At 32.1% G+C, this 144,179-nt stretch overlaps 7 protein-coding genes and 1 long non-coding RNA gene across 10 annotated transcripts in view; 5 read left to right on the top strand and 3 right to left on the bottom strand.

Annotated features, from left to right (window-relative positions):
* The window catches only part of LOC139514855 (uncharacterized), a 5,011-nt gene extending 2,031 nt beyond the window's left edge, over window positions 1-2,980 (top strand). The window contains exon 3 of the long non-coding RNA XR_011662730.1: window positions 2,914-2,980. This is a non-coding gene — a long non-coding RNA (uncharacterized lncRNA). The remainder of the gene's footprint in view (window positions 1-2,913) is intronic.
* A 10,037-nt stretch (window positions 2,981-13,017) lies between these two features.
* On the top strand, window positions 13,018-16,986 carry LOC139515250 (uncharacterized). The gene is made up of 3 exons (XM_071304814.1): window positions 13,018-13,142; window positions 13,655-13,731; window positions 16,016-16,986. Exons 1-3 carry the CDS (start codon window positions 13,018-13,020, stop codon window positions 16,984-16,986), a joined length of 1,173 nt encoding a protein of 390 aa, XP_071160915.1.
* Window positions 16,987-41,967: 24,981 nt separating this feature from the next.
* On the top strand, window positions 41,968-56,333 carry LOC139516478 (uncharacterized). Its single transcript, XM_071306619.1, has 12 exons — window positions 41,968-42,072; window positions 43,141-43,242; window positions 44,916-45,014; window positions 45,794-45,892; window positions 46,747-46,838; window positions 47,298-47,646; window positions 48,928-49,116; window positions 50,197-50,465; window positions 52,498-52,768; window positions 54,477-54,795; window positions 55,379-55,409; window positions 56,070-56,333. Exons 1-12 carry the CDS (start codon window positions 42,040-42,042, stop codon window positions 56,128-56,130), a joined length of 1,914 nt encoding a protein of 637 aa, XP_071162720.1. The 5' UTR covers window positions 41,968-42,039; the 3' UTR covers window positions 56,131-56,333.
* A 2,958-nt stretch (window positions 56,334-59,291) lies between these two features.
* On the bottom strand, window positions 59,292-63,138 carry LOC139516477 (protein SPATA45 homolog). 2 transcript variants are annotated; one of them, XM_071306618.1, is made up of 3 exons: window positions 62,854-63,138; window positions 61,221-61,244; window positions 59,292-59,574 (listed from the first exon to the last, which is right to left on the bottom strand). In XM_071306618.1, exons 1-2 carry the CDS (start codon window positions 63,080-63,082, stop codon window positions 61,231-61,233), a joined length of 243 nt encoding a protein of 80 aa, XP_071162719.1. In that variant the 5' UTR covers window positions 63,083-63,138; the 3' UTR covers window positions 59,292-59,574; window positions 61,221-61,230. The 2 variants fall into 2 exon arrangements, with proteins under 2 accessions (XP_071162719.1, XP_071162718.1); XM_071306617.1 differs by lacking the exon at window positions 61,221-61,244 and having other exon boundaries at window positions 62,854-63,136.
* Window positions 63,139-64,579: 1,441 nt separating this feature from the next.
* LOC139516476 (leucine-rich repeat-containing protein 74B-like) lies at window positions 64,580-72,986 on the bottom strand. The gene is made up of 11 exons (XM_071306616.1): window positions 72,791-72,986; window positions 71,954-72,174; window positions 71,358-71,530; window positions 70,754-70,861; window positions 69,991-70,084; window positions 69,656-69,705; window positions 68,810-68,891; window positions 68,308-68,393; window positions 67,967-68,161; window positions 65,405-65,500; window positions 64,580-65,056 (listed from the first exon to the last, which is right to left on the bottom strand). The coding sequence occupies exons 1-11, from the start codon at window positions 72,841-72,843 to the stop codon at window positions 64,919-64,921; spliced, it is 1,296 nt and encodes a 431-aa protein (XP_071162717.1). The 5' UTR covers window positions 72,844-72,986; the 3' UTR covers window positions 64,580-64,918.
* Window positions 72,987-76,883: 3,897 nt separating this feature from the next.
* Window positions 76,884-92,767, top strand: LOC139516474 (uncharacterized). The gene is made up of 5 exons (XM_071306613.1): window positions 76,884-77,159; window positions 79,174-79,354; window positions 80,245-80,462; window positions 82,801-83,049; window positions 91,501-92,767. The coding sequence occupies exons 1-5, from the start codon at window positions 77,114-77,116 to the stop codon at window positions 91,950-91,952; spliced, it is 1,146 nt and encodes a 381-aa protein (XP_071162714.1). The 5' UTR covers window positions 76,884-77,113; the 3' UTR covers window positions 91,953-92,767.
* Window positions 92,619-116,689, bottom strand: LOC139516475 (E3 ubiquitin-protein ligase FANCL-like). 2 transcript variants are annotated; one of them, XR_011662971.1, is made up of 14 exons: window positions 116,553-116,689; window positions 115,797-115,910; window positions 115,140-115,196; window positions 114,590-114,687; window positions 114,099-114,195; window positions 113,711-113,779; window positions 112,616-112,766; window positions 105,792-105,875; window positions 105,298-105,343; window positions 103,463-103,544; window positions 101,373-101,489; window positions 100,654-100,722; window positions 93,247-93,373; window positions 92,619-93,068 (listed from the first exon to the last, which is right to left on the bottom strand). XR_011662971.1 is itself a non-coding variant. In XM_071306615.1 (13 exons), the coding sequence occupies exons 1-13, from the start codon at window positions 116,631-116,633 to the stop codon at window positions 93,344-93,346; spliced, it is 1,095 nt and encodes a 364-aa protein (XP_071162716.1). In that variant the 5' UTR covers window positions 116,634-116,682; the 3' UTR covers window positions 92,619-93,343. The 2 variants fall into 2 exon arrangements, 1 of the variants encoding a protein (XP_071162716.1); XM_071306615.1 differs by having other exon boundaries at window positions 92,619-93,373; window positions 116,553-116,682.
* Window positions 116,690-132,706: 16,017 nt separating this feature from the next.
* LOC139516473 (GTP cyclohydrolase 1-like) overlaps window positions 132,707-144,179 on the top strand; it is a 17,441-nt gene continuing 5,968 nt past the window's right edge. Inside the window, exons 1-3 of the mRNA XM_071306612.1 lie at window positions 132,707-133,124; window positions 139,184-139,293; window positions 141,221-141,276. Coding sequence (XP_071162713.1) covers window positions 132,845-133,124; window positions 139,184-139,293; window positions 141,221-141,276 — 446 coding nt within the window. The 5' untranslated portion in view covers window positions 132,707-132,844. The remainder of the gene's footprint in view (window positions 133,125-139,183; window positions 139,294-141,220; window positions 141,277-144,179) is intronic.

The raw sequence follows: 144,179 nt of genomic DNA, 5'->3' as shown, positions 1-144,179 counted from the left end.
AATTTAGTTAGTTATTTGCTTATTTTGCTTACTTTGCGTTGCTGAGTTGCTGCATGTAGATATTTTAATGTTTTACCGTTTTGCTTAGTTTATTACTATTTATGGAATTCATGTAGAATATATTATTTACATGGTAATAGAATATTTATTGCAATTAAGTTTATGAGATGCATAAACTCATACATGTAAGTTTATGTTGATCTCAGTCTTTAAGACAGAATTATAGATGTGAAAGAGAATATTATTTTACTTAGAATGTTATACTGTGCAATGTACTTGTTCATAAACATGTCAGAGTTATTCATCTTTGCATCTGTATTTGAGACAATATCTGAAAAAGTATAATTTTTGGAAATAAGAAAAAACAAAAAAAAATTTTTTAGACCCAGTAATTTAATAGCACAAATCGAAGAACACACATTAGGGATCTAGGAACTGTTGTCTGTAATTCAAACAATTGTTTAATAAGGAAACAATGGCTATTTTAAAAATGGTACAAAACAAATCCAGTTCTTTCCTGTTACCAAAGTGAATCAATTTTAAAAAGTTTCTAATGGGAATAAGGAATAAGTTTAAGACAATATTTGTGGTTTACTAGTATATCCTGCAATAGTTTATCAAATGCCAATTATTGATTTTAGCATTTGCAATACAAAAGGTTTAGAAATATACTTAAATATAGTCAGATATGTCGGTAACATGAAAGAATCTTGAGTAGCAGCACAACGGTAACAGGACAGAGTTGGTAACAGAAAGGATTTTTCTGCTTTATTTTAAAGTTTAAGAAAAATACATCATTTTAAATTGGTCACAATTGGAAGATAACAGCAAATAATGTCATTTATCCTTTGAAACTGTATTTGCAAGATGAAAAATCTGCCTAGGTAAGGAAAAATTCTAAAATAAATTCCTTTCTGTTACTATCTACTAAACTAGAATTGCACAATGTTCTCTGCTGTTATCAAAAGCAAAAAACCTATTTTTTTATTAAATATACTGTATATTATTTAGAAATTTATTTAATATGGTGGTGATAACTTGTATTAAATAAAATGGTTGGCATATAGTAGATTAACTTTTCGATTCTTCAGTGAAATTGTCTTGAACATCCTTCCTGTTACTGATGATGGTTATGCTGTTACTTTTTATCAGGTAACATGACAGAACGTAACAGAAAGGAATTACGCGATAGTTTTTGTCCTTTTTATCACATTAAATGTAAGCGTATTTCCTGTGACATATAACTTTTAAAAAGATGATATAAAAACACACTTAATGCTGTGGTGCACACTTAAAAATATTCTCAGAAAGTGTAAGAAAAGGCTGTAACAGGATAGAACACCAATAAGTATTTTTCTATAAATTCTTGCCTTGGATGGGCTTGAATTTTCAAACCTGGCCGCCTTTCCAACTATTTCTTTGTACTAATGCATTCAGGAAATGATGCTCTTCAAAATACATAATGGGAAAATAACTCTTGGTCTTGTAAACGTTTCCACAGGTAAAAAAAACCAGTGGTAATAGGAAGGAAATCACCCCTGGGGACAAATTTTTTTGCTCTTAAAATTAGCAAAATTTGATTACATGCTATAGTTATAATATAATTAAAGAACCTTAGTGAGCACGCTCACATGCCCCACGTCCCCACATTGTCATTGGAGAAATTAAATAAGTATAAGAAAAAAAAATTGTATAAGAAAAAATACTGAATAATAATTTCCTGTCAATATTCACATCTACATAGTATGTCCTTATTATCTACAAAATTTCATGAAATTCTATTGTGTGTTTTCAGAGGAGTTGAGATGACAAACTGTTGCAGAAGTACATTGAAGCAAATAAGTTCAAAGGGGCATAACTCCTAGAAAAAAATTGAATCGTAATTTCCTGTTGATATGCACATCTACGTAGTATGTCTTTATTATCTACAAAGTTTCATGAAATTCTGTTCTGTGGTTTCAGAAGAGTTGAGATGACAAATTGTTGAAGTAGTACCTTAAAGCAAATAAGTTCAAAGAGGCGTAACTCCTAGAAAAAAAATTGAATCGTGATTTCCTGTCGATATGCACATCTACATAGTATGTCCTTATTATCTGAAAAGGTTTCATGAAATTCTGTTATGTAGTTTCAGAGGAGTTGCGATGACAAACTGTTGCAGTAGTACAATGAAGCAAATAAGTTCAAAGGGGCATAACTACTAGAAATAAAATTGAATCGTAATTTCTTGTCGATATGCACAACTACATAATATGTCCTTTTCATATAAAAAGATTTCGTGAAATTCTGTTGTGTGGTTTGAGAGGAGTTGCGATGACAAACTGTTGCAGTAGTACATTGAAGCAAATAAGTTCAAAGAGGCGTAACTCCTAGAAAAAAAAATGAATCGCAATTTCCCGTCAATATGCACAACTACATAGTATGTCCTTATTATCTGAAAAGGTTTCGTGAAATTCTGTTGTGTGGTTTGAGAGGAGTTGCGATGACAAGAAACAGGACTGACGGACGGACAGACGGGTCAAAAACATTATACCCTCCGCAACTTCGTTGCGTGGGGTATAAAAAGACAAATTAGGGGCAAGTTAATTATATAATATATCATATATGTGAGAATCGGACGCCTGTTTAATTAATTTGGATATTATTTGAATGATTTAGTTTTCAAAAAACACAGGGGACAACATGATTTTAGGGGGGGTGAACATTTAAATTACAATATTTTATTGGAAGAAATATAAGAATGGGTGTTTAATTGGCAGGACATGGTGCATTATATAATTTAGTTTATACTGAAACTTAAAATTTTCAAAAAAGATGGTTGAATAAAAAAATAATTGCTGGTGAAGTGCGGGACATGGAAATTATACTTTTTCAGATATTGTCTCATTTATAGTATTTTATAACTATGTTTTGTAGGGTCTTTATACGAGACAACTGATTACTAAGACCTTTAATAAAGAATCCATATATGTTTACAACCGAGTTTTTATGATGTCCATTTCCACCCGGTTTCTGTCATCATGGTTGAGTTTAATATCTTAGCAGCAACGTAGCTGCTATTTATATCTATGTACAACTGGTCAGTAGTTACACGTTCCCCTTAAGTCACGGATCGGTCGCCATTTAATGAATGGCTATTATTCATTTTGAATTTATTGAACCATAAAACTAATTTTTGACTCTTCACATTGAATAATCCGCGAAGCGGATTATGTAAAATGTGAAGTCAAAAATTAGTTTTATGGTTCAATAAAATCTAAATAAATTATTAATTGCCATTCATTATAAAAAAATTTCTATCAAAAATAAGGCTCAAAAGAACTTTTTATATTATATATATTAACAATAACAACGTTCACACATGTTGGCGTATGAATACACAACGTCAGAGTGGGCGTGTCGCCATCAAAATTGACAACATTGAAAATAAAACTAATAATTTTAACCAATCAGAAGACAGTAAATACACGAAATTTATTTATTACGTAATCAAAATTGAAAACGAGGCTAGGGATACAAACAAAATATGCCTCCATAGGCTGATAGGCGGAACGTATCATTGCTGCGTACCAAAGTGCACCAACGACTCCCGATACGATCCCGAGAGGAAAATTTCGTTTCATAAGTTCCCGAAAGATGCCTCTGTGAGGAAGACTTGATCATTAAGATCAAACGCGACCTAGGAGCAAATTTCAGGGTGATTATAACAGTGACCTTGCAAACTTTCACTGGCTTTAGTCTTCACGCACCCACACCCAGGTCAAAATGCATCAGATCATCATTAAATAACCCAGGTTTGGCACAATACAGTTTCTTAAAATAATAATTGGCCACGTGTTAAACCGTTTTATTGGTTTATAATACAATACAGATTAAAATCGATTACCAGGTGAAACTTCTGATCTGTGTTTTTGAAGAATAGGTACAAATTATATGTTTATGTCAATAATGTTGGTAGACATCTATATTTAGGTTCTTAGTTTCTCTCCATTCCAAAATACAGTACTCACATTACCATTTTATTTAGAATTTATGTTTTTTCTCTCTTCAAAACGGTCTTTTTGTGAATTTATTCAGCAACAAATCAAATCATTTATTTTTTAATACCATACACGTTTGTTTTTTAAATGGAATGGAATGTCCTATTTACTTCTCTCTTATTTTCAAGGGAAATCAACAATTTGTCAAACCCCCTTTTCTTCACCAGTCTAGAAAAAACATGATGAATTGACATTTTCTTATAAAAAAAATCATTAATAAAATGCTAAATTATTTTCCTAAGATCTATTTTGTAACTGAATCTGGGACTTAATCATTTCTTTAAATGCCCAAGCATACAGTTATATTTGTTTATTTTTATTGTTTCAATTGCCATGTACATGTATGAGGCTAACAAAAGGTCACCATTTGTAAGGATATGAAGGTGTTTTACAGATATTAGAATAATGTACAAAAAAGTAAGTCTGGAAGCAAGGCCAAAAAAATATAGAGGTGATGAAGAAAATATTGATTGATTGTATGTTGTTTAACGTCCAGTGGCAAATATTTGATGCATGTTGAGGACAAATATAATAACAGATCAATTGGCAGGAAAAGAAAGTATAAAGTGAAATAGTAAAAACAATAAAAAAAAATCTAGAAATATAGAGATATAGAAACGATGATCTGACCCTCCCCCCTTTTAAAAAACAACAACCAAAAAACAAAACTCACACTCGCATATACCGTATATATATACATCTCTAAAAAATCTAAAATTTTGGTTTCATGAAGCGCTGCCCTTGATATTCAAAGACAATTTGAAGCTCCAACAATAAATATGAAATGAAATTATAATAAGAAACAATGATAGCACATAAACTTGCAAAATAAACGTATTTACCCTTTTGGTATTTAGCTGAATTTCGCCTCCGAATGACCTGAGATCACCCCCGAATGACCTTTTGACGTCAAGCAAAAATCTCTTTTTAATTATGACGTCAATTATTTAGAATTGTTATGTCAAAGTTTACGGGAACCTGTGTGATTTTACGTAATGGCGGACAAATTTGCATACAAGTGTAAATACGTCTATAGTAAAGCAGTTTTGCAAAATATACATTGTACATGATATAGGCACTCCCAACCAGTGTGACATCTCAAATGAATAACCATTTGCATAACTCATGAACCTCGTGTCTGTTTCGCAGGGAATGCCATTAAGGGCTGTCCTATTGCCCTGAAAATTGACATTTAGACGAGTAAAAATTTAATAATACCTGCCTTAAGGACAGCTAATTCTCTCTGAATTTTCAACCTTAATTTTATTTTGGGCAAGCGAAATTTTCTTCTACCTGCCCGATATGACAAGGCTCTCAAAAAGGTAACATCAGTCCCTGTTCCCCTACAGAAAAAAAGTTGAGGGCCAGTTGATGGCCATGTGGCGGACAGTTGAGGGCTAGGTGTTGAGCATCTTAGCTCAACTCAAACCTGGCCAAGCAGTGTATGTTCAATGGATAGATGTCGCTCAACTGGCCCTCAACTTAAGCTGGCCATTAAGTTGAGGAAAAGTTGAGCAATTGATCTCTGGTTTTCATAAAGTTGAGCATTTAGACATTGAAATTTTTGTAGTTGAGCAAAAGTTGAGCATTCAGACTTTGAAATTTTTGTAGTTGAGCAAAAGTTGAGCGTTCAGACTTTGATTTTTTTTTCATAGTTGAACAAAAGTTGAGCAATTAGAAATATGACCTGGTGATATAAATGTTATGTGCCATCTGTTTTATCTGTCTTCAGTGCAAATGGACAGGAAGCATTATTATAAATGTACACAAAGTTTGAGGCAAAATTAAGGGAAGCACATGTTTTTATACATTTTTCTGTATTTTAACTTAACTAAATCTTTGACATAAAGATAAAAAAACAAACAGTATTTCTTTTATTATGAGATATATGAAATATTCAAGATTGAGGTAATTAACAGTTATTATTAGGGGAAAATCTCAAAGTGATAACACTATCACAATACCCAAAAGAACTTCAAACATTTAAAATTTGAACTGGGTTTGAGCATGCACATGGCAAGCAAAGATGTCTTCTAGCTATCATGAATAAAATATGAATTTTACAATGAATGTAGATAAAAAAAAAAGTTACAAATAACTGTATTGACATTGATATTAAAGTGCAGTGTATTCTTCTGATGACATGACTCTTGGATTTCGGAAGATTGATGTTTTAACACATATTTCTGGAAACATCTTTTGGTAAGTACATTGGACAAAATGTTGGATTAGATTTGATTTCCACCATTTTGAATAAGTGTATAATTATGCTCTTTTAGTTCAAAATAGTGATATGTAAAGTGTTTTCTAAACTTTAAAGAGTGAAGAAAAAAATGAGACAATGTATAAATTGGGCGTTTTTCAATAAAAACGTATTTTCTTGTCCTAGCCACTTTAAAAAAAAAATGTGTTTGATCTTTGCAAGTAATTTTGGTGCAGTCAGTACATTGAATTAGATTTAACATTTTTAAGCAAAGAAACAGTTTATTTTTTAGAGGGATTGATAAGATATTGACTCCTGAATGGTCCAAAACAACCAAAATGGCATGTCCCTAGACCGCCTGTTCAACATTCATACTCTAAAATATCGTAAAAAAATGAAGAAATTAATGTTTTTTTTACTTTACATAAGTTCTTTAATAATTCAAAAGTATGTTCAGAGCCAACATATTCTAATAAACAGCTTTCAATATAGGTTTTTTTAATTTCAGAAGGTGTGTCCCTCACAAATTGTCCACTACGAAACGAAGTCATTAAAATTTGCCAATAAACAGTTTTATAAAATCAATGTAATTTTTGTTTGCAAGAGATATAAACATTAGGGTCTTACAAAAGAACTTTAAAGAAGTGATGCTTTTATAACGGCAATTAAATTGTTGGTAAGAAAAATTGAGCACATCAAATGGACCAGAGTGATACCGTATTTTTGATAATGTCCCCTACGAAACGGGTCAAATCTCCTTCAGTATCTGGTTTTAAAATTATGAAAAAAATAGCTTGATAAATGCTTTGATGAATACAATCAGTCTTGTTACTATTGCAATATAGGGATTGTGGGGAAAAAATAAAGCATGCGAATACGTCCCTTACGAAACGGTCCCCTACGAAACAAGTATGGGAGAAAAACGTTTCGTAGTGGACACTACCACTACCATGGAGTCTTTTTTTAATCTTTTTTCAATTATATTCGTGCAAAACAAATAACAAGAGTAAGTTTCATGTAATTTTATTATGTTTTTATTAACATATAATAGGGTTGATGTCAACTACGAAACTTTTTGTCCACTACGAAACGGTTTTGTCCACTACGAAACGCATCAAAATTTCCACTACGTAACATGAGTTGAACCTTCATATGTGAAGTACTGTCTAATCTTTATCGATAAAAATGATTTTCTAATTTAGAAAAAAAATGATATTTTTCTAGTATTTAAAGTAAACAAACTGGAATGTCTATAGGAAACATTTAAAATTACAAAAAATATGCGTGTTTAGAAGAAGTTTCGTAAACAGTACACAAATTATGAAAATAATATCATTTTAAAGAATATTTAAGATTGCACTTTTTGTTTACAAACAGCTCTATTTTAGAGGTATTCAAAATAACTCTTGAAATTAAATTTAAGACAAGTTGATTTTCCATTTTTTTAGGTCTAAAATGTACGCTTTTATTGAAAAACGCCCATTTATGCATTACTTTCTGTATTGTCAAAAATGTGTAAGACAGGAGACATGTTTATCTTATTATGAAGAAAATTTGTTTAAGAAAGTATTACTAATAAAATAAGAATATTCTAATATAATGAATTTGGTATAAAACTAGAGATCTATTCTTATTTGCTAGATAACTTCTAAAAAGCAAGGATAAAGCATTCATGTAGTCTGTTGTGAGTTGAGGTTTTTCAGCAGTATTTTGGCTATAAAAATACACAATTTAAAATTATTTTTTCTACAATGTGTAGTCATCAGTGTGCAATTACCACACAATGCTCAACTTTTAAAGACCTAGCCCTCAACTTTTAATGACCTGGCCCTCATCTATTGGCCACCTAGCCCTCAGCTTTTAATGACCTGGTCCTCAACTGTTGGCCAGGTAGCCCTCAACTCTAATTACTCAACTGTTGGACACCTAGCCCTCAACTATGATATTTTCTCAACGTTGCTCAACTAATTTGCATAAAGTTGAGCATTGATAGTTCAGGGCTACCTAATTTGCATGGCAAAACTCCAGCTAGCCCTCAACTGGCCCTCAACTATTTGCTCAACTGATGGCCAGCTAGATCTCAACTGATAGCTCAACTGGCGGCCAGTTGAGCAATGCAGTTGACCTAGTGATCATTTTTATACGACCGCAAAAATTTTAATTTTTCGTCGTATATTGCTATCACGTCGGATAGGAATTAGGGGCCAAAAAGGCCCCAAATAAGCATTTTCTTGGTTTTCGCACTATAACTTTAGTATTAGTAAATAGAAATCAATGAAAATTAAACACAAGGTTTATGACCACAAAAGGAAGGTTGGGATTGATTTTGGGAGTTTTAGTTCAAACAGTTTAGGAATTAGGGGCCAAAAATGGACCCAAATAAGCATTATTCTTGGTTTTCGCACCACAACTTTAGTATTAGTAAATAGAAATCAATGAAATTTTGACACAAGGTGTATGACATCAAAAGGAAGGTTGGAATTGATTTTGGGAATTGAGGTCTGAACAGTTTAGGAATTAGGGGCCAAAAAGGGGCCCAAGTAAGCATTATTCTTGGTTTTTGCACCATAACTTTAGTATGAGTAAATAGAAATCTATGAAATTTAAACACAAGGTTCATTACCACTAAAGGAAGGTTGGGTTTGATTTTAAGAGTTTTGGTCTACATTAAGGTCCAAAGGGTCCAAAATTAAACTTAGTTTGATTTTAACAAAAATTGAATCCTTGGGGTTCTTTGATAAGCTGAATCTAAAAATGTACTTAGATTTTTTATTATTGGCCCAGTTTTCAAGTTGGTCCAAATTGGGGTCCAAAATTAAACTGTGTTTGATTTCATCAAAAATTGAATAATTGGGGTTCTTTGATATGCCAAATCTAACTGTGTATGTAGATTCTTAATTTTTAGTCCTGTTTTCAAACTGGTCTACATTAAAGTCCAAAGGGTCCAAAATTAAACTAAGTTTGATTTTAACAAAAATTGAATCCTTGGGGTTCTTTGATATATTCTGAATCTAAAAATGTACTTAGATTTTTTATTATTGGCCCAGTTTTCAAGTTGGTTCAAATCAGGATCCAAAATTATTATATAAAGTATTGTGCAATAGCAAGAAATTTTCAATTGCATAGTATTCAGCAACAGCAAGAAATCTTCAATTGCACAGTATTGTGCAATAGCAAGAAATTTTCAATTGCTCAGTATTGCGCAATAGCAAGAAATCTTCAATTGCACAGTATTGTGCAATAACAAATATTTTCAATTGCACAGTATTGCGCAATGGCAAGAAATATCTAATTGCACAATATTGTGCTATAGCAAGAACTTTTCAATTGATTGGAGTTATCTTTCTTTGTCCAGAATAGTAGTTAAATCAACTTAAATCATTGTTTTATACAATATACAATGTATATTCACTTTTACTACCAACTGATAAATTAAAACAATCTTTACCATTCAGTGATAACAAGCACCTTTTGTTACATTTTAATATTTTATGATGTATTTAAATGAGTAGTTATTGTTGCAAACTCCATAAGAAATTTGAATTGAATTTTTCTCATTTCAGATTTCATAAATAAAAAGAAAATTTCTTCAAACATTTTTTTGAGAGGATTAATATTCAACAGCATAGTGAATTGCTCAAAGGCAAAAAAAATATTTTAAGTTCATTAGACCACATTCATTCTGTGTCCGAAACCTATGCTGTGTCAACTATTTAATCACAATCCAAATTTAGAGCTGAATCCAGCTTGAATGTTGTGTCCATACTTGTCCCAACCGTTCAGGGTTCAACCTCTGCGGTCGTATAAAGCTGCGCCCTGCGGAGCATCTGGATTTTTGTTTAAAATGTTTATAAATATGATATATGTCGGATCACACTTTTCTTGTCTATTTTATTATTGATAAGAATATATACACATGGAAAAAAGTATTGCAACACCAAATTGAAATTGAAATTAAAAAAACACTTTTTATTTTTTTGTGATATAATTTGGTAAAATAGAACTACTTAAACATTATTTAAGTATCACCTGAGTTTAATCAATAAATATCGACTCGGTAAGTTTTTATCTGCACATGCAGCTACTGTACCCGTAAACAGCAAAACAGGTGTTTTCATCCTCATTGTTTTCAACACTTTAAATAACCAAAATTTTAAAGTTATGTGATTGACACCTTGTAATGGGTCATCGACAACTCTTAACTGCAGCAAGATGACAGATTATCAGCATGAGTGAAGCAGGAGGTCGCTGTAATAACTGCACGTATTGTTGGTCATCACCATTCCACTAGAAGTCGTTTTGAGAATTAAAAATGGCACTAAACGATGTTAAAGACCTTCCGAAATAAAGAAGACCCTCTACCATTTGCTATGGAAAATCAAGCATAAAAAAGGTTGGTCAGAAGGAAACCCCTTGCATACAATACAATCCAAAAAAGAGAGTGTTTGGCATACAGAGACCTTTTAACAAGAACTGTTCGAGATTGACTCATCGCTACTGGTTATCGTGCGATAAGACCATTTCGGAGACCTTTGTTCACGAACAGACACACAGTTTTCCGTATCCAATGTAGTGCAGAGCTCGCTAAAATTGAAAATTAGCATCATGGAGGAAGATTCATTGTTCCAATGGAATTCGGGTCATCTTCCGTGGACGGATCGTAGCCCAGATTTGAACCATATCGAGCATATATGGGACACTATTGGGCGGGAAGTGCGCGAAAGGACACCCCAGTTCAAACACATCATGAAATAAACAATGCCCTTCATCAGAAATGGTTGCTGCTACCTTAGCAACAAATAAGTCGATTTTTGGCAGGAATCAGAAGACGTTAAGATGCGGTTATCCGTTTGAATGGAGGCTGCGCACAAAGTACTAATTCTTTGGCGTGTAACGATCAACCATGATGTGAACAGTCATCTGAAGATTAATTTTGAAATGTCTGACATTGTAAAGTTCGACTACAGTCAAAGTTGTAAAATGCATTTTTTTGTACAAAAAACGCTTCATTTTGTTATTAAAATTGTTGTTATATAAATCTTTTTTTTTTTAAACATTTTTTGTTCGTTTCAATGCCAATGTTATCATAAACTATGTTTCAATAATATTATACAAATATCTTATTATATATCATCCAAAAAAAGAGGCTGATTTTTCAATATTTGAAAAATCAAGGTGTTGCAATACTTTTTTCCATGTGTATATAAATATATTGATTGAATACAGACTTCAAATTAATCTACTAACTAATTTTCATAAATGTAATTTTTTTCAGCATTCTTTTGTTTTGAATTGTATACATGTACATAGACACCACAGCACATCTTCAGATCACCTATTAAAGTGGAAGAAGAAAGATTTAACATTGCTGATTCCAATCATTTTTTTTAAACACAAAGGTTTAATTGCATTTTTTTTGGCCAGTGGGTTCGACTCCCACCCAGGACGTTTATATCAATGTACTGTGTCGTGATCTTTGTATGCATGTAAAGTTCAAATTTAGATTTCTTCACCAATGGTTTTTGTCGAGCCTGCAACTTTTGTTGCAGAAAGCTCGACATAGGGATAGTGATCCGGCGGCGGCGGCGGCTACGGCGGCGGCGTTAGCTCACTTCTTAAAAGCTTTATATTTTAGAAGGTGGAAGACCTGGATGCTTCATACTTTGTATATAGATGCTTCATGTTACGAAGTTTCCGTCAGTCACATGACCAATGTCCTTGACCTCATTTTCATGGTTCAGTGACCACTTGAAAAAAAAGTTCAAATTTTTTGTAATGTTGAATTCTCTCTTATAATAAGACATAGGATAACTATATTTGATATGTGCGTACCTTGCAAGGTCCTCGTGTCTGTCAGACAGTTTTCACTTGACCTCGACCTCATTTCATGGATCAGTGAACAAGGTTAAGTTTTGGTGGTCAAGTCCATATCTCAGATACTATAAGCAATAGGGCTAGTATATTCGGTGTATGGATGGACTGTAAGGTGTACATGTCCAACTGGCAGGTGTCATCTGACCTTGACCTAATTTTCATGGTTCAGTGGTTATAGTTAAATTTTTGTGTTTTGGTCTGTTTTTCTCATACCATATGCAATAGGTCTACTATATTTGTTGTATGGAATGATTGTTAAGTGTACATGTCTAGCGGGCAGACTACATGTGACCTTGACCTCATTTTCATGGTTCAGTGGTTAAAGTTAAGTTTTTGAGTTTTGGTCTTTTTATCTAATGCTATATGCCATAGGTCAACTATATTTGGTGTATGGAAATATTTTATGATCTTTATGTCAGTCGAGCAGGTTTTATTTAACCGTGACCTCATTTTCACGGTTCATTGCACAGTGTTAAGTTTTTGTGTTTTGGTCTATTTTTCTTAAACTTTAAGTAATGTGTCAACTATATATGTTGTATAGAAGCATTGTTAGCTGTACCTGTCTGCCTGGCATGGTTCATCTGACCTGGACCTCTTTTTCAAGGTTCATTGGTCTTTGTTTAGTTATCTTGGTTAATGTTTAGTTTATGTGACAGTTGTAATAAAGCTTAGCTTTATACTTAGGACTATCAACATAATATCAATGATTAGTATAGAAGGCGAGACATTTCAGCGTGTGCACTCTTGTGTTAAAATGTTTAACTTTCCTGTTGTGCATGTTGTTCATTCCATTTAAATCCATCATTGATTTTCCAATAAACTTTATGGCACTAAAAAATGTAAATAAAAGCATATGATTTGAAATATTACATGCATTTTGATTATGAAACAGAATATATCGGAATGGAGGATATTGTTTTGGCCTCCAACAAAAAAAGTGCAATTTTATTTGTGTACAAAGCTAAATTAATTTTTGGTCTTCCTCCAACATTTCTGTTTTTTGGATCAGTGATGAATTTGGTGTACAGGTAAGTAGCTGTTTATTAAAAAAATTTAATAGTACTGTAAACAATATTTTAGGTCCATGTTTGACAAGCTGTTAGTCTTAAAGTCATTTTAAACTCATTATTCTCTATTAATTGCGGAAAACAGGATGTATCACTATTGAACATGTTGAATACTTTGATTGCTCTTTAATAATGTCAGATATTTTGCAATATTGTTTTCCATTGTTTGAAGGTGTGGCACGAGAAACAACGGACTAAATAGGTGCAATTCCAAATCCTTGTTGGATCTTGATGATACATGTACTTTGAAATATGCTTGTCAATGGTTTGAAGTGATGTCCGAACAAGAATGAAACTCAAAGGTGTTAGTAGAGGGCAACAAAACTGCGAGTTTAAAATATATATACACTGCAATTCAACAATAAACATGTAGATGTGGAATAATTTTGAGACACATATGTCATATAAAAATATCACAATATTCATTTGCCTGTATCTGGTTTTCAATTTTGATTTCTTGTTTATATTTTCAGTATTGCTAAAGCACCGAAGCTGTCATGTACAAGCACCAGTCCCGATGCTGAAAATCAGATTCTTGGGAGAAAAGATTGTTACCCCATTCGTCTCGAATGATCATGACTATGTTGTTGAGACTCTGTCTACAGAGGAAAAATTACAGGCAGCTCTGAAGGAGGTGGAACTTTTACAAAACCAGGTCACTACTTTATCTTCAAATACATTCTGCTTGAACAGATTTTCAACTTGACAATTCACTGATCAACTTTTACACTGGCTTTATTAACTATGAAACACTGAAGAGTGTCTTTACTGCCTTACAGCCCACTGCAACAACAATGGTTAGATGGTCTCAAATGCAGAGTCATGTGAATGAGGAAAAAAAAAAATGAAAATGCATTCCACTGTGAAACACTGCTTTTAATTGATCATATGAAAAAGAAGATGTGGTATGATTGCCAATGAGACAACTATCCACAAAAAACCAAAATGACACAGACATTAACAACTTTAGGTCACTGTACGGCCTTCGAGTTTGAAACATAATGATGTTTGCTGTAGATGATTCAAACATCAACATGCAATACTTCAATTTGTAGGTCAACAACTTCTTAAAGTAAACAGGAAGTCCGAGGGGCTACATGAGATCGGGGAGAGAAACGATCTTTTCCATTTTTTTCTTCTGTAAAACTCTGTTTTGAGAATCTTCCTCCAATTCAGGAGCACCTCAATTTATGAGCTAATTATCCACTAAAATAAACACTTAAAATGTGACATTTAGTATATGATCAGTAGTCTTCCATTAAAACTAAATTTTGTGTACCAACATAATCATTGTAATTGTTACAAAAAAAATTACAAATGTTGCATTTTGTAGTTTAAACCTATTTATTCATGAAATTTTACAAATATTTCAAAATGTAGGATTTGGAAACAAGCTTCACACAGTTTACATCAATCATATTGTTATATTTTTATTAGTACCTGTATCCCTGTGATGAGAGATGTAACTGGGAACTTTATCAATGGAAATTTAAAACTGAATAGATTTTTCAGTCCTAACTTTCTTAAGAAAAAAATTAAAAATCTTAAGAGTACTGTCACAAAAAATGGAAAATGGCCCTAGCCTGCAGTTCAGTCGTACACTATTAAGATTTCAAAAATAATTGTAGTTGATGTTAAATGACAGAATTCAACTAGTTGAATTTTAGATAATTAACTATCAACTTTAATTGAATGTTTAGATTTAGAAGATGCAGATCTCTTCCATTGGTCTAAATTGAATCTTAAACTAAAGAAACGAAATTACATTAAACAACAATTGATTCCAATAGTGTCAACCTTCCACATGTTCTAGCTGTTCTTTTTTTTTCATTCTTTATATGAAGACTATCAAAAGATAACCCTCCCCCCCAAAAAAAATGAAATAGAAACAAGGGCCGTCTTTCCCCTCAGAGCTATTCAGCTCTTTGATTAATTTGAATTAATTTATTAAAGGAAGGAACAATTTATGAAAAAACTTCCAGATTATTGAAGATATTCTTGTTTTATGTGTAATTGGTTTGTTTTTTCTAAAAAACTAGTAATTACGATGCGAAATATGTTCTAGTTACCCCCCTTTGGCCGATCATTTGATATTCTCGCTTAACTGATTTCGAATTGTGTTCACTCCACCTTTAGTTTTAAAGTGAATTCTTTTTCCTAGTCATTACATTAGAATACGTTAGAGTAATCAGATCGAAATTTAGTTATGTTCAAAATGATATATTGTGGTGGGTCAATTTTCTACCTCATTACAACGGCATATCAATGATGATGATAGAGGAATGGTCGATACCGGACGAAGTTTTTTCTTCTGACGCTTGCTTGTCGGGTTGCGGTGGTTGGTTTGGTGGAAAATTCTTTCATCAAGTTTTTCCAGAATTTATTATGGAGTCTAATCTACATATAAACTGTCTCGAGTTATTATCTATTATAGTATGTTTAAAGTTGTGGGCGCAGTGCTTCAGGGGAAAGAGAATTCGTATTTTGTGCGATAACATTACTTCTGTTACTGTAATTAACACTGGTAAGTCCAGAGATACCTTTTTACAGTGTTGTCTGAGAGAACTTTGCTACATTGCTGCTATATACGAATTTGAGATTAGGGCTGTTCATTTAGCAGGAACTGACAATAGGTTACCTGATTATTTATCGAGATGGCATACTTCGGATAAATTTGCTGCATTGTTCTATAATGCGGTATCAGGTTCATTAGAAGAGTTAAGTGCGGAAGAACATTTGTTTAAATTTTCGCATAAGTGGTAATTACGTTGATAAAGTTTATATTTGAACAAGCATTGGACAGCCAATAAAAGAAATTTTTGAATGCTTTTCAGATTTAGAATTATTACAGTTAAAAGAGGATGTTAAAGTTTCTACTAGAGCAGCATATGCGCTAGGATCGAAGAAAAACTTATTAGTCCAATGGAGAGCCTTTTTACTATTTTGCACGTACTTTAATATGAGTTTTATTCCTGCAAATTTGGATACTATTTGTTGTTATGCACAATTTCTCAGTCGGTCTTTTAAATCTGTAGAATCTATTAAGAATTATATTAATGGTGTAAAAGTTATGCATTTAATGTTGGATTGCTCTTTTCCACACTTAGACAGTTTTGTTTATAAATTACTGCTTAAAGGATTGTCACGAACCAAGTCACATATGCCACGTAGAGCTTTACCCATTTCACCAGATATTTTATTAGAGATGGTGGTACATTTTAATTTAGAAAATGGTTCTGATTGTGTATATTGGTGTCTTTTTTTGTTTGCCTTTTTCTTGATGTCCAGGAAATCTAACTTAGTTCCAGATTCTTGTTCTCAATTTGACAAGAATAAGCAATTGACCAGAGGTAAAGTCTTTGTTGTTAACGATATTGCTATAGTTGTTTTTGAATGGACTAAGACTATTCAACATGGGGAAAGAAGATTAAAGATTCCGTTGGTTAAAATCCCTGGCTCTGTCCTTTGTCCGGTTTCTGCGTATAATCATATGTGTAGTAAAGTTCCGGCATCTCATGATTCCCCTGCCTTTGTTATAAGTAAGAATTCGAAGTTGACACCAGTCACTTATGGTCAGTTCCAGAGAAAGCTGAAATCTGTTATTCTGAAGACAGGGAGAGATCCTAATCTATATTCATCACATAGTTTTAGGAGAGGTGGTGCCACTTTTGCATTTAGTTCACATGTACCTAGTGATCTTATTCAATTACACGGGGACTGGGCAAGCGATGCCTATAAAATATATTTAGAATTTTCTATGAAGGATAAAATTTCTGTAGTTAGAAATATGGCAAAATTTGTTTGATTGTCTTTCAGAAGTTGTGACCAGTAAGAAGGTTTTGGTTTTTACAGATTCTATAGGGAAATATTTGGATGACATAATTTGCATGGATTTGGTCGCGGTCAGAGGAGCCAGGATACATTCTTTAAGAAACATGATTAAGGGTAGAGATATATGTTTAGCTAACTATTCTCATATTATTATTCACTTAGGTACTAATGATATAGTTAATAACTCTGTTGACAAAATTATTGCTGATTTTAGGGAACTTATTGTTACTATCAAATCTTATTCATCCAGTATTAAAATTTTTATATCTTCTATTCTGCCAAGGCCTGTTGATTTTTCTTATACAGGTAATAAGTGTAAAAGTGTTAATTTAGAATTGAGCAGGATGTGTTCTAAGAGTAATTTAAGCTATATTAGGTCTTTTAAAAGATTTTTTCATAAAGGCATTCCAGTAAGGTCATTATTTGCTTTTAAAGATGGTGGGCTTCACCTTAATGAAGCTGGGCAATATGAATTGCGCCAGTGTTTCCAGCATGCTATTAATCATATGTAAATAATTTAGTATTTTGTATTTTGTCTTCATGTATGTCATTATTATTATTTAGTTTTTATAGGCTAGCCTAAAGGGAGTGTTTCATTCCTTAGGTGTTTGAATTTTCAAGGGAGTGTTTCATCCTTTGGATTCATTAGTGTATATATGTCTCTTTAAGGTACTCTACTTTTAGGAGAGATTTCCGTGAATTTCTCCTAAGTAGATCTAGCAGCTGAAGAAGTGTTTTATTCTTCCTGCTTGGAGTTGAACTTTCAAGAGAGTGTTACATCTCTTGGGTTTAACCACATCTGTAACTTGTTTGGTTTTGTTTGGCGGGCTAGTTTGGCGGATATTTAATTTTTGTGGCCCGCCTTAATTTATATTATTCTAGTTTAACTGAATAAGTATTAATATTTGTATATGTATTGGTAATTGTTCTTTATATTATTGTAATTCATGTATGTAAAGATTTATGTTTTCGGCCAAATAAATTTATATTATTATTACAGTCTTTTATGAAGCCAAGAAGTAATTGGTTTGTTTTTTCTAAAAAACTAGTAATTACGATGCGAAATATGTTCTAGTTACCCCCCTTTGGCCGATCATTTGATATTCTCGCTTAACTGATTTCGAATTGTGTTCACTCCACCTTTAGTTTTAAAGTGAATTCTTTTTCCTAGTCATTACATTAGAATACGTTAGAGTAATCAGATCGAAATTTACCCACCCGCCCTCTCCTTTTTTTTTTTTTTTTATTTTTGTCAAATTTCTAGTTTATTTATTTTATTTTATTTTTGCATTTTATGCATCGGTAACTTATGTGGCGGATATTTAATTTTTGTGGCCCGCCTTAATTTATATTATTCTAGTTTAACTGAATAAGTATTAATATTTGTATATGTATTGGTAATTGTTCTTTATATTATTTTAATTCATGTATGTAAAGATTTATGTTTTCGGCCAAATAAATTTATATTATTATTACAGTCTTTTATGAAGCCAAGAAGTAATTTATTTATTTTCAGCACCAAAGAGGCACGAAATAGATGATTTGGATATCAGGGAATGTGTCAACCTGTTTTTAGGGGGGAAAGGAGGATTTGTCAATGACAATTGATATGACCAAAGCAATATTTTTATATATATGACATAGTTCTTTCTTGTTTTTAAACATTTTTAAAGAACTGATTTTGTTTTTAATTGTGTTTATTGTTTTAAATATTTCATATATATGTTTTAAACACTATTTCTTGTTTAACAATTTGTTTTAATGATTGATTACAGATGTATATATGTCCTTTTTATAGCATTAAACTAGTATGTTTTAAATGAATCCATTTTATAGAAATTGCCTGTTTATATTAAGTAAGTGCCCTAAAATTGTTGTCCATCGCGCTTAATGTGCCCTCTGAGCTAACAATTACCCTGCCCTTTTTAAAAGCTGCAGGAAACACTATGACAACAATGAGCAAAGCCCATACCACATAGTCAGCTATAAAAGGCCCCAATAAGACAATGTAAAACATTTCAAACGAGAAAACTAACGGCCTTCTTTATGTAAAAAAATGAACGAAAAACAAATATGTAACACATAAACAAATGACAACCACTGAATTACAGGCTCCTGACTTGGGACAGGCACATACATAAATAATGTGGCGGGGTTAAACATGTTAGCGGGATCCCAACCCTCCCCCTAACCTGGGACAGTGGTATAACAGTAAAACTTAAGAACGAACTATAAAAATCAGTTGAAAAAGGCTTAACTCATCAGATTCACAAAAATACAAGTGGACGTGGCCTGGTACTTATACATCCAAAGATGCAGTTTTTCTTGTTCTTGTGTAGAGTGAGACAAGGTTTACCAGAACAAGACCTTGCAGTAAGATTTAACATTTCACAAAGTTCTGTTAGCAGGATTTTAATAACTTGGGCAAACTATCTGTATTGCATGCTTGGTAGTTTACCATTGTGGTCCTCCAGAACAAAAAAACACAAGATAGATAACGGGAATTTTCAATCTGTTCGCTTCTACCAATATTTTTTTAATTTCCCTTGACTATTTCACAAATAAAAGTACACCAGTCTGTCAGTAGTTGATTTATCTTTACAATGAATCAACTTTCACGTACTTTGAGAATACCCCTCAAACAGAATTACACCCTTGAGATAACTGTGCAATCCCATTGGTCACTTTTTTTCTGGTTACTGGTAACTAGTATAAATAAACAGGAAACCAGATGAATTAAACCAATGGGATTGCACAGTTATATTAACTTCCTAAGTTAACCGGAAGTTAAGTACTTACAAATTCAATGGTCTGGAAAAAGGTCAACAATTCTCATCTCAAATGTGAAAATCTATTTGAGGGGTATTCTCAAAGAATGTGAAAGTTGTTTCATTGTAAAGATAAATAAATTACCGACAGAATGGTGTACTTTTATTTGTTAAACAGTCAAGGGAAATTAAAAAAATATTGGTAGAAGCAAACAGATTGAAACTTTCCGTTAGCTATCTTGTGTTTTTTTGTACTGGTATGGATAGTAAACCCCACATTGACAGAAACAAGTGCCTGTGCAATGGAGCCATATTTTTTGTAAGTTCTCTAGACACAGGTTCAATTTCTGACAAGGCCATTACTGGAAAGTCAGGGATATTAGACTTGTTAGAGCCAGGTGACGAAGTTATGACTGACAAGGTTTTTTTTATTAATGACCTGCTTAAGACCAAACAAGCAAGTCTGGTAATACCCCCTTTTTTAGGGCAAAAGGGTAAATTCTCAAAAGATGAGGTTGAGAAGACTCATGAAATTACACGATTGAGGATACATGTTGAAAGAGCAATACGGAGAATCAAAGAATACCATCTATTTGATAAGGTCATACCCTTGAATATGGACTCTTCAATCAATCAGATATAGACAGTGTGTGCTATACTGACAAATTTTAGAGGCCCATTATTTTAAGTCAAATCGTAGAATTCATAGGGAGAAAAAAACAAAACTCATTTTACTCTGTTTAACTGCATCCCGGTTAATGCTAATTGACCAATTATTTGGTAGTAGTACTGGTGAACATGTTTCAATTTGTAAGTGTTATCATTATTTTTTTTCAGATACGGACAATCTTGAAAAGAGTCTTTGTCAGGACACTTGATTTCTAATAACGCATACATTGGGACGGTATTTGGGTCGTACACTTTCCTATCTGGGGAAGATCCAAGATGGGGAACTGAGGAATTCATAACAAACCAACACAAGTACACGTTGTTACCAGTTATATCCGAGTATAACTTAGCAGCAGCTGATTCATGCTCAATACCAAACTTCATTGCAGCTGTTTGGATGTTTTCCTTGTTAAGTAAACGCTCAGCCATTTTTTCAAAATCTGCTTTCCTACCACAGACGACTTTGAAAATAGAAGAGGTTAAACGGTTAAACTTTATGCCATAGTTTGGTTTGGCCTTGATGAATTGATTCCCATTCTAGTTCCAATGCTGAGGCATGGTTAAATTGAAGACCAAGGTATACTTCATTCTCTGACTGATTAAGAACTGTGGTGAAGTCATTATCATGATGGGGTAATATGAATTCTGAAAAACTTGGCATATTTTGATGGTTAATTATGTTTGTTTCTGTTGTCGATGGCCTCTGTTGATATGACAAGACAGACCCAAAAGGAACTGGCCCAAAACTGGAATCTATCATGGTTATATCTGTCGGATTTCTTATAGACTTTAGAATTTAAGCATCACTCTGAATTGAGGCCAAGTGTTGAACTAGTGTAGAAGTAAACTCCACACTAGGGATATGCTGTTTCACTGGGCAGTATACATTAGGTAAAATACCTTCTACAACTCTTTTTCTTTTCTTTGGTTTTTGTGCTTCTGCTTTAACCTAGGAAAAATTATAAGAAACCCCATTTATAAAGAGATGTTTTGGATGTCACGTTTTATATACAATGTATGTCACTTAATCAGTGTTTGGCTTAAAATCTTATCTTTGCGTTAAGATGTATTAGGTTCAATGAGACTTCTTAAGATTTTGATTTAATAAGTTTGCCCCTGATGACAATAGTCAAGCATTTAGCATATGTAGAAAATGTATCAACTAAGGCACAGACCATTTGATTTTCTGAAGGGTCCTGGGACATTTAAGGCTTAAAAATTGTTGGGGAAATTTCATTTTCGAATAGCCAGACAGGGGCCAGATTATTTTTTTCAACCCAGGTGCTGTTCAGAATATTCTTTCTAAAATGTACATTAGGGCGAACACACCTGGATTCAAATATCCAAGCCCCCCCCCCCCTCCCCCTTAAAAATCAAATGGTCTGCCTAAAATGAATTGTAACATTATTTTCTGACAGTTTAAATGTGCATGGTGTTCTTTTACTGCTGTGTGTCTTAGAGTGTTTTAAGTTGTGTGTCTTATGCACAGTCTGTTTAATTATCTTGGAAAAGTGTAAGGAAACTTCAGGAGAGCTAGCAACTTAAACAAATCTTTAATTTTGGATGGCCTTAGGACAACCAAAAAAGTATGTGTGTTTACTGCACCAAGCTGAAGAAATCAGGGAGGGTAAGTGGGTAGGGATTTTTTTCTATAATTTATGAAAAAAATAATATTTGATTTTCTGAAGGGGCCTGGGATTTACATGCGAGCCAGAATTTTTTTCTATTCATTTAAGGCTTAAAAAATTGTTGGGGAAATTTCATTTTCTAATAGCCAGACAGGGGCCAGATTATTTTTTTCAACCCAGGTGCTGTTCAGAATATTCTTTCTAAAATGTACATTACCGGTAGGGCGAACATACCTGGATTCAAATATCCCAGCCCCCTCCCCCTTGAAAATCAAATGGTCTGCCTAAAATGAATTGTACCATTATTTTCTGACAGTTTAAAGATGCATGGTGTTCTTTTACTGCTGTGTGTCTTAAAGTATTTTAAGTTGTGTGTCTTATGCACAGTCTGTTTAATTATCTTGGAAAAGTGTAAGGAAACTTCAGGAGAGCTAGCAACTTAAACAAATCTTTAATTTCGGATGGCCTTAGGACAACCAAAAAAGTATGTGTGTTTACTGTACAAAGCTGAAAAAAATCAGGGAGAGAAGATGGGTAGGGATTTTTTTTCTATAATTTATGAAAAAAATAATATTTGATTTTCTGAAGGGGCCTGGGATTTACATGGGAGCCAGAATTTTTTTCTATACATTTAAGGCTCAAAAAAATTGTTGGTGAAATTTCATTTTCTAATAGCCAGACAGGGGCCAGATAATTTATTAAACCCAGGTGCTGTTCAGAATATTCTTTCTTAAATGTACATTAGGGCGAACATACCTGGATTCAAATATCCCAGCCCCCCCCCCCCCCCCCCCCCCCCTTAAAAATCAAATGGTCTGCCTAAAATGAATTGTAACATTATTATCTGACAGTTTAAAGGTGCATGGTGTTCTTTTACTGCTGTGTGTCTTAGAGTATTTTAAGTTGTGTGTCTTATGCACAGTAATTTTGGATGGCCTTAGGACAACCAAAAAAGTATGTGTGTTTACTGTACAAAGCTGAAAAAATCAGGGAGAGTAGTTGGGTAGGGATTTTTTTCTATAGTTTATGAAAAAAATAATATTTAACGAACAACATAATGACTTGAATAGTGGTCAAAAACTTTATGGTACAATGTAGGTAGGGGTACAGTTAACACACACATGTTTTATTTTGGCCTTTATATAAAAATGGTTTGATTAGATCTCAACTGTTTAATCAACCTTAAAAATCTCTAGACTATCAACTGTCTTTATTGTCAATCCTTCAGTACGGGATGGAAGATGCCACGCCTGCGGCATAGATGTTTTGCTTTGAAATGGTGGCACAGCTTTCATACCAAGCTTCTGGAAATGCCTTAGAACATACAGAAGACCAATGCAGTGGCTACAATTTCCATTTCTCGCTTTGCATTCACATTGGGTTGACTTCACTGGTGAACTTTTCGACAGCTTTACCACAGGCACTTGTTTCTGTCAATGTGGGGTTTACTATCCATACCAGTACAAAAAAACACAAGGTAGCCAACGGAAATTTTCAATCTGTTCGCTTCAACCAATATTTTTTTTAATTTCCCTTGACTGTTTCACGAATAAAAGTACACCAGTCTGTCGGTAATTGATTTATCTTTACAATGAAACAACTTTCACGTACTTTGAGAATACCCCTCAAACAGAATTACACACTTGAGGTGAGAATTGTTGACCTTTTTCCAGACCATTGAATTTGTAAGTACTTATGTTCCGGTTAACTTAGGAAGTTAATATAACTATGCAATCCCATTGGTTTAATTCATCTGGTTTCCTGTTTATTTATACTAGTTACCAGTAACCAGAAAAATGTGAACAATGGGATTGCACAGTTATAGTTATAGTTAATTTGCTAGAAAATTACGATGTCGGTATATGTTCAGTCAAGAAAAAACTGACCTTCATCCATTCCGTAGCAATACAGGATATAAACCTGCCTCTATGTGCCATACGTTGGAAAATTATATAGATTTAACCAAGCTTGAATTGTCTTTTCTACCAATAGAAAGAAATGTAAAAAACAATCTCACTAAGGGCGAAAGAATAGCGCTACGCAATTTGAAAAATGATGAAACAATAGTAATAAAAAAGGCAGATAAAAAATCAAATTGTGTTATTTTAGACAGGCTAGACTACATAACAGAAGTCACAAGAGAACTAAATACTCAACATTACTGCCAGTTAGATTCATTTAACATGGCAGAACTGAAAATCCAAGTCATTGAGTATGTTAAAACATTATACGATTAAGGCATAATGGACAAAATATCATCAGAGACATATAATCTATAATACTAAAATTACGAGGTCCAATTTGTCAGCCGTCATCACGTAAAAACGACGAATCAAAGAATTCAACTTTATATACAACTAATATAGTACAAAGGTGTAGATTAAAAATTACACCACTCCAGGCCCTTTTGTTTTCCACGTAATAATATTGCCAATAATTAGGAAGTTCCGGGTCGAGTCCGATACTGATACCAATAGTATAATCACCTGTTACCTATTACCTTAAATGTACGTTCCGCATCTGACAGGCGCACCACCAAACGGTGTATTCAGGATTAATATGCTATATATACACGGGTCATAATCACAGGGTTGACACGGCCTATTCTCATTTCGCCTTAGCTGTCAAAATTTATATAGAAAATTAATCCCAGTTTGCCTTAGTACAAATTTTCAGGTACACAAGAATTAACTAAGGCGAAATGGGAGCTTCTGTAAACATTGTTATTAAGTTATGTTTTGTTTGTATTGCAATTAGTTGATATTTGTTATTTTGATGTCAAATTCTACCATGAAATACTTTTTAAAGGAAAGATATTTTTTTTAATTTTTGGTGTCCCACTTTTTATAGTTGCTCTTTTTTTTCTGAAAGTGTTTTTTTTTTTTTTTTACTCATGTGTTATATTTTGTAAATAAAGTCTTATTAGAGATGACAAATTGGATATGAACATTTCATATTTTAATGAATAAATAAAGACAAATAGCATACAAGTACAAGGCACTGATATACGCATTTGAATGCTCAAGGTTAATTCAGTTTCCAAGTTTGAGGATGTAAGATGCTGCATCACCATACTGAATATAGTCATTTGTATCTTTGTGTAGGGTTTCCTTTAAAGTGGTGAATCTTTCTTCTATTTATCAATACTTCTTTGATTTTCCTCTCATCTTGACACCTGCTGCACACTGTACTTTCTTTGCCTTGTAAGCTGCTTGCTCTTTCTTGAACACATTGATAATTTAAAATATGTTTGGATGTGCTGTTTTTGGCTCTCTTTTTGAGCTTGTTATGCCAGCTCTCTAAATGCTTATTTGTCCTCGGTCCTTCTGTCTGGTGGTGGTTCCAGATTGGTTGTGGGTATCTGCCCTCTCTTCATATCACAATTATACGTTATCTTGGTGCAGGCATTAGTCTGTGGTGCGTTTTCCAAGGTGTGTATTCTTGGTTAAGTATTTGGTAAACGTGATTGCAGTTTTGTCTGGTAGAGTGCTGATCTACTACTTTCGAATGAAGGCAGTTTTGTGCAGTCTCAGTGGTCTGTGCATCTCATGATAAACTAATCATTAGTAATTTGTCAAATCTTGAAGAAGTCAAGTCATTGAATACCATGGATTTTGCTTAATATATATAATTAGCACAGTTTTGAAGATTTTTTATTATTTATTTTATTAAAGTTTCTGTTATGCAATTAAACAAGTCTGTGGGAAAATATGTGGGTTTTATTTCTATTAAACTTTTTGTGTTGCAAAATGTAAAGGATAATTACATTATTTTGATTTTTCTAACTGCATGAATTAAAAAAAGTTGCAACTTTTATTAAATATGAAACAAACAATATTTCAAGAGAAGCAACTTTCCAACTACATTTTTTTTATTGTAGATTTTTCCTGATTTCACAACTTTTGAAATCATAAAAATTGTCACTTTTATTAAAGATAATAATTCAAGAGAAACAATTCCCTAATTACATGTTGTTCAAATTGTTATAAAAGCACAAAGATTTAATTTGTTTATTTAACATTTTTATCTAAATTCACATTTCGCCTTAGTTCAATTCCCATCTGGCCTTAGTATATTTTTTACCTTTTTTACCTGGAATTCACAGCTAAGGCGAAATGAGAACACACCATCAGAAACAGGAGCGATGAGAGATCGGTTTTTAATTAGATTGAAAATAAAGAAACGTATAATGAAACACTGGCATTTATTACAGTTCGACGAAGACTGTGTACAAATATTCAATACAGCACCAATAGTTGCGTATAGCAAACATAAAAGTATTGGAGATATGCTTAGTAGATCAAAGTTAAAGATTTTAACATTAAATTGACAGTTGGACCCCTGATGATGGTAGATCTGTCATAATAACTAGATATATTGAAGAAGAATTAAAATATAAATATATCAATATTTATAAACATGAATAATTTACGGATGTCAAGTTGGTTCAATATTCAACATTCATCATTCAATTTATTTTTTTCTTGCATCCAGTTTCAACATTCAACATTCGATTTCAATATTCAACATTCGTTTTCAACATTCGATTTTCAACTTTCAACATTCATTTTTTTTTTTTTTTTTTTTGCATCCATTTCAACATTCAACATTCGTTTTCAACATTCAACATTTGTTTTCAACATTCGATTTTCAACTTTCAACATTCGTTTTCAACATTCAACATTCGTTTTCAACATTCGATTTTCAACTTTCAACATTCGTTTTCAACATTCGATTTTCAACTTTCAACATTCGTTTTCAACATTCAACATTCGTTTTCAATATTCGATTTTCAACTTTCAACATTCGTTTTCAACATTGAACATTCGTTTTCAACATTCAACATTCGTTTTCAATATTCGATTTTCAACTTTCAACATTCGTTTTCAACATTCAACATTCGTTTTCAACATTCGATTTTCAACTTTCAACATTCGTTTTCAACATTCAACACTCGTTTTTAACATTCAACATTCGTTTTCAACATTCGATTTTCAACTTTCAACATTCAACATTCGTTTTCAACATTCGACATTCGTTTTCAACATTTGTTTTCAACATTCAACATTCGTTTTCAACATTCAACATTCGTTTTCAACATTCGATTTTCAACTTTCAACATTCGTTTTCAACATTCAACATACGTTTTCAACATTAGATTTTCAAATTGCAACATTCGTTTTCAACATTCAATATTCGTTTTCAATATTCGATTTTCAACTTTCAACATTCGTTTTCAACATTCAGCATTCGTTTTCAACATTCAACGTTCGTTTTCAACATTCAACATTCGTTTTCAACATTCTATTTTCAACTTTCAACATTCGTTTTCAACATTCGTTTTCAACATTCGATTTTCAACTTTCAACATTCGTTTTCAACATTCAACATTCGTTTTCAACATTTGATTTTCAAATTTCAACATTCGTTTTCAACATTCAACATTCGTTTTCAACATTTAACATTCGTTTTCAACATTCAACATTCGTTTTCAACACTCAATTTTCAACTTTCAACATTCGTTTTCAACATTCAACATTCGTTTTCAACATTCGATTTTCAACTTTCAACATTCGTTTTCAACATTCAACATTCATTTTCAACATTCGATTTTCAACTTTCAACATTCAACATTCGTTTTCAATATTAAACATTCGTGTTCAACATTCGATTTTCAACTTTTACAAATGTTCCAGATTAGGGTGATGGTTGGGGTCCCGCTTAAATGTTTAACCCCGCCACATTCTGTATGTATGTGTCTGTCCCAAGTCAGCGGTCTGTAATTCAGTGGTTGTCGTTTGTTGATTTATTACCATTTTTTTTTTTCATTTTTAGTATACATAAATTAGGCCGTAAGTTTTCTCGTTTGATTTTTTTTTTTACATTTTTCATTTCGGGACCTTTTATAGTTGACTATGATGTGTGGACTTTGCTCATCGTTGAAGGTAGTACGGTGACCTATAGTTGTTAATTTCTGTGTCATTTGGTCTCTTGTGGAGAGTTGTCTCATTGACAGTCTTACCACATCTTCTTTTTTATACATACTAACGGTGGTCAGGTATCATGAAACGTAATATGATCTTGAGGGAAATCTTACCGAAAAGACATTTGCTGGGTCAATAACTAATATAATAAACCACTTTTCTTTTTGTGAATAGGGCTATGATAGTTCATTTAATCCATTAGATCCGACAATCTTATAGTACCACAACGACTAAGTGCTTTATAACAATATTAATCTATGTGTCCGTCCTTCGTAAATTTGAATTAATTATACAAATTAAGATTGAGAATAGAACCAAATCGGCTAAATTACAATTCGAACTGGACATCATGATCATGCACGTTCGATTGCACTATATTAGATTGGTAATTTCCCAACTTAAAGAGGGTATAAATCTGTTCTGTCCGATCACGGGGGTGACACTCAATAGTTTAACCGGTTGAATCCAACATGCAATGAAAAAGCACAAAGTTCTCCAAACACATCTTTATTGGAAGTCAAAAAGTCAAAACTACAAAAGACAAAAAAAAAAAAAACTTAAGTTATTTTACAAACATAATATGTATTCAAAAAAACAATTTTCGATACAATGTTAAAAATTTGTTTAGAAAGATTTACGACACAAATGGCGTTCCATACAAAAATTTAATCGAAAAAGGGGACACTTTATAAAGCAATAAATACAAATTTTAAAGGACGATACGAGCCAAATACTTACACAAAAAGGGGAATGGACTACTATATATTGTATTTAACTTGCTTAAATGCCCCAAAAAGGATACAATGTAAGACAATCAAAATCTGATAATTGCAATAATGGCTTTTGCTAGAAATTACTTCACATCGTCATAGAAATCATTAAGGAACTAACGGTACATATCAAAATATGCATAATAATACAAAAAATAGCATAACTGACAGTGTGGTGGACAATTATACGACAAAAAATGATCCAAAGTTCTCAAGCGAGCGTACACGAGTTGTGTTGATAAAGGGAGATCATCACATAAAAAGTATATACGGAAAGCATGTAAAACAGAACAAAATCCATTTATTTATAAATAGGATTTCCATTTTTCTATTAATGAACTTTATCATAATTATATTTAATAGAAAAATAAAATTAAAAAAATGGGGTCCCCGTTCATTGAAGCTCGTAATCTGCCTTCGAAGGCCGAAGCATGCATGTTTAATTACACATGTTACATTCATTAAAGAAATAAATGTGATTCAATATTTCTATCAATAGATACTTCTGAAAAGATTGAAATGATCAAGGTGGTGCATTTTCTATATACTGATATATATTAATGAATATTTGCCCGGTAAATAAAGAGTGTATCTATTTGCATTAACTTTTGTAGAATTTGTTTATTGCTAATTTTCAAGTTTTGTTAAATTTGTACATTATTTTTCAAAATTGAAAGCTGAGAAATTCTTTCGTAAGAAATTTTTTTTTATTTGGAAAAAAAAGTAAAGCACTCTCCCTCTTTGATCGATAGTTTTTGAGTTTGTGGTACATTTTACTGGTTTTGGCTAGAGCCATTTTCTAAGTTGTCTCATTTAAAAATTCTAGATTCACCGGGATTCTACAGTGGTATTGGGATATCGAGACAACACAGCCTACATCACTCTTGACCAGTCGGTCAATATTTATATTTTAAAAGAACTTGAAAAGAATTACCTTTTTTTCCTTTACCGTCTTTTATCCATTTATACCAGCATGTTATTTTCTGTAACAGTTGTTTTTATTAGAATAGAATATTCATTCCTAGTATATATTCAAACTTTCATCAATATCAATCGAACATTCAAACCTAATTAATTTCGTTGATATAAATCTACTTCTTTTCCATAGAAAACATGTCATCAAATCATTTTCGGAAATGCATTCTAACGGAAGTGCATTCTAACGGAAGTGCATTGTAATTTATTTGTCATCAAAACAGATAATCTTTTACACTTATCTATTTATTTTTTGGCAATTTCTGAAAAAAAATCTATGAAATAGTCGAATGAATAAAAGAAAAGAAAATACCAAAACTTATCATATACTTAGACTAAATAATATATGATTTTTACTGTATGATAATACCATCAAATTAACATTTATTCCATATTTTTTTACTCTTACATGTATGAAAAGTTTATCACATGCTTCGATTGTTATCACATGCCTTTCCGTAACGTTATCGGGCATTCCGGCGATACTCGGCAAATTCCGGAAAATACACCTCAATGCTACGTTTTCTATGAAAAACATTACAAAGTAGTGTACAAAACAATATATTGTGTAAAATAATAAAACAAAAAACAAACAAACAAAAAACAAACAAATTATTAAATAAATGCATTTTTTAAAGTTTCAAACATAATTCAGAAAATTACTTTTAAAAAGTTGACTTTTACAAACAGTGTTCGTTATGTATATTTTTGTCGATTCATCCTGATTAAAATATGTTTCTTCTCTGTTGAGGCATATGATAGAAAGGTTTTATATCGAATGTACTAAATTAGGGGTCCGACGTCCGTGAACTTTTCAATCTTTGAACTTCCATTTGGGGACCACGTAAAAGGATCAATATATGAATCTGTTATTTTTCTCCATTGTTGAAGCATACGATAAAAAGATCATAACATGTCATTTTTCATATCGCATATATTATCAGCCCTCGGTCAATATCAGCCCTCGAACCATGTGGCTCTTGGTCTGATATGGAACCTAGGCTGATAATACATGCGATATGAAAAATGCCACGTAATAATCTGATATTACATCCTTTAAGCGGAAAGACAATTTTTTTAGATTTGAAATAAGATACTCAAAGATTGGCAGAGTACACCAAATGGGTGGTCGAACTCAAAGGCCAAACACAAATTAGTTGGATTAATCGTGATCAACAATCACTGACAACTATTTATAGAACGCAGATACCCCGGAATTTTAGGCAGGTCTTGTTGTTAAGAAACGATATTTTAGATAAAATGATCGGTTAGAACGAGTAGTTCTTAAAAAGGATCTTCAAAATTGTGTCAAATACGATTCAGGCTAACAATTCCATGGATGGAAAGAATGAAGTGATTCCAATAATTAATCATTTTATGAGCTTTCAATTTTCAGGAAAATGCAGACTTCTGATCACTTCTAGGCTGGCGATTCGTTAGGGAAACGTCCCCAGATTTAATCCAACATAAAAAACGACGACGAAATTTCAAAACGGATAGTCCCTTATCAAATGGAAAAATCATATGGAAATGCCTGTACCAAATGAATTACCTGTTTCAAAACAGGAGACTCTTGGGAACCCTATTAACCAGTCTATGTACTGTGTGAGGCAACAGTTATTGAACAGATATATCATGTTAAGGAGGGGTATTTGCGAAAAATACCAGTCGAGAGAATGTTAAATTTCACGAGCCGTAAGGCGAGGGAAATTCATTCTCAAGACTGGTATTTTTCGCAAATACCCCTCAATAACATGATATATCTGTTTAATTACACCGAATGTTAATGTACTAAAACGCATTGATGATCGTGACGTTACAAGCGTCCAGTCGGATAGAGTATTTTTTGGCAAATACCACGGCAGAGAGGGTAAAAAAGGCATATCCTTTTAGCAAATACCCCGGCGGCGTTAAAAATGAACGATATTCATTTGATAACAGTAAATTGGTGAAAAATACACTGGCTATTAACCAATCAAAACCCCGGATTCTTACATAAGGTGTAATTACTAAGCAAATTGTATTACGCATGCAATAAATAACCAGAATATAATTTGGTTGACATGAATGAAATGCTCGTTTTACAGATCACAGCACATATGTTTCTTTTATGGTATCAGAAATCCAGTCCTTCTGCCTCATTCAAAAATATATATTATTCTGACTTATCAAGGTGATTTTATAAGTCATGAGCATCACAGGTACAACAAGTGTTACCATGGCATAAAAACCTTCCGCGACAACTGAGTTTACCTTATTTTTGAAAAGAATTATCATTGCTTTTAACTAGATATTTTGTTATGTGTTTGTTAATTTTTATGACAATATCTATTTTTTCTTTTGTCAATAACGATCTTACGTGCAGACAAGCTGTACATAATATTATATTCAATTTAAAGTTTAAGGTGGACCCATGATCACTTTCTGTTTAGAAATAATTATGTGTACAGTTGACATACCATGAACATTTTAAACAATTGATTTCAATATTTTAATTTTCAAAGTCAGTCATGTGAGATTAATATAGTATATATTACAAACACTCTTCAAAGTAAAACTATGCAGTAGAAAAATTACAGAAATGAAACAACATTGTATGGTAGGTATGGTATTTCATTATCATTCTTCCGTTGTTTAAAGATAATATCTTAAATTGATACTTTACTCGTATTATATTTACTGATAAATAATAATTCTTTTTGGAGTAAAATTTCCGTCATTTAATTTATAACCTCATTCTTGCAATATTAAGGGGGAAAACTATGGTACAACACTTTAGCTGGTAAGTTGTAGATATAATATATCTTATGTGGTCTTAATTATATAAAAAAAAAGAAGATGTAATATGAGTGCCAATGAAACAACTCTTCATCCAAGTCACAATTTGACAATTTAAAGTCAAAGTACGGTGGACGTTTCGTCCCCGAGGGTATCACCAGCCCAGTAGTCAACACTTTGGTGTTGCATGAATATCAATAATGTGGTCATTTTTTATAAATTTCCTGTTAGCAAAACTTTGAATTTTTCGAAAAACGGGATTTTCTTATCCCAGGCATAGGCAACTTTCTATTTGTTTGGCTTTATAAATATTTTGATATGAGCGTCACTTATGAGACAAAATTATAATCCTGGTACCTTTGATAACTATTTCAAGACGTAGTACTGGCTCACTACGAACAGCAAGCTATATAAAGAGCCCTAAAATAACTTGTGTAAAACCGACCTTGCGAGGCCTTTATAGCCAGTCAATGTCATTAAAAAAAAACATAAGTAGTGTAAAACAATTCAAACTGGTAAACCAATGGTTTAATCAATATATTTATAAAAAGAACAAGTGTGGACACAGATGAGTGTGGATAGAATGTTTGGATGTTTGACAGTGTTTTATGATAAATGTAGTTCTATGATTTTCCTATATGTGTTGTTAACTGTGTTGCACGATGACAACCAACCGGAGCATTAGGAGTATTGTTTATTTTATATTTAGTTTAGTTTTTATGTTCAAGACAGGCATGGAAGAGACACTAATTGCATTAGTTACCAAATGATTATGATAGAATATGTTCCACATCTTTGATTTTGGATACATTTTATAGTTAGGAGAGCAACACATAATAGGTTCAATTTTTCGTGATTTTTTTAAATTGGGAGATGCCATCAGAGATATGATATCTGAGAACATGATATAAGGAGCCTGTAATTCAGTGGTTGTCGTTTGTTTATGTGTTACATATTCGTTTTTTCTTTATTTTTTGTACACAAATAAGCCTGTTATTTTTCTACTTTGAATTGTTTCACATTGTCATTTCGAGACCTTTTATAGCCGACTATGCTGCATTAGCTTTGCTCATTGTTGAAGGTTGTGCGGCGACCTGTAATTGTTAATTTCTATGTCATTTTGGTCTGTTGTGGAGAATTGTCTCATTGGCAATCATATCACATCTTTTTTAATATGTATTTGCTAACTATTTGTATGGTTCTATTTATATATACTGAGTGCCAATGAAAACGCAACACTTGGTTTTTCAAAAATAAAATTTATATTAGAAATCATAATCTTTCAAACTGAATTGTTCTTGAAAATTAACAATTCTAACAATAGATCGATATCAAACAAAAATGTTTCATTGTCATCTTTCGGGCGCAATAGATAAACGAAACATCCAATGTCGAATCATCAAATCACAGTCCTAACTAAAAATGTTACAACCCCGTTGTGCAGCGCAATCTCGACAGCGCCGTGGAATTGATCATCCCGGACGTTTAATGTGATCTCGGGGAATGTTATTCCACTTGTCCTGTAAAGCAAACTCAAGCTGACTTTATGATATTGGTGGTGGTTTTCATCGTCTAAACCATGTCAAATCTGATGCAAAATTTGCTCTATCGGACCTAAATCTGGCGAAACGCATGACTTTTGGCCAAGGCTGGTGCCAAACATCTATGTAACCACCACTGATGATTTTTGGTACATAATAAATGATTTTTGGTCTAAAGAATTCGATGTTTACACCAGACAGCCGTTTAGATGTCGACTGTGGTCCTCTTTAACCGTTGAATTTCTGCGCAAATAGTGCTTTACTGAAATTGCTCCATAGGATCTACCGTGCCCACCATTGAACTCACGTGACCTTTGGACATCCATCAGAGTCGATATCAGATATGTTAAAGACCAAATGTATCGGTTTTACTGAGCGTTTCTTGCTTTTTGAACCCCGGGATGTGGCTTATCATTAACGGATCCATTTTTGTTGAATTTGTGGATGATTTGGGTTATTGTATGCTGTGAAAGGCTTCATTGGATCATGCCCGAAACTGCATGTCGCTGGTTGTCAGAAAGTCCTGGCATTTACTCAGATGTTTATTGCAGTTTCCTTACAATAAGGGCGGGAAAATTCATGACATTAGCCAAGCTTTAAATGACAAAATCGTGAAAATGGTGCGCATGTTGAAAAGCGGTGAACTCAGTTTATGTCCGTTCAAAATAACCCTTACTTTGCATTTGTTCCAAAAATCACCCAACCCTAAAGTTGTAGACAATGGTCTTTAAAGTCATTTTCAACCAACTTTACAAAGTTCTAATATAGTATGAAATTCAAAACAGTGTAGCTGTGGCCATTGATTGACACATTAAAATCATTCATTGACTGGGACAATTTAGGTGAACGTTTGTATGTAACGACCAATGCTCACTATGTACTTTTTAATGACACTTAAACTATGGGGTCACCAAAGGTTCTCAACACCTAAATAAAGTAATTCGAAAAATTAATCAGAAATAACACGATATTTTGATTTATATCAATTATATAAATCAAAACACAAAGGTTATTCCTGATTAATTTTTCGAATTATTTTATAATTAAAGGCGTTAAGAAACCTTTGTTGACCCCACAGTTTAAATGTCTATCGTAGGTACGTCATGAACAGTGGTTGTTACAGACAAACGTTCACGTAAATTGTCCCAGTCAATGGATGATTTTGATGGGTCAATCAATGGCCACAGCTACACTGTTTTGAATTTCATACTAAAATAAATAAAAATTATCAGACTTTTTTGAAAAACAAAAGTGTTGCGTTTTCATTGGCACTCAGTATATCTTTGTGGTGGCTTGTCAGTATCATTAGTAAAACACCTTAAAATGTTGAATTGATCCTCAGATTAGAAGACATTTATTGGTTTTTAGTAATGACAATGCCTAACATGATGCTTGGGCCTGATGAGCTAGAAAGTAAGCTTCTGTGCTGTTTTCTATCAATTCTTTGATAATATCTCCTTCAAAGCTGGTGAAAGCAAAACAATTTTGGTCAATGGACAAATAATGTTTGGTTCAAACAGAAAAAAATGCTTTTATCTCCCTGTTACTTACATTGTACATAGAAATGATAATACTTGGAGACATCCTTGTACATGAGAGTTGTCTGTAAAATCTTTATTTCACAACGAATGAATTGCATAACAATGAACTGAGCTCAAAGCAAAGCACTTTAATAATACACTTTGACCGAGAGCTCAATCCAGTGATATACTTTGTACTACAGGTCCTTCATGAACATCGATCAACCAGAACCATATCTCAATAACATGCCATTCTACATGGTTGGATCAGAAGTCCTGAAAAAGACATGATTTTTTTTTTATTGTATTTAAAGTATATATGCATACATGTAGGTTAAAACTTTCACAAATTGGTGGTATAATCATTCAGTGTCTGGCAACTATCAATCGCTTCATGCACAAACTGATATAGGTTAAGCATGAGTGCCCCTCTGTTGGAAATAAAAATATACCTCCACCTAATTTTAGTCAACTGATGAAGAAACATTCAAAACTATAAAATGTTATCAAAGACTTGTCAGTGTCTATATATAGCTAGTCACCATCGCCACTGAATCAGTGATATATGTACACATAAATACATGTAAGACTAAAATTAAAGTACATATATAAGACTAAAACTGACATTCGGTCTTTACCTTCATTCCCCAAGTCGTGTTCAAATCTGATTCATGATAAAATAAAAATTATAACCAATGAAATCAAAGGTAAATTAAGAGCCCCCCCCCCCCCTTGTCTGGAAAAAAAATGGTTGATTATTTAGAGAACCACTGGATCATGATCAGAGTGGTCCCTCTCTTAGGCAGTCAGTGGGCCCCCACTTATGAAAATTTCTGGATTCGCCACTGGAAATATCCCTCTAATAGACTAGCGTTTAAATCCCAGTTTTCTAATATGGTAGCTAGGTGGAACCTAAAACTAAAAAATTTGAAAAAAATATTTTAAATATATTTCAAATGCATGTACATGTGATAATATAAATTCTCCAAATTTCACTGTATTTTCCCTTTTGATGTTTTTCAACTACAGCCAGTTTGGTGTGGGTTGATGTTTGATTGTTGTACATGTTATATATCGACATGAGATTTGTTTATATACATACAACGCAGAGAAATTGTTCTGGTCATATAAAAAAATGTTAAGCGTCTTAATTTTCTTCCAGTCTTAGTACCGCCTACTTAACGTTTTTTTTGGTACAATTTTCAATAAGCACTGTTAAAGTGTGTGAATAACGTATAAATGTTAAGTTTAATAAAAGACACAAAAACTGTATTGCTATCAATTCTAAAATGAGTTTTGAGGGTGGTGTGAAGAAGCAAGCTTATTATAATTGTATATGCCAATCTCTTATTATATTATTTATTGGCAACCCTTATTACCCTCGTGACACAAGTTCTATTTATTTTTCACTTTTAAGAGGAAAATAAATGACTTAGGGTTAGCGCTAAATTTAGGGTAGGTCATCAGGTAACGGTAAACAAACATATACTATTTTTTTGCCTAAGACTAGTCATTTTGCCACTGAGTTTTGAGGGCAGTGTGAAGAAGAAAGCTTATGCAATCTCTTATTATATTATGCAAGTGTATTTCAAAAATTTTGAGGAAAATACAGCACGATTAGAGTTAGTTTAGCATGGGCTTAGTTTATTTATAAACATAATGTAAACTTACCTAAATTTTCACTATTAACTACTGAACAGGATCCGGAACACTAACAATACTATGGTACGAAAATACTTCTAATCTGCAACACCTACTAAGAGACCAAGAAATAAAGAGAAATCAAAAAGTGAAATAAATAAGTTTGATTGCACCTTGAGTGAATAATTCTACATATTCCCAAGAATTCATTTTTTATTGAATCTTGGATTTCTAAATACCTAAATTGAGTGGCTGATTAAACATACACATGTATCAATGAACTTTAATAGATCAGGTTTTCAATGATCTTTCACTATTTTGGTTTCCCTCTTACACCTCAATTGATATCAATAACCCCAAATAAGAGGCCCACAAACCATAAACTGAATACAATTTCATTAAATATCTGGGAATCCACCCCCTTTATAAGTAACGTACCACTCAGAAATATTAATCTTAAATTTATGTAAATGAAAAGTAAGCTCCATAAATAAAATTCAACAATGTGGCTAAAAATTGACCATAGATAGACAAACAATTCACTTACATTCGCATTTGAACTATGTTTTTGTTAATACAAATTAAAAGTAAACGTCATTCAGACAGCTAAGCTAATTTGAGGCGCATTGCAATTCAAATTACAATTGATGGTAGGATGTAAACCTTTTCAAATGTGAATTAAACTAATTCAAATTAGTTAATGTCAATCCAATTCAAATTAGGTGTGAACTCTGTATTATTATCAGGTAGTTTTAAAACTGAAAGATACTTTTAAGGGAAGGGAAAGAAACGGTTGAAACCATGTGTGTTACAAACACTGTTTATTCAAGTCAGAATCCTGGATCTCAAAAGCACTTTCGTAATGTCAAATGAAAACATGAATATGATAGTAATATACAAAACTATTTATTACTAAGTAAACGACATTTATTTTAGTGAAAAATCTGCATTCCAGGTGTAAATTGAGGCAAATAATATCATTGAGTGCATTTTCTTGTCAAGTGACCAGCAGACATTGAAATCTACCTTTTGAATGAAAGGAGAACTCATAAGTTGAAAATGAATGATGTAAATCTAGATTCTAATAATAGCAAAAGGGAGCTCACATTCACAACAGTTAAAGCATTGCTGAGTTAGTGAACAGAGCATTTTTCTCATTAACTTAAATCCACCTATTGGAATGGATAAAACCTGAATTTTAAGACATAAGTTATACAATATCTGATAAAAAGCAGTACTAAGCGTGCATGTTACGCTAGAAACATATTCAAAGAATACAGTTTTATAACTTCTTAATGTCATATCCAATATTTATCAAAACCAGGGGAGATACATGTGTACATGCACCTTACTTCCTATTTTTTTCCGTGGATGTCAATACACCTAATCGCTATTTATTCCATACCGGATAAGTTCTAACATTACACAACTTTTTCATCCAGTTGAAGCTATCTGGGGGCCGTTGAAACAATTCACCATGCACAATACTTTTTAATGAAAACCCTTTTAACTTACCGTAAATACTTAAAACAAAATAATTTTTACTTCAATTTAATTTCGAAAAAAGTGGATCATACTATATTAAAGTTTCTTGATAATCGCTTTCTAAAGTTTTTCCTCCCTCAGCTCTCTACTGAAAAACCTCTATTTTCAGCCGCATGACCCAAACAGGAAGTTTTACATGTGACTGGTTTTGCCAGATTGGACTAAATAGCAATAAGGTGTATTTTCTGGGATTGTTGAAAACTTGCATATTCATCACTATCTGATTTTATGGGTATAACAATCCAGACAGACAAATAGCAATAAGGTGTTTAGGAAAACATGACCTAAAGCCTCCTTCATATAAGTCAAAAACTTGGGAACTCATACTGAATGGTCAAATGTGTTCAATATGAAAATTGCAGTTAAGATGGTAAAATCACAAATCAGCCGTTAACGAAATGGACTGAAAGTATGACTTTTGCGCAAATTTAAAAGGGAAACAGAGGCGGATTTAGAGGGGGGCCTGGCCCCCCCTTTTTGGGAAAAAATTTGGTTGCTTATATAAGGAATCACTGAAGCGTGACTGGAGCGGGCCCCCTCTTAGGTCAGTCAGTGGGCCCCCACATATGAAAATTCCTGGATCCGTCACTGGGAAATGACGGGGAAGGGGCAAATTAACATTCAAGCAGAGCAAATGCTGTTTAAATTAGTATGCGGGTTTTAAATATAGAGTGAAAGTGGAGTCATCTTTTTAAACTTAAGTTAAATATAACTTATGTAGACTTACCTTCTAATTCAATAAAAAAAAAAACACACACGACTCAGAACTATGTCTAATTCACTTGGACTACCTATGCAAACCTAAAAACAAAAAGAAATATATCATAAAATAGTGATTGAAAAATTCACAACACTTTGAAAGGATAATCCAGACACGTGTTACACGGGGAGCATGTTTGTTTACAAATAATAATGTCACGTGATCGCGCACTGACCTCGCATGTTGCATCGCCCTTACAATTCACCAATACATATTTTCATGCAAACATGCAACGTGAATGTGATTGGTTATCAAATAATACAAAAATAAATGCATGAACCGTTGAAGAAAAAATTATTTCATCAAATAGATGGATTTTCACTTTCGACACGAATAGGTCGAGTTGACATTTCTGTCATCGGAGATAGTATTGAGATAAATGGGATAAAACGGACCGTCAAAAAGGTCTAGAGAAGCACATCAGTAGAACCTTAACATGAATAAGTAATACTTACAAAAAATTCTCTAATTGATAAACTATATGACTAAAATTTCACGAAAATAACAATAAATAATTTTGTTCTTCGTGATGAAACTGCTTAAATTGGCGCGAAAAAATATTCTTACTCCTACTGCTTCACGTAAAAAAAAATGTATAGAATTGAATTCGACTACAGTTCAGCATAAAAAAACGTGAATATGCAAAAGTCTGATAATATGTTAATGAAAAAGTGTGTATAAATTTTCGTAAACGAAGTTACCTGTATACTTCACCAAGAACTACATTTGAGCGCAAAGATCGTATGTGTGATTCGGCTTATGTAACAATCGTCAATCGGAACTACTCGGCTATTCACTTCGTGCAACCAGAAAGGCCGAGTAGTTCCGATTGGTAACAAAGTACAACATGATTAATGGAATTTTTTGCGTTGCTATTAAATCATTGAAACCACGTGATTGAGGCCATCTATTTTTATTGCGGGTTCCACATATCTAAATCGGAATTATAGAAAAAATGGAATTTTGTGAGCAGAATCAAAACAGAAATGATGAACACTGCAACATTTCCATCAAAATAAAAATAGGATGGAGGATCTGTGTATTCACATTATTTGTAAAACTCTCCTTCTTCCTGTGAAGCGTGTGCTTTACATCGAGGCTTATTATGCTAAGCATCGACGCCACAGTACTTCAACCAATCAGACAATGTTTATTTGGGGCATTCTATCTAATTTTACTCAGATTTTGGAATATTTTAATCGAAATTATAGAAAAATGGAACATTGTTAGTACATATAAAATAGAAAAAGATGAATACTTTTAGCTGGAGATAATTTGGATGGGGGTTCTGTGTATTCACATTATTTGCACAACTCTCCTTACTGATGCCATATTTTGGAATTTCCGTGACCTAAATGGTTCGCGAAAATTAATATTTTTATATATAGTATAGTAAATAGAAACAGGAAATACGTATGGACCATACACACTATCGACAACCACTGAACAACAGGTTCCTTACTAAACGCATTTCTATCGTCATTAAAAAATATCAATCAATGATTCAATGTATGTACCAAGTCAGGAATATGACAGTTGTTATCTATTAGTTTGATGTGTTTGAGCTTTTGATTTTGCCATTTGATAAGGAACTTTACATATTGGATTTTCCTCGGAGTTCAGTATTTCTGTGATTTTACTTTGTACCATTATTCACCTTGTAGAGACTTGCGCTCCCTCTTGTGCTCAGTCGACAATGACACTGTCGTTAATTGTGAGGGGTTAACCTCTTTGGAGACTTTTTGTGACATCGGAATGATCTGGGATTTTTCAAGTGCATTTACAGATTTGTGAAAACGAACAAATACAACATTCTCACCGAAAACAATTATCTATCGTTTTTATTGTTGTTCAGCAATTTTAAAACATTTATTTGGCTAATAATTAAAATCAGATATAAAAAAAAATTACAAAATATTTAACCTTCAAGTTGGTAATAAAATACTTCTATTTAATTTACCATAACATTTTTTTTTTTTTTCATATTTTAGAAAAGCATAGAGCATAGTTTTACTCGTTTACATTACTAAATACTTGTTTACTATCGAATTTTACAAACCAGCAATTAGCAATTTTAGTTAAACTGTAAAAAATTAATTTAGCTTTTTCAGAAAACAAAAGATGCAACTTTTAAACAAAGATAAATCTTGTTGTTTTTACACTCTTTTGTGTTTAGATTCTACGATGCTTTTATGGATTCCTTTCAGCTTTCAATTTCTACATTTCTATGCCGAGTTTATTATTGAATGATATATCGTTCATAACCGTATAAACTGTTTTTTTTTCACATGTTTATTTCTGTGAAGTGTGTTTATTTACTATTTCATAGGATTTAAAAAAAATGCAAATATGTGTAACTCAATAACTTAAATTTATTTTTAAGCTGACAACTCAAAGGTTTTTTCCCTGTTATTTGTAACTTCATAAAGACAATCAAAACATTGTTGTATGATGGAAAATGAAACCGTTTTACAGCAGCTAGTAAGTACACATTCTCGTTTTCCTTTAAATAAAATTGACTCCTCGTGATTCTTATTCTTTTCAGTTTCTGTTTCAAGATGGTTTTACTCGAGATCTACATATGTTTTTCTATTAAAGAGGAACAACGGAACTTCCTAGTTTTTGTATTTATACGTTATTTATTGTATCTTACTATCGGATGTACATATAAACTGTGTTTTTTTTTTAGCTTAACTTTGCGATTATTCAGTCATGATTTGTATTTTGTGTCCTAAATATTTCATCAGCCGTGTTTTCTTGGTTTCATTCCTGTTTTTTACCATATCTGCTAATGAATATGCGCAAATGACAATTGCTGGTTTTTACAACTCAGCACCCAGTTCTTGTATGCTTTAAAGGATACTTTTTTTTTTATAATATCAGTTTTAACAATATGAAGTAGTAATAACAGTCAGTTTGCACCCCTGTATGCTAATAAAATTGAGAATGGAAATGGGGAATGTGTCAAAGAGACAACAACCCGACCATAGAAAAAACAACATCAGAAGGTCACCAACAGGTCTTCAATGTAGCGAGAAATTCCCGCACCCGGAGGCGTCCTACAGCTGGCCCCTGAACAAATATATACTAGTTCAGTGATAATGAACGCCATACTAAACTCCAAATTGTACACAAGAAACTAAGATAAAAATAATACAAGACTGACAAAGACCAGAGGCTCCTGACTTGGGACAGGCGCAAAAATGCGGCGGGGTTAAACATGTTTATGAGATCTCAACCCTCCCCCTATACCTCTAGCCAGTGTAGAAAAGTAAACGCATAACAATACGCACATTAAAATTCAGTTCAAGAGAAGTCCGAGTCTGATGTCAGAAGATGTGACTAAAGAAATGAACAAAATGACAATAATACAACATAAGTTGACTTAAACGACTTTTGCAGTTATAATAAAATCAATTTGGTATTTATATGTTCTCAAACGATATTTGCTTTTGGCTTTCCAAACTGTTGCTCATTAGTAAGCCCTAGGAGATTATAAAAAAAAACAAATTTGTATCCTCGTTTTTCATAATTTGTGTTTTATTTCAGAATATTGGAAGGCAACCTCTACACTTTGCAGCATCAATCGGAAACACAGACACAATAGCAAATCTTGTTGGACGTGGTGCTGATGTTAATTGTACTGATGAGGTAAACATTTATGTTACTACTGGTCAAAGGAAAGTTTTCAATACTGATAAAATAGTGAGGTTTCGTTGCTACATATTGCAAATTTCTTAGTGGCTCATTCAGCCAATACAAAAAACTGATATACCCTGATTTAACCTAAGGATAAGCAATAACTAATGTACCTACTTTAAAATTCATGATTTTTTTTAAATCAATAATTGTATGTAGGTGGTACGATGTACTGCATAGTTTTGCCTTTGTCAAGACACTTTAAATTGAAGAATATGGGGTCAACTATTTTTGATGGAGCTCAACACCTACAATTTGTAAGAAAGTCTTAGACACATGTTTTTATTATTTATTGTTGGCTTTGAACTAGCTGTCAAAACCGTCTGTAGTCTCAGATCTGTACTTTTGTCTTTTTTTACTGTTAGGGACGATGGATGGATATATACCCTGCCACGTGCTTTCCGTGCTTTTGTTTCGGTTTTATTCTTTGTAACAATCAGATGAGTTAAGCTTTTTCAACTGATTTTTATAGAATTTTCGTATGTTGTGCTTTTACAAAACTGTACCGGGTTAGGGGATAGTTTTGCGCGCACAAACAATTTTACCCCGCCATATTATGTATGTGACTGTCACAAGTCATGAGCCTGTAGTTCGGTGGTTGTCGTTGGTGCATGTCTGTAATATTTGTTATTCGTAAATTGTTTCTTTTTTTTTTTTTTATAAATTAGACCTTTATAGTTTTATCAATTGAACTGTTTCATATATTTCATGTCGGTGACGTGCCGACTACTAGTACATGGTACGAGTTTTCTCATTTTGGAAAGCCATACTGTTGCCTATAATTGCTTACGTCCAGTTTATTTGAAATTTGGTGGATAGTTCTCTTATTGGCAATCATAATGCATCTCCTTATTTTTTATATAAATATGCATAATGCATCTACATAGGTCATCTTAATCTCAATAATATTAAGCCATAGTTAAACGGTCATATCATACTTAATGAGAAAATTGTAAATTCACGTGATCTAAAATGTATCAATTAAATTATGCATGAAAAAAATGGTGGTTTAAACCTGGTTTTATTGATAATTAAACCTACCGCTAACAGGGCAATGTTAAAAATACCGCTAAAATGGTACCACTGCGTGCTAGAAACACGGTACAAACATACAAAAGAACACCCAGGACAGATACATAAATTGATAATAGTATAGTTCATTACAATATGTAAACCACAGAATAACAATGAACATCTCCCAAGAATTTGCCAACGAGACAACTTAGAATTTTATCAACAATAGGTCACATAACGACCTTCAACACTGAGCAAAATTCATACCACATAGCTAGCTAAAGTGCCCTGAAATAACAATGGTGAAACAGGCACATAACTCATCAGCTCGATACACAGCCAAAGTAAAAACAAATCGCAAAAAAACACAAAGTATAAATCTCAGAGTAGTAGTAGTTACTGATAACTTATTAAAAGACAATAACAACTAATAACAACTAATAATGTTATACTTGGTCTATCAATATCTAAATCTTATATGTAGATAAAAGTATGGTTTTAAATTCGTCATTTCAGCATTTAAATGATTATAAAGAAACTTCATTTACTGCTAATTTTTTTAAACTATTATATCAAGTACATTACATTATTGTGAATTATTTGTAATTTAGAATGGAGACGCGCCGCTTCATTTAGCCGTGTCACGTGGACATGATCATGTTGCTGCATTGTTGATAGCTCTTGGTGCAAATTTAGAGGCTGAAAATAAGGTAAGATATAATCTATTTTATTCCAATTTGAGAAATATGTACGCTCCGTGGAAAACAAGTAAAAAGAAAGATATATTAAGTGTATAACATTACTTTTATGAATAGTCTTAGATGTTTTTGATGGTTTGTTGTTCCATTACATTCTGATAAAAAAAATACATTTTGGTAAATCGTCTGTCGTTACATTAATAAATGAAAAGAATATATGAAAGAATCATGATATCCCGAGATTTTGCTTGGGTTTTACAGTAGAATAAATCACCCGGATTTGTTTTCTTCTCTCAATCGATTTAAAATTATGACTTTTGAACATTGGTATACTACTGTTGCTTGTATTTACTATGTGTGTTCATCATAGGTAGTATTACAATATTAATTATACCAATCTTGTCAACTCGTCTGATTTCATTTTGTTTTATTCAGGAAGATCTTGATTTATGAAAAAAATCGAAATTGATATTTCATGTTTTCTGCTACTTTTAGTCCATAAAGTAATTTGACAAATTAATTTTGTATCTTGGGTATCTGTAATATTTGTTATTTTATGAAAAATATTAATGATGCATACGAGATCTAGAATGGCAAGATGATATATTTTTTGAGGTACTAAGAAAAATACTCTCATTATGACAATAAATATAGTATTAATTTCGTTTTCTCGGTTTCAATATGTGAAGGTACAATAATTTAAAGTATTAAGCGTTTCAAATGCGTCTGCATTGTTATACCAATTAACATTTTCAATTCCCAGTATTCATAATTTCTATGTTTATTAACAGGAAGGCTATAAAGCATTATACATAGCTGTGATGGATAAAAGTCCTCGTACGGTGGAAATATTACTCAGATTTGGTATCGATCCGTGTGTAGTAAATTGGGTAACTCTTCTTTTGAACTTAATTAAATGATATTTTTTTAAGCCAAAAGTTTTGGTACAATGTAATCTCGTGTCAATTTTTTCTTCGTTATTTTACGGTTCTATATATGGTTTATCCTTCAGTGTTATTTCAAGTATTGGCCCCCTTTTCAAATTTTATAAGTTAAAAGGTAAAATCACAAAAATACTGAACTTTGAGGAAAATTCGAAACGGAAAGTCCGTAATCAATGACAAAATCAAATGACAAAACACATCAAACGAATATACAACAAATGTCATTTTCCTGACAAATGTAGAAAATGTTGGATTGAACCTGGTTTTATAGCGCTAAACCTCTCACTTGTACGACATTCGCATCGATTTCCATTATATTGACAACGATGCGTGAAAAAATGGCCTTCCGCTGTCGTAGATTAATTGATACAATGTGACCGCCTGATCTGAAATTTTATCGATTGTGTCTTATTCCCGATTGTGACATTCGCATGGCAAGTGGTAAATACATAGCAAGAGACACATCCGGTCTCGGTTCATTTGGTGTTCACGTCGTTACCTCGGTTTTCAACTGTTGCCTTGATTTGTGTCTTATTGGGAATTTGCAAGATTTGAACATTGATAAACTACTCTCGCCTGAATTCAAGGTATTTCACGTGTCATAGAGTAAAAGTTATATCGTGTCATAGAGTAAAAGTTATATCGTGTCATAGAGTAAAAGTTATATCGTGTCATAGAGTAAAAGTTATATTTCTTTTTACGTTTACAAACTTACAAAAATGCACTGTTTAAAAAACGATATTTGCAATTTTATATAGCTGCTGACTTTTGCAATATTTATATTGAAATTGCACTTTTAGGATTGGGCTACCAACAGTAATGGCTCCAAAGAGCATCAGATATTAGAGGCCTTTGACAGACAGTGTCAGCTTATTCCTGGGTTCAGAAATGGGTATTTATAGAACTTGTCTTTATATTGAAAACACCCTCAAAATTGAGTTATGAAGATGTGCAGTAAAGCAAGCATAGTTCAATCAATTAATCGAAATCATCTAAAATCCTTTTTTTTTCTTCTTTCTTATAATTTTGTGTAATGTCTTTGTATGAAAAGTTGATTTTTTAATGTAATAAAATGTTGAATTATTATAAACACTAATGTTATTTAATCTCCAAGCAGAGATATCTGTTGTCGTGTTTTACATCGCTATTTGGACTTCGCTTTTGATTTGGAATTCCAACTGGTTAGATTCGAAAATTGCTGGTTATTCTTGTTTGGCGTACAAAATTGTAAGGCTGGTATCTTTAGAGAGATATTTATTTTCTTTTCTTCTCTATAGAGCATTTTTTTTAATATTTTAAAAATCTATATTTGTTTTCCGAGAAACCTCTTTTGTACAATTTTAAATTGCAGGTTTGTCAGCAAGGCAATAGTTTCTATTCAACCTAAGCAGGCGTGCAACTGTAAATCTGTGCAAGTTGAAATTGACACCACAAAGATCAGTAGACCATTTGTTCTTCAGCTGTATAAAATGCAACTTGAATTCGCCAATATCCAATATCATCTACAAACTTCTGAACAATATTTTAGTGACGTATATGAATTAAGAGCATGGGACTGTAAAGAAAAAGAAATACAGCTAAAAGTTCAAGTAAATAGTCTAATGAGACCCAATAGACAACTGAAATTTGTGTCTTTAGAAAACTGTTATGGACGTATAGATGAGTCAGATAACACGTTCGTGAATACAGATGAGTTTCAGGTAATTTGCACTGCTTACTCGAATACAAAATTAAAATACGTTATATTTTCCAGGGAACCGACATTCTAACACAGACACCTGCGTATTTCCTACTGTTTGTAATATTATTGAATTCTAAACGAAATGTCAAGCGGTTACCTCTATTAAGCTGGGGTCACACATTCACGATTTTTACTGCCGTCCTTGACAGGACCATTCCCGATTAAAATTTATCAAAAGTCTGATCAAGATCCTATGAATCGTGGATGTAAATTCAAACTTTAAAAATTTAATCACGACAACAATCAGATATTGTTCAGGAAGCGCCGATATTCAACCGTTTCCAAGCGAATTTATCCCGATAATCCCGTTCTAAATCCGCTTCTAATCCGATTTTTATCTTTCGCCAGGTAAAATTCGACCGAGTCTGTCACGACTGCGTCCCGATTCTACCGAATGTAATCCGACAGAGATCAGATAGTGACAAGACAGTGAACCGACGCTGACGGAAGTTATCTGTTCGAACAAATTTCTCCAGATCATTCCCGTTCCACAGGACACCGTCCCGAATACACAGAACATTGTTAGGAATTCGATCCGATACAGCAGAATCTGTCACGACATAGGCACGATTGTAATACGACTAGACAAAATCGGCTGAGTTTCCCCGAATGTTACGGGACGCACCTAACTGTCGGGGTGCTTTGCCGAACTATTCGGACCCTTCCCGACCAGTAGGAATCTGTTACGAACTTAAACGACTGCGTTCAGACAATAATAGGACATTCCAGATAATTGAGGATACTAATCCGACTTTTTCACTTTTCGTGTCGTATCGCTGTCTGATCTCAAACGGGAGTAATAATCGGCAATGTGTGAACCCCGCATTACGTGTTGACAACGTCGTCTACTAAAACGTATCACATCAAGCACCACAATACTTACTCAGACACTAGCGGATGTCCTACTGTTAATAGACTACGGTTTATTGCTAAGCTGACTATATTGCGTTTGTGCGCGCTATGAATTCGTGTACATTAACTTTGTATCGAGATTTAGATTGTAAGATATATATCAGTGCGACTGCAACCAAACTATAACCATTGTATTTTGTGCACTTTTAAAACATTTGTTTTTAAACTAAACGATAACCAGAAATCAAAATGCGGTGTCAAAAATAGATATGTGTATCAACCTGAAGAAATAATCAAAATGTGGACAAGCTTAATTAATTCAAATACCAGTATACATTTTAAAAGTGGTGTGGTACAATATATTGTGCCTTTTTCTTTCTCTTTTCAGACAACTGTGTCGCTCATTCTGAAAATACAAGAAGGCGTTTACAACAAATTTGTATTAGTATCGGAAGAGAAGATTGAAAAAATAAAAATTTTGAATTCAGATACAACATTCCAACCAAACGTTATGCCTGGTGCAAAAGTATATATACCAACGAATGCATTACGACAGGACACAGTCGTCTCATTTAAAGTACGTTTATATTATAAAAAGCTGTATTTGTTTGGTCATCGATATTACAATATTGTTTTCATAAGAAATCCGTTGACAGTTTTAAGACACGATGTGACGAAGAGTATTAAAACATTTTAAATTGCAAAGGTGTAAATTATTTTGGTTTTCATATGTGATTTTTTTTTTCTCATTGGTTACAGTGCTTTGTGTGTGTGAGTTCTCCGTGTACTTGTTTGCATAAAATTTTAACAATCATGGCCTCTTACCACTAAAAAGATTGTGCAGGTAGGTCAGTTTTTCTGTGTAATTTTATCACAAAGATTGGTTTCTATTGGGGATGAGTAGTTAAATTGTCAAGACTTATGGAGATTATGGTTGGCTTTGTTGTGTTTTTTAACAAGAGTGTTTGGGTTGTTTTTTCTTATTAATTTATTTTAAATTTTTGAGATTTTACGTTAAACAAAAAACCAAAAGAGAAGCGTCTTCTTGGAAGTGGTATGGATTTTTATGACCGTGATGAGTCTGTTCTGAAGTGGCATGAGTTTTTATGACGGTGAAGAGTCGGCTCGGAATTGACATGACCTTTATTGACTGTGTCGAGTCTTTCTGAATTCGTTTTGCTTTTCTCGGATTGTGAAATTTTATTTTAAGATTAATGGTACAACCAAGTAGTTTTACTAGTACTATTTATTTCATTTACCGTGTAGTTATTCGTCTTTCATCGACATCTCGTCTCGACTATTTGTCAATGGACGTAAGGCAACAAATAATCAGTCGACATGAGTTTATGATTGTCATCTATTTTTAGTTTCTTGTTTTGGTGCTTTTGTTTATTTTAGCATGCACTGTTTAGTGATAAAAAAATCAAAGATGGAGAGTTGAGGTGCCTTAAGTTAACAGTTTCAAAAAACTTATATATCATATTTTTGTATATCGATTTTTTTGTTATCATTCGTGCTATTTGTGTAACTTTCATATATTTTAAAAATCACTGAATGTTTTATCCCATGTCTGTCTCTGTTTTAGAAACTGCATATTTGTTATCGAATGACCGTATGATAATTTTTTAATGTATTTTATATTTGTTTTTTTTTTCAGGTAATAAATACAACAGAATTGAGCGATGAAGTTTTAGGAGGAAGAATATTCAGTGACATTTTAGTTATCAATACATTTCAAAATATTCAGCTGCAGAAAGATGTAACAATAACCCTTCCTCTCCATTCGAAAACTGAATGTGATGATTTAGTTGTACTAGCTTCAAACAAGGTTCGTCCAGAATGTGTGGCTGACTGGTGGCAGTTAATCGAGCCTACTGATATCCCCAGTACAGGCTTTGTGTCTTTTAATACTGATAGATACCCATTGTAAGTGATTGAACACTGATGTCTTTCATAACATTTTTTTCTGGTTTTAATAACCTTTTAAGGGTTTTATGAACTCCCAAGATAAATCAACCTAATTAAGTAATTGCAGAGTTTCTTTTCAGTTGACCCTATAGGTCTGTATTGTATGTAAGTTATTATTTATAAGTAGAGGCAATAAAAAAGGGACGAAAGATACCGGAGGGAAAGGTCAAACTCATAGATCGAAAATAAACTGACAACGCCATGGCCAAAAATAAAAAGACAAACAGACAAATATAAGTACAGAAGACACAACATAGAAGTTTTCCTATGTTTAATAATTGCAGATCATTTAATGTATACAAACAAAGAAAATATTTCAGAATAGGAAAAATTTATTGACAAAAATACCGAACTCAAATTGAAATTCAAAAAGAGTGAAGTCCATAAACTCTGATAAATACAAACGCTCGTCTCTATCAACCAACGAATCAAATGGAGAATTCTGACTTGGCACAGAGAAAACAAAATGTTGTTTAGTTAATAACTAAACAAGTATGCATCAACCAAATAACTTAGCAATATCTGTTTGCATAGCAATAGGCACATAGCTGCACATTTCCGTATACGAGATGACTGATTAATTGTATAACTCACTGAATATATCAGTAACATCACACATAACGCTGGACTGTTTTTTTAGGTATACAGATTTAATGTTGAACCATAATGACATCTTTAACTTTAAACTTGGCATTTCTCATGTCCAGCTTGATATTTTTCATATCTCAATTTTAAAAAAAAAGTTCAAAATTCAAATTTCTTAGTTCCAACTTGATAGTGGGAAATGCAAACTTAGAACACAGAAATGTTTGAGATAACAAATTTTGGACAGAGTTTTAACAACATACTGTCCCTGCAAATATCGTAGATATCAGTTCCTATAGAAGAAAAGCCAAATCCTCCTATAGATGCGACAACTGTTGTTTGCACAGTGCTCGTATCTAACCAAATTGTGTCTTTCTTAAGGCTTCCCAAAAACATAATCCGTTAAATACAACGTACATTTAAATAAGCTGCAACTAGTTTGAAACTTCCATAGTACTATAAAGCGATTCTACACTCCTTTTTAAAATTTTTATCTTCTAAACAAAAGTGCACTCAATCCACTATTTTCTACATAAGAAAATGCCTGTATTAAGTCAGGAATTTGACACATTTGTTACCAAATTCAAATTCAAGTTCAAAGTTTTATTGCCATATAAACTTTACAGTTTGTGACATAATATAACAACAACAAAAACAAATAAAGACAATAACTAAGTAACTCAATATATATACACAAATTCAGGTAAATATTAAAGGGTCCCCTGTCCTCAGTTCCATTGACTTTTTTTTATAAAGGATCCTAGTTTATTCACTTGTGTTGGTGTTGATGGGTTAAGTATATATATAACTTTGTCATTGTCAGTGAGATTAGCAAATGAATTACTTTCTCTGTTAATGCAATCAAAATATGTTAATCTAATATTTGAATTATGAGAACAATTTATTAAGAAATGTTTCTCATCATCTTGTACTTTGCTTTTTTTGCAAAGTCTCTCTTCGCGAGGAATTTTAAAATGCCTCCCTTTTTCAATTAATAATGAATGGTCACTGATTCTAAGTTTTGTAATTAATTTTCTAAATTCAAAGTTTGGGTTAGAGAGGTAAGGTTTGATCAATAGATTTGGCTCAAGTGCTTTATAAAAATTTAATTTACTTTTATCATCAATAGATGTTAACTTATTTATCAACAGGTTGTTGTAGTATGAGTTTATTTGGGGTTTAATATAGCTTTTAATATTTTTTAATTGTTTTAAATTATCACAGGTTTTTAGTCTATCTATACTAGTATCAATGTTAGATTCAGAAAGAATATCTTTTGCTACCTATTCGCTTGATGGGTTTAATCTTTTTATTTTGCCATATGATCAGGGAGTTTCCGTTTAGAATTTTCCTCAGAGTTCAGTATTTTTGGGATTTTACTTTTTTCACTAATCATATATTATAGATTTGCAGTTGTATCTAGAGCCTCACTGTCATCAGAATCTAGCTTCTCAGATATTCACGAGACACTATGTAATGTATTGGAATATAAAAGAAAAATAGTAATAATGATTTTAACAAAGGAGGTACCAGAGACTGGTGGAGACCTGTACATTGTTGTGCATTGTGTTTTACGTGAAAAAGCGAATAACACACAAACGTTGTGGGAAGAAAAGGGGTATACACTTCTAGGGGTTTCGGATCAATTACTCTTTGTGATGAACACTAAATTCCAGGTAGATTTAAATTATTTATTTATAGTCAAAACAGTGTCAACATAGAATACAGTTCTACTAGACCCAAGATAATCGGGTTTTTTCCGGTAATATGTTTTGTAACGAAAGTTACAGGGTATATATCTCCCAATTGATACGATATTCCCGTGCTTGCATTTCCTATCATGATTTTCTTGATAGAGGGTTGCTGCTCACAAGGAAGCTATTAAACCAAGAGTTCCAAATGGTGAAGTTGAAATCATCCCTTGAGTTCGTAAATTTTACGGACGCCATCATGAGTTGGTTGACCGTTATGGAATAACCGTTTCACAAATGATATCGGATATGTTCCTTACTTCGTAACTACAATCCCCTTCCCTTTCATGAATGTGACCTACCGAATAAGACTATTTACCGGATTTGTTATCACATAAGCAACATGACGGGTGCCACATGTGGAGCAGGATATTCTTACCCTTCCGGAGCACCTGAGATCACCCCTAGTTTTTGGTGGCGTTCGTGTTGTTTATTCTTTATTTTTCTATGTTATGTCATGTGTACTATTGTTTGTCTGTTTGTCTTTCTCATTTTTAGCCATGGCGTTGTCAGTTTATTTTAGATTTATGAGTTTGGCTGTCCCTTTGGTATCTTTCGTCCCTCTTTTACAGTTGCTGCACAAAAAAAATGTTATGCACATGAAATTAAAAGAAAATATACCACCAAAAGCAACATAAGCAGCATGTACATGAAGGCAACAAATCCTCAAATTCTTTTGTAGAATATTAAATGTCTGTTAACATTATATTAAAGTCAGCATCAAAAACGTTACAACTAGATGTATAACTCCTTGCAATTTAAATTATATAGCAACGGTAGTTTACCTGTTTTCAAATCTCTTATCTTCGTTAAGAAGATATAAATTAAGATGAAAAAAAAAGAATTGCACGAACTAAACAGAAGCAAGAATGTTGTATCAACAGGATCAGCGTCTCTTACTTTATAGATAGAAGAAGATGTGTTTGAGTGCCAATGAGACAACTCTCCATCCAAGTCACAATTTATAAAAGTAAACCATTATAGGTCAAGGTACGGTCTTACTATGTATGTGTCACACGCTTTTAAGTAAGTTGATGAGTATACTGACATCATATAATGCAAGAGTTTTTCTGCAGATTCAGAGAATCTTTAGTTCTTATTTCATAAACAAATACACAAATATTAACAAAAATGCCAAACTTCAAGATAAATTCAAAAAAAGGAAGAAGTCCATAAAACATCATAAAATCAAACGCTAGACTATAGCAACCAATCGAACGACTGGAAAGCAACTCTCACACTCCTGGCTGGATACAGGTATATGACGATATGACGAAGAATATGAGTAGCTTATATCTGTTTGGATTTTTTGGATCCTCAATGCTCTTCAACTTTGTACTTGTTTGGCTTTATAAATATTTCGATATAAGCGTCACTGGTGAGTCTTATGTAGAGGAAACGCGCGTCTGGCGTACTGAATTATAATCCTTGTACCTTTGATAACTATTTATACCTAGCTAAATCTCTCTTTTGTGTGACAGTTGCTTGTATTTCAATCATATTGACAAACTTGGGTTAGCAACCCAACAGACATAATTGGTTAATGTGACAATACATGGTAAATTGAAATACTTTAATGTTTTACTAGAAGTTAAAACAATATTATATAGACTGAACATTTGTTTCATTTCAGATTTCATTATCAGGTAACATTGTTGAAATATTCCATACGAAAAATATGGAATTACTATTTCAACTATGTAAAGAAAATTACAGAATATTTAATGTAACAATCGCAAATAAAGAATGTAAACCCGGGGGTAATATAAAGGTGCTTCTCGCCACAGCTAGAAAAAATGTTGGAGATGTTAATGAAGAAGACGCTTCTTGTATTTCCTGTGGTAGTAACAGTCCAAAAACAAAAAGGATGGATGAATTCACCTCAGTGTTGTCCTGTCGTTTGTCCTTCAATACAGAAGCTTTGGAGGTCAAGGAACAAACAAACATTGACAGTATTTATATATTAACGAATATATTAAAACTATTATTACTATTCAATGTTTCTTTTGTAAATTTTTTCAGTGTGTAAAACGGTTGACAGAAGCACTTACACTATATTGTGTCTACATTCAATGCTTTTGCAACCCAATTATTTACAAAAATAGTATTTCAATTATTAGTATTTTAATTACATTGTATATGTGTATGTTATTACCATGAACTTACTGGATTCGAACTAATACATTCGTTTGTTTATTCTATGCTATGTTTTAAGTTGTCACTGAAAGCACCTGCAGTCATATTTGTCGCATTTTATACGAAAATAAAATAAAACTAGCAAATTAGAAGAAAGAATTCGTATGAAACGTATATGTTATGTTATTATATAATATCTAATCCCTCATTGGATAACCGATATATATGTTACACAAAGTACGCTTTCTACGCTAACGCTAAATGTTAACGTCTTTCATTTGAACAAACGGCGTCCTAAAAGTATGTGTTAAGCTGGCAAATAGTCGTTCCATAAGTAAATTTTATCGGTAATTAAACTCATGGGGCTGGAACACTCACAATGGCATGTTTTTGTTTCAGCGTCAAGTCAAAAGGCAAAGCTAAGAAAAATGTAAGTTCTTAATAATAGCGGAGGTTGAAACTGTCAAATAGGGTAAGAGATGCCAAACATTAAATAAAGTACAAATATGAATCACAGAAAAAAGTATAGAAATCCGGAGGTAAAACGACGCTGATGAGCGGAAAAAAGTTTTAAAAAAACACGTATTTGTTTAAGAATAGCAAACTAAATTCCGATAAAATCTATGTTATTGATTAATATCAAGCTGTTTAATAGTTTTGGTTTTTGCATGCACAGAAGTGGTTCCAATGTGTATTGGGCAAGAAATTTAACGAGAAGAAAAGTCTACAATCTCATAAACCGTGTATTTGAATGGAAACTACACCTTTAGTAACTGTGTTTTGCTGGGTGTTCTGTTTAGTGTGGATCTATTCGAAAAAGACGTGAGTGGTACCGAAGCAAAATGAAAAATATTGCAAACTAAGACTACTGGTGCCTTCCGTAATCATAAAAATACAAACACTTACTACTTCTTATCGCGTATGTGGCTCGTTGTGTGTCATGTCATCTTGAATCAAAACGCGATAGTTCGTACGGGTTTCGATATTTTCAATTTTGAATATAGACAATGATTTAGCATTGTTTATGTCAACCATAGTAGTTCTGGTATATTTCTGCAATAAATAACGAATTTGAATTTGTTTTTTATAGCTTCGATGGATTCAGATTGGTTTATAACAGACCAAGAAACAAAATAGTACCCATGGTCTGACCTTTGGTAAAAAGAAGCACTTTCTTGATACATTGTTAATACTTATACTCGTCTTGTCGACCATTGCGTGTCCACTGTCGCATGCAAGTTATCATTTGTCGAAATGGTAGCATTTATTACATGGATAGAGACAGGCGGTAGACATCGGGAGTTCTCTTATAATATCAAAGTGTTTTGTATAATTCAATGAAATTATTCATTGATTGCTGATCTTTTAAATCTATTCATTACTTTTCTAGTCTCATTGTGATTTAAATCTTGACTTATTGTATACACAATTACATCATGTTGTCATTAAATATTTTTTATATCTAGCATTTATTTTGCTGAATCGTGAAAAACGGCCGCCCACTCCCTCCCTTCTGAATTATTAAACGCTATCATTTTGTATTATTTATATTATCATGCAGTGCATATAAAATATACTTTATGTGACGCATTGACTTATAACCCATGATTAATTTTACTATATGTGCAGGGATTTGTTGGTGTATTTAAAAAGAGTAAAAGTAAACTAGAGGCTCTAAAGAGCCTGTGTCGCTCACCTTGGTATATGTGAATATTAAACAAAGGAAGCAGATGGATTCATGACAAAATTGTGTTTAGGTGATGGTGATGTGTTTGTACATCTTACTTTACTGAACATTCTTGCTCCTTACAATTATCTCTATCTATAATGATCTTGGCCCAGTAGTTTCAGTGGAAAATGTTGGTAAAAATTTACAAATTTTATGAAAATTGTAAAAAATTGACTATAAAGGACAATAACTCCTTAGGGGGTCAACTGACCATTTTTGTCATGTTTGACTTATCTTTAGGTCTTACTTTGCTGTACATTATTGCTGTTTACAGTTTATCTCTATCTATAATAATATTCAAGATAATAACAAAAAACGTCAAAATTTTCTTAAAATTACCAATTATGGGGCAGCAACCCAACAACCGGTTGTCGGATCCATCTGAAAATTTCAGGGCAGATAGATCTTGACATGATAAACAATTTCACTCCGTCAGATTTGCTCTCAATGCTTTGATTTTTGAGCCAAAAACTGCATTTTACCCCTATGTCCTATATTTAGCCGTGGCAGCCATCTTGGTTGGATGGCCGGGTCACCGGACACCTTTTTTAAACTACATACCCCAAAGATGATTGAGGCCAAGTTTGGATTAATTTAGCCCAGTAGTTTCAGAGGAGAAGATTTTTGTAAAAGATCACTAAGATTTACGAAAAATGGTTAAAAATTGACTATAAAGGGCAATAACTCCTTAAGCGGTCAACTGACCATTTCGGTCATGTTGACTTATTTGTAAATCTTACTTTGCTGAACATTATTGCTGTTTACAGTTTATCTCTATCTATAATAATATTCAAGATAATAACCAAAAACAGCAAAATTTCCATAAAATTACCAATTCAGGGGCAACAACCCATCAACGGGTTGTCCGATTCATCTGAAAATTTCTGGGCAGATAGATCTTGACCTGATAAACAATTTTACCCCATGTCAGATTTGCTCTAAATGCTTTGATTTTTGAGTTATAAGCCAAAAACTGCATTTTACCCCTATGTCCTATATTTAGCCGTGGCAGCCATCTTGGTTGGATGGCCGGGTCACCGGACACATTTTTTAAACTACATACCCCAAAGATGATTGTGGCCAAGTTTGGATTAATTTAGCCCCATAGTTTCAGAGAAGAAGATTTTTGTAAAAGATTACTAAGATTTACGAAAAATGGTTAAAAATTTACTATAAAGGGCAATAACTCCTGAAGGGGTCAACTGACCATTTCGGTCATGTTGACTTATTTGTAAATCTTACTTTGCTGAACATTATTGCTGTTCACAGTTTATCTCTATCTATAATAATATTCAAGATAATAACCAAAAACAGCAAAATTTCCATAAAATTACCAATTCAGGGGCAGCAACCCATCAACGGGTTGTCCGATTCATCTGAAAATTTCTGGGCAGATAGATCTTGACCTGATAAACAATTTTACCCCATGTCAGATTTGCTCTAAATGCTTTGGTTTTTGAGTTATAAGCCAAAAACTGCATTTTACCCCTATGTTCTATTTTTAGCCATGGCGGCCATCTTGGTTGGTTGGCGGGGTCACCGGACACATTTTTTAAACTAGATACCCCAATGATGATTGTGGCCAAGTTTGATTAAATTTGGCTTAGTAGTTTCAGAGGAGAAGATTTTTGTAAAAGTTAACGACGACGGACGCAGGACGACGACGGACGACGACGGACGCAGGACGACGGACGCCGGACGCAAAGTGATGGGAAAAGCTCACTTGGCCCTTCGGGCCAGGTGAGCTAAAAAAGTATATTTAAGATTGTTGGTTTTCACTTTTTTAATTGTTTCAGAATTTGGTATCCCGCTGCATTTTTCAGCTTACTATACGGTATATTTTTCGTCATTATTGGAGGCCTCATAAAAAAGAAGATGTGGTATGATTGTCAATGAGACAACTCTGCACAAGAGAAGTAGTATGTTGTTCTTGGGTTTTTTTGTTGCCAATGATACCAAATCTCCTTATTTTTTTACAGCTTGTCCAGATTTAATTAAGGCGATTTAGAGCTTGAAATATGATGCGTATACAGAAAAAGAAAATGTGGTCTGATTTTCAGATAGACAATTCTTTACAAGAGACGAAATGAAATAGAAATTAACAACTATAGGTTATCGTACGGTCTTCGACAATGTGTCTTTTTACGTATAAGTTTTTGAATAACTGTCTCATATCTCTTTCGTGTAAACTAATACGATCGTAAAAACTATATCTGAACAACATTGCTTTCTAGACAAAATGTAATTTATTTAAATTTTAAGCATAAAACGTGAAAACCGACAAAACTTATGTTGTGAAGAATTTATCTGACGTAGGAAAATTTAGAGCTTGACAAAATGTATAGACTTTTGTTTATTGTTGAACACTGCATGTTAAGCTCTATATTTCCCTGGGTGGAGGTTTATTTGTGTTCTTAGGTTGCCGTCACATTGACGGATACGAAAATTTTATTCATGATCCTTGTAAAAAAAAATAGAAGTTAAACCCAAATACTTATTGAAATAGATTAACGTAATTTGCAGCAATCCCTAGTCATATTAAAAGGATATTATCTGCATTATCTAATAAATACATAACGAAAATTAAATTTTATAATTCAGTTTTAATACTAGACACATGTAAGAGTGCATCTTATTGCACTTGAGCGTATGAATACAATGTAATACTGAAAGGTGTATATGAATACATGTGCAAAAGCAAAGATGTAAAAACAATATATATATATATATCGAATAAAATGAGCAATAGCTTAAAGTATTTATAATACTGATAAATGAAATGTTTTCTTCTTTTGATTATTTTTTTGATGTCATTCGTTTTTCTCTTTCTCTTTCATTCTTCTCTATATCTGTAACACACTTTTGTCTGAAATAAAGAAGAAAGAAATATATTAACGTTAGAAAAAAGTTAAATCACAAAAATACTGAACTCCGAGGAAAATTCAAAACGGAAGATTGTATAGAAAATATTGATATAAACAATTTGAATCTATAACAGTAATATACCTTCGCTATATTAGACAGTATATGTAAAAGAAAATGGTGTAACCGTCATTTGTTACAATGTATCAAAAACTTAAAATCTAAAAAAAAAATAATACACAAATGTAGATAAGAGGGAGACGATCTTAAATAATACAGCAAGACAGGGCGATTCAACAAAATTAAAATAGAAATTTGGTACTGCTATTGGATCGGTTTTACTATCCAAAAGTTCAACCCACCACATCTAATAAAAACATTGAATGGTTGTTAATAGATTTACGTCCAGTGACAACAGTCTAATCTGAAGAAAATATAGATTTAACGTTATGTACTATATACAGGAAATGATTTTTTTTTCAAATAACTATAAACTTTCGCAAATAATTCATTTTCTCCTTTGAATGGGATCCATATACAAGTGGAATCATGTTGTCATTATACACGAAGAGTAATAACAAACAAAAAAACACGTACAATGATATTGGATGGCATTTAGTTACATCGAAGCCAAGCAGATAACGAAAAAATAAGCAGTTATGTGTACATGCAATAAAGACTGTTATCATGAATTTCAACTATGGTTAAAGTAAGCTTTACTTTTAGTTAAGTTTAAGCATATATACTTTTAACATTGTACTGCAATCACAGACAGGCAGACGATGAAGTAGAATGAAAGCTAACATGCAACGTATGAGTTAAGATTTTAATTTATTAGTTAAATTGTATTCGGTAATTTCAAATTTACTTGTGTTCATGTGACCTTGTTCTGTGAATAAAAAAGAGCTTTGAATAAACTTATGATATACATGTTCCCTGTTGAGCATTATCGTAATTCAAAGCTTCATTTACAAAATGTTAAACTTCTAAGTCCTCTAAATAAACTACGCCTGTAATAATTTCTGAACAATTATATGTCAAACACATTAAGGGAAGCAGCTATTTTATTCTAACTACTCTATATGGGAATACTAAAAACTCTTTATTTTCTAAAGAAAAATATGTGAGGTTTGTTGATTTATTTCAAGTCGTTTTCAAACAGTTTCGGTTTACCATATATATCAGTAAAGAGTCTTATGTTTAACACTTAAGCTTCTGTAGACTTAAGAGTGTAGTTTGTTTGACATGCTTGTCATGCTTTTTATAGCTTACTCGCTGAATGTGTTTTGCTCATTGTTAAAGGCCATATGATAAACTATTTACCTATAGATGTAAAGATCTACTTTATTTGGTGGAGAGTTGTCTCATTTGCAGCTATACCACATCTGCTAAATTTTTAATATCATTCATAAAAGGTTGTATTGTGACCTCTGAACAGTTTTCTTTGTTGTTTGTCAAGAACAAATATCATGGGTTTCCTTTCGTTCATATTCTTCATGTGAATGGATTGAGATACGTATGATTATCGGATGTAGATGAATTTTAAAACATGACTATACTTGGGAATTGCATAAAAACTACAAGGTTAGTTTCACTATAAGCTTAAAGACAATAGTTAATTATACATTAAAGCATATGGAAGCGTCTTACCATGATACTACTAAATCAGAAAACCTAAAATTTCAAAAGTAATACAATGTTATACACAATGTATTGATATGCATAAAAAACAAGTTAACCAATATTTATGTTTTACCTCAAGATCATCAAGTAACGATTTAATAATAACATAATAAATCACTAACTTTTTTAATTTGATAAGTGACCTTTTCTATATCAAATCTTATTAGCGAGAAATTAAAAAAAATGGTCGGGAATTAAAAGTTTTAGAGCTACAGGTGGGGTACATTAACTTCTGTTGCGGATCCAGGAATTTTCATAAGTGGGGGCCCACTGACTGACCTAAGAGGGGGCCCGCTCCCGTCACGCTTCAGTGATTCCCTATATAAGCAACCGATTTTTTTCCCAAAAAGGGGGGGCGGGCCCCCTCCCCCCCCCCCCCTAAATCCGCCTCTGAACTTGTTTCCGTGACGTGGTATAAAAAAGACAATTTTAAAATTATAGTATTACAACTTCAGTTTATGAGGTTCTAACATCATGATGACAATTTTCTAAACCTGCAACAATTCTCAGAGGATCTCCTTAAAGCTGCTTCAACGCAAAAAACATCAACACATTTGCGGAACTATACGAAGAGTGTCTTCAACAACAATTATAGAGCTGAATATCAATTTAATGTTGCAAGTGAGTGTAAAATGATTGTAAAATTTTCAATTTGAGTAGATTTTTACACTGTTAAAGTCACTGAAATAAATGTAAGGGATTTCTTCGTACGGTCGAACGCCGGTATTTTTATGTAATCAAACTAGTTTACTTTGAAAAGCTACTGATACAATTACGACTGCAATGGAAGGGGATTGCATGCAAATAGTGTGTGTTGTAATCTTTTTTTGTATATCAATAAAATATATATTTAACTAATAACGATTCATTTTCAGTTAAAAAAATGTCTGGCTATAAATCTATTATGAAGAAATTTAAACACAATTTATATTTCCGAATGAATGCATGTCTACAGATAATCTGTTTTAGTCTTAATGATAAATCGACCAGACTGTAAGAATTCCCCAAAAGAACACAGGACAAATCTATAAACTATTTAGTATACCTTGCAAATTAAATTATTGAACGGATGCCAGGTAAAACAAATTATGTCAATAAATGATTTATTAAATAATTGATCAATTATAGATCAACCGTGTACATGTGCTTAATCAATAAAACAAGGTTGATACATTGTGTCATGTTCACACAATTCAAATTTGGCAAATATTTAGTGTCTGTTATGAATCAACACCTTCTATGTTTAATCTTGTATTATCGTTTATTTTTCCTATATGTAACACATGTGCATAGTACAATTATAATCAGCAGCATAGCGATATAAGATTTTAAGACATTCGTAATATTTTTTATTACTGAGACTATGATATATATGCTAGTTTAGGACAATAATTTGGGGTGGTAATTTTTGTCATACATGATGTATATCATGGTTCCGTTTGGTGATAATGGTTTCAGAGATATTGCATATCAATTCACTGCAACTATATTTAAAATATTAAGACCGGGAAGTTAAAATATGCTCGCAACAAAAAGATCGGACCATTTATCAAAGAAATATTTTGCCATACATCAGTACTATATATTTTTTTAATCTTACTTTGTTCCCTGTAATGTTTTCTTTCTCTGTGTGTAGGTGCATTTATCTCAAATGTACAACGTGGCTGATATCCAGGCTTGTGTTCATCAAATGCCGTGCTTGTAAATTGATCCCCATGGTGTTTCCTTTCTGTTCGACACCAGCTCTGTTCCTTTTTCATTTCTACGGCACACCATGATTCCCTAGCCTCTCCAATCGCCCGAGCATCAGTTGGAGATAGTTTCGACATTTTGCAACTAACACATGTAACCTAACAACGATCAATGACGCTATAACGTTCCGCTGTTGCCAAGTAATAAACAAATGCGGAAACTAAAAGTAATTGATGATTTAACTCAACTGTATTTTAGAATAAGTATTAATTACTCATAAAAAGACAACTAATTACATATAACTATTATTGTTCATTTAACTGTAATTAAATTTAAATGGAACTATATACAATGCGAATTAATTTCTTGTTTCGTTTAAAGTAAAGTCCGGATCGAAGCTTTTTTCCGGCTTTATAATGTTATTTTTAAATTTTAAATGTCCGGTAATTTAGGTATTGTTTACTTATAAATATCAATAGATTTCATTTAAATTGAATTGATTGAATTTAAATGGAACTATACACCATTCGAATTAATTTCTGGTTTCGTTTAAAATCAACTCCAGATTGAAGTTTTATTTTCCGACTTTAGTTAACCGTTTTATTACATATGTGATCATATGTCCGGTAATTTTTGTTTAAAGATTTGTTTACACAATTTCCATTGTGTAGTATTTTATGTTGGCCATATCCAATTTTTAAAAAGAAAAAAATATAGGACTTTAGATTTATTCAGATTTTCATATGAACCAAATTTTTAAGTTATAAATGATCACAAAACTTATTTTTTCGGCTTTTGTGTTCATCCAGAACGTTCTATATTGATAAGCGAAAAAAGTTACAATACAATAAATAATAATAATCCCAGATTATCTTTAAATCACGCTCGTAACAATTTTTGTACACGAGACTTTAAGGGAATGGCTAATCACCATCACCACTTTTCTCCTTGTTCCATGGCGGATGAAACTTTGAACTGCCTTGGAATTTATGAAATACAATGCATGAGATTAAACACGGTATTACTTTAAAGAAGGGTGTTTGAATTACATAAGATACAACGTCCAAGGAGTACAGTTGGAAAAACTAAATAATTCTGTATGTTTGTGGCTGTCCCAAGTCAGGAGTCTGCAATTCAGTGGTACAGTTTGTTACTGTGTTACATATTTGTTTTCGTTCATTTTTTGTACTTTAATTAAGCCGTTATTTTTCTCATTTGAATTGTTTTACATTTGTGAATTCTGGGCCTTTTATAGCTGACTATGCGGTATGGGCTTTGTTCATTGTTGAAGGCTGTATGTCGCGATCTATAGCTGTTGATATCTGTGTCATTTGGTCTCTTGTGGAGAGTTGTCTCATTGACAATCACACCACATCTTGATTTTTTTTATATATAAACGACTTTACTAATGGGTTTCGTGTCTAATATTTGAGAACTATACTACACCAATGAGGCAAACAGACAAAATGTCCTAAGAACTTCAACCAAAGTTTATATAACTACCAGGTAACGACATGTATTTATGATAATTATATAAACTGATCACAAAAACAATTTTCTACCGTAATGTATTCCCACTTTCATGTTCTGAAGTCTTTACAAAGAACTAATGGCTAAACACTCTGAACATCAAGTGAACCCTTTTTTTTAGTTTCATAAAGGTTCCATTATCCGTGTTGCTTATAAAGGAAATAATCAATTAGTTTGATGTCTTCTTTTGCAGAATTAATCCTTAAGTCTAAACTTTGAACCAAATAGTCATTGTTAAGAATTTAATTCCATTTCACACAAAACGGAGAACTCGACATTTTTTCTCTTAAAAATTACAGATGAAAGACTGTAAGTCTATGGCACTGATGACAATATAAATTTATCACTTACGGCTTATATCATTTAGGAAAGCTATTATATGATGTTAGAACACGCACATAAAAATGCAAACCATATTCCTGATGAACAATGACACTTTTTTTTTACATTTTGTTAGGTCGAACACACCGAAGAATGAAATCCTCTGATAATACTGTAACATCGTGAATAACTCTAAAATTGTCTCTGTTATTCTTAATGTCTGTAGCAATTTCTAAGCAACTTTGCACGACTGGCACATCCTAAAATGAAAAATAGAAACAGTTCAAGTTATAATAAATTAATATCCAACATATATGATGTTAAGCACTTATACGTGACAGTCGTTCATTTTAGTTTGGAAAGTAATAACGTATTTTTTTTTAAACATAGAGATATAAACAATATGAAACGTAAGCAGATGAAAATTAACTTATAAATTGAGTATAGTTTTGCTTTTGCTGATTTCAAAAGCAACGAGGTGTAGACACACGAAAAACTTAAGATTGAAAGCAGAACCAGTTTTTCTTGTTGTTCAGAATTCTTTTAAATAATTTTAGAGTATTTAAAGTTGCCATAGAGATAAACATAATGCATAGATGACCTTTTACCTGAAGTTCCAGACATTCTATGGCACTGGTATGGTTTTCTTTTATGGCGACAAGAAGTTCTAAAGCTCCACGGGTGGTTATCGAATTGTAGTTGACCTGGAAATAAAACATGATTTCAAATCAAAATTATTCGAGAAGCAACTCAACTGAATACTTTAAATGAAAATAAAACTTCATAATGTGTATATTGCTTGCATTTACGGAAGCGTAATAGCGCCACACATTTTTTTTTTATATATTTCTTTCTATGATGTTTGCGTTATAACGCAAATATTTGCGATATAACACAAATATCTTGGTTTTAATTGTTCATTAAGTTTTGTATATATGTCCGTCTGTCATTCTTTTCGGTTGTGATTTAGTATTAGATAAAAAGAGAAATATACATACAAGGCCAAATCATTATGATAAATATGCATAGGAATAATGGAATACTTGAAGTGCAATTATACATAAACTAAGACTGATTTGTGTATCAAAAAAGTATATAATTTAACAACAAATAGATATAGTATAGTATATAGGCATATTTAAATTGAAAGATCAAAAATAATGTCATACAATTGCGAAACTTCGTCAATACAAAATGATCTTTCTGCTTTAAAACCTCAGAATATGATAAAGATTCTTTGATAGAAAGTCATTGAATTTTCAGTTCAAATATAGTGAAGTATTTTTAAGATGCTTGGGTAGTCATTTGAATGGAGAGAACATAATTGTATTAATAAAACATCTTCATTCTATACATTTATTGCCAAAGGGAATCTAACCAACTTTACACAGTTCTAAAACGATAGCTTTTTATATTCGGTTATAACTATATGAGGGGGAGGGCCGGGGTAAGGGAGACAGGGAGAAAGGGGGTAGGAGAAAGGAGAAAGGAGAGGAAGGCTGGGAGAAATGAGAAAAGTTGGAGAAAGGAGAAAAAATAAAATATCTCTCCTTTTAAAAAATGATCTAATATTTCAAGAAAAAAATATCTCAAAAGGAGATGTTTTATTCTAATGGGAGAAAGGAGAACGGGGGTAGGAGAAAAGAGAAGAGGGGTGGGAGAAGGGGGAAGGGTAACCCTCTGTCCTCCCCTCCTATATTCGTAGGGTTGATTTTTTTTCTTCGGTATAACCTCAATATACTCAGTTTTCTTTGTAATATATATACTAGTAGTAACATGGATATTGTTTTTGAGGGCCTTTATAGTTTGCTGTTCGGTGTGAGCCAATGCTCCCTTCGTGTTGAAGACCGTACTTTGGCCTAAGACGATTTACTTTTACAAATAGTGACTTAGATGGAGAGTTTTCCTCTTGGCACTCATACCACATCTTCTTATATTATTAAAGGATTGCGTTAAACCCAAAGGTTAGTGTTATTTCGCAAAGGGTTTACGTTCAACGCAAAGGTCTGCGTTATAACGCAAAGTTAGGAAGAATAAAATGTGTGGCGCTAACACGCTTCCGTATGCATTCGTCGTCCGACTGTTTTTCGTATTTTTTTGTATTTAACTTCATTAGGAATATTTGAAAGCAGGGGATGTGTAAATACATAGATACTTTAGGAGCTTTATGAGGGGGAGGACAGGGGTAAGGGAGACAGGGAGAAAGGGGGTAGGAGAAAGGAGAAAGGGGTGGGAGAAAGGAGAAAGGGGGTAGGAGAAAGGAGAAGAAGGCAGGGAGAAAGGAGAAAAAATAAAATATCTCCTTTTAAAAAAAATTCTAATATTTCAAGAAAAAATATCTCAAAGGAGATGTTTTATTCTAATGGGAGAAAGGAGAACGGGGTAGGAGAAAGGAGAAGAGGGGTGGGAGAAGGGAGAAGGGTACCCCCTGTCCTCCCCCTCCTTTATGACTAAAAGGAACACAAACAGAATATTAAAATTCTGCTGAGGTCAACTTGACCTCAGGAAATTGGAACCTTAGTTTCTAGATAATTACTTAATTCAGCAACGGGAAATTTTGAGAAACAATGTTATAACTTATGTAAGTACCAAAAGCACTAGCTACTGAGCAACATGAAACCACCTAGATCTAACATTAAGGTATCATGACTGGTATGCATAAAACCACATTAGTTAAGATATCCAACCGTAGTATTCATTTATTCCAGGACATGAAGAAAAATCCATCCGTTCAGATCAATCTTAACTTAAGTAGTTTTATGCATATATCCCCAGAGCTTTTTTGAATACATATAATACATTTATGATTGACCACAGAACAAAAATACGAAAGATATGTCTTTCTTTTACAGGCAAAATATTAAATTCATTTGCAATAATTAAGTTTATAGTGATATCAAAATGAAGAACTGCAATTCATAAAACTGGTCAAAATGGTGTATTGGTCTTTGGTTGCTTAAAACGTCCAGTGACAAATAGTTCACCAATGTTCAGGTCTAGACTGACACATTAATCAAATTCATTTAAGTATAAAAGAAGAGTTGGTTTCTTTGCCCATAGAGTATATTTGAAAATAGAAATAGACAGAGTTGCCTGCTATACAAAAGTAAATGCAAGTTAATGATATCCGCCATTCTGTTCTTAAATTCTAGGTATAAAATAGAACTTACCTTTAAGCAGGTCAATGTATTATTAAGAACTAAAGCTTTGGCAAGATTGTGACATCCTTCATATCCTATTCTATTACTGGACAAATCTAAGGTATCAAGGCAAGAATTTGACGCTAATGCTCTTCCAACAGCTTCACAACCCAAGTCTGCAAAACCATTCCAGGACACATTCAGTTGTTTTAATGATTCGTTATTCTAAAAGGGAAAAAAAATGTAGAAATTTCCTGCTTTTACATTTTGTCAATCAAAAATTTTATTCTTTCTTTCCTATTAAAGAAAAGAGGAGTAGGAGACAAAACATCCCAATTTCTTTACTCTATAAATTTTACAAAATGTCTGACCTGCAAACTGTTCCCAATAGCAACAGCGCCACATAGTCTCAACTGGTTCCAGCTTAAATCTAAATCTTGTAAATAGTCATTGTTCTCTAAAAAATAAAATGAATTGTATTGATAACCAATTAAAAATAATTGAAAATAATTGAAAATGTACATACCAAGGTTAAAATGTACATATAGTATTGGATATTTTATATGTTTGCTTCTTTTTCACATCTCTGTTTTAAATATATGAACAAACTTTTAAAAGCAGTTTAAAAGGGCACAACTCGTCAGATAAATACAAAGAAAAAAAACTAGTAACAAAAACATGGACCGGAGTTGGAGGGATATTTATTAATCGCTACACCAAAAAAAAAAACCCCACTGAGTACTAGTCTCGGAGTACTCGCATTAACTGACAGCTAGTTTAAAGCCAATAACAAGTAATAAAAAAATCATGTATCTAAGACTAAAAGTTCATCCAACATTGACATTTTTTATTATTGCTGTCCAAGTAACATACCTAATGCCTCCGCAAGCAGCGATCCTCCTTGTTCCTGGATATTGTTGTCACTTAAAATTAACTGACGTAGGTTTGTATTTTGCTGTAAAAAAAAAAGTAATAATCATTTATAAACTCAGCATTGCCTAGTCTAGTATTCTGCCACTAGAATAAAACCACGGAGATAGAAGAAAAATAGGCGTGGTCGAGTGTACATCTGGGTCAAAACTAAATGACAAATGACAAAGGCAAAGTCTTGTCACGACAAATTACATTTGTTGTCAAATGAAATATTCTTTTCAATGTAACTTTGCAGTCTAGAATTGATTTTTTAGTTTTTTTTTATGTTGTTATATAGTTTGCAGTCGCGTTGTCGTAAATGATACATCTTTTTCTGTTTAGTTTAAAAGTACTACTAGTAATTCTTTTTAAGGTATTAGCGATCTTCTGTCCTAAAGTGCCAAAATTTAGAAAAAAAAGTTTAATGTTTAAGTCAATGTATCATGATAGCATCTTAACAACAAGACAAACTATCAAAAAATGGAAGAACAACGAAGACAGCAATAATGCAATGGTCATCCGTCAACCTTCGATTCTTACTCCTCTTTACAAAAAAAATCACAGAAAATCAGGTATATTGGGATTCTATTTAAATACCTACTTTACGAGTGACGATTGAAATTAAATTGCACTTCAGAATATATTTATACTTCTTTTCACAGATATTGCGTGATACATTAAAAGTAATTTAATGTGTAAATAATGTTTAGAATTACAAACACACTCTCTAGCAGTATTATATAACAGTTATACCGATTTCATTCAATATTAAATATCAATAAGTTACATAACCAATAACACAAATACCTTTAAAGCTTCTGAAAAGCATCGGGCTTCGTCGTTCCCAAAACTGTTACCTAAATCACAAAACAATAAATAGGATATGAAGGAAAAAAATAACAGTTATTTTGTATTTTTTAAATCTCAAATTTTCCTGAACATGGTGTGTTTCTTTAAAATCCATAAAACATGAGAAGTATGCGTAGGTAAAATTTTCACATTTCAGAGTTTAAAAAAAAGTGTGTCTATGAACTGTTGATGAGAAGATGAAAACTAATGTCTTTAAAACAAGTATATAATTTAAATTAAACTGCAAGAGGCATATTTCTGATAATAAAATGGAAGTGCAAAATAAGATTTACCTGCAGCATTAAGAGATTTCAGATGTGATTTAGAACTGAGCAGCTGTTCCAGAAGTATGGCACCTTTAGAACCAAGGTCATTATAGGAAACATCCTGAGGAAAAAAATAAAACATGCTTTTTAAAGTTGTAATTTTACACTACTGTCGCCGGTATGGGTGAAGGTCGCCTGTTAATTGTTTAAACCTGCTGCATATTTATGCATTTGTCCTAAGTCAGGAGCCTGTTGTTCAGTGGTTGTCGTTAGTTGGTGTGGTTCATAGGTGTTTCTCGTTTCTGGTTTTTATATAGATTAGACCGTTAGTTTTCCTGTTAGAATTGTTTTACACTAATCATTGTTTGGGCTCTTTAAGGCTTGCTGTTCGGTTTGAGCCAATGCTCCGTGTTGAAGGCCGTACTTTTATTTGTTAACTTTTTATACATTGTGACTTGGATAGAGACTTGTCTTATTGGCACTCATACTACATCTGCTTTTGTATATGTGATTGGTGTAAATAATTGCAGGCAAATAAAAGAATATTCAAAGATCAGTAATCTGCGTGTTTTCAATTGTGATCTGCTTTAAATTTAAAATATCGTCAAAAAGCTGACATATTTTCTAATGCTTGAGAAAATTAAGCATGTAATTGACTCAAAAAAGTTGACTAAAACGGCTTTATTGTTTCTCCCTTTTAATCGTGGACCTTCATTTATTCATACATACAGTTTTGGTTTTCTGAAAGTTTGAATCAGAACGTTCTTTTAACTCGTATGTAACAACTTACAAGGTCAGTTATCGACACATTTTCCTCCAGCATTCTACTAAAATGTTTAAAGCCTTCTCCTCCAAGATTGTTCCAAGAAATATCTAATATAGTTATGGTATTGTTCATCTGAAAAATATACAATTGTTTTATGTAGACTTCGAATGTAGTATTGAAGATGATTTGGATTGTATACGCATAGTTAAGACATGCCCTTTGTAAAGGTTAAATCTACTGTCAATCTATCTGATTTTGAAAGTAAGAAATGCAGACCTAGAAGCCATCAGTTCAATGTATTTTGCTAATGATAAATTATAATACTTTTGTTTACCTGTCCGTTTTTATTCAATGGAATTTTAAAAATCCTCCTTTGGAAGCGTCCACATAAATTAAAATCAACTACTGTGGATTCAATATTATTCGTGGGTTTTTTGGTTACAGGCGAACCTCGAATTTAAATGTTCAACGAAAAAAAAAATCTACAAAGTTGTATCCAGACATTGGCAGCACCACGTAATCAAATATTCACGAAAATGCAAGGTTTCTGAAATCCACGAAAATTGGTACCATCGAAAATAAAAGAATCCATAGTATTATGAAATTTCTAAGAAAATATTAAACATACCGTGAGAGAATATGCTAACGGTTGGATGTCAGGGCGTGTCAGTCTGCCGTTATTGATAGCCAATTTGTCTGTTAGTAAATGTTTCAAAACACTATCGCGTGGTGTGACTCCAAACTTCTTACAGGAGTTATTGTACACAAGCACACTTGTTTCTGTACCGTCTTGAGTAGTTTCTGGTGAAAATAAAGAGAAAAATGGTAACATGCAAATTAGTATAGAGTAAAAATATAATAATCGTTCGGTAGGCCGATTACTCGAATATAATTTTTGTACTTGTTTGCCTTTTATAAATCTTGAGATATTTCTCATTACATTTCCCCTCACTTAAGCTCCCTTTAAAATGTCTATCGTGTTTTTGGAAGTACTAGCATAGTCTGTACTTCATTATTTATTATCAAATAAGAAAAAATGTAGGAAGAGCGTGAACTCATCACGAGTAACCAATACAAACATGGTATTTATTTTCTTCTCTAACTCAAAGAAATGAAGGGAGAGAGAAACGAACGAACAAACAAACGAAATATCGAATTATCGTTTTATTGAACGCGATGGATGGGTGTGAATAAATAAGTGATTGAATGAATAAAAAAATAAACCTTGTAGTTCATCTTCGCTTTCTGATAAAGAAGCGTCCACGTTAAAGTCTAGCCATAAGTCTGAGTTAGCTTTTGAAGCTTTCCGGCTTAACCGTTGGTCATTAGAGTATTTGTGATGGCGTCTGGTTGACTTCGGACTCTGTTGCCGTCGTTTTGTTCTTGCTCTTCCAATATGTTGTCTTTGGTGCGAGCCTATCTTATGGTGAATTGGCATACGTTCTCTATAAGTAAAAGTTTTATGGAAACATGTTTAGGCGATGACCATTTGATAAAAACTGAGGTTATAAGTGGTAGGATTTTTTTTTTTAATATATATTGCAACTGGCAAAAATAAATAATCACTCCAATGAATATTGACACCCACAAAATGATTGAAATAGTTGAAATAAATATCCATTAAATGTAGTTTCAAATATATAATCGTTTTTCAAACTAATTAAAAATAAATGTGTGTTGCAAAAAATTGTCTTCCCCTCCCCCTTTTATTTATTTTATTTCTCACTTCGTATGTAACATTTTTTTTTTTTTTTTTTTATTAACTTTTACAACCATTATTTTAAATTTTGTTTTGCTAGATTGTTGTCTGATTGTCATCCATATCTTCTTATGTGCCTTTTAATGGTCAAATCATTGTAAGTATTTGACACAAAACAGTTCTTGTTAGTGAATAATTACAAATATTTCAGTAACTTTGTACGGTAAATCATAAACTAAAAGATAAAATACTTTAAATACACAAAAGTGATATACTAAAGTAGATAGTCTTCTTATAAAGAAATAAATCAATATCATAATTATTTATATACTTTAGAAATATTAAAATAACAAAATACGTACAGATTTGGTATAAATTCAGGTTTTCTTAATATATTCCAGTCCTCATCAGCCATTTTGTTTATATTTGTAGATTTAGACTAAGATAGTTTAGATGTTGCATTGGTAGAACAATTTTAACATTTTTGTGTTATATTTATCCTATTTAAGAACGTCAATAGCGGGACTATGGCTATTGTAGAAGATTTTAGGAAGGTTTAAATTCAAATTATTTTGTCACATTGATATAAAGACATTTAAAATTTACCGGAGTAGAAAATTGTCATTCTCATAAAAAGAAAATTTGAAGGTTAAATTATTATTTTGATTGAAGGCATACAATTAAATCATATATGATATGATATTTTGATATAGTGAGACAATTTTTAATCATGAAATCATGAAAGAGAATCCATGAAATCGATAACATTACGTGTATGTTTCTGCAAGTTTATGCGCATTAATCTATAAATCCATTTTAATGTCTTTCTTTAATGTACAAATAAGTGCATTCTATCGTTAATGAGTTAATTCAAAGTAAAATGTTTGCTTCTTTATCGAAAATAGATACGGAAATTAATACATCCTTAAACTCTGCGTGTGTTTTTTTCAGTCGAATATAATCCTTAAATAGTGTAATAAACATTCTAAATCTTGATTTGATAATTAAAATGCAATTTCTCGTATATAACCTAAATTGTATACCCTATATTGGAGAATCAACATTTCAAATATCTATGGGAGATAAAAAGATAAAGAAATTGACATCAAATAAGTACTTGAATTAACTTTATTTACATATCATGAAATTCTTTTATGCCAATCATTGAATATCATTGCAGGAGTTTATTATTGCGATTGTTGGTTAAGAGATCAAGATGTGATATTGATATCGAAAAAATAGGAAAAAATACCATAAACAAGTTCTAGTATGCTGTCCATTGGAATGCGAGTTTTTATTATATCGACATTCATCCTACAAACTGCATAATTTGTTCACATAACCTTGTGTTGCATTGATTTTGGTTCATTGCTCTTCCATAGTGACGAATGTCCTATATGTAGACATATATTTTGCTCATGTGAATTTCAAATGAATCTCAATTGAACTTCAACGAGCGAATAAGTGGAACTCGTATGTAAATTTTCGCTTGAATGTCACCGTTAATTGAGATTATCGCTATTTTTACAAAATTTTCATTTGGTGGCTTAAGCCTCGGTCACACCTTACCGGATAGCTCGAACGGACGCCTAACGGATAACTTTTTTTTCAATCCGTTCATGTCCGTTAGACGTCCGTTCTTATCCGTTAGACGGCCGTCCATATCCGTTGCATGTCCGTTAAGCGTACGTTTTATCCGTCGACGTCCTTTCTGTCCGGAGGGAAATTTTGAGCATGTTCAAAACTTTGAACGGACGTCCAACGGATAAAATGTCCGTTGAACGTCCGTTAGGCGTCCGTTAGGCGTCCGTTTTGTACGGTACTCGTCCGTTTCGTTTCCTTTTTGTATCCGTTACGTGTCCGTTATACATGCGTTGGAGGTCTGGAAGATAAATTCACTAAAGCCTCGGTCACACCTTACCGGATAGCTCGAACGGACGTCTAACGGATAACTTTTTTGCAATCCGTTCATGTCCGTTAGACGTCCGTTCTTATCCGTTAGACGTCCGTCCATATCCGTTGCATGTCCGTTAAGCGTACGTTTTATCCGTCGACGTCCGTTCTGTCCGGTGGAAGATTTTGAGCATGTTCAAAACTTTAAACGGACGTCCAACGGATAAAATGTCCGTTAGGCGTCCGTTTTGTATGGTACTCGTCCGTTTCGTTTCCTTTTTGTATCCGTTACGTGTCCGTTATACATCCGTTGGAGGTCTGGAAGATAAATTCACTAACGGACTTCTACCGGACGTTTAACGGATAAAACGGATGTTGAACGGATGAGAAACGGACTTCTACCGGATGTATAACGGATAAAACGGATGATGAACGGATCTGAAACGGATAAATGCCAATTGAAAATTTCGATTTAGAAATGCCAATTATTGGTATGTCAGATTCTTAAGGTTCATGAATTCTTATTATTCATAATCGATCTTAGAGTATAGGCACGTCTTCACAATCAAGCAGTTTTATTCAGGCCAGACACTGCCCTTTGGCGGAATTTTGAAGAACAAACCAAAACCAGTTACACAGAAACATTTTGAATATTTATGCGATTTACATGTATTATTATAGTCGCCTTTGATTTTTCCGTATATCTTGTTCATCCGTTTTATCCGGTACGCTTCCGTTAGGTGTCCGTTTTATGCGTTACTCGTCCGTTGAATGTACGTTCGACATCCGTATTGTCCGGTACGTGTCCGTTTCTCGTACGTTGCATATGTTGTGTGTCCGTTATGCATCCGTTACACGTCCGTTTTATTCGGTCAGTACATCAACGGACTCCCAACGGATAACAATTTTGTCAACGGACAACTTTTATTTTCATCCGTTAGGCGTCCGTTCGTGCTATCCGGTAAGGTGTGACCGAGGCTTTACTGACTGATAATTTCCTTTCTCTGCATATTTGAGTGATATGAAAAAATATATATAACCCACGTGCACCCTTAAATTCTAGCGATAATTACAGATAATTGTTGATCATCTTTGATGAACAGATTATCATTGGTCATCTCAGCTCAATTGCTTTTCTTACTTTCGGCCTTACCGGCTCAAGCGAGAAAACCTATCTCGTTGAGATGATCAACGATAATCTATAATTAAGGGCGCACGTGTCGTTGTCAAGGAAATTAACAACGTCTTCATAGGTAAAATCGCTAGAGATCAACAGATTAGCATTGGTCATCCCAAATCGATTGCTTTTCTCACTTTCGCCGTTCCAGCTAAAAAAATGACCAACGACAAATCATGCGATTTCAAATGATACAAACAAAATTGGTATTTTTTTCATAATTTATTTGGAATTTTGATGTTATTTGAAAAACTTTTTTTGTTGAAAATTCACGTTTAAAATCAGTTTACGTGACTTTCAACTGAACCCTTATTTGGGTGAGATTTATGTGATACACATTAATCTCAATGCACGTGAGTAAATTTTTTCCTGTGCATATGAAGGAAGTTAAGAGAAAGGGGACATGTATATGTGCTTGTCAATAATACTGCGACTGTCTCTTTAAAATATTGCGTTCTCGTCCCTTTGTCAGTTTAATGTAGATATTTCGATTTCTGATTGACAATTTCACGGTCTGTCCTAGATATTCACTTATATAGTGTTACTTAACCGCTGTGTAATGTGTAATGTGTTGTAATTGTTGTTCGTCATTATTTTTACCATTGTAATGCCGTCTGCTTTGATTAGACTTTTGATTTTTGATCCCTCCCTTGACATATTCTCTCTTTCTGGCAGCAATCGAACAACACATACAAAACTATGAAGACATGGAAATGTTTGCTTTCATGTCACAATCAAGTTGTATTAGCTAATAAGCATAAACATTACTAGTAGGCTGTTTGTACTTTAACAGAATGTCTTAAAAACGACAAGTATGTTTACCGTTTTCCAAGCTCTTAACTATCTCAAGTATATGAAATAATGAATATTTTAATATTAAGTGCAACCTGAATTATAACAAATAATTACATTTATATATACAAGTAATTTTCACACAGCCAAATAGGCTTATGATGCACTGTACATTGTGTATCATTATAGACAAGTTTCAAAGGAAATCTGAAAACACAACACAAATCATTATGCAATTATTCAAAAAAAAAAATTAAATAAAATTTAAGTATAAAAGATACTGACACTGAATGACAAGGTATATACTTAGACAAACCTGACGTATACTAAAGTAACTGAATAACATGCCAGATTTGCATGGTATAGTTATGCAACCGAAAAAAAAGTCTCAAACTTTTATTGTGTTGTTATGTTAAGAAGGTCATGTCGATTCGTCTTGTTGCATAAATTGCTTAGGATAGAACTAAATCACACCGTATTGTGTTGTACGAACATATTGAAGACCTGTCAAGCTATTAAAAGTATTATCCCTGTTGTGTTATATTATCTGTTTTAATCACAAGGAAGTCTGATAATCGAGTGTCCCATCGTCTTTGATAACAGGAACAAACGGAAATAAAAATCCAATAAATAATAAGAAAACATGTCTTAATTTCATTGTTAATCCATAACCTGGGTTGTAAAGCGTCAAGAATTACTTCTGCTTTGTGTGTTTATATAGATTCAAATGATGTTATTGTCTTCTATTAGAAATTTAACTGCTTCCCGCTCAAAAGTTCATTCGTTTTTATAGCAGACGAACAAGCAAGTTAACGCCAGAACAATGTTGGTAGTGGTTGTATGGATTGCTTTATTTTCTCTAAGCCATGGTAAGATTTCACGTTTTTTTTAAATCTTTATTTCTATATGCAGAAATATATGGATTACATTAGCTGTAACAGTATTTGACAAAACTTTTAGGAATTTTTGGTCCTCAATTCTCTTCAACTTCGTACTTTATTTGTCATTTTTACATTTTTTAATCGAGCTTCACTGATGAGTCTTTTGTAAGACCATAGATGTATAAGACCATCGATGTATACATCTATGGTAAGACATAACGGGCGTCCTTGGCGCAAATACAAATTTCAATCCTGTTGTCTTTGGTGAGTTTATTTAGATATGTTCATTATTTTCATCATATCAATTATAGGTATGAGTGGTTATAATGTTTCTTGTCATAAATTTATACAATTCGCCTTATTTAATCTTGAAAAACATTTACATCAATATTCAGTGTTGGAACCTTCATATGAAGTTCTCTAAATATAATTTGTTGGACTCAAAATGAGTAAAAAAATTGTGCTGTTTTATCAGAACTAGGGCTTCTAACATTATGATTTTGTATTTTAGTCAATTGTTGAATACATTAAGCTGTAGACAATAGATTCACAAATCTTCCATAACTGCTTTGTTCCATTTTTTTTTTAAATATTAGAAAGTTTTTAAAAAACAACAAAATTTAAAACAATTTTGACAAAACTATTTTTTTAATATACGTTGCAAATATTCATAATAAAACTTAGTAAATATTTGAAAGATTGTAATGTTTAAATAAAGATGCTTCTAAAAGAAAATTGTTTGAAATTTAGAAGAAGAAAAAAATCGTTATGAAAATTGTCTCTCTCTAGTGTGATTTTGAATTTAGAAGAGCTATTAACTTGTAAGTTACGTATATCTAAACTGCTCATAAGCTCGAGTTGAATTTTGCCGTTTTTCAAATATAACTATAGATGAAAGAATTTGCAAAAAAATCCTCCTCTTGCTGTGAAATCCATGTTTTCATTTCATGCAAAAAAAATGTTACTCTGATAGATATTCTCTCTTTGGCTTTGTTTGCCAAAAAACTTTTTTTGTCTTATACTGGGCAATCAGCAAAAAATCGTTTATTTATTAAGCTATGAAGACAATCAACTAATACAGTTCGAAAATTTATTAAAGTTAATATGAGTTAGATCTATTTTACATTTTTCATGTAGCTATAATATATACTACAAACCAAGGGTGTTATCGAAGTCTAATTAAATTGTTTTGTGATTGTGTATTTTAAAAATTCTATGTATCTATGCTTTTTCCCCCTTATACATGTAAGCTCTATAATGGTCTTTGTCCTTTTTTGTGCTATAAAATATGTTCTTGTTCTTGTTCTTACACCACGAAGGGCATTGGTTCGATCGTTTGTATAAATCACACTATGCTTATAATAATATGATAATGCAAAATGCAAACCGATAGCTTTCAATAATTTCGAATTAAAGGAGTCTATCGGGAATGTTCTTTTTTCTAATACAAAAGATGATTAATGCAGGATAACCAACATCTTGGTGTAATAATATTTGGGGGAGTTCACGAAATGTTATGTGTCTAGATATTTATAATTGTTTATTAAAGCTGAAATATTAATATTCAAGAGTGAACTTCTGCTAAAAAATTATGTAAAACAAATACTTTTCTTTTCCGTATATCATATATTTTTTTTAGATCACCTTATTGTATGTCCAAATATCCATTTTCGATTAGTTACGCTGAAAATTAAGAAGAATGAAATATGTGTAGCTTTATAACTACATATATATGAACGTTTGTTCGTTCTATTCGATTTAATTTTATTTGTACAAATCATGGTGATTGTTTGTATGTATAAATGACATGCTGTCCATTAAGGGCCCTTAATTGCAACAATGAATATTTTTATTTTAACTCCTTATTTATTCCGAGACGGAGCCGAGAGTGTCAACGCTTATATAAGAGATAAACATTTTCCTTATCAATTTCGTCTATTCAATGTTTAATTTACATGTTAACAAAATAAAATAATGCGTGTGTCTTTCGTTTGTGTTTAAGGAGGAACAAAAATACCCGAAACCACCAATGTCATCTTTAGTATGATAGAAGGGGACATGAGCTGGAACGAGGCTTCCGTGGAATGCCAAACACGTGGTGGCCGTCTACTTAATATATATGATGAAGTTCGAAAAATTGCAACCTCCTATTATGTTAGACACATGAAAGATTCCAGTTTTTTGTAAGTTTCTTGTTCATAGAATACATAGGATAATTTTTTTGATTTCATGATCACATTTGATAAACTGATTCCAAAAATATGAAACGAGATTCAAGAAACGAAATATGTCAAATCATCCAAGTTCATATTAACAAAATGAATGATACCAGCAATTTTATTCCGCGTTCAAATGTTATCAGCTCTTTACGCTAGAAATAATCAACCAGCCAGCTAACAAACTCAGACCTCTAAACAAATCCATTTAAATCAATGTATATTATATGAATAATGTATATAATATGAATCATAATTACACCTTATGTAAGAATCCGGGGTTTTGATTGGTTAATAGCCAGTGTATTTTTCACCAATTTACTGTTATCAAATGAATATCGTTCATTTTTAACGCCGCCGGGGTATTTGCTAAAAGGATATGCCTTTTTTACCCTCTCTGCCGTGGTATTTTGAACAGATATATCATGTTAAGGAGGGGTATTTGCGAAAAATACCAGTCGAGAGAATATTAAATTTCACGAGCCGTAAGGCGAGGGAAATTCATTCTCAAAACTGGTATTTTTCGCAAATACCCCTCAATAACATGATATATCTGTTTAATTACACCGAATGTTAATGTACTAAAACGCATTGATGATCATGACGTTACAAGCGTCCAGTCGGATGAGTATTTTTTGGTATTTACGCTCGGCATAATCAACCAGCCAGCTAACAAACTCAGACCTCTAAACAAATACATTTAAATCAATGTATATTATATGAATAATGTATATAATATGAATCAATGTATATTGTATGAATCAAAGTATATCATATGAATTAATGTATATCATATGAATTAATGTATATCATATGAATCACAAATAGTATTTCATGAGCAATCACCTACAATTCAGGTCGTCTGCCTTCTGGATAGGATTGCATGATGTAAATGGTAGCAATACAGATGGTATTTTCAAGTGGTCAGACTGCAGCGCCATAACGTCTTCATATTGGTCTACCACACCACAGGCGAACGGTGAATACTGTGTATCTGCCAGCCAATTTGATCTGTCATGGAAAATTCGTCCTTGTACTGACAAACTTCCTGCTGTATGTGAAAATCGTCAACCATGTAAGTTTGACTAAAAAATGCACAACCCGTAACCGAAAAAAAAGATACATTGAGTAAGTCAATATTAAGATAAACAGAGGTGGTATACATATATAGCCAATGAGACAACTCTCCGCGTGAGACCAAATGTCATTATGGTTTACAACAGTCAACTTCATGTCACAGTACAGCCTTCCACAATTAGCAAAACACAAACTGCATAGTAAGCTATAAAAGGCCACGAAATGAAAATTGTAAAATAATTCAAACAAAAAAACGAACGACCTGATTTAAGTGCAAATCAAAACACGAAAAACAAATATGATTTACAACAACGATAGACAACTGAATTACAGGTTTGGGACAAGAATATACAGAATGTGGCAGAGTTCATTGAGTAGTTAAACATATTTACTGGCGCCAAACCTTCTCCCATTCCAAGTTTACATTTAAATGTATACATCCTAAGCCTATCATAGGGCAGGGGCGGATCCAGCCATTTTAAAAAAAGGGGGGGGGGGTCCTAACCCAGGACAAAGGGGGGGGGGGGGGGTTCCAATTACATGTCCCCATTCAAATGCATTGATCGTCCCAAAAAAAACAAGAAAACGTTATTTCGTCGACAAAAGTTTAAAGTAGAACAACTCACTGTTCTACAATACAAAATCAATAACATCAATGACAGTTTAGAATAACACCTAAAATGACTACAATGAATTGGACAAAAACAAAAATTGAAGGCCATGACAACACTACTTATTTCGCAACTTTTGAAGTAAACATACAGACTTACAAAAACTTACTAAAAAGAAATGATCATATCCTTCTGAAAGGTACAAGAAAACGTGTTTATTAACATCAGTCATATGAAGAACGCATACTTGTTGTTGGATTGCTTTTTACCACAGGCACGTGTCTCGGATCCCCCACCCCCTTTATATACCTTAATATAACACTTATATATCAATTTAGATTTTCGACATAACAAGTTTTCTTCTCTTCTATAGTTACGGAATACCATCAACTTTTTGAGGAAGTTACTTTACTTTTACTGGGGTTGACAACCAAGAAATTGGCATATAACGGAATTTCGCGACCGGTTAAATTTATTTTTCTGAGACAAGTGCCCGGCTGTGTTTTTAACTGACTGTCAAATGACGGGAAAACACTACATGAATAGAAAACTATGATAACGACTGTAGTGCAACACTACATGCATAGAAAACTATGATAACGACTGTAGTGCAACACTACATGCATAGAAAAATAACGACTGTACTACTAGTGCAACACTACATGCAAAGAACAATAACGACTGTACTAGTGCAACACTACATGCATAGAAAAATAACGACTGTACTAGTGCAACACTACATGCACAGAAACTTCTGACGATCACATTTGTTCCGGTAGGGTAAACAGATTCTGCACCATATCTGGCATCAGGTTAAAAGATCGTATACCTGTATCTAAATGGTTTTAAAAACATACGCTAGACACTGAAGTAGCACTGATATTCGTTAAGATGCAGCCAGTGGTTGATCCAGACATTTTCAAAAGATAATTAAATATAACAAACAAGATTTTAACTTGTGACATATTCAAATTTTTGTACAACTATGATAAATATATATACATTGTGCCTATATGGGCGGATCCAGTCATTTTCAAGAGGGGTTCCCAATCCAGGAGAAAGGGAGGGGGTTCCAGCCATATTTCCCCATTCATATGCATTGATCGTCCAGAAAAGGGGGTTCTAAACCCTGGAACCCCCTTCTTGGATCCGCCACTGAACACTGTAATCATCCGCGGTTTAAACAAAGATTGCTTGACCAGTGCTCAATTTCAGGTAGCAAATATTAGTTATATTATGATATTTTCAAGTCAAAGTAATAAACAGTAAGTATAAAAATGTATCACCCTAGTACAACAAATACGCATTTTTTATTAAGCAATTCGATGTTTGTTTTCTCTCAATACCTAACACACGGTGCTCATAAAATCATTGAAAAAAACTATAAACTCTGCATGAAATTAACTAATTTCAGTCTGATTCATAATATATATAATACTATCACCTTTGTATGCCCCATTTATGGGCATTATGTTTTCTGGTCTGTGCGTCCGTCCGTCTGTCTCGCTTCAGGTTAAAGTTTTTGTTCGGGGTAGTTTTTGATAAAGTTGAAGTCCAATCAACTTGAAAATTAGTTAACATGTTCCCAGTGATGTGGTCTTTCTAATTTTAATGCCAAAATAGAGATTTTATCATATTTTCAGGGTCCACTGAACATAGAAAATGATAGTGCGGATGGGGAATCCGTGTACTTGGGACACATTCTTGTTTCTTTTATATCCACAGGTTCTTGTAAACTTAGTTTTGATTCTGCCAACTGTGCTGATTTAGAAACCTCTGTCAGCTCAACAAAACTTGGACTATCAGAGGAGGACTGTAAGACTCAGTGTCTGCTGCATGTCCGGTCTAATGAGCAATGCTGGGGTCTGTCTTATGATCCTACCACATCAACTTGTATTCTACATGAAAGACTACAGACAAAAAACACATGCACTCTTCCTCTAAGATATTATAGGAAAGCCTGTTTTTCTTACCGTAAGTGAATACTTTTGATAGTATAAAGTGTTTTTTTTTAATGTATATGATGATATAGATGAGAAATGTATTATGCTAATGACTGTCCGGGAGAGTAAAACAATGAGGTGTATATGTGAGTATGTGAACAACTAGTATCAAGTCTTTATACATCCTTTAATTTTAAATATTTTGGTTTAGAGAGTCCGGGATAAAGGTAAATCAAGAAAATCTATACAGGCCTCTACTTATAGTTATCAAAGGTACGAGAATTATAATTTGATACGCCAGACACACGTTTCGTCTACATACGACTCATCATTGACGCTCATATCAAAATAGTTACTAAGCCAAACATGATATATTTGCATTTTCTAGCATTGAGTCGTCAGCAGGGCCGTAGCGTAATGGAGGCAAATGAGGCAAATGCCTCATTTTTGAAACGAGGACCAAACTTTCGAAGTTTTTGAGAAATTTTTCTCTTTTGATTTTTCGCAGCTTTATCATTGACAAGTTTAAGTTCTCAAAAACTATTAAAAAATACTTCCACAGATGGCCTTTAATTATACATGTAAAAGATTTATAACGAAAGAAAATGGGGATCAATGGGCAATTTTTTTAAGGGATTCAAATGGATGAAAACAGAGGATTCCGAAATTCTGACAAAAATTCCAAAACATGACACACGAACATCCTTAACCAGTTAACACACCATTTCCTTCGAAATATGTCTGTTTGAAGCCAGGTATTTGGAATTTGTTTTTCTATAGAACCATTGAATGATTTTTGTTTTATGTGGCTTTCCCCTTTTTAGCTCACCTGACCCAAAGGGCCAATTGAGCTTTTCCCATCACTTGGCGTCCGTCGTCCGTCGTCGTCGTCCGTCGTCGTTAACTTTTACAAAAATCTTCTCCTCTGAAACTACTGGGCCAAATTTAACCAAACTTGGCCACAATCATCATTGGTGTATCTAGTTTAAACTAGAGGCTCTAAAGAGCCTGTGTCGCTCACCTTGGTCTATGTGAATATTAAACAAAGGAAGCAGATGGATTCATGACAAAATTGTGTTTTGGTGATGGTGATGTGTTTGTACATCTTACTTTACTGAACATTCTTGCTGCTTACAATTATCTCTATCTATAATGAACTTGGCCCAGTAGTTTCAGAGGAGAAGATTTTTGTAAAAGATAACTAAGATTTACGAAAAATGGTTAAAAATTGACTATAAAGGGCAATAACTCCTAAAGGGGTCAACTGACCATTTCGGTCATGTTGACTTATTTGTAGATCTTACTTTGCCGACATTTATTGCTTTTTACAGTTTATCTCTATCTATAAAAATATTCAAGATAATAACCAAAAACAGCAAAATTTCCTTAAAATTACCGATTCAGGGGCAGCAACCCAACAACAGGTTGTCCGATTCATCTGATAGATCTTGACCTGATAAACAATTTTACTTCATGTCAGATTTACTTTTTAAATGTTTTGGTTTTTGAGTTGTATGCCAAAAACTGAATTTTACCCCTATGTTCTATTTTTAGCCGTGGCGGCCATCTTGGTTGGTTGGCCGGGTCACGCCACACATTTTTTTAAACTAGATATCCCACTGATGAGTGTGGCCAAGTTTGGTTTAATTTGGCCCAGTAGTTTCAGAGGAGAAGATTTTTGTAAAAGATGACTAAGATTTACGAACTAGAGGCTCTAAAGAGCCTGTGTCGCTCACCTTGGTCTATGTGACTATTAAACAAAGGAAGCAGATGGATTCATGACAAAATTGTATTTTGGTGATGGTGATGTGTTTGTACATCTTACTTTACTGAACATCCTTGCAGCTTACAATTATCTCTATCTATAATGAACTTGGCCCAGTAGTTTCAGTGGAAAATTTTAGTAAAAATTTACAATTTTATAAAAATTGTTGAAAATTGACTATAAAGGACAATAACTCCTTAGGGGGTCAATTGACCATTTCGGTCATGTTGACTTATTTGTAAATCTTACTTTGCTGAACATTATTGCTGTTTACAGTTTATCTCTATCTATAATAATATTCAAGACAATAACCAAAAACAGCAAAATTTCCTTAAAATTACCAATTCAGGGGCAGCAACCCAACAACGGGTTGTCCGATTCATTTGAAAATTTCGGGGCAGATAGATCTTGACCTGATAAACAATTTAACCCCTGTCAGATTTGCTCTAAACGCTTTGGTTTTTGAGTTATAAGCCAAAAACTGCATTTTACCCCTATGTTCTATTTTTAGCCATGGCGGCCATCTTGGTTGGATGGCCAGGTCATCGGACACATTTTTTAAACTAGATACCCCAAAGATGATTGTGGATAAGTTTGGATTAATTTGGCCCATCAGTTTCAGAGGAGAAGATTTTTGTAAAAGATTACTAAGATTTACGAAAAATGGTTAAAAATTGACTATAAAGGGCAATAACTCCTATATGGGTCAACTGACCATTTCGGTCATGTTGACTTATTTGTAAATCTTACTTTGCTGAACATTATTGCTGTTTACAGTTTATTTCTATCTATAATAATTTTCAAGATAATAACCAAAAACAGTAAAATTTCCTTAAAATTACCAATTCAGGGGCAGCAACCCAACAACGGGTTGTCCGATTTATCTGAAAATTTCAGGGCAGATAGATCTTGACCTGATAAACAATTTGACCTCCGTGTCAGATTTGCTCTAAAGGCTTTGGTTTTTGAGTTATAAGCCAAAAACTGCATTTTTCCCCTATGTTCTATTTTTAGCCATGGCGGCCATCTTGGTTGGATGGCCGGGTCATCAGACACATTTTTTAAACTAGATAACCAAAAGATGATTGTGGATAAGTTTGGATTAATTTGGCCCAGTAGTTTCAGAGGAGAAGATTTTTGTAAAAGATTACTAAGATTTACGAAAAATGGTTAAAAATTGACTATAAAGGGCAATAACTCCTATATTGGTCAACTGACCATTTCGGTCATGTTGACTTATTTGTAAATCTTACTTTGCTGAACATTATTGCTGTTTACAGTTTATTTCTATCTATAATAATTTTCAAGATAATAACCAAAAACAGTAAAATTTCCTTAAAATTACCAATTCAGGGGCAGCAACCCAACAACAGGTTGTCAGATTCATCTGAAAATTTCAGGGTAAATAGATCTTGACCTGATAAACAATTTTACCATTGTCAGATTTGCTCTAAATGCTTTGGTTTTTAAGTTATAAGCAAAAAACTGCATTTTACCCCTATGTTCTATTTTTAGCCGTGGCGGCCATCTTGGTTGGTTGGCCGGGTCACCGGACACATTTTTTAAACTAGATACCCCAAAGATAATTGTGGCCAAGTTTGGATAAATTTGGCCTAGTAGTTTCAGAGGAGAAGATTTTTGTAAAAGATTACTAAGATTTACGAAAAATGGTTAAAAATTGACTATAAAGGGCAATAACTCCTATATGGGTCAACTGACCATTTCGGTCATGTTGACTTATTTGTAGATTTTACTTTGCTGAACATTATTGCTGTTTACAGTTTATCTCTATCTATAATAATATTCAAGATAATAACCATATAACGGCAAAATTTCCTTAAAATTGCCAATTCAGGGGCAGCAACCCAACAACCGGTTGTCCGATTCGTCTGAAATTTCTACCAGTGATTTTTCCTTAAAATTTTGTGTGAAGGTATTTCATGATTTGAGGAACAAAATATGATGAAAAAAATTGGGGGTCACCGACTTACTTTTGTCGCTATAGCAACCTCAGTTTCGTGTTTTCACGAATATTAACATAATATTTGCTTGTTATATAAACTCTCAAAAAAATACTTTATATCAAACCTACAAGCATACTTCTTGTTTCATGTTAAACAGTAGATTTGTATTTATTAAATACAGGTTCAAGAGTTTAAGACTCATATTGTTTTGATCTTTAAAAATATGATTTATTTCATTCCCGCCAAAAATAAAACGTAAAAATGAAAAACGTTTCCAGTATTAAAAAATATCTACCAGTGATTTCTTCATAATAATTTCAAGAAGGAAAGTGCCATGTGCACTCTTCAAAATAAAGCAAAAAAAATTGTATGTCACCTACCTTTCAAAAAAGTTATGAGTAATTTTCATGTTTTTTTCTCGTTCGTGTTGTCTTTCTTCAGAACATTGCTTCTGACGTCATAGTACAAAACTTTGCTTGCTGGCGCACTGTTTGAAAATAACCTTTCACGCCGCTTTTGTTAGGAAAGTCTGTTTTTGTCCTCTGCTCCTCATTAACAATAATAATTGAAAATAAAAAAAAAGAAATGAAAGATTGCACTGGCTAACTACAGAGTATTTGACTATATCAGACCAGATGTGTGTGGGTTTTTTTCGCGTCAATTTCAGAAGTTTGCCGTAACGAACTCATTTGCTACTGTTGACAGACGGACATACAAAAGCATGGACGGACATCTCTATAGCATTATATTTTCCTGACTAAGATGAACGTAAAGAAATTATTCCATCTATTTTGTGAATTCATTATTTCTGAATATTTATCTTTCGTCCCTCTTATTAGATATAAGGAAATTGAAATTATAGGTGTAATATATGAATTAAACAGTTTTTGATTCTAAAACGGTATACATCTATCATAAAATACAATCCCTGTTATTACTACCTCACGTGTTTTGAATAAAATTTCGAAATGTTTTCAATCTTTCCGGTCATAGTCGTAGCTAAATGAAAGGGAGAGATTTTATGTTGGATATTATTCTTGGAACAATTGTTTTTGTCATAAGTTAAATTTACAACAATTAAGTTTTAAACACCGAACGTTTTAATTTTAATTCATATTCGCTGAGTATTAATTTGATTTATATGTTTTGCCTTACATCTAATTTCCTAATGCATGTAGGGTAAAACTTTGGTTGACTTCCTTGCTTTGTTTGTATAAATGTTTATTCAAGCTTTGTAATTAAAATTGACATCTTCATATATAGGTATGTAAATCTGTTATATGATATTTAAATTCAATCTGACATTATCAAAATATAATTATACAAAATATACATACAAAGCAAACAAGCTAACCAAAGTGTTGATCTTCATAAATTAGGAAATTAGCTGTAAGTTTCAGTCAGATCAGCCGACATGTTTATCATTTCTTCTTAAGACAATTTGAAATGAAACAAATGACAAACGGCAATGACCTTTTGTCATAATTTTATTTTTATTATACTGAGATTTTGTCAAACAAGCAGTATAAATAAATTTTAACTTCATTGCAAGATCGGACATTATTTTACGAGAATCATTCAGATATCAGTTACATGCATACGTTGCAAGTATGTCAAAACTTCCAAGAATAATTTTTTATCGGCCTGACCTTCTGAATACTCAATTTTTGAAAGTTTTGAAAAAAAGACATTAAAAAAAGAAGGATCAAATCATACGGAACATGTGTACTAAGTTTTTTTTAAGTTGACAGGACTTCAACTTCATCAAAAACTACCTTGACCAAAAACTTTAACCTGAACCTGGACGGACGGACGAACTAACGGACAAACGGTCGCACAGACCAGAAAACATAAATTGGACATAAAAATAACTCTCACCATTCTAATAACCCCGGTAACCTGTACACAATCGGCGCAAATGAAAGACAAAATCTACCCAAGTGAAAGAATGAAAACAAATGAAATGCAGATCGGCGCAAATATAAGACAAAATCTATACGCATGTGAAAGAATAAATAAATGAGATGCAAAAAGTCGTGATCAAAATTCATATTTTATTATTTTTATTAGAACGAAGGTTAAATATAGTGTAGTATCTTTTGTGTCCATTTGTATTAAATTTCCACAAGATATCAGCGCAACGTTTAATTCCTCTTTTCTTGGGAGACGTATTTTTACGCGTTTACCATGTTGGAATTCGTGAAAAACGCGAAATAGGACGTTATAATTTGACGTTTTGTCATTGCTAGAAACAACGTCATAGAGCTTTTATGTCACTACCAAGTTGCGTTAGTTGATGCGCATAAACAATAGGCTGTTTGGTCTTTAATAAACAATTTAACCCCATGTCAGATTTGCTCTAAATGGTTCGGTTTCAGAGTTATAAGCCAAAAACTGCATTTTACCCCTATGTTCTATTTTTAGCCATGGCGGCCATCTTGGTTGGTTGGCCGGGTAACCGAACACATTTTTTAAACTAGATACCCCAATGATGATTGTGGCCTAGTTTGGTTAAATTTGGCCCAGTAGTTTCAGAGGAGAAGATTTTTGTAAAAGTTAACGACGACGGACGACGGACGACGCCGGACGACGGACGACGCCGGACGACGGACGCCGGACGCCAAGTGATGAGAAAAGCTCGCTTGGCCCTTCGGGCCAGGTGAGCTAAAAATGGTTAAAAATTGACTATAAAGGGCAATAACTCCTAAAGGGGTCAACTGACCATTTCAGACCATTTCAGTCATGTTGACTTATTTGTAAATCTTACTTTGCTGAACATTATTGCTGTTTACAGTTTATCTCTATCTATAATAATATTCAAGATAATAACCAAAAACAGCAAAATTTCCTTAAAATTACCATTTCAGGGGCAGCAACCCAACAACGAAATGTCCGATTCATCTGAAAATTTCAGGGCAGATAGATCTTCACCTGATGAACAATATTAAATCGTGTCAGATTGCTCTAAATGCTTTGGTTTTTGAGTTATAAGCCAAAAACTGAATTTTACCTCTATGTTCTATTTTTAGCTGTGGCGGCCATCTTGGTTGGTTGGCCGGGTCACGCCTCACATTTTTTAAACTATCTATCCCAATGATGATTGTGGCCAAGTTTGGTTTAATTTGGCCCAGTAGTTTCAGAGGACAAGATTTTTGTAAAAGATTACTAAGATTTACGAAAAATGGTTAAAAATTGACTATAAAGGGCAATAACTCCTAAAGGGGTCAACTGACCATTTCGGTCATGTTGACTTATTTGTAAATCTTAATTTGCTGAACATTATTGCTGTTTACAGTTTATCTCTATCTATAATAATATTCAAGATAATAACTAAAAACAGCAAAATTTCCTTAAAATTACCATTTCAGGGGCAGCAACCCTACAACGAAATGTCCGATTCATCTGAAAATTTGAGGGCAGATAGATCTTGACCTGATAAACAATTTTACCCATTGTCAGATTTGCTCTAAATGCTTTGGTTTTTGAGTTATAAGCCAAAAACTGGATTTTACCCCTATGTTCTATTTTTAGCCATGGCGGCCATCTTGGTTGGTTGGCGGGGTCACGCCACACATTTTTTAAACTAGATACCCCAATGATGATTGTGGCCAAGTTTGGTTTAATTTGGCCCAGTAGTTTCAGAGGAGAAGATTTTTGTAAAAGTTAACGACGACGGACGACGACGACGACGGACGACGACGACGACGGACAACGACGACGACGACGGACAACGACGACGACGACGGACAACGACGACGACGACGGACGACGGACGCCAAGTGATGGGAAAAGCTCACTTGGCCTTTCGGGCCAGGTGAGCTAAAAATGTGTGGTGTGGCGTGACCCCGCCAACCAACCAAGATGGCTGCCATGGCTAAAAATAGAACATAGGGGTAAAATGCAGTTTTTGGCTTATAACTCAAAAACCAAAGCATTTAGAGCAAATCTGACATAAAATATGGAATAAAATTAATTATCAGGTAAAGATCTATCTGCCCTGAAATTTTTAGACAAATCGGACAACTTGTTGTTGGGTTGCTGCCCCCGAAATTAGTAATTTTAAGGAAATTTTGCAGATTTTGGTTATCTTGAATATTATTATAGATAGAGATAAACTGTAAACAGCAATAATGTTCAGCAAAATAAGATCTACAAATAAGTCAACAAGACCAAAATTGTCAATTGACCCCTTAAGGAGTTATTGCTCTTTATAGTCAATTGTTAACAATTTTCATAAATTTTTAGGAAATATTTTCCACTGTAATTACTGGGTCAAGTTCATTATAGATAGAGATAATTGTAGCAACAAGAATATTCAGTAAAGAAAGATCTACAAACACATCATCATCACCAAAACTCAATTTTGTCATGAATTTATCTGTGTTTATTGTTAATATGCACATAGACCAAGGTGAGCGACACAGGCTCTTGAGAGCCTCTAGTTGAATTTGCCATGGAGTTCGGTATTTTTGTTATATTTTTTTATAGCTGAATATAGGTTAATAAATACTGGGTCAATATTGAAGCTTTTACAGTGACCTTTAGTTACTAGTACAACACATCATTTGATGGATAGTTATTCATTGGCATTCATACCACATTTCCTTGTTTTCATGTACTAGTCAAAATGGTAACAATTTTTTTTTTTTTTTAGAAAAGTAAATTATTCATAAATGTAAATCTTTTAAAGAAATAAAATCATTTTTTAAAATAAATGATGAATAAGATAAATATATTTGATTCCTTTTAACAGGTGCCGATCCTCTCTCACGTAAAAACACAACTTACACCAACACTGATGTGAACCCAGAATCTGTGTGTACCACAGGTGATGACCCGATTGAACCTAGCATTGATTGTAATTACACACTGTCGGTGGACATTACACCTCCACCCTGTTCCTGTCCTAAATGTGGATCAGAGGTTTCTGGTTTACCTGAATTTTGGGGTAACAGTACACTACAAGAACAAATTGATTGGCTTGTAACAAGCCTGAAAGTAGATAAAACTAATACTTCTATCATGCGCCGTAGGAAATACAGTGCTACTGATTCTCGTATGACAGCAGCCAGTATTGGCTATGCAGGAGCTGCCATTTTAATATTGGTTGTTAGCGGTATTGTTATTTTAGATATGAACAGACTATGGAGAGACATCAAACAGGCATTTAAAGGAGTACACATGTACATATTAAATAAAAAATGATTCCATTTGATGGGTTGAAAACCAAGGTTTATTCAAGATATAAATGTATAAAGCTTGAAGACACATTACAAAACCTTCCAAACTTATGATTTCCATTTTAAATACATGTACATGTATATTTAAATTTTGTATTGAAATTTTCATGGTTTTATTGATTTGTGTCCTTTGTTTAAAAGTTGTGTAGTTGCACTAGATTTTCGTCATATATGTTTCCAAATACATATAACTTTCAAACTTCTGAATTGTGAAGTTGACCTTTCAACAGTAATATGTGTTTTATGCTCCAGTGATCAGATCAAAGACTTGAGTGGTAGATCAAGAGGTAAAGGGGATTTTAACTTCCTATTACTGTGGATTCATTAATTTTTTGTGGATTCCAATTTTCATGGATTAACGAAAGTTCGTATATTTTTTGTATTCGATTTCTTGGATTTGTTAGGGTCTGCATACAAGCCTATAGAAAATCTGTACTTGATTATTTAAATTCATCATTCACCTGTAACCACAAAATCAACAAAAATTGGTATCCAACGAATAATAATGAACCCACAGTAATACATTTCTGTTTAAACAACCCTGATCATATACAGATGTTTCTATCCTTGAAGATAATTACTTTTCATGAACAATATATAAATATGTAGATGTTTTTTCAAACAGAAATGCTATCTTATGTATTTTATTTTTTTATTTATAATTTTAAAACAAAATTTTATGTACCCAGTTTTGAAAAAGCCACATTTTGAATAATTTAATAGATATTCCACTATTAAATGTTATGAGATTTCTTAGAAATAAATGTTTTGATGTGCAAACAGTTCATTTTCTTCCAACAAATCATAACTTTTTCTGGTTTCTAGCTGTGTCTGAATGATACTTGGAGAGTACACATGCTATATGTAAGAACCTGGTAACACATAATTAAATGAGGTCATCTATTAATGTTTTTAAACTCAACAAAGTCTACATTCATATTACTGTAAATTATCATTGGCACTTGTTGAAAAGTTTTGAAGATGCCCTTGACTCAATGGTATCACTCTCCTAAATAGAACTGGTACATCTATGGGTTGTGCAGCATCTATTTGCAGTAGTGTTTTTAAACTCAGCAAAAATCTACATTTAAATCACTGTAGATCAGGCGCGGATCCAGAGGGGGGGTTCCGGGTGTTGGAACCCCCCCTTTTTTTTGGACGATCAATGCATTTGAATGCGGACATGTAATTGAAACCCCCCTTTTTAAAATGGCTGGATCCGCCCCTGCTGTAGATTATCATTGGTATTGGTAAGCTACTCTTATTTTTAATGTTATCTCTCTCCTAAATAGATCTGGTACACCTCCGAGTTGTCTATGGTGGTTGGATTTATATATAGATATTATCGATCTGTAATCAAGTTGTTGGCATCTTGACTGTAATTGGCTGTAAAAAAAGAGAAGAGAGTAACTTACAAATAAAAGAAACAACAAAAAAACACATGCAAAACACATAATTCATTTCAAAATCTATTTAATGTTTAAGGGAAATAACTCTTTGTATGAAACAGCAAGCTATTAGATTGAGTTAACAGTGTTCTCCCCAGAAATTTTGGATAGCATCACATTTTGCGTAAAAAAAATTAACTGTATTTTTTTTTTAATGTCATTTGTCGCGTTGCGTTAATGCTCTATTCCCTTTTTATGTGTTAGTTTATATTGTTCAATTCATAACTGAGAATACAATTATATTATAACCACAAAAACAGTTGTATTCAATTTATGTTTTCTTTATTCATTTATAGTTACAGAATTATTGTTTTCCTCTTGTGCTAAATACAAATAAATATGTGGTTTCAGTTACCCAAGAATAAGTCAAATGAATGAATGGTTCATTATAGTGCAACCTGTATATATACAAAACTAAATATCTAGTACACAAAATTAACTATTTTTATATTATATTAAGTAAAGATAAAGCAGCAAAAGTAGAAAAAAAAAATCAATTTAAAAACTTTTTTTTATCATGTTTATGAAATTCATTGTTTCATGGCACTCAATGAATTAGTCCCAGTTGTTTCATATCTTTACAGTAAAATGATATGTATTTTTAACAAAGTTATCTAACAAATAGTCTGTTAATGCGTAGTTTTCTCTCTTGGTATATTTTTACTGTCTACTGTCCATCTGTTGTCATTATTGTGAAAATGACTGAGATGATACAGGTGAAAATCTTACTGGCATTCAAAATAAATGGGTAAGATCACTTAAGGATGTACTAAGGTGATCTTAGATGAAATAAAATAAATCAAGAACTCAAAATTGATACTATAAGCTGGAAGAGTATTAGTTAAAGGGATAATTCACGATTTTTTACTTATCAGCTAATTATGTCCATAATACCATAAAAAACATATTCACCAAGTTTTATCTGGATATGAACAGCAATAAAGGAGAAAATTAAGAATTAATAATTTTATTTCTTCGAACTTCCTGACTTATGTGACGTAGTTTAAGTCTTTAAGCATGCCGGGAGTGGAACTAATCTCATTTTAAATCTTAATCGTTAATCATCATATAACGCTATTTAAAGCGCATAGACGACGTTTGGTGTAGCTATTAACCAACTTATAATTAAGATGGAACAGCGCTCAGCTTTAAAGTAGAATGTACGATTTATATTTTAATATTTTCTGAAATGATTATAGTGATACAAGTAAATCATATAAAATATTTTTTTATGATTTTTTTTTCCGACGGATATTTTGAACTAACATGTATAGCTGGTTGTGTTTTAAAAATGCATGTTTGTACTTTTTACCTTTTACGTCAGGCTAGTAAATATGTGCTGCTAGTCCATTTGTAGTGTGCAAATACGGCCCCGCAAATACAATGTGTATTGTACTTTGACACATAGTGACTACCTGTTGAATGCGTGGTTAAATTCAAGTTAATTAAAAGATTAGCATTTTGTATCTTTTGATCTTTACTCAGTCAATTTAAGCCGTCACGGTTCACTCTTCTAGGTGTGAACAACATTTCGTATGAATGATAAACGGGGGAATCTTAATATTTTCCATGAGCTCAGTTTAATTAAATATATTATTGACGCTGAATATTTTTTTGTTAAAAAAAAAATAATACTGAATTAATTTAATTGAATAAATTTATGAATAACGAAGTCCTTATAAACACGAGTAAATGAATTAAAAAATTCTAAGAATTCTGAATTTTTGAAATAGATAGTAATTACCAATTGCAGTTATATAAGTGGGTTGTTCAAAGCGATCTTTTTTTTTTTTTTTTTAAATATTCAGGAAGTAATGTCCTTATCAAAATTCTCACCACGTACTAATTCTTCAGCTATTTGAACGAAAATATCAAAAATGTTGACAGAAAATTTAAAGATCAACTTTGTCTTACTGGAAGGGAGGGAGAGCTCCAGACGTACTTATTAACATACAAAGCAGGCTTATGGCTTATCGTCAGTTTGTGTGCTGGGTCAGGAAAGGTCAACCACTTGGCAAGAAACACAGAATAATACTACCGGCTTGTGTAGTAAACATAATTAGAAAAGAGTTTCCATCGTTGGATGGGGTATACGAATGATTCAAAGAATGTGAAAGTGACACTTCAGACTGAATAGTTCTAAAATCATTTAAACGATTTACCAATACAATTTTTCACCGAATGTTTCAGATTCATTTCATTATTTGTGTATTAATAAACCTATTTAAGAATTATTTCACTTTGAGGTCTAATTTTATAGATTGCATGTTGTATTAACATGAAGGTTTGGTCTACCACAGTACCACGGAGCGTTGATATGATTTGACCCGAGATCCTCCCGAGATGTAGTTGGGGTTCTTGTTGTGCGACCTAAACCAGTTTTTTATGTGTTTTTTATCTCTTTGTTTGTCTTTCGATCGTTTATTGGTTATTTTTTGCTATGACGTTGTCAGTGTGTTTTTTAATACTGAATATGACTATCCGTATTGGTACCTTCTGTCTTTTTACAAACAAGACCATGAAACTGAATATTCGAAATGTATCATGCTACTACAAAAGAAAAAGCACTGATGGATTGTCCTAGAAGTATATTTTATGAGAATAATAATGGTCTATAAGCAGTTACATTAATTTCATATTTGAAGCGGTGCATTTTTTAAAATTTAATTTGACTTTTACCAAGAAATGCATTGTAGCAAAGGGGTAGAGTAATTGTGGTCTGGTGTCAGATACTCGAAAATAATGGAATTTAACAGAAAAGGAAACAAATAACGGACTTTGGCAAAAAGGTAGAGGGCTTTTGATACCTTTTCTCCAGACATAAAATCTTTTACAATAAATCATCCTAAAACAGCTTAAAAGCTTGAAATGCCAGCGATTTCGCGGGAGTGTTTTAGTGTTCTCAAAATCTTATATTGATAAAAATGACACTTCTTTAAATAATTGAATGTACATGTACAGTAAACAGACAAATGATTACCACACGTTCTAGAGACATGCCACGAACTAAGTAACATCTTCGTGTCATAATTGCGCATGCTTGTCTCTTCACATACAAGTAAACGCAAATTTTCTAATAGGCAAAATATTTCGTAAATGCGCCCGCTCATATCGGAAATAGGACAAGAAAGTATGAAAGTAATCTCTCGGTTAAATTCTCTAGAATTTACTCCAAACAATGTTGTAAAATGATGCAGTATGGTTTTTTTTCTTAAATTATTCATCACAACTCTAGACCGCATAACGTAAATTAAACATTTGCTAAGCAAATAAAACAAGCTGACAAAACATTATGTAAGCTATTGTGTACAAAAGCATTGGCGGATCCAGGGGGAGTGGTTCCGGGTGTTGGAACCCCGTTTTTTTTTTGCCGATCAATGCATTTGAAGTGGGACATATAGTTGGAACCCCCCTTTTTTAATATGGCTGGATCCGCCCCTGAAAAGTAGAATTGAAATTTGAAAAAAAAAATCATTTTACATGGTACAGTACCAGATAATCTTCTACACATGAATTTTGAAACAGAAGTCAAAATTAATAATTTACGGTCTTATTATTTCTGTCTTTGCACATGTCAGAATCAATCAGCCTGTAGATATAAATTTTAAACTCTTAATTTCATGTTTGGACGGCTTTGTGTATTTCAATCAGGTTAGGGACATACATTGTTAACAGGATGTATAATACACCTGACAGCATTTTCGATGGCACTTTTACCTGTGCACACCTAGGTCAAACAGCTGGGAAGCGATGCATGTACCTGAATTGCGTAATGTCACCAGTTTATTAGCCCGCAGGAAGTCACTAGAATACCTGAATGTGACACTATTACATGACCTCTGGCAATATTCAAAAGATCGTCGGTTTTCATATTAGAAGTACCCGAAATGAATAAAATCTATTACATATAAAAGGTGGGTTTTTTTGGCAAGCATTTCGAAAAGTCTAAAGCCGCTACAGATACCTTTTAATCTCATTGAGAATATATTTATGCTTTTACAACTTCCAAATTAGTGTCCGCCCCACTAGATGTATTCCTATCTATTATCTTGTTATCATAAATTTAGAAAGAAAAAATACTCCTACTACGATTGACCATAAATCATTACAAACTTCGATAGCCTAGCTGTCGACATTTTATATCCCGAAACTGCTCAGCCTTAACTTGTAGGACTACGCAACTGCGTTGACCTAGTAGACAGCTATAAAGTATAACAAGGGGGCGGTAAGATCTATTAAGTTTCCACACGAATCGGGGAAGACATATGCTCCCATCTACCTATCACCTCTTCAACCTTTTATATGGCACAATATGGAAAAGGAAGGGGGGGGGGGGTTAAACAGCATCTGTAATTATACTACATGTAAATAAATAAAGTCTTATTTTTAAACCATTATTATATTAAACAAATGACCCTTTAAATGTTTTACGTAATTTTTTATGTATACATAAGTTTTTTTGCACCTAAAAAATATATACTTCATTGAACTTGTGAATTTACGACAGAAAGACACAGAACAAAACGTCATAATTCAGTTTCGAGTTTATTTTTCTTGAAACGAGAAAACGTAAATTAATTAATTCTTTTTTTGGTTTGTTCTTGAAATATTATTTTAAAGCAAGTTTTAAACAGAATTTATTAAATAAATATCAATTACATCAAATAATTGTTATAAAATCAAAATGCTGAAGTGGCTAGGTACCTTAAATGGCTTCATTGTCCCTAGAAATATATATCCTTTGCATGATTGAAATCAAATATCTTTTTATTTTTAAGGCTTGTAAACAAGTTCATAAACTTAAAATGTAATAAATGTAATAAATAATATAATATTTGAAGATGTTTTTCCTGTATATATTCAACAATTTTTTTGTCTGTGACTTTTTATCCGTGTACTAAACTTCTACTTGTAAACAACAAAATCTGTTACTAATGCATGAATGCAGAAATACTGAACTATATTAATCTGACAATTTCCTTTCAACCAGGCTTGGAACGAAATAGCAATAAAAACATTCATGAGAAAAAAATCATAATTACTATCAAATTTCCATCGAAACAAGATGCTTCAAAATGGTCTGCACACACTTTCTTGAACTTGTTGTGAGTTGGTTGGTGTTATGTTAAGGTTAATCATCCACATCTGGTCCAACTCTTTCTTTTTTGCAGGATCTTGGAAAGTGTGTAAGCTTATGCCATGTGAATTTCGAGTTGAACATCCGTACGCTTGACAAGTCATTTTGATACTGAATATACGATATGCCATGCTTGTTTTTTAGTTTTGTGGTATTTAGATATTTTATTCAAATATACTCATCACGTGACAATTTGTATCGGAGATGCCGTCAAAATGGCGATAAGTCGAGAAGTGATAGTGGGATTTTAATTTTTACTTTAATCACTTATCTAGAAGAATTGAACAATAATTTTAATGAATATATGATTATTTATATCAAATAAACATAATATGAAATTTTCATTTTTTTGCGAAGTTTCCCTTTAAGGATCAAAATAAGCTAAAAATATTGATAGGTCATGGAGCTCCTTTTTGAGATATTTGATTTATAAAATATGACGGGAAAAGGCTGACTGACTTTTACCTTATATTCGCATTGGTCTCATTTTGGTCTCAAATCAAAAGAAAGAATCAAAGAGCTGAAGAGCTCTGAGGGAAAAGACGTCCATTGTTTCTATTTTTTGGGGGGTATCTTTTGATACTCTACATACAAAGAATGATCAAAAGAACAGCTAGAACATATAGAAAGGTTGACAATAATGAAACTAATTGTTGTTTATTGTTATTTCATTTCTTTAGTCAAGAATTCATCATAGAAACAATGTGGACCAATGAGATCTGCACCTTCTAAATCAAAACATTTGATTAAAGTTGGTAGTTAATTATCTAAAATTCAATTGAATTTAACAACTTCTACAATATATTTTAGAATTTTAATTATGTACCACTGAACGGCAGGCTAAGACCATTCTCAATTTTTTGTGACAGTACTCTCAAGATTTTTTTTTTTTTTCTCAAGAAAGTGAGGACTGAAAAATCTATTCAGTTTAAATTTTCAATTGATAAAGTTCCCAGTTACAACTCTCATCACAGGGATACATGTACTTATAAAATCTAATATGATTGATATAAGCTGTGTGAAGTTTGTTTCCAGATCCTACATTTCTGATATTTCTGTAAAATTCATGAATAAATAGCTTTAAACTACAAAAAGCAACATTTAAAAAAAAATAACTTTCATTTTAGTGTGTAATTACTTATCAATTGAGATGCTCCTGAATAGGAAAGAGATTCTAAAAACATAACTTTACAGAAAGAATGAAAACTGCCGTTTCTCTCCCCAATCTCATGTATCCCCATTGACATTGTTTACCGCGAAAGTTGACCTATAAATTATAGCCTCAGATTAAAGCATTGCATGTTGGTGTGTGAATCATCTACACTACAGCAAACATCATTAGGTTTACCGGTATATTAAACAAATACGGATTTTAAATTAGTATACAAATACTGTGAATGCTTTTTATAATGAATAAAGGATATCCCTGTGTAGTGTGGCATTCCAACAATGACGTCACTAGGTTAGATATATTTAGAATATTTCGTTATACTGATTTTTCCGGACTGTAAAAGAAACGTATATAGTGTAAGGGAAAGCTCAATATATGATAATTTCACGAGAAACAGAAGGGAAATGTGCAAAAAAGTGTTTAAAAACAATCTGTTCTCCTTGTCTTCAATTTCAGTATAACATTTTGAGGGGGTTTCCAAACTATTAAAACAAAATGATTGACGTGAGGGCATGGAACTCTGGCCAACCACATTCGGGAATTAACTGTCTTTCCCAAAAAACAAGAATCTGCTTAAATTTTGTCAAATGATTTTTTATGAGCTATTTAGTCTTTTATTAAAAGACAAATAGGTGTTATGGGGCAAAATATTTTACCTTGTATAGTATTGAAAAACACCAAGGATTTCGAACATCTGACACGTATTCCAAAACCTCACCTAAGTACATTCTTAAAGACAGCGTCAGTTATTTTACTCAGGTCACTCTCTGTAGGTAACAGTACATAAATATTTGTGTATTGTTAGATAGTGATGTAAAAAAACAAATTATTTTCTACAGTGAACAAATGTATTTAAAACAGCAAATATTTTAAATTGGCATCATGTCTATAAAAACAAACAATAAGTTACCTTGCTGCAATATGGGCATTCACCAAAAACTGTATTAAAACTTTGTCTACAGCCAGATGACCTTAACCACTGAAATAAAAATTCAAAGCATGAAAGGAAAACGAATAAACATAAAATACAGTGTAGAAAAAACTTTTAAGAGTTTCATTAACTACAGAAACAATTTGAGAACACAATATGACAAAAAACTATGTAAAATAATAAATTCAACAACAATATTTGAAGCCACTGGTAAAAGATAACGAACTGATTAACCAAACGTGTGGTATCTGTATGAGGGCAAGCTGTTTATGCAGTCTACAGCTAGCTACACTAACAAAATTTATTGTCTTATGAGATTTTGAGACCTGTTTAATGACAAGACAAATGTATGGTTCAACTAGTATGTTGCTCTATAACAATTTACTTATCAGTTTATAGTTTTGGGCAGCATACTGTATATTCATTACCATTAGTTAGTTAGAGACCAATTTTCGTAGGTTTTTTGGTACAAGTGAACCACAAATTTGAATGTTCACCAAACATTTTTTCATAAGCTTTGTATGCAGAGAATGTGTAATCCACAAAATCAAATATCCACAAGAATGCAATCCACAGTATTTCTGTGCATCAATGTGGATATATTAATAGTACATTGTCAGAACAATTTTAATACAGTACAAAGTTGTACTTTTTTCTGGAACACAACAAATGTAATCTAGCATTTAGTTGTATATTACCTCATACAAACAGGAATGATGGTAGGCCTGTCCACATCTACTGTCGTTACATACTTCATTGGGTAATTCTGTCTCCAGTTTATATGAATAACAAATCCCACATTCCATACTGAACTCCTGAAAATATATATAAACTTGATATAAACCATGATCTAATTAGTAGTCAAAGTATTCATTGTGTAAAAATATGATCTGAAGGAGTCTTTTGATGGTGGTTGGTGTGGTCTGTTGCATTGTCCAGTATTTTTGGTGATTGGTGATATCCTATTATGATTTATTTGTTTTATGGTTGTATCTTTGTATTGTTTTCCTTTTATGTTGCTTACTAATCTTTGAAAGTCTCTATTGAATTTATTCAAATTTTGTCTATATCTTAATACCAAGAATTTGATCTTTGCTACAGACATAGGTCTTTTGTTTGGTACTTTGCATTCATCTTTTGAAGTGATCATAATTTAGATAAAGTTGTTGAAAGTTTAGAAACTGATAGTTTAAATCTAATAAACTGGTTTTCTATAAATTTAATGAAGGCTAATCCTGACAAATTCCAGGCTATAGCCATTGGGAAAAAAACAAATAAACATAATTTGATATTTAATTGATATGGAAATAAAATTTCTTGTGAAGAAAATGTTAAACTTCTTGGAATAACTATAGATTCGGACTTAAATTTTAACAATCATATTTCTGAAATATGTAAAAAGGCATCAAGACAATTAAATATTCTAAAACGTATGGGTAAATATTTAAACAGGCTAGGTAGGTTAACAGCATACTACTCATTCATACTTTCGAACTTTAACTATGTCCAGTAATTTGGCACTACTGAAGTGAAAAAAAATTCTTTTAAAATGGAAAAAATTCAAGAAAGAGCTCTAAGATTCATTTATGAAGATTATGATATTCCTTACGAAAAATTGCTAAAAAAATCTAAATTACCATCTTTAAAAATAAGAAGAATAAAAACAATTGCAATAGAAACATTTAAAATAATTCACCAAAAAAGTCCGAGCTACCTTCATGATTTGATTGATATAAAAATTAACAAGTATGATTTAAGATCACAGGAAACAGCAGTACTCCCAAGAGTTCGAACTACTAAATATGGCTTAAGATCATTTCGCTATAATGCTGCACAAATCTGGAATGAGCTACCGAACCATTGTCGAGTGGAAACATCTTTCGACCAATTCAAAAAATTGGTACAAACATGGGATCCAAGTAGCAGCTCATGCCAGTGCAGTGCATGCATATAGTGTTTATGCCTGTTTTATTTTACTTTTATTTTCTGTGTGACTATTTGATTTGTGCAATCTTATTATTAACTTGTGCTATGTTTTAAGTGTACTATATGCTTTTAACTTATATATGTCATTATGGTATCTTACTATGCATTATATGTTTAAAATTGTGTTGTTTTCATGACTTTTGTATGTGTGTATTGTATTGTGTGTGTGAGTATTGTATTTTGTTATTAAGTCGATTTGAAAAGCTCACTAGAGCTTGTGTTATGTAGTTTATTGAATATCGACTCTAAATAAAACTTTGAATTGAATTGAATTGAATTTTCTGGTTCCATTAATATGTTGCATTGTTGTTTCATGGATGTATACTTTACATCTCGTTTATGCATAGCTTTCCTTGTCTTATTTTCACCCACTATATGAATATACTGTATAGTGGGTTATTTTCGCAGGTGTAAAATTTCGCAATTAACCTTGAATAAGGTATACGAAATATTTTGGCAGTTATTATTTTGGTGCATTCAAAACTTTCATCCATACCTTTGCATGCACACTTTTAAATTGGCGGAATTTATTTTGTCAATTTTGTTCTATCCGCGAAAATAAGCTTAAGTTTACACCAGCAAAAATAGCCCGCCATACGGTAATTATATTTAATGATACAAAGATTGATTGAATGATTTTTGTTTATTAGGAAACAAAAGACTAGAGAAAAATGTTTCTATAAAAAGTAATGAGAAGGGACCATGCAAGATTCACATATAAAATATCACATTACAGCTTTTTCAAAGACTAGCATGCAATGAAAAAAAAATATACAGTAATAATATATACGAAACTTTGTACCTCTTTCTTTGATGTTGTAGGAGTAGGGAAGGTCACATCTAATAAACTCTGTAGATTCTCCAGTAGATTTCCTTCTGGATCCCTGTAAACAGTATTCACCAAATTTGTTAAATATAAATTCACAGGTAAATACAGCATTACAGGTCTTAAATAAAATTTTCCACAATTTCTTATATTTCTTGAAGTTCCTGTGCTGTTGAGGGATTTTTATGCAAACTTAACTGAGATAGGAAATATGGCATATTCTAAAGTTCATCTTTGAAAGCTAATGGTTATGATTCATTCCCCTCCTCTCCACCCTAGGTAGATTGAGATAGAATTTCAGAGACACAAAGTTAAGATTTCTATTTTCTATTTTTTTTATCCATTTCTGAAAACTAATACCTTAATACATTGTAGCTGTAAAATTAGGGACATAACATAACTTTCACCTTTCAATGTTTTATTGTATCAATAATGCCACGTTTATGATTTGATTTGATTTTTGGTATTTTTGCACCACTTTTAAGCACCGCATTTAGGCTATTTTGTGGCATCCAGTTTTTATTGGTGGAGGAAGCTGGAGTGCCCAGAGAAAACCACTGAAATTTTGATAGGAAAACTGACAATCCTAGTCAATTAAGATTGGAGTCAGGTAGCAATACACAGTTAGAAGTTTAGTTTCGGATTTTGGCCCCGGTGGATTTTTCAAATATGAAAGTTATTGTTCATTTTTAGACAGCTGAGTATTAGTTTAGGCCAAAATTAAAAATATGTTTGTTTCCCCTCCCCCCACCCGGCTCAAAAATAAGCCCCATGGTCAAAAAATTATTTTCCACAAAAAAATCGAAATTATTTTTTTCCTGAAAATAATTTGTTTCCATTTTTGGAAAGTGCTTGAAAGCAGAAGGACTGATAATCTAAATAAATACACTCAAATTGGTCTGTTTACAAAGGGTAGACCTGGGGGGGAAACAGACATTCTTTTAAATGTGGCCTTAGCCTTCAAAGATGGTTTATAAGATCATCAAGATGATTTTTTACATGTTTAATTGGCTATTTTCTGTTTGACTCTCCGTATTTTCATAGCTAGACCAGCCATCAGTCCAGAAATTAATGTAATGTTTACAAACACTTTTTTTCTACACGAAGTTTTTGACGCAATTTTACAAAAAAATGATACGAAAGACATGTGATTTTCATTGGATTAACTGAAAGATATATGTAAACAGCTTTAGAAAAGGTATTACTTCAAGCAATTGAAATTCTACTTTTAGTAAAATTTTGGGGAAATATGTGACATCTTTCCCCCCCCTTTTTGCAAGATTTAGTGCAAATAAATGCAGATTGTTGCCATGGATACACCCAAAAGAAACTATATTTTACCATTTTATATACTGGATATAAAATCTATGGAAGATTCTGATTACATACATATGCACATATATGACACAAATAGTAAGCTTAATATTGCAAGAAAGCAATGAAAGGGGGTGGTAAAATTGATGAGGGCAAATTTTGATATATTTTCCTAACTGTTTGTAGCTACCTCAAGTGCACTCGCATGAGCCGGGTTCATACTTACAATATCAGTATTGACTGGCTAGTGATTACAGTAGTAACTACCTTAGACCACTTGGCCACCGAGTACCCTGCCATGTTTATGACAAACATATATAAATTGAAGCTATTTTAAGCATATAACAATGTGGCAATGATGGAAGGTGTTCACTCTGTGACTGTGGAAAGTATAAAAAACCCTCTACTTTTTTCTTGTGATTTTATATTTCATGTTCTTAAATGTACTATTTGAATGACCTATTGTCGGATAAAGTAAGGAAACATTTATATCTTACCAGTGATAAAGGTTAGAGTTCATGTTCTGTCTTAATTGACTCACACCTATAACAAAATAATATGACATTTTATAATATATCTGATGAATATTGAAAACTTGAACCAGAAGGAGTTACCAAATATGAAGGTTCCAGTACAAATATCAGATGCTAAAATTCAGTAAAATAACAATTTCATTTTTTTTTTTCATTTTGCCATGGTATAAAGGAAATTTGACTGTAGAAGTCTGTTTGACTCTCATCACTCTACAATTTAACAAAATACCAATTTGCATGATTTTATTCCATTGAGGATTTATGGCTACCTCTGGTAACTTTACAGCTTCTCTGCAACAGCAAACTGGCTATCACACTGTACACTCTTGACCAGTCAATGCGTATACAATAATGCATTTGTCATAAAATCTATGCGTATACAATAATGCATTTGTCATAAAATCTAAGTTACAAATAGAAAAAAACATTCTGAATTTTATTTCCATATGACAACTTACTATGATCAGCTCCCATAAATCTACAACTGGGTAATAACTGTGGTTGTTTTGGGTCCACTGTGATCTGAACAGATGCAGAAGAACCTGTAAACAACAAGAATGTGTCCAAAGTACATGGATGCCCCACCTACACTATCCTTTTCCATGTTCCATGGACCGTGAAATTGGGTAATAATCTAATTTGGTATTAAAATTAGAAAGATTATACTATTGGGAACATATGTACTAAGTTTCAAGTTGATTGGACTTCAATTTTATCAAAAACTACCTTGACCAAAAACTTTAACCTGAAACTCCCACTTTCATTTTCTATGTTTAGTGGACCGTGAAATTGGGGTCAAAAGTCTAATTTCGCTTCAAAATTAAAAAGATTATATCATAAGCAACAAGTTTACTAAGTTTCAAGTTGATTGGACTTCAGCTTCACCAAAAACTACCTTGACCAAAAACTTTAACCTGAAACTCCCACTTTCATTTTCTATGTTCAGTGGATTGGAAATTGGGGTCAAAAGTCTAATTTGGCTTTAAAATTAGAAAGGTCATATCATAAGCAACAAGTCTACTAAGTTTCAAGTTGATTGGACTTCAGCTTCATCAAAAACTACCTTGACCAAAAACTTTAACCTGAACAGACGGACGCACAGACGGACGCACAGACGAACGGAGCCACAGACCAGAAAACATAATGCCCCTCTACTATCGTAGGTGGGGCATAAAAATGTTGAAAATTGAAATTAAAATATTGATATATAAGTTCAATGCATATTTTATTTCACACCTTTATTTGGGTTATGTTGGTTGCTGTTTAACGAACTTTCCGTATTACAGGCTATTTCAAGGTGGATAGTTTTTATTTTTGAAGGCTGTCAGAATGCCTAGAGAGAACCAGGACCGTCAGTTCTTCAGATTAAAATGATTAAGACTGAAATTGAACTACTATTGGAAAAATTTCAAAAATGTCTAAAACACTATTTTCTGAATGCAATTACAGGGGTATAACAGATAGAATAAATGTCATGTTTTTAGAATTACTTATTAAATGCACTTCATCAAATAGAAATATCTTTTATAGATAAAACTATTTTGGTAGTATTTCCTGTGGACCATGTATTGTAGTATAAAATATTGTACAGAAATAAGTATCAGCATAAATATATTTGTATACTACAGAAATGATTAAAAGTGCATTGTAGGGGAGTCAATATGTCAACACCTTGAAAAACAGCTCCTCAGTTTTTGCAGATTATTGTTATTTATTGTGATTGCCATAAAAGAAGATTATGTTCAAAAGTTGTGGAATTGAATGAAGATTCTAAAGATATATATTTTTGTGGATAATTTTAAAGAAATAAACAGATATTGACTTTTAAAGATTTGTATACCTGAAATTTAATGTGGAGATATTGATTTTTGATTGTGAGCAGTTTTGACCATTTACTACAAAATGCCTTTAGGGAGTTCTTCACAAGGTGACAAAACTGGAGTTAAACCACAAGGTGAAAAATCTACAAATACAGTTCAGACATTGCTTTCAGCTAGAAAAGATTTGGATTCACAAAAGAATCCTAAACTCCCAAAAAGAACTCATTCAGAACTTTCAAGTGAGTCAGATAACAGTATGGAGTTAAGTGGTTTAACTAATTTACAAAAAGACCTTGATGAGATTAAATTGAACCTTAAGGGTGTAACAAAGAAAGATGATTTTGATATGTTTACAAAAGATCTAGTTAGAACACATGATTTGGAGATAGTAGTTACTACAATTGTAAATAAACTTTTCCAAAGATTTGAGTCTACCATGGACAAGAAGATCAATTGTAGGGTAGCACAGGTAGAAAAAGAAATGCAAGAAAAAATTGAAGCTTTGTCTGTTGAAAATGAAGACATTAGAAAACAAATTAATCAAGTAAGAGAAACAGTTATCAATGAAAAGAAAATTTTAAAAGACACTGTTAATTATACACAAGAAGCAATTGTAAGTGCAAATTACAACGAACAATATTCAAGGAAAAATAATATAAAAGTTATGAATTTTCCAAGACATGAAAAACAAGACTTGAGATCTGATTTCATTCAGAAAGTAAGGAGAGATCTGAATGTGCAGTTACAAGAGAGAGATGTAGTCGCAATCCATCGCTTGCCCTCCAATCAACCTGGGCCCAACCCTGTCATTGTTAGACTTTTCAATAGTGACGTTAAAAGGAGCATAATGAGAGTTAGAAAAGACTTGAAGGACAAGGTACGATTCTCTGATGACGTCACAAGGAGAAATATGCAACTGATTACCAAACTTAGAGACATGGAATGCTTTGAATCAGTGTGGTATTATAATTGTGGGGTGTTTGGAAGAACTGAAGATGGACTGCAACTGAAATATAGACTTTTTGATGACGTTCGAAGAAGACTGCAGGAAAGAAAATGAACACTTGACTTTATAAATTGATAATTTTTGAATAAGATATATATACTAACATAGAAATTTGAAAACAAACTATATATAAATACTATTAAATTATTGTTCAAACATTAGGTTGGCAAAATTAGTTGTAAAATATAAATTCTGCAACACTATAAATTTTGACATAAAAAGTATAGAATGATACTTTTGTGTTGCCATATTGAATCATTTACATATGTTTTTAATCTTTTTTCATTACAATTTCTTCAAATTTACTGTCTTCAATTTCTGCTAATTATCATGTTTGATATCTATATATCCTGTTACTGTCAGCAATGTTGTGCTGTTTTTGAAAAATATTTTATGTTGTATATTGATACAAAGTTATTACAAGTATGGGTTCTTTAAAAATTCTATCTGTTAATTGTCAGGGACTCAGAGATAAAGTTAAAAGAAAAGATGTCTTTAATATGCTGAAGTTAAAAGCATGTAATATTTACTGTATCCAGGATACACATTTTACAAGTGATTTAGAAAATAGTATTAGATCTATGTGGGGATATGAAAGTTATTTTCTTCTGTCAGTTCCAATTCTAGAGGAGTTGCTATATTATTCAACAATAATTTTGAGTTCAAAGTGTTAAAAGAAAAAAAAGATATAAATGGTAACTATTTGATTTTAGAAATTTTTGTAGAAAATCAAAAAATTACTTTAGTGTGCTTATATGGACCAAATATGGATAGTCCTGATTTTTTTCATAATATTATGGGCATTGTTGATGATTTTGAAAATGAAAGTTACATAATTTGTGGTGACTTCAATCTTGTACAGAACCCTTATATGGATTATTGTAACTACAAACATACTAATAATCCTAAGGCTAGAGATAGTATTTTAGGAATCATAGAAGAAAGAAGTTTAATAGATCCATTTAGGGAGCTTTATCCCAATGTCCAAAGGTATACTTGGAGAAAAAGAACTCCATTTAAACAGGCTAGATTGGACTTCTTTCTTCTTACAGATAATATGTTAAATAGTCTCAAAAACTGTGAAGTACATCCAAGTTATCGTTCAGATCATTCTATGGTATTACTTGAACTGGAATTTAATCCTTTTATTAGAGGAAAAGGTTTATGGAAGTTCAACAACTCCTTACTTTATGATATAGAATATATAAATACAGTTAAACAAAAGATTAGTGAAATCAAAGCACAATATTGTGCACTAGTTAGAGGAGAATGTTGACGAACTTTCAATAACTAAACTTGAGAGCAAAAAAATTGAACTTGAGCAATTACGTATTAAAAAATTAAAGGGTAAAATAGTCAGATCACGTGTTCAATGGATAGAGGAAGGTGAAAAACCAACAAATTATTTTTGTGGACTGGAGTCAAAAAATTTTATGAGTAAAATTATACCAAAAATTGAAAGAGATAATGGGGAAATACTTACTGATCAGAACAAAATTTTAAAAGAAGTAAAACTTTTCTATGAAAATTTATATAAGAAGAGAGATAACTCAAGTTCAGTAGCTGATCTGAAAGAAGATCTTAAAAATGTAAATGTTCCAATACTTTCTAATTGTGAGAAGGAGAGCTTGGAGGGTAAAATCACAGTCAAAGAGGCTGGACAGGCATTAAAAAATATGAAAAATAATAAAACTCCTGGCTCTGATGGCTTTTCTACTGAATTTTTTTAATTTTTTTGGAAAGATCTCCATTTTTTTGTGGTTGAATCTTTAAATTATGGTTCAGAACAGGGAGAATTGTCAGTAACACAAAAGCAAGGAATTATTACTTGCCTGCCAAAAGGAAATAAACCACGTCATTTTTTGAAAAATTGGCGTCCTATTTCACTTTTAAACACTGTCTATAAAATTGGGTCAGCAGTAATTGCAAACAGATTTAAGACTGTCCTTGACAAACTTATTAATCTTGATCAGACTGGTTTTATCAGTGGGAGGTACATAGGAGAAAATATAAGGCTTTTATATGATATCATGCAATACACAGAAGATCACGAAATACCTGGACTCTTGTTGTTAATTGATTTCGAAAAGGCTTTTGATTCTATTTCTTGGGATTTTTTGCTAAATGTTTTAGAGTTCTTTAATTTTGGGGAATCAATTATCAACTGGATAAAAGCTTTTTATAATAATATCAAGTCTGCAGTTATACAAGGGGGTAACCTTTCTGAATTTTTTAACATAGGTCGAGGCTGCCGACAAGGTGACCCTCTTTCACCGTATCTTTTCATCCTTTGTGCTGAGATTCTTGCACTAAAGATAAGAGGAAATAAGGAAATTAGTGGTATTGAAGTAACTCAAGTTGAGCATAAGTTGTCACAGTTTGCCGATGACACTTCATTGATTTTAGATGGTAGTGAAAAATCTTTATATGAATCCTTATCTGAATTGGAATGGTTTGCAAAAATATCTGGTTTAAATATAAATTTTGAGAAAACACAAGTAATTTGGTTTGGAAGTAAAAAGTATAGCAAGGAAATTTTATGTCCCGACGTTAACCTTTCATGGGGGGAGACAACTTTTAAACTACTTGGGATAAATTTTGATGTGGACTTGGACAATATTGTCAACATCAACTATAATGATAAAATTATACAGATTAAGAACATAATAAAACAATGGTCAAAAAGAAACCTTACAGTAATAGGTAGAATAACTGTGATAAAAACTCTTGTTTTACCTATTTTAAACCACCTTATTACGTCTTTGCCTAATCCTTCAAACAGTGTATTCCAAAAAATTAATGACATTTTTTATTCTTTTGTATGGAATTCTCCTATTCATAGAGTGAAGAAGGACATATTGATTAAAGAATATTTGGAGGGAGGATTAAAAATGATAGATCTTTATAGTTTTACCATGGCACTAAAATCATCATGGATAAGAAGGATTTTTCAGAGAGATAATAAGTGGCAAAGTATTTTAAAAATAAACTTTTTAATTGTGGTGTTCAGTATATCAAACAAGCTAGTTTATATATCAAAAACAGTTTTTGGAAAGATGTATTCAGAGCATGGGAAATGATTACTGATAAAGAAAGAAATATGGACTATGAATATTTTTTATCAAGTCCTATTTGGTTTAACAATATGATCAGAATTGGTAATAAACCTGTTTTTTATCAACATTGGTTTAATCATGGTTTACAATATGTTAATGATGTAATAGATGAACATGGATGTTTTATTTCATTAGAATTGTTACAGCAATGTTATGATATCAATGTAAATTTTCTGAATTACATGAGTGTTATTTCTGCTATTAAAAAAGCAGCAAACAATTACAAAAAAGGTTCATATAAGTTATGTTGTCCATTTATTCCAGCTTGCTTACAAGTCTTTTTTAAAAGTAGAAAAGGTACTAAAGATATGTACAAAATACTCATAAGTAACAAGGTGACTCCAACAGGACAACTGAAGTGGAGTGAAATATTAGGTGAAGATCTTATTTGGAAACATATATTCAAACTACCTTTTACAGTCACTGTCAATACAAACTACAGTGGCTTCAGTACAGAATCAACCATAGAATTCTTGCCACAAATAAATTTTTATGTAAAATCAAACTTATCGATAACCCTCTATGTACTTTTTGTAAATTAGAAGATGAAACTGTTGAACATATTCTGTGGAATTGTGAGATTATCCAAAATTTTTTACAAGATGTAGATTATTGGTTCTTATCTGGTGGGGTAAGCCTGCCATTGAATAAGTTGAATTTTATTTTTGGAGATATATCAAAAGTTCGAAAAGGTGACCCATATAATTTGATTTTTCTATACATGAAACAATATATATACAACAGTAGATGTTTTTCAAAAGATCTTTCAGTCAGTGCCATTAAAGAAAAGTTAAAATATATGTACAATTTAGAAAAAATAATGGCAGTCAAAAATAAGAGACAAAAACACTTTGATACCATGTGGAATGCATTTAAAGTATTATTTTTATAATTCAATTTGTCATTTGTTTTTACAATCTATATTTATTGTCAAAACTAACATAAAATATTATTGTATCTAATAGCACAATTATTATGTACTGAAAATCTTACAGGATATTTTTTTAACCTCTTCCTTTTTTTTTCTTTTTTTTTTATAAAATTCTTTAAAATTCTCAAGTGCCACACAGTGGTACATAAACATTTAACTCTAATTATATTTTCTTCTGTATTTTCTTGCTTCTTTTTTTTTCATATAAATAGAAAAAATTAATTTACAACAATGTTTATTGTCATAAATAAATACATATTCAAATCTATCGCTAATATTACTGTATGTATGTTTGATGTGTTGTATTTGTTGTAAATCTTGAAAATAATAAAAATTAAAAAAAAAAAGTGCATTGTAATTTGAAATCAAGGGTAAAAATTTGGTTAAGTTATAAGCTATTATATCTTACTGATGGCTATACGTCTGTATACTGCACTGAAGTTAGGATTGTCTGGTTCCAAGACCCAGGTATTCTTGTCTATGTCTTCCATACAGTCCCAAAATAACTGGTAACTGTTTACACTATGTGTGAACTGATTGTATAAATCTTCAAGTGTACTCTACAATATATTAAAAGTTTTTCTTTTGTAATCTTTTTGCTAATCTCCTTTTGCAGTCCCATTCAAATCTGATTTGATTTCCTATATGTACAGAGATTTATTTATTCAAACATATATCTATTGTATAAAAGTCATATAAAAGTAATTGCAGTAATTTTTGAATTGCTACATTAACATCTAATATAAAGTTTTTAAATTATCTCTTTTCAAATGTTAATTTTCTGTGCATGTTAAAAATACTAGAATACTTTTTACAGAAGAAATATGTTTTTAAGTCTTAAAGGGAGATAACTCAGTTTTATTACTATTTCATGACAGGATTTCAAATTATCTCCCATGGAATTGTATTTCCAAAATATCTAAACATCATATACATTTCAATGAATATCAAATATTTTTTTATATAGAAGACATTTTAAAAGGAATATTTTTAACAATTTAATTTTTACAATTGCATAGCAATAAAAGAAAAAGTCAATTAAAAATCACTTGATGTGTTTAAAGAAAATAAATCTTTATAATTTCAATGAGAGTTGTGGAATTAAAATCTGATAGGATTGATGTAACTAGCTTTCATCTTTATTTAATACTACTAACATTGATGACTTGACTGTGGATCTTCTACGGCAGTTTTGTAAAATTTCTGAAGTTTAATTTGATGAAACAGATTGCATTCGGATCAAAATTTTGAATGCACTTCAATTAGTCGAGAACCAAATAAACAGGCAAGCCACTTTTATTCAAACTGAAGAAAAAGACGGAAAAGTTCTGAAAAAAAAACTGTTTCTTAGAATATTTAATTTAAATTGAAAATAAGAAATTGGTATCATTTTTTCTTTCCATTCTTGTTATCATGAAATAACAGTTATACATACAAATCTTACAAGATAATTTCCTTGTGTATAAAAAATAATCTTATTGAAAACGAATAAGTGATAACCTACTTTATTGGTCCAATGAGGATCAAATGGTACAGGAAGATCTGTTATGCACTGAGGTGGTTCTACAGGATGCTGAAAAGTAGACATTTATAACATCAGGTGTATAATTTAAGAACACAAAATATTTATTTTGTAAATAATTGTTTAATTTGAAGCAATTGATCAACAAAACAATAGCTACAGAACTCAGGATCAGTGCCTTTAACTAAATTTAGCTAGTGTTGGTTCACTTTGGTTTTGATGCTATAATCATTGTTTATTTTTTTTCAATTACATTTGATGTAGAATTATCAACTTTAGATTTAATTTGTGTTCTTGTCATTTGCTTGCTTTCTCAACCTTGTTGTTGATGAGACAAAATAAAAGTCTGCATGAAAAACACATATAATACCTGAGGATGAAACTTCATTCCTAGGATGTGCTCTCTTCCATTGTGGTCTGTATGGAGGAATTGTAATAGTGTGAAGTCAGCATCTACTGATACAAGTCTGAAATGATATGTGAATAGTAAAAGTACTGTACAGTAAATAGAATATAGTTTTTGCATACTAAAAGTATCCAGAATTTCTTTCTCATAATCACAACAATATGCAAGAATGTAATCCTTTTTGATGTCTCTCCTATCAAAATATATGTAGTAATTCAATCTTTTGCTGTCACTGGTGTTAACTTCCTGAGTGTCTAAATTAAACTTATTCAATCAGCTTGGTGGTCTCCATGTAGAATTTTCACATTGAATGTTTGATGTCAGGGGTTCTTAACTCTGCCTTGTTGAATCTATCTTTTAAATTTGAAGGTAAAGCCTGCATTTCAGATCTAAACTGTATTTCTCTTATTGTACAGTCTGCCTAGGATTTATAAATAACGCCAATTGTAACTTACCTGTCCCATCCTAAACTCTCAATTTCTGATATAATCTGACCACATTTTATAGGTTCTTTATTTGACTTTGTACTTTTTGTAACTTCCAACTTCTTTTCCTGTGAAAGTTAAAAAAAAATTTAACTTGTATGTTGGTGACTGTCACATTTTCACATTTCAAAAATTCCTATATCAATATTTTAACACCTCAATTTCAATCTTTTTGATTGATTCTTTTTTTAAATTGCTCAGAACCATTGTTTGGGCAAATTCAGGTAGGAAAACCAACAAAATTAATAAACATTATATTTGAAACACAAAAACTGTTTAAACAATTTACATTTTGCACTGTTTTATAATTAAAACTGTTAAGATTGTACTGTAAAAGATAACATCAAGAAAGATAATCATCTAATATTAAAGATTCAATGTACAAACAACCTAAAATTTAAGGAATCCAAGAGAAGGTGAAAGTTTTCAAGGACAGACTACCGAATGACAAGTTTTGAATAGTATATAGCAGATGTCAATAATGAAAGTTATTTTACAGGCTAAGATTTAAATAACTTACAATAATTCTTGTCATTTCTTGCAGAAAACTTGGCAAAGATTTACTCTGTAAAATTCTCTGGAAAATAAATTTCAAATGTATCAATACAATTTTATCTTCAGCCACAATGTTTTTGTGCTAATACAATTGTTTTCTTCAATTTGATATAAGAAGATGTGGTATGAGTACCAAAGAGACAACTCTCCATCCAAATCACAATTTGTAAAGTAAACCATTGTATGTCAAAGTACGGCTTTCAACACAGGGCCTTGTCTCACACCCAACAAGCTATAAAGATATATATTACTACTATCTTTTTACATGTTTCTAAAAAACAAACTGTTAAGAAAGGGATGCTATCAATTTGCAGCAAACATTGACAGTAAAACAACTGGATGGATTAAATCATATAGCAGGTGTGCTGAAACCATATAATTGCATACCAAATACTACGGAATTCAAGGGTTTTGATCAATAAATCTTAAACATGTTAAAATATGTAAAGAAAAATGTTTTGAGGTCAATGTGCAAAAAATTATTGAATAGTTTCCGTTTGTAATTGTTATAAATGTATCATATATATCTGCCTGATAGTAATTTTTTATTTCAATTCAATCAATTATTACAAAGTCTGTATGTGATTAGTTTAATGCAAAGCTTTTCTTTAATTATCCTCACCTGTTTAAGCACATCCAGACAACCGTCCAATAAGCATTTTAATTTCCAGTCACATGACAAAGTAGCTTTGGCGATGTCAGATGGATATTCTAGGCACAAACGGAAATCTTCATTCTGTAAAATAAAATAAATTGGTAATAAAGAAAATTTGTTGATATTGATAATCCGTCCAAGTATATCTTTGATAAAAGTATAAAATATGCAACAAATTTTTAATCCATTACCAAATTCTGTCAGCAGAAAAATAAAACTTTGCCAAAAAAATTGAACTTCCAATATGGATGTGCATAATTAAAGAATATAAGCACTGGAATAATAATAATGAAATCATAATAGAATTCTCACCCTGAACCAATTGACAAAAAAGCCGAAAATGTACTTAAAACTACTAGAGTACCAGAAAAAAGAAATCATCAAGGAAACCTAAGACTAAGTCAAAATATTTTTGCAACATAGTAAGAACAAAAATTTGGTTAATAATTTCAATCTTTACATAAATAAGGCTGTTTGTTTTCTCGTTTGAATTGTTTTACATTGTCATTTCGGGGCCTTTTATAGCTGACTATGTGGTATGGGCTTTGCTCATTATTGAATGTCATACAGTAATCTATAGTTGTTAATTTCTGTGTCATTTTGGTCTCTTGTTGAGAGTTGTCTCATTGGCAATCATACCACATCTTCTTTTTTATATTTGCTATTTCTATTCTTTTTTTCAATGCTTAACATGCTCAGATATTATGAATTAACTTTTAATACCATAACAGTTATATAACCATCATATCTAGTTCCTTCTCTATTCTGTAGCACCATATTAGGAAACTCTAATAACATATCCATCTTACAAGCAGTTTCTCTACTCTTCTCTATAAATCAGGAATCTAGTCACTAAAAAAAAAGAAGCCATAATTCATTATTTGGCATACAATTACCCTAAAACCAGCAAATAATGATACTTTCCAAAGACAATTGGTGTTAAAAATTACTATAAACAAAATATCTTTAATTAAACTATATATAGCTGTACATGTAGTTTGTGAAAGGGTGGGCATAGTTAACAAATTAAAACCCTGCTCCAATATTTTGATCATTTATATGAGAAACTTTGTTTTGACACAACTCCCAAAATGGGTTCTAAAATTAGATTACTATGCATGACTGGAGAATGATACATGTAGCAAAGATTCTATTCTCAATGTGATCTATTTCAGTGGGAGTAACATTTGATCAATTCAAATGATTTGAATGTCAAATTATTGCAATTTATATGCTCTATTTTTCATTAAATCAATAATGAGTTCTTACTAACTTTTATCACAATGGTGTATGTTTCAGAATCTTTTGTAAATTGTTCTATTTAGGTGTCCAAACAATATTTCTTAAAGATATTCAACATGTTAACAGTTAAATTAATCTAATTTAACTTTGAATTCCATTATCATTTTGGTGAAAATTGTAGAATAAATGCATAGAATAAAAAAAATAACCCTGATTTACACTACATATGAAATGATAGTATTTGTATTATTTTTCAGATCAAGAACATTTGCAGGGATTGAAATATACAATCGTTGATGACAAAGCAGAATAATTTATCATAATCAAATATAAAGACAAAATAAGAATGTCACCAGGACTCACCACTGGGTCTATGCCACTGCTTGTGGATGTTTCGTCCCTGAGGTTATCACCAGCCCAGTAGTCAATATTTCGGTGTTGACATGAATATCAATCATGTGGTCATTTTTATGAATTTCCTGTTTACAAAACTTTTTATTTTTTCGAAAAACTAAGGAGTTTCTTATTCCAGGCATAGATTACCTTAGCCGTATTTGGCACAACTTTTTGGAATTTTGGATCCTCAATGCTCTTCAACTTTGTACTTGTTTGGCTTTATAAATATTTTGATTTGAGCGTCACTGATGAGTCTTATCTATTGGATCCTCAATGCTCTTCAACTTTGTACTTGTTTGGCTTTATAAATATTTTGATTTGAGCGTCACTGATGAGTCTTATGTAGACGAAACAGACGTCTGGTGTACTAAATTATAATCTTGGTACTTTTGATAACTATCATTCATTAAGTTCAGTTACATATGGGAGACTAATCATAATATAAATTTATTAATAAATAAGAGTTGTCTCCCATTATATATTAAAATGACACCACAATTCATTGTAAGTAAAAAATATAGTACTTTTCTTTATACAATAAAAACAATTCCTGTAAAAAATGAGGACTTTACTTTTTTCAAATTGATTTTTACAGTGTAGGCTCCTATTTTTGAAAAATTATAGAAATTTTGTTCGGCTCTAAATTAAAATATTAACATTTTCATGTGACGGGGGTTTGAATTTTAGGATGTAATTAGGTTAGGTTTACGAATAGGTTTCAAATGTTCTGACTCCTTGGTGATTTTCCATACAGTATACTGTAAGATATTTTGTCCCATAACACCTATTTGTCTTTTAAGCAGATTCTTGATTTTATTTCTTTTGATTTGAGACCCAACTAACATGACTAATACCAATGCAAATGTAAGCTAAAAGTCTGAGTCAGCTTTTCCTGCCATATTTTATAAATCAAATATCTCAAAAAGGAGCTCCATGACCTATTAATATTTAAGCTTATTGTGATCATTAGTTTATACTTTTCAAACTTAAAGTATCAACTTTGAATTCTTGATTTATCTAAATTTACCTTAGATCACCTAAGTACATCCTTTGGGACATATTCTCTTTTTATTCTACCATTTTCAAATAGTTTAATATAAAACTACAGGTTAAATGATAATTGGCAGATCTCTAAGGTCGTCTCAAGATTTAATCAGATGGTGTCTACGTATACACTGAAATACACCCAAAATTCTGATATATATTATTGATCACATGCATTGCTAACTATTAATTTCAGGTTAAATGTAATTTGGATCAAATAGGTGTTCGTGAATTTGACAGATAGTGTTCCTTAAAAATTAAAATTTTACTATAAGGTCAGGGTCAGATAAACCAAGTCATAAATACATGTACACTTTAATACTATTACTTCATGCACTGAATATAGATTACATATTGCTTCTCCTAAGTTATACATTGTTATAGTATAAAAGGAACAGACCAAACCATGAAAATTCTATATTGACCAGTGAGCCATGAAAATAATTGGAGTCAAGGTCAGATGAACCCAGCTACTGGCAGCTAGACACACGTCACATGTACACCTTAAAATCATTCTATGCATCAAATATGGTTTTTCTATGGTTTATAGTATCTAAGTTAACCAGGAAAACTTAATTCTGCCACTGGACCATGAAAATGAGTTGAATGTCAAATAATACCTGCTAGACAGACATATACACCTTATAATCATTGCAAACACCAAATAAAGTTAACCTATTTGCTAAAAGTTTAGAAAAGCAGACGAAAACACAAAAACTTAGCATTGAGCCATGAACCATGAAAATAACGTCAAGGTCCATTAAAACCTGCCAGCCTGACATTACATGTACATAAAAAAATAATTCCATACACCAATTATAGTTGACTTATTGGGTAATGTTAGAAAAACAGACCAAAACACAAAAAAATTAACATTTGCAATGAATTTTGAAAATGAGGTCAAGGTCAAATAAAACTTGCTAGACTGACATGCTTATCATAATTTATCTGACATCGACTTGGCCATGAAAACTTAACCTTGTTCACTGATCCATTAAATGAGGTTGAGGTCAAGTGAAAACTGTCTGAATGGCATGAGGATCTTGCTAGGTAGGCACATACCAATTACAGTTGTACTATTACTAGTAATAAGAGAGAATTTAACATTACTAATTTACAAAAAAATCTATTTTTTTTTCAAGGAGTCCCTTAACCATGAAAATGAGGTCAAGGTCAATGCACATAGGACAGATAGAAACTTCATACATGTATCACAAGACATATATAAGCAAAGTATAAAGCAACTAAATTAATAACCTATAATAATTAAATGACTTTTAAATATGAATTTATTATTTTCATAGTTTTAAAAAATTTTGTCGTTATATTTGTCTTCTTGTTGCAAATTTTTAGTTTGTCTTGAAACAACAAATAGCACAAAAATGTTGGTCATACATGTACATATCCCGCAATGGTGGTAAGTCCTTCACCTATGGACATTTTTTCTTTTTTTTGCAGTAGAGTGTAGACTTAGTTTTGATTTTTTATTACCATGTATTGTCAAGCTTAGTTACTCATAATTATTTCTCAGTCACTGAATGTACAATGTTGTTCCATACTGTATTAATTTCCGTAGACTTTTTTTTTTGCGGAAACGTAGACTTTTTTTTTGCGGAAAACGCAGACTGTGATCCAATACGTCTTTTATCTTGTGTTATAACAAATAGCTACATACACAACGGTACAGGCCGATCCCCAAGCTGATACATACAAATTTTGTTTTTCTTTTAAGTTCTTAAAATTCTAAAATTGAGAAATGTTGTTTGATTTGCCTAGTTCTTTCTATAAAAGAGAAGACAGAATGCGTTTGTTTTTAATATCACAATGGCTTTTCCTTGTGTGTTATGGGACCAACATGTGCATTTAGTGTCATTGGTTTGTTATTTTCTTGCAATAAAGAATAATGGATACTCATATTACTTGTTTTTTTTTATCTACACACAACTATTCAAAGTATTGTCAATTTTAAGAAAAATAAATTGACTATTTTCGATATTACAAAAGAAAAACAAGTGTAACATGTGTTATAAAAGCCTCTGATGTTACCTGAAAAAAAATACAATTAGTTATTATTACATAAACACCAAACAAAAGATCAAACTACAAAGACCTTGTTGATAACATAACTTTAATTAATCAAGATTTGATTGAATTAAGTGATTACGACTGGCATTACCTTAGTTCACAATCATCAGACAATTATTATGTTATGGGACCAACATGTGCATTTAGTGTCATTGGTTTGTTATTTTCTTGCAATAAAGAATAATGGATACTCTTATTTCTTGTTTTTTTTTATCTACACACAACTATTCAAAGTATTGTCAATTTTAAGAAAAATAAATTGACTATTTTCGATATTACAAAAGAACAAGAGGCTCTCAAGAGCCTGAATCGCTCACCTTAATTTTTTTGGTTAAATCTCTCATCAATGATTATTTTGGCTTTTCATGTTCTTTGAACCGTCCTATTTTCTTCAAAAGCAAAAAAAAAATCATTTTCTCCTATGTTCTATTTTAGCCATAGGAGCTATGTTTCTGACATACAAGGAAATGAAATATAAAACTTATACTAGATACTCTGAAACTCATTTAGCCTAAGTTTGGCTAAAATTGATACAGCAGTTTCAAAGGAGAAGATTTTTTAAAGTAAGTCAACATGATGAACAAATTGTGAAAAAAGTCTTTAAAGGGCAATAACTCCTTAAGGGGTCAATTGACAATTTTGGTCAAATTGACTTATTTGTAGATCTTACTTTGCTTAACATTTTTGCTATTAACAGTTTATCTGTATCTATAATAATATTCAAGATAATAACCAAAAACTGCAAAATTTCTATAATAATATTCAAGATAATAACCAAAAACTGCAAAATTTCTTTAAAATCATCAATTCAGGGGCATTATACCTGAAAAACCAGTTACCCAATTCAGCTGAAAATTTCAGGACAGGTAGACCTTGACCTAATAAATACTTTAACTTCTTGTCTTATTTGCTCTAAATGCTGGAGTTTTTGAGATATAAGCCAAAAACTGCATTTTACCCTGTGTTCTATTTTTAGCCATGACGGCCATGTTTTTTGACGAAATAAAAAATAAAGGACAAAATTTATTTTATACACCCTACTGATCATTCAGTTGAAGTTTGGTTGAATTTGGTTTAGTAGTTTTAGAGGAGAAGATTTTTTAAAGTTAGCAAATATGATGAACAAATTGTGAAAAATTGTCATTAAAGGACAATAACCCCTTAAGGTTACAATACACCATTAGATTTTATGGGCGCAGCCATTTTATGAGCATAACATGGTATTCAGAATTAAGAGTATGGCTAATCCTGATTGGTCGATATGTGCGCCCGTTATTTTTTATTATTAGAGACTTCGTGCACTCTGCTTTATACAAAAGGCAAAATAAAAATTATTCCGTAGCCCTAAAGGCACTGAGATGACTTTTCAACGCTAGGACAAGACACGTATTTTCAAGGGCAAAATTGATAGGCATAGGAGATAAGTACAAAATACGCTAAGAAAAGCAACGCGAACCTATATTTTTTGGACCAAAAAATTCTGTCCTAATAACTTTTCTTTGATTCTAGCAAGGTTTCGTTAAGAAAATCAACTTTCTAAAGTCTGTATCTCGAAAAAGGCTACCATTGTCGCCTATGGGGAAATTAATTGTCTATTTCAATCTATACAGCATCGACATTTCTTTATCATAGTGCTCAAAAAGTGTCAAAAACAGCCATTTTACTTGACATTTGATGTGAAACCGTATTTTTTGGTGACAAATGAAATATTTATTATCTAGTTTTTAAGCTATAGTCTGTTTCATATTTGTATTGCGTTTTACCTTACAAACAAGGGTGGGCTCGACTTTTGACTTACTGTGGAGCGAATATGTCATTTTCTGAAGTTCTGTTGATTTGTTCGAAAAGAACAAGTACACATCTAGAGTTTGTGAACATAAATCGATTTTTAAACATAACAATCTCGACCCAAATGCTGTTATCGAAATTACCAAATTCAGCGAAAATGTACGGAAATGATCCCCTTCGAACATTGAAATGTTCACACGATTAACAAATAAAAGAATAAGAATAGGCATGCCATTTTGTAGTTAACAAACAGTTACCAATGTTAAAACACAAATTTTTACACATATTCCATATTTTGAAATGCTATAGTCTGTTTCATAAATGTACTTTTTTACGAAAATGGTTTCATTTAAAACTGTTGTTCGAAATTCACCGTAGTAGTTACATATTGGATTGGTTTTGGTATCAATATAATCAGTACTTGATGATATATAAAGAATCATTCGAGAAAGTGGGCATTATCTTCATGCCCTTTTTAGCAGTACCGCATTTACTCAAAAATGCAGATTTTTTTTCTTCACATTTTTCGACTGGGGTCACCTCCGATAAAAAATTGTGAAAATTCAGAGAGGATTGCCAGAACGTTTTAAAGATGATTTATTTGTGGCATATAAATTTGTGCATCTAACGCACTATGAATTGCACGATACAAGAAAGTATTAAATACCGTATAGGTTACAATACACCATTAGATTTTATGGGCGCAGCCATTTTATGAGCATAACATGGTATTCAGAATTAAGAGTATGGCTAATCCTGATTGGTCGATATGTGCGCCCGTTATTTTTTATTATTAGAGACTTCGTGCACTCTGCTTTATACAAAAGGCAAAATAAAAATTATTCCGTAGCCCTAAAGGCACTGAGATGACTTTTCAACGCTAGGACAAGACACGTATTTTCAAGGGCAAAATTGATAGGCATAGGAGATAAGTACAAAATACGCTAAGAAAAGCAACGCGAACCTATATTTTTTGGACCAAAAAATTCTGTCCTAATAACTTTTCTTTGATTCTAGCAAGGTTTCGTTAAGAAAATCAACTTTCTAAAGTCTGTATCTCGAAAAAGGCTACCATTGTCGCCTATGGGGAAATTAATTGTCTATTTCAATCTATAGGGGTCAATTGACAATTTTGGTCATATTAACTTATTTGTAGATCTTACTTTGCTGATCATTTTTGCTGTTTACAGTTTATCTTTATCTATAATAATATTCAAGATAATGACCAAAAACTGCAAAATTTCCTTAAAATTACCAATTAAGTGGCAGCAACCCAACAATGGTTTGTTTGATTCATCTGAAAATTTCAGGGCTGATAGATCTTGACCTAATGAACACTTTTACCCCATGTCAGATTTGCTCTAAATGCTTTCGTTTTTGAGATATAAGCCAAAAACTGCATTTGACCCCTATGTTCTATTTTAAGTAACGGCGGCCATGTTTTTTGACGGATCAAAAATCGAAGCACACACTTTGTGCAGGATAATCTAAGGAACAATCATGCTAAGTTTCATCCAAATCCATTCAGTGGTTTCAGAGGAGAAGATGTTTGAAAAATTGTTAACGACGACTGACGACGACGTCGTCGTCGTCGATGACGATGACGACAGACGCCAAGTGATGAGAAAAGCTCACATGGCCTTTTAGGCCAGGTGAGCTAAAAACAAGTGTAACATGTGTTTTAAAAGCCTCTGATGTTACCTGAAAAAAAATACAATTAGTAATTATTATATAAACACCAAACAAAAGATCAAACTACAAAGACCTTGTTGATAACATAACTTCAATTAATCAAGATTTGATTGAATTAAGTGATTACGACTGGCATTACCTTAGTTCACAATCATCAGACAATTATTATGTTATGGGACCAACATGTGCATTTAGTGTCATTGGTTTGTTATTTTCTTGCAATAAAGAATAATGGATACTCTTATTACTTTTTTTTTTTTTATCTACACACAACTATTCAAAGTATTGTCAATTTTAAGAAAAATAAATTGACTATTTTCGATATTACAAAAGAAAAACAAGTGTAACATGTGTTATAAAAGCCTCTGATGTTACCTGAAAAAAAAATATAATTAGTTATTATTATATAAACACCAAACAAAAGATCAAACTACAAAGACCTTGTTGATAACATAACTTTAATTAATCAAGATTTGATTGAATTAAGTGATTACGATTGGCATTACCTTAGTTCACAATCATCAGACAATTATTGAATAAAACAAACCAATTATAGACTAATGATTTGGTTAAACAAGACATTAATGATGACAGGGGCGGATTTAGGCGGAGGCGTGGCGGGCGTGCGCCCCCCCTAAAATTTGCAAAGCATGGGTTGTCCTCAGCTAAATAAAGTATCTGAACAGACGACGAATATCAATGTCGTCGCATTGCATCTGTTTTAATATTCAAAGAAGTATATAAAACAATAAGTTTAACAGAATCAACGTGATTACTAATAAACTGACTTACGGTTTATTTATAAGTTCTATAAATATATTATACTTCAAAGAAAGGTGTCAAACGCGGTACTGCGTTTGGTGAAAAAATATCATAGGCTTTTAGCAGTTCAAGTTAAACAATTGTGACAGGGTAGTTGCGGATTTTATAAACAATTTCTTGGATAATCGAAGTTCAAAAACACCCCTACCTCACTTTCCCACGAAGTAGGCGAAAGTGCCCTACCCGCGGTTGGGTTGGTTATTTCATCATGGCACTGCCAAGAAAACAGTCCTGTTTAAACTCTTTCTTAATGAAATATAGGAATACTGGTTCAAGCGAAAGTTAGTTTATTAATTTGTATCATTATTTAATATCTCTGTATGATATCAATATATGCATGATATGTTTCTCTCTTTCAACCTGTAAAGTTTGCCGAAGCATACATACACAGTAAAGGCCCCAACCCGTACTACCGTATTACATAGGATCCCACGAAAATATACATATCTTCGCAAGGACCTCATTCGGATTTTACTGGTTTGCGGTACAAATGTAAATAAAAAGTTTGACACGACCTCCGGAAAAAAAAAGAGAAAAATTAAATAGAGGAAATTAAAAATCGCTGGCAAAAGTAGAAATTTTTGTTTTCGAAATCTTATTTTGGTTGGTGAGCTATTATTGAGTCAATGAATAGAAGCTCGCAGATTTCTTGTTAATTAGGGGATTGCAGATTGTAAGGGGTGGATTTATGCGGGTTTAGCTTGAAACTAATTTCTCGCTAATTTTACCACAAAATATTTATTTCTCAATACGCTTGGCAAGATATCTACATTGCATCCTCTCTAAAAGAATTTATGTTTTTATGCTCCTTGTGTATTATTGTTATGTATTGTTTTGTATTGTTTTATCTCCTTTAAATGCTAATAAATATTATTAATGACATTTAGTTTGTTTTAATGACATAATGAGGCAACAAAATCACAAGTATAAACAACTAAGTCATTGTTTATTAATTCATTTTAAATCAATATAGTAAAAATACAAATAAAACACTGAAATCAAATAAATAAAACAAATGAAACAAAAGAAAGAAATGTCTTTATTCAGAATGATGCACACAAGCATCAAAACAGACTCAAGAGCAAAAAAAAAAATATACATGAAATACTTTCTACTGGACATTTAAAAAAAATACAGTGATAAGATGAAGCGATACACAAATTTTTTTATCCCGCGGGGAAAATCCCCCATGAAGGTTTTCAAAAGTTGGCAGGTCTGAGAATATTTCAATAATTTCGAAATTAACACCTCCAAAAATTTTTCGCCTCGTTCCGCTCGGCAAAAATTTAAATTAGTGCCCCCCCCCTAACCGAAAATCCTGGATCCGCCCCTGTATCGTTAAATTTTTACGGTTCCATTGGACTGTAAATATGTATCTAACTACTCTGTGTGAGAAGTAAATAAAATAAAAATCGCCATGACATTCAAAGTCAACTTTGAAAATATCTTCACATTTTAAAATATCATTGGAGCTGCTGTACAAATAGACACAATAACTATAGTTCAAAGCCACTAACAACTAATAAAAAAATCATGCATCTAAGACTAAACTAATTCGCCGTTTCAGAATCTAATGCATCCTGGGTAATATTTTCAAAAGCGTACACCAAAGCGTTTTGATTGGTTTAAAACGTTATAAACAATGGAAATTCAACCAATGACGTAACGTTATTTTCACTTTGGGGTACGAACAATGAAATTACCCATGATGCTTTAGATTCTGAAACGGCCAATTCTCAGTTTCGTATCGATTTAAAATAGTTCTTTAACTGGTACCTGTTTTGACGCGGACCAGAAATGACGCACCGATTTATTTTTCGGTTTTATATTTCTAAACAAAAGCCGTGACGTCATCAACATTTACCGTACATAACATGTTGGTGAAGGTCATCTGACTACAACAAAGATGCCTTAAACTCTGCCCAGAAATGTTATTATTACTTAAAATATTAAAGATGATGCAAATTCCGCCATTTTATTAAGGCCAAAAACATTCTACCCTTCCCTGGATGATTATCAGTCCTACATCCACTTTGGCCAATAAAAATATGTAACCACATGCTTCCCCATTTTGTGTTTTTGAAATCACATGACTGTCATGTGACATGGTTTTACATTTAAGCGGGAATCACAGTAGAACAAATGGTTGTCGCTTATATAATTTTATATGGTTTATCATTTTTTTTTCATTCAATGTATGAGGTAAACATCGATATATGTATTATTGTCATTGTTGTTTTATGAATGCAATTACTTTTTATTTTCAAATATATGGAATATATATATCAATTTCATAAATTTTATACAATTTTATGATAAAATTGAAAGAAAAAAAATAATTATAAAATTTTGTTCTATTTGCCCCATGATCATTAATTAAAGTGTATGAAAATTTAAAAAGTTGTAAATAAAATAGAATTTGTTGAACAGTGTTAACTTTAAAGAATCCAGATTGAAGCAATTTTTCGATTATCAGGCACGAACAAGTGTTTTTTACTGGTTTGTTTACAGTGCGTCATTACTGGTACCCAACATTTTTTGACAGTCCGTTTGTAATCTTAGCAAACATGATTTGTATTGCTTTTAATATTTCAAATATCTACTGTTTAATGATTGAAATATATTAACAAGTAATCAATCTATTATTCCATTCCGTTTTTCTACTTCTTTTAAATGGTTGATTAAATGCAGAGACAAACACAACCTAAGGTGCGTCATTACTGGTTCCTCTGGGATACTTCAATACTTCGCTTAAATACCATCATCGACACTTTTTGCAAATTCCGTTTATACAGTTCAAATTTGTCACAAATTCCGCCATATAGTGAATATAGTTTAGGCATGCCTATAGTTTATTCATATTTTATTATGGGGCCGGATCGACTTTGGGCCGTTTTGACTTGGGGCCGGATCGGTTTGGGGCCGGAACGACCGCATACCCTACAAAATAGGATTTATCATCTGCTTCGGTGTTTGGGAAGTTTCTGCATTTACATATCGTGGTTCAAGTACAAATTGTAATGGTTTACATTAAACTGTCTCAACTGTGGACGCTTCTGACAGACAACTTACTAACTAAGTAACTTACTAAATATCCAAATAATATGGTTTTCCCGCAGTTTTAAAATTTATTTGGAAGTTTTAACTTTCATACGAAATTTCGTTCTAGAAAACGTTTCATTGATCGTTAAACTGGACCCCTGTTGTGTTCACTTATCGCAACACTTGACAACAGGTATGGCCTAAATCCCGTGGTCAGAATTCTGACCACGGGATTTAATAATGCGACGAGACTAGTACATCATGTGCTATGTTTGATCATAGATGTAATACCCTATGGTTTGATTATGTATTATACATGTTATACTGATAGAAAATCAAAGAGAAATTAGCACATGTATTTATAACCCTACTGAGTTCTTAAGGGAATGAAAGATACTGGCTCAGTTTGTCAAAAACACGTTAGTCCAACGATTTACAGAAAAGAACAGAAAAGAACCGAAAAGGACCAAAAAGAACCGAAAAGGACCGAAAAGAGCATACATATAATTATTATTTAAAGTTAAAACAATGTATATATATACACCAATTGTTTTCCACTCGTAATAAAGGAATGTATAATTCAAATTTAGATTGTACATTTATAGGGATATGTAGACTTACAAAAATAGTTATTTCCTTGTTTTTATAGAAGATAGAATTGTAAAATACGTTTGAAGAAAATTTCAATTCCTGCTACATGTAAACCTTGGCAAACTTTATGATGTTCTTGATTCGTTTCAATTTCTTAATTCAATTTACGGTATAAAACGATGGGCTACATGTGAATAAAAGGAGATTAGTCAATAAAAAAAATGCATCATTATCTATATAATAAATTTTGTGCACTTTACAGTCATTTCATTTCGTGTTTCAGTAAATATAAATAAATGAAAAGCGCACACGGTTTCGGTATAATTGATAATTGTTTACTCTTTATATAAAGAATTTATTATTATTATATTATTATTATTATTATAGCGTATAGATTAAAGGGTGTGAAAAACGTTAATGGCCTGTTGATTTTTATTAATTTTATCTTATAAACCACTTAAAAGTTAAAACAGATATGCAGATTAGCTAAACGATGTCAGATGGTGATAAATGTTGGTCTGTGCTACATGTATCTATAGAGAAATTTGTACATGGAGATAACGGGTACCAGTCTGCTTATATTATGAAAGCCGAGTTTTGTTTCAATTTGTTTGTTTATTTGTACCTGTTTAGTTATTTTATCGTATATCTATCGTAAACATGGTAAGGAGAGGGTGAAAATACTTTCATACATCATGTCATAAGACAGCAACAATTATTGTTTTTTTTTCTGCATCAGATGAGACGACTTCTGTGTGCAGCAGTGTTAATGAAATTGGAGCCGAAATTAATGAATATGAATAAAACTGCCATTATTTGTGTTTTATTTACATTTTTAATAATAATTTTGTAATAAATGAAGAACAAACTTTTCAAAATACTTTCAAAAGCTTGAAAAAAATCCAGGTTTTTTACATCAGGTATGTATTTATGCATACCCGTAATGTACCAACTTTGCTGGCCGTTACCATGGAAACGAGTCTGGTGACATACTATTTTTAAATTAAATTTTTATAGAGGCCATTGCATGATATATGTATGCAAATTTTAAGAAAAATTCAATGGGGAAAAAAAATTGCTATATCTGTAGGGTGTTTTTTTTCTTTCTGCATCAGATGAGACGACTTCTGAAGGTTTTATATTGAAATTTCAATTGCAAAATTTCTAAAGAGTTGGACTTTTATAGCTAATTATAAATGTATGAGGTGATTATATCTTAATGGTTGTTGCACTTCAGTTATTTTCGACAATTAATTCATTTCGGAATATAAACTTAGGTAACCCTATAGTAATATTATATAATTTTGCAAGACTGTTTACTCCATTAATTTGTCTTTATCACTTGTAAAGATGGTATCGGGATCGTTCGCCCTGATTACATGTTCGCCCTAGGTTCGTTCGCACTGAGTTTGTTCGCCCTGGTAATCCGTTCGCCCTGGGTTCGTTCGCCCTATTTTCATTTATGATATGTATATGTTACATTAATGAAAGAAATATATATTTATATATATATATATTAAAATTTATGTATATCTATTAACAGTTAAATACAGATTATTAATTAAATAAAATTCTTGGCTGCATTGTTACACTTTATTTTATAATTACTTTCAATTACTGTTGATTGAATTTTTATACACCTTATCGCTAATCCCGGCTGACCCGGCCGCTTGAACTTTTGACGTCAACAACAATCACTTTTCCATTGTGGCGTCAGATATTTTGTTTTATGACGTCAAAATTTTACGGGAACCTGTGTGATTTCCAGCAATGGCGGACAAATAGCGATAAATCTTTGATATCACTGATTGGTATATGAATTGCCTTTGATGGATTAATAATGAAAATAACATTTTTCGAAATAAAATAGTCAGCTTGGATGGGTAAAAACACTGATGTACAAATTGTTAGGCACAGTGGCGGATCCAGAAATTTTCATAAGTGGGGGCCCACTGACTGACCTAAGAGGGGGCCCGCTCCAGTCACGCTTCAGTGATTCCCTATATAAGCAACCAAATTTTTTCCCAAAAAGGCGGGGCCCGGGCCCCCTGCCCCCCCTAAATCCGCCTCTGAGGCATGAACTTATAATTCAACATATTTAATTAAATACACACAACACTATACTAAAAAATAAAAATCGTAAGTATTCGGCGAAATTGTAGACTGACTTCAACATATTCTATCAAATACACACAACTCAACAATATAATAAAAAATAAAAATCAGGGCGAACAGGTATCAGGGCGAACGGTCTCAGGGCGAAACGGAACTAGGGCGAACTGTAACTAGGGCGAACCGAAATCAGGGCGGACGGACCCGGATTCTGTAAAGATTGTCATCGGTATACTTAAAAGCAAATTTGACATATTTTTAGATAAATATAACATGCATAAGTTGGAACATGGATGTGTAAAATAATTATGGATGGGTTGTTGTTATAGTTTTACACTTTAATTTCTATTACAGTTTTTGTATTTTTGATTTTATATAAATGTTACAATCTGAAACGATCTTGATGCACCTTTTTCACTGACACAAGAATGCAAGACATTAGGCTTTTTTTAAATGATAAGTTGTTTCCAAAATCTTAAACGGTCTAATACAAGAAGAGATAATTTTTACAGTATTTGCTATACAAAATGTATGAGGTGAATAATTCAACCTCAGTTGAACCCGTCTTCAAGTAATCCTAAATTGACCTTAATCTGAAGATTGATTACGCATCCCCTTAGCGTGTTCAGAAACTAAAACGAAAGGAATGTCAACATTGAAAAGTGAAACAAGTGATCCACCATTTAAAAAAAAAAACTTTCTTCGACCGATTTGGTCAACAAGAAATCATTCATATCCAGGTAAAAACAATGATTTACATTTCTCAAATCTATGACATGAAATTAAACAGATCGTGTAAGTTCGTCATTACACAACTCCACATTCTTCTCAGTCTATTCTATATTTATATTTATGTTTAAATCGGGTCGATTACCTATCGGCAGTCTTCGGAGGTAATCTCGATAGTTAATTTGATGGCATCTAGTCTAAAATACGAACGAAATGCTTATACGTTATATCTTATTTCGTGTGTAAACAACTATACACCTGTTAAGGCATTTTGGACAGTTGAATGCAAAAGACAATTCGAATTCGAAAGTCAAATACTGAAATAAAATAAGATTTGAGGCTCACGTTAATGAAACAGCGGTACTACAAGAAAAATACACACACAGATAGCAACCAGCAATAGATTGTCATAATGTACAGTCTCATAGGTACCAGTTTGCTTATAAAGCTGAGTTTTGTTTTAATTTGTTTGTTTATTTGTACCTGTTTAGTTATTTTATCGTATATCTGTCGTAAAGGAGAGGGTGAAAATACTTTCATCAGACAGCAACAATTATTTTATTTTTTTTGCATCAGACGAGACGACGTCTGAAGGTTATGTATAGAAATTTCATCACTAAAACTTCTAAAGAGTGTAAAATAAGTGCATGGGACTTTTAGAGCTAATTATTCACGTATGATGTGATTATATCTTATGGTTGTTGTACTTCAGTTATTTTTAACAATTAATAGACGTATTTACACTTGTATGCAAATTTGTCCGCCATTACGTAAAATCACACAGGTTCCCGTAAACTTTGACATCATAATTTAAATTATTTGACGTCACAATTTAAAAGTGATTGTTGCTTGACGTCAAAAGGTGATTCGGAGTAGATCTAAGGTCATTCGGAGGCAAGATCCAGCTAAATACCAAAAGTGTAAATACGTTTATTCATTTCGGAATACAAACTTAGGTAACCTGTAGAAATATTATATAATTTTGCAAGACTGTTTACCCCACCAATTTTCATTTATAATAGACTTAAATAATTTGCAATTTGCTAACTAAATTTTCTTCAATTACAAAAAACGTCGATCTCCTTTTCTGTTCTTTTCGGTCCTTTCCGGTTCTTTTTGGTCCTTTTCGGTCCTTTTCGGTTCTTTTCTGTAAATCGTCGCTCTTTTCTGTAAGTCGTCGAACCCCCATCCTTGGCCAATTTTATTAGCGAATCGTTGAATTTGTAAGACTCGTCCAATTAATGACAAGGTGACAATAGCTCCAACCCGTTCCTTCGGTGTGAAGCTATAGATAGAACGGTGGACCAGTTTAATTGATCGTCTACTGTTCAAAGAATTTCAACGCCTCCACTTACAGGAGAGTTATAAATATAAACAAGCACATTTGCCAAGCAGGAAAGGACTTAACAGCTTTACGAAGAGCATTTAGAAACTGTCACTTGAAAATTCGCTATCTACGGAATTGAGAAACGATGACTGAGAGTGGAGCACATCATTATAATCCTGATCCAGACAGTGAATTGGAGAAAAAAGTTAGAAAGCTGACTTTGGGGGACGGTGAAAATGACAAGGACACTGAAAATGATAAGCCTCATAGGGATGAAAATGCACAATCAAAAATAACAGAACATTATAAAGGTATTCTTTCGAATTTAGGTGAAGACCCAACTAGACAAGGATTAGTTAGAACTCCTGAAAGGGCTGCTAAAGCATTAATGTTTTTCACTAAAGGATACAATGACAACATCAAAGGTTAGTACAATGAGTTGCCTAAAACGTGTGTTAATGTGTCCTATTTTAAATGTGATTAAAATATATATTTAATTTAAAAACAAATTTGAATTTCAAGATTAATCTACTTAAAATGAATATATCATAATTCTATTCTCACTTTTTTTTTAAATACTCTTTTTATTTTTGATATATACATATGAAAATTATATACCTAAATAAGAGTTTCAACAAACCTTATATATATAATTTATTTCTTCCAGAAAAATCTATGTGAAATTCATATATATACATACATGACATACAAATCTTCTTTTTATATCATGTATATGGTACATGTCAATTTCTAAAATTATATTTACAATGTTTATGATATATTTACATTTTTAAATTATTCTATTAAGGTAATACAAATGTTTAGGGGCCGGGGGTCACTTTTTTACCCTTGAAATATGAGAAAAATATTTAGTGGTTAATAATGGTGTTATCTTCTACTATTCACAAGATAATTGTCCTGAACAAGTACATGATGTATGAAATAACTGCCACTGGACATTAAACAACAAGCAATCAATCAATCTATTCATAAGTACATGTGTACTGTATCATAGAATATCAGACATCAGTAATTAATAAAATATTTTATTTTTATCTAATCTACATATTTGTCAAATTCTTATTTACATATATACTGGGGATTAAGGTCATTTGACTCCAATGTCTATCTCTTAGTATGTCAGAGACTTAAACTCTCACTCAAATTTTACTACAAAATTTCATCTATGACTATTTTTATCAATCTGATTCATTGCTTCAGCTGAGATGAGAATATGATTTGTTTTCAGGAATTGTCTCTACTTTTTGCTTGTGTATTTTTTCCAAGTTAATTCTAAAACAATTAAAAAATATTTACTTGTGATTGATAAGATTTAAAAAAAAGGGGGGAAATAGAGTAAAATAGTATGAGAAATCAGTGAAAAACTGTATGCAATATGTCCTGTAAAAAAACTTACACAAATTCACTGCAAACATGGCAAAGGAAATAACAAAATTTGAATAAATTAAAAAGAAAAACCACAGTACATGAACATGAAATTCAATGACGTCATGAATGACTTTCTTTCAAATTTTACAAGAACTGTTTATGAATAACTAATTTTTGTTATCATTCTTATTGACTGTCATGTTGGTTGGTTGAAATGACTTATTTTATAAGAATTTAGAAATATTTAAAGTATCTTATAAATGTACCAATAATCTGGAATATTCTTTCTACCCCCTTTACTTACATTTTTTTTTTAATTTTCATGTTAACAAAACCACACAAACAACAATTTTCTTTTTATAACAGTGTTAATTGCTATCCAAAATTTAAATGAGTATGGGAAAATTGACCAAAATTAAGAAAAAATGTACTGAAATACATGTATACAAATTCCCTGCAAACAACTTTCATGACGTTACAAAATTACAAAAAAAAAAAAGTCACAAAGGACATAAAAACCATAGTATACTATTAAAGAATGATCTGAATGAATTATAATGTATTGTTGAAACCCAGTAGAAAGATATAGTCATGTGAATGGTTGAAAGGTATAGTCTTAATGGAATTTCAGAATACATGCTTGAGCCAGTTGAGGTCTGGATGGGGTTTACAGAATTGAAAATATAATTGGCTAAAAACAATCAGAATAGAGAAAAAAATACATCAAAAAGTATTGAATACAGAAATATAGGACCCCAACCTTTTACACATACTCTGGTTTAATGTTTGTTGTAGTAAAAATAAAGCCTTAATCAAGAAAAAAAACCATGACAAGGTGTTGTTAGCTAATTCAGGAAGACCTGACATTTATGATTATAAATCATTATGTAATGATGACATTATAGTATTGTTATTTCAGTTGAATAATATACATGTATATAGGCATGATAGGTATTTATAACAAAAGCAACAAAAGACATATTAGTCTAAGATTAAAGAAAGGAAATGTGTGATTTTGAGCTTAAAGCATTTGATATTTGAATATTTTTCCTCAGGGACTGCCACTAAAAGCAAAGGTATGAGCTCATAATTATTTATGATCTGGTGTAGCAAATTATCTTTTTTGAAAATATACAGGATTTTATTTTAATTTTAATTTTTAAAAGGGTTCTTGCAACCTTCAACCTCATTTTCATGGTTCATTGATTGAGTTTTTTTTCTTTCTCAGATACAGGTTAATCATATGTGGTATATGGAGTGATTGAAAAGTACATGATCCATCTAAAAAGGTTCATCTGACCTCAATTTTTTTCATTGTTAACTGTTTATATATTTATATAAATATAAATTTACAAAAAATATACAATAAAAAATAAGGAGGTTTGGTATGAGAGTTAAAGAGACAACTGTCCACAAATTTCAAATGAAGTTGCTGTAAGCAATTACTTTAGGCATTGAACAGAAGGTTAATGTTTTTCTGCACTGTATTACAATGTTAATTTTCCAAATAAACCTTTTTCAGTCCTACATTTAAAAAGTTAAGATTTAAGTGATAGTTTATGTAAAACCTTTTGAAGAAAAAATACCAATTTATATCACAGCCAATGTCTCTCTTTTTTGCTGTTTTATTACTCTGTATTGCATTAATTAGGTAGCATAATAAATAAAAATACCGTATATTTTATGATTGAATATTTTACAATTTCGTTCTATTAATTAGGCAGAAATATATTTTCTTGTTATGTTATGGAACCTAAAGAGCACTTAACTTGAGAATTTTGGAAATCCATTAGATATTGTTTACTTTGAGAACTGGCAGTTTATTCTTTGACTGTCTGAATCTGTTATTCATATATGTAAATAAAATTCATGAATGGATCAAATGTTTCCTATGGCCTGATCAATACACATAATTCCACTTAAAACATTTGACAAATCAGTTCACATCAACAAAACAAATCACAATTTTATTGATCCTTAATTTTGTCATTTTTACAATTTGTCTGGTAACTGAATATAAACACCCACGGCACTCCTCAGCAGTATTGCTATTTTACCAATAAACCATTCCGCTATTTTGTTAAATGTTTATAAATGGTTTAACTACTGGTTAACTAGCAAATTAGATCTGTTAAATGGTTGCTGAACTTTTATTACAGAATTAATTGGATTTCAATATATTTTTATTGAGATTTTCATTATATGTCTATTTTAAACTTGCATGACATCAAAAATGACATTAACCATTAGCTCTGATGCCAGTTTTACATACATATATGCATCTGTTTAATTTTATGTTCTGCGGATGATTTGTACTTGAGCAGATTTCCATATCTTTACATTGACATGTATAAATCTTTCTGGAATCTATCCAACACTGTCTGACCAAAAATTGCTATTTCCCACATAGTTTATATTGGAAAAAAACAGGTATAAGCCACTCAAGTTATACCTAAAAGCTGTTTTACACAGTATTAACATCATTGTAAAATTCATCTTATAGAAAAAATATCTTGTGCTGTACAGCTTTGACTCTAAATACAAATGCCAAAATCTTAAAATGAGGCTTGCATTTTTCTCAGGTTTGCACTAAATTCAAGATATTTCAAGCCCTAATGGAAATATTATTTATTATAAAAAAATTACATCAGATTTTTAAATATAATAGGGCATAAAAATAAACTGCATTAAGTTTTTGTGATACCTGGCAGATTTGTATTAAAAAAAACCAAGTTACATATTCAATTTATATGGAGGAGGACTTGCTACCTTTTTTAACTGTATTCCTGTAATAGTATATTCCTTATTTTTATATGTAAAAAAATGTCAAAATTGAAATACTGGTTTCTAAAAAGATGTTAAATGTCTAATGAATCTCTGAAGGATGCTAAAGAGTAGATTTGTATTTCTTTAGATTCTTTAATTTATTGGAGCATACAAAAGTTCGATTTTTTAATTTATTGGAGCATACAAAAAAAATGCATTTAATTTTTGTCATTTTTATTTAAAAAAAAACAAACAATTTACATATTTAATTTATATGAAAAAGGACTTGCTACCTTTTTACGTTGTATACCATAGTACATAAAAGTTGAAGTACATTGCTTTAAACCAAAACCAGCAGCTCTGGAGTCCTCCACTATTATATGATTAACATAGCTTTGGACGACCAGAATTAATTTGCCATATATTCCACAATAAATTAAAGAAACTTCAAACTTGGCATACATATCTCCCCAGTTATCATTTATTTCTGCTATAGCATCATTGACAGTTGTCAAAACCTTAAAATGGGGATTATTTTGGCAATCAACAGTTTTCACTAAATTCAAGACGACTATGAAGCCCTAATCCAAATATGTAAGAAAAATTGAAACTTTAAATACTGGTTTCTAATTGGATATTTATTGAATTTCTTATTATTCTCTGATGGGCGCATGTTATAGAGTAGATTTATATAACATTGTACTTTTAGATTTTTTAATTTAATGTGGTATACAAAAAACTGCATTAAGTTTTTTTCATATTTGAAAGATTTTTATTCCTAAAAACAAGTTACATATATATTCAATTTATATGTAAGAGGACTTGCTACCTTTCTACGTTGTATACCTTAGTACATTAGTACATTGATTGTAACCAGAACCAGCATCTCTTCTCCTAAAATAGAATTACATAGCTTAAGACAAACAGGAGTAATTCACCATATATTCCAAGCAGAATTTGTGTACAGTAAATTAAAGAATCTTTGATCAACTTTGCTTCCAATATATATTTTTTTCTTGTGAATCATGAGGCCCCTCATGGGGGGGTCCTAGTAATCACATAATCACCATTTTTTTGCCAATATAATCACATAATCATTAAATATTTGCTTATCTTTAGTAATCAAATAATCATAAACTAAAAATACAGTCCTAGGTAATCAAATAATCATGAAATATTTGGCTTAATAATCAAATAATCATTAAAAAAACGGCCAAGTAATCACATAATCAAAAACCCCATGAGGGCCCTCAATCATCATTTACTGATGGCTTTTGATTAACATTACTTTTGTAATTGATTGTTGAATGTTATAGTTTAATTAAAACTTTTACACCAAAGAAAATCTGAATTTGGTTTTTGAAGACAATTTTCTTCCATTGGATAAAATTCCATATGGCTTGTTAAAGTATATTTTGTAGATTTGTTGCATAAATTTTAAGCAGTGAGTAAGATTGAAGGCAAAGCTTTTTTCATGTGCAATGTCATTCAATTGCATTATTAGAGAAACCATGTGCAGCACGTTTTTTGGGGTGATGATTACATTCTCATCAACAATTTCCTTTTATTCATATGTAACAAATTTGAAAATGAAAATGTCTGTAAGAATTTAAGATTTTTTGCAAAGTGAGTTCAATTTTTGTCAAATAGTTTTATTTTTTCATCTTTTCCAGAAAAAAAATCAAAAATAATTGTAATGTTGAGAAGGTTTTTTAGGAATTATTGAATATTAGTGTTAAAATATATATTGAATCCATGTACTTTAACAATGTATGTAATACATGATCAAGTGCAAACATATTCAAATACTATATATAAATCAAACAGGATGTAATATCAAATAATTTAATATTGCATTTGTTTTATTTTTAAATATCTACATATAGAAAACGGTTTTGGAATTTTTTGATTGCAGAAAATAGAAAATACTGTGGACTTAAAGAATGAGTGCATTCAAATAACATTTTCTTGGTACTACAAGTTTTAATTTAAAAGATTATAATGACCTGGATAGGGGACATGTTTTCTCTGAATTTGTTTTGTACTTCAATATATTTTATATTGATATTAACTTTATGTATAGTGTTTAATATGTGATTATGCAATGAAGTTTTATATAAAAGGGTCTGGAAAGGAGGCTTCATTTCTTTATTCTCCAATCTTTTTGGTAATTTTCTTAATTTTTTATATTTTAGCCCCTCATTATTCTCTATTCTTTTATTTTTGTCCTATTTTTCTATATTAATATTTTGGCCCTTTATTATATGTTTTACCAATTATTCTCTGCTCCAAATCTTCATATAACAGATTGTTTTTATTTATTTTACAGAGGCCTTAAATGATGCTATATTTGACGAAGATCATGATGAAATGGTGATAGTTAAAGATATAGAAATGTTCTCTCTGTGTGAACATCATTTAGTTCCATTTTTAGGAAAGGTATTTGCATTGGCAGACCTCAAGAATGAGGAAAGGAAGAAAGGATTCTTTCCCCTTTTCTCATGATTTAAAAAAAAAAACTTTAAATATCTCAATATTAAATTAGACCACACACACACCTGTTTAAACATCAATACATATACACTGTTCAATTCCAAGAAGTAACCTTTTTGAATTTTTCAAAAACATGAAACCTTTGTACCTTAAATAACAAAAAGTGATTATAAGAACTTTAAAAAAAAAAAAAAAAAAAAAAAAAAAAAAAGAGGTCAAGTATGAAAGAAAAATTTAAATGATGTTTAAATTACCATTCTTCAAGCATTTTTTGAAAGATCAGCCTTATGTTTTGATTAGGGAAGCAAAATGTTCATGCTAGAAAGCAAAAATAGAAATAATGCTTTATTTAGAATATGTTAACTAAAAAGGAAATGAATAATTTATTTCACCAATAACATATGGTTTATAATGATGAGATTTTAATCCCTTTTTACACTTTACAACTAATGGAAGAGAAAAATGGAGGAGTTTTCTGAGAGAACCATCAACCTAGTACAAATGAGATATTTACAAATACCGTCACATTTTTGTCTGGCCTGCGTCTAAAATTGCAAAAAACAAGACATAGGTGTTGATTTTAAGGTGACAGCTGCAGCATCAACAATTGTTAAGTTTTCTTCTTAAGTTAGTTTGAAAGGAACTTCTTGTGATAGACTGTTGATATTTCATTTAAAGTTCTATTACCGGTACTTTCAGTACAGATCAGTTTGGTGACTATTTTAAAAAGGCCCTGCCCCGTAGGTCATGGTCCAGTTACTGATTTACTTTGCAATATTCGATGTTACGTTTTCTGCTTAAGTTAAATTGAAAGGAATTGCTTGTAATAATATATCAATGATAATTTGAAGTTGCAATACTATCAGTACTTTTCAGTTTGAAGACTGATTTGAGGCCCTGGCCCCTAGGTTATGGTCCAGGGAATTATTAACCCATTTTCAATGTTAAGTTTCCTGCTATAGTTTGATATGGACTACTTACAATAGACAACTATATTTTCTTTAAAGTTACATTACTGTCCATACAACTCATTTTGTGGACCATTTGAAGACTCAATCCACTAGTTCATGGTCAAGCAACTTTGAATTAATCAGCAATGTTGCTATCCGCCTAATTATATTAAAAAAAAAAAAGATGTGGTATGATTGCCAATGAGACAACTCTCCACAAGAGACTAAAATGACACAGAAATTAACAACTAAAGATCACTGTTACGTACGGCCTTCAACAATGATCAAAGCCCATACTGCATAATCAGCTATAAAAGGCCCTGAAATAACAATGTAAAACAATGCAAATGAGTAAACTAACGGCCTTATGTACAAACAATGAACAAAAAACAAATATGTAACACATAAAACGGCAACCACTGAATTACAGGCTCTTGACTTGGGACAGGCACATACACACTGAATGTGGCGGGATTAAACATGTTAGCAGGATCCCAACCCTCCCCCTAACCTGGGACAGTGGTATAACAGTACAACATAAGAACGAACTATAAATATCAGTTGAAAAAGACAGCTAGTTCAAAGCCACTGACAACTAATAAAAAATCATGCATCTAAGACGAAATTGTCTTTTTCTTAATTTTATGCTGACAGCCGAAACAAATATCTGTGTCAACCATTTATGATCATAGCTACAGATTGTGAGAATGCTTTTGCTAAACATATATTAAATTGATACAATAAAAGGTATATATCATTTTAAATCTTATTTTTCGATGAAAAAATTCGACATAAAACACTTCTAAACACTAGATATAACATTGCCTCTTTTTTTCTTCTTATGCATTAATTACAAAGGGCTCAAAACATTTGATACTAGTTCAATTTATGCTTGAAGTAAAACACATTTCTGTACATTTCAGGTTTCTATAGGCTATTTACCAAATAAACGGGTATTAGGACTTAGTAAATTAGCAAGGTAAGGTTGATATATCTAATTGATTCTATCAAAGACGCAATCAATTCCAGATTGCATTAGTGCTATTGATTCCTGGAAGTTTGTTTATATTAAATCTAATAATTGGCCATTTTATTGTTACTGATACTTAGGTGTGGTAAAGAGAAGCGCCAATAATTGACTTAACATTACCAAACCCAGTAAAAACATGTCTGTAATAACATTGATATTGAGGTCTATATTAAGAACACAGGGCCAGTGACATCATTGATACTTTGTGCCACCATCACTCCCTTTAAAAAATTGCTTTATCCATTCATAGATTTCCTTTAAACAAATTTTACATGAATAAACAAGTGTTTAGTATCATTAATACTTTGTGCCACCATCACTCCTTTTAAAAAATCGCTTTATCCATTCATAGATTTCCTTTAAACAAGTATGTTTAGTTCGCCTTGATTTTTGATGGTTTGTTTAATGTCAGCCAAGTATTATCATTGGAAATCAAGTCACATTATATATATAGTCTCTTTATTTAGTCATTCTGATATATTTTCATACCTTTTAATGATTTAGAATTTGATACTGTACGGTGGGAGTTTATTTCGATGCTATATATTGAATGGTTTTAAATAGCATTGGAATTTACCGATTAAAAAGATTAAAATCTATTTCTTTTTGTTTATCTGATTTGAAAAAAACAAGATTTTTATTTATTTAAAAAAGAGAATGATAACATGTTTCTATGCTTAATTTCATGGCTTTTAATTTAACAACAGAGTTTAGTCTTTGAAGTTAAAAATAATGAGATGAAAAAGTAGTTGATTATTGGTGTGACTGTCTCTGAAATGAACTGGCACTCTGCAGAGATCACAAACACAGTCAGGCGGAGTCCTTTCTTGATAGTTATTTCTGATTTCTTTAGTTTATTGCAAGTTGATTTCAGTTCCTGCAGATAGCTATTAATGAAGAGTTGCTGTATGTGTTGCCAGATTGTAACTTGTAATGAAAATCATGTGCATTACTATATTAAATATTTTCTACGAGGAACAGGTATTCTCTTCACAGCTTCCATCACTGCTCATGCCAGCTAGTGATAAAGTTTATTATAGTCTTCATCTGAAACACAACAAAAATCAGGTGCCAAATAAAATAAAGCTTCAATAATATAATATATAGTATTAGTTCTTGATACTGATTGGTATCCCATAATTATCAGGCGCCAAATAAAATAAAGCCTCATTAAATAGAGAATAGCATATGGCTTTTTCAATATCGCATCTGTATCAACCTGAGACACCAATATAATCCCAAGAGCTCTGCTCGAGGGATTATATTGGTTGAGGGTTGATATGGTGTGTGATATTGGAAAAGCCATATCATATACACTTTATTATATACATATACCTCAAGTAGATGTGTTTTATGTAACATGACGTCATACAGATAAGGAGGTATGAAATGACGTCATACAGATTATAGGTTTGACATGACGTCATACAGATTAGGGATTTGAAAGCCTTTGCAACAGTGACTGCATTATCGATGACGTGACGTCATTCAGATTAAAGGTGTGATAAAGCTTTTGCAACCGTGCTGATATCGATATCATCACGGGTGGCTGATACAGCACGCTTGCCAATGATTGTATTACACATACAATTTATCTGTATTTATACCCCACGCAACGAAGTTGCGGAGGGTATAATGTTTTTGACCCGTCCGTCCGTCAGTCCGTCAGTCCTGTTTCTTGTCATCGCAACTCCTCTCAAACCACACAACAGAATTTCACGAAACCTTTTCAGATAATAAGGACATACTATGTAGTTGTGCATATCAACGGGAAATTGCGATTCAATTTTTTTTCTAGGAGTTACGCCCCTTTGAACTTATTTACTTTAATGTATTACTGCAACAGTTTGTCATCGCAACTCCTCTCAAACCACACAACAGAATTTCACGAAACCTTTTCAGATAATAAGGACATACTATGTAGTTGTGCATATCGACTGGAAATTGGGATTCAATTTTTTTTCTAGGAGTTACGCCCCTTTGAACTTATTTACTTTAATGTACTACTGCAACAGTTTGTCATCGCAACTCCTCTTAAACCACACAACAGAATTTCAGGAAACCTTTTCAGATAATAAGGACATACTATGTAGTTGTGCATATCGACGGGAAATTGCGATACAATTTTTTTTCTAGGAGTTACGCCCCTTTGAACTTATTTACTTTAATGTATTAATGCAACAGTTTGTCATCGCAACTCCTCTCAAACCACACAACAGAATTTCACGAAACCTTTTCAGATAATAAGGACATACTATGTAGTTGTGCATATCGACGGGAAATTGCGATTCAAATTTTTTTCTAGGAGTTATGCCCCTTTGAACTTATTTACTTTAATGTACTGTCATCGCAACTCCTCTCAAACCACACAACAGAATTTCATGAAACTTTGTAGATAATAAGGACATACTATGTAGATGTGCATATCAACAGGAAATTACGGTTCAATTTTTTTCTAGGAGTTATGCCCCTTTGAACTCATTTGCTTCAATGTACTACTGCAACAGTTTGTCATCGCAACTCCTCTCAAACCACACAACAGAATTTCACGAAACCTTTTCAGATAATAAGGACATACTATGTAGTTGTGCATATCGACGGGAAATTGCGATATAATTTTTTTTCTAGGAGTTACGCCCCTTTGAACTTATTTACTTTAATGTATTACTGCAACACTTTGTCATCGCAACTCCTCTCAAACCACACAACAGAATTTCACGAAACCTTTTCAGATAATAAGGACATACTATGTAGTTGTGCATATCGACGAAAAATTGCGATTTAATTTTTTTTCTAGGAGTTACGCCCCTTTGAACTTATTTACTTTAATGTATTACTGCAACAGTTTGTCA

Source organism: Mytilus edulis, chromosome 3 (assembly GCF_963676685.1).
Source record: "Mytilus edulis chromosome 3, xbMytEdul2.2, whole genome shotgun sequence".
Lineage (NCBI taxonomy): Eukaryota > Metazoa > Mollusca > Bivalvia > Mytilida > Mytilidae > Mytilus > Mytilus edulis.
Note: the sequence above shows the minus strand (reverse complement) of the source record. Positions and strands in the feature narration are given on the sequence as shown.

Bases quoted from the DNA above. Each gene is read 5' to 3' on its own strand.
- LOC139515250 (XM_071304814.1), top strand. From the start codon at position 13,018: ATGGAGGATATTGTTTTGGCCTCCAACAAAAAAAGTGCAATTTTATTT. The intron at 13,143-13,654 runs GTAAGTAGCTGT...TTATATTTTCAG, and splicing joins GTGATGAATTTGGTGTACAG to TATTGCTAAAGCACCGAAGC. The intron at 13,732-16,015 runs GTTACCCCATTC...AATGCTTTTCAG, and splicing joins GATTCTTGGGAGAAAAGATT to ATTTAGAATTATTACAGTTA.
- LOC139516478 (XM_071306619.1), top strand. From the start codon at position 42,040: ATGATGGAAAATGAAACCGTTTTACAGCAGCTA. The intron at 45,015-45,793 runs GTAAGATATAAT...GTTTATTAACAG, and splicing joins ATTTAGAGGCTGAAAATAAG to GAAGGCTATAAAGCATTATA. The intron at 52,769-54,476 runs GTAGATTTAAAT...GTTTCATTTCAG, and splicing joins TGATGAACACTAAATTCCAG to ATTTCATTATCAGGTAACAT.
- LOC139516477 (XM_071306617.1), bottom strand. From the start codon at position 63,082: ATGTCGAAACTATCTCCAACTGATGCTCGGGCGATTGGAGAGGCTAGG. The intron at 59,575-62,853 runs GTAAGATTAAAA...TCTTTATTTCAG, and splicing joins AAAACATTACAGGGAACAAA to ACAAAAGTGTGTTACAGATA.
- LOC139516476 (XM_071306616.1), bottom strand. From the start codon at position 72,843: ATGGCTGATGAGGACTGGAATATATTAAGAAAACCTGAATTTATACCA. The intron at 72,175-72,790 runs GTACGTATTTTG...TTTTACTTATAG, and splicing joins CCTGAATTTATACCAAATCT to AGAACGTATGCCAATTCACC. The intron at 68,162-68,307 runs GTCAGACATTTT...TTTCCCTTTTAG, and splicing joins CTATTGGGAACAGTTTGCAG to AATAACGAATCATTAAAACA.
- LOC139516474 (XM_071306613.1), top strand. From the start codon at position 77,114: ATGTTGGTAGTGGTTGTATGGATTGCTTTATTTTCTCTAAGCCATG. The intron at 79,355-80,244 runs GTAAGTTTCTTG...CCTACAATTCAG, and splicing joins ATGAAAGATTCCAGTTTTTT to GTCGTCTGCCTTCTGGATAG. The intron at 83,050-91,500 runs GTAAGTGAATAC...TCCTTTTAACAG, and splicing joins GAAAGCCTGTTTTTCTTACC to GTGCCGATCCTCTCTCACGT.
- LOC139516475 (XM_071306615.1), bottom strand. From the start codon at position 116,633: ATGGATATGTTATTAGAGTTTCCTAATATGGTGCTACAGAATAGAGAA. The intron at 114,688-115,139 runs GTAAGTTATTTA...TAACTTTCACAG, and splicing joins AAGAAATGACAAGAATTATT to GAAAAGAAGTTGGAAGTTAC. The intron at 100,723-101,372 runs GTAATATACAAC...TTTTTATTTCAG, and splicing joins ATCATTCCTGTTTGTATGAG to TGGTTAAGGTCATCTGGCTG.